The 121,588-nt window shown below is 32.8% G+C and overlaps 8 protein-coding genes and 2 pseudogenes across 21 annotated transcripts in view; 5 read left to right on the forward strand and 5 right to left on the reverse strand.

The window, feature by feature from the left end:
• The window catches only part of LOC145958259 (uncharacterized), a 19,535-nt gene extending 8,521 nt beyond the window's left edge, over window positions 1-11,014 (reverse strand). Inside the window, exons 1-9 of one of the 6 annotated variants that reach the window (XM_083075034.1) lie at window positions 10,401-10,989; window positions 9,995-10,322; window positions 9,192-9,307; window positions 8,709-8,775; window positions 8,306-8,623; window positions 8,068-8,147; window positions 7,170-7,852; window positions 1,789-6,254; window positions 671-873 (exon numbers count right to left, since the gene is read on the reverse strand). In XM_083075034.1, coding sequence (XP_082931160.1) covers window positions 10,133-10,322; window positions 10,401-10,810 — 600 coding nt within the window. In that variant the 5' untranslated portion in view covers window positions 10,811-10,989 and the 3' untranslated portion in view covers window positions 671-873; window positions 1,789-6,254; window positions 7,170-7,852; ... (3 more) ...; window positions 9,192-9,307; window positions 9,995-10,132. Of the gene's footprint in view, window positions 1-670; window positions 874-1,788; window positions 6,255-7,169; window positions 7,853-8,038; window positions 8,148-8,305; window positions 8,624-8,708; window positions 8,799-9,191; window positions 9,308-9,994; window positions 10,323-10,400 lie in introns of those variants that run through there. The other 5 variants (XM_083075031.1, XM_083075040.1, XM_083075037.1 and 2 more) reach the window with 5 other exon arrangements.
• A 7,727-nt stretch (window positions 11,015-18,741) lies between these two features.
• On the forward strand, window positions 18,742-22,081 carry LOC109790747 (uncharacterized; annotated as a pseudogene). The gene is made up of 2 exons (XR_014433966.1): window positions 18,742-20,750; window positions 21,738-22,081. The product of XR_014433966.1 is annotated as an uncharacterized LOC109790747 (transcript).
• Window positions 22,082-24,054: 1,973 nt separating this feature from the next.
• Window positions 24,055-25,767, forward strand: LOC109790749 (uncharacterized). Its single transcript, XM_083075052.1, has 2 exons — window positions 24,055-24,608; window positions 25,325-25,767. The coding sequence occupies exons 1-2, from the start codon at window positions 24,162-24,164 to the stop codon at window positions 25,598-25,600; spliced, it is 723 nt and encodes a 240-aa protein (XP_082931178.1). The 5' UTR covers window positions 24,055-24,161; the 3' UTR covers window positions 25,601-25,767.
• Window positions 25,768-32,312: 6,545 nt separating this feature from the next.
• Window positions 32,313-39,971, forward strand: LOC145958261 (uncharacterized; annotated as a pseudogene).
• A 5,573-nt stretch (window positions 39,972-45,544) lies between these two features.
• Window positions 45,545-46,798, reverse strand: LOC109790741 (uncharacterized). Its single transcript, XM_020349954.2, has one exon. The coding sequence runs from the start codon at window positions 46,796-46,798 to the stop codon at window positions 45,545-45,547; it is 1,254 nt and encodes a 417-aa protein (XP_020205543.2).
• Window positions 46,799-47,020: 222 nt separating this feature from the next.
• LOC145958465 (uncharacterized) lies at window positions 47,021-48,457 on the reverse strand. Its single transcript, XM_083075985.1, has one exon. It carries the CDS (start codon window positions 48,455-48,457, stop codon window positions 47,021-47,023), a length of 1,437 nt encoding a protein of 478 aa, XP_082932111.1.
• Window positions 48,458-68,094: 19,637 nt separating this feature from the next.
• On the reverse strand, window positions 68,095-73,978 carry ABCB28 (non-intrinsic ABC protein 8). 2 transcript variants are annotated; one of them, XM_083075062.1, is made up of 16 exons: window positions 73,560-73,976; window positions 72,048-72,235; window positions 71,866-71,889; window positions 71,369-71,470; window positions 71,030-71,120; window positions 70,648-70,748; window positions 70,492-70,542; window positions 70,272-70,400; window positions 69,949-70,011; window positions 69,585-69,864; window positions 69,315-69,463; window positions 69,136-69,225; window positions 68,915-69,049; window positions 68,768-68,824; window positions 68,610-68,666; window positions 68,095-68,497 (listed from the first exon to the last, which is right to left on the reverse strand). In XM_083075062.1, the coding sequence occupies exons 1-16, from the start codon at window positions 73,924-73,926 to the stop codon at window positions 68,261-68,263; spliced, it is 2,121 nt and encodes a 706-aa protein (XP_082931188.1). In that variant the 5' UTR covers window positions 73,927-73,976; the 3' UTR covers window positions 68,095-68,260. The 2 variants fall into 2 exon arrangements, with proteins under 2 accessions (XP_082931188.1, XP_082931190.1); XM_083075064.1 differs by lacking the exons at window positions 68,095-68,497; window positions 68,610-68,666 and having other exon boundaries at window positions 68,898-69,049; window positions 73,560-73,978.
• A 13,733-nt stretch (window positions 73,979-87,711) lies between these two features.
• On the forward strand, window positions 87,712-94,326 carry LOC109790748 (uncharacterized). 2 transcript variants are annotated; one of them, XM_020349962.3, is made up of 5 exons: window positions 87,712-88,068; window positions 91,920-92,181; window positions 92,274-92,470; window positions 93,358-93,545; window positions 93,806-94,326. In XM_020349962.3, exons 1-5 carry the CDS (start codon window positions 87,974-87,976, stop codon window positions 94,090-94,092), a joined length of 1,029 nt encoding a protein of 342 aa, XP_020205551.2. In that variant the 5' UTR covers window positions 87,712-87,973; the 3' UTR covers window positions 94,093-94,326. The 2 variants fall into 2 exon arrangements, with proteins under 2 accessions (XP_020205551.2, XP_082931196.1); XM_083075070.1 differs by lacking the exon at window positions 87,712-88,068 and adding an exon at window positions 88,135-88,384.
• Window positions 94,327-96,058: 1,732 nt separating this feature from the next.
• LOC109790743 (valine--tRNA ligase, mitochondrial 1) lies at window positions 96,059-111,573 on the forward strand. 6 transcript variants are annotated; one of them, XM_083075077.1, is made up of 21 exons: window positions 96,060-96,227; window positions 96,313-96,384; window positions 96,756-96,806; window positions 96,936-97,105; window positions 97,209-97,281; window positions 97,522-97,587; window positions 97,675-97,758; window positions 98,134-98,211; window positions 98,320-98,403; window positions 98,763-98,842; window positions 105,330-105,387; window positions 105,460-105,762; window positions 105,896-106,066; window positions 106,347-106,537; window positions 107,666-108,068; window positions 108,871-109,122; window positions 109,408-109,908; window positions 110,123-110,214; window positions 110,533-110,632; window positions 110,810-110,955; window positions 111,209-111,573. In XM_083075077.1, the coding sequence occupies exons 2-21, from the start codon at window positions 96,343-96,345 to the stop codon at window positions 111,336-111,338; spliced, it is 3,075 nt and encodes a 1,024-aa protein (XP_082931203.1). In that variant the 5' UTR covers window positions 96,060-96,227; window positions 96,313-96,342; the 3' UTR covers window positions 111,339-111,573. The 6 variants fall into 6 exon arrangements, with proteins under 6 accessions (XP_029125553.2, XP_082931203.1, XP_029125552.2 ...); XM_020349956.3 differs by having other exon boundaries at window positions 96,061-96,227; window positions 96,930-97,105; XM_029269720.2 differs by having other exon boundaries at window positions 96,059-96,384.
• A 1,202-nt stretch (window positions 111,574-112,775) lies between these two features.
• On the reverse strand, window positions 112,776-113,881 carry LOC109790745 (dehydration-responsive element-binding protein 1A). The gene has a single exon (XM_083075086.1). It carries the CDS (start codon window positions 113,708-113,710, stop codon window positions 113,018-113,020), a length of 693 nt encoding a protein of 230 aa, XP_082931212.1. The 5' UTR covers window positions 113,711-113,881; the 3' UTR covers window positions 112,776-113,017.
• Between the last annotated feature and the right edge of the window lie 7,707 nt (window positions 113,882-121,588).

The raw sequence follows: 121,588 nt of genomic DNA on the forward strand, positions 1-121,588 counted from the left end.
TTACAACAATAAGCCATAATCAAAACTCGTTCCAATCAGATAACTGATAAAAATCATTTCAAAAAAGTGTTCACCGCATTACACACAACTCATTAACATTCAAAATCTGAATTCAGTTATCTAAGAATTAAGGCTACCAACAAACACCCAAAGGACTTGAAAATTATAGCATCCAAAACACCTCCTTAAAATGTCCATACCAACACCCATTCCAATCAGATAACTGAGAAAAATCATTAAGAAAAGCAGCTCAATCTCATTCCCACAACCTGTCCTCAATAGATACATACCCGTCACAAAAAACAATCAATTAGGCACTGAACCAAAATTGAAGGGAAAAAAATAAGAATCATCCAGAAATTTTCCATCTCAACAATTTCACAAGACACAAGATAGACAAATTTCCCCTGAGTACAAAGCATGCCTATCAGATACATTCAGTAATTTTATAAATACCCAGATCTCTAAGTATACTAATTTTCATATATACAAATTAGATTCTTCACAACAAATCACTGATCCTTAGTATTCAAAGGCAATATGAAAAAGAAGACAAAATAAATAAAAAAAAATATACATACTGTGACACCCTTACTACGCCAACACATATATGAAAAAAAAAATTTATAATACATTTAAGAAGGTTAAATTTTCTAAGTTGGTAAAAGGGTTCACATAAAAAAATTCGACAATCACATTAATAGAGATATAAAACATAAAACACAAGAGTTTTACAAATTGTTTTCAAAACAATATTACAGTGCCAAATACACATAAATATTTCATCCTAGAAATCCTCTGCCCCGATGAGAGCATTCCCAGAATTTTAACTGTTGGCATCCTAGATGCCACTCGTAGCTGGATCTTCTTCTCCTAAAATATCCACAGTTTATACGGTGAGAAAAGAAAATATCTATATGCAAAGTACATACAAACACATCACAATATAATCTCATAATAACTCATTATTTAATAAAATATTCATAAGCATTTATCTATATATATATGTGTGTGTGTGTGTGTATCATAATTTATCAACCATTCATCATATTCACATCTCAATTCACAATTACATCAATCCATCACAATCCACTTGAACATTACAATTCATTCATAATCCACACAAATTTCACTATGTCAAGGTCACGCTACCCTTTTTCCAACCTAGGGCCGTGCTCACCCCTGACATAACACTGTGCCAAGGTCACGCTACCCTTTTTAGTAGCCTAGGGCCGTGCTCACCCCTGACATAATACTGTGCCAAGGTCACGCTACCCATCAGCTTAGGGTCGTGCTCACCCCTGGTCATCAGTACCATAATCACATCTCATTCACATCTCAATCACATTCCACACTTCTCATTTCATAACTCAAATTCACATCACGTACATAATTCCACATCACATACACATCACATACACAACAGATAAGCCCAACAAAATGAGGGTTTACACACCCCTCAAGCAATTCACATCAAGATCATCCATTCTTAACGAGTAATATAGCAATAATATTCATAAATTATAATAATCAATAAGATAATCAATTTAATATAACAGTGAAACTCATAATTATTCCAAATTCTAGTTCACAGCACTTATGATTTCTTCTTTCTTCCCAGATCATTATTCCTACAATTTGGCATATCTATAGACCTCAACACATAATTTCAATAGAACTAATGATTCTTCAAATAAAATAATTATAAAATCATAATCCTAAGAAATTCTTCCTCTACCCAATTCCCTCATGTACTCTACATATAAATAATCCCCTTTTCCCCCGTACCTGGATGAATAGTAACTTGAGCAGAACCTTCTCTTCTTAGATAGGGACCAGAACTGTAAATAGACCAGAGCTTCCTCCTATGGATTCCTCTTGGTCTTCAAAGAGAAGAAGAGGAAATGAGAGAGAGTAGAAGAGAAGAGAGAATGAGAATTGAGGGATGGTTTGCAATGGAGAAGTGAAGGGCTATTTATAGCCTTCATAACACATTAAAATATAAGTAAAATGGGCTTAGTGGAGTAATATGAAATGAATTAGTGGAGTTGGTGGAGTTGGTAGAAGAATTAGTGGAGTTATTGGATGAGTTAGTGGTGCTGGTGGATGATTTAGTGGACACGTTCTTAAGCACGATGATTTAGACCTTCTAGATGGCAGAATTTGGTCAGGTGGTCTTCATGAAAGTTTTAGCCGTGGCTGTTATCTTTTCAGTCGTTTTGGAATCACCGAAAAAGGAGGTGTATAACTCCAGATATGACCGTTTTAGTGAATAGGAGTCAGGCTGCCAGCGTGAGTCAAAGCTGTTGCGGTGTTTAGAATATTTAACATGGTAGATGAAGGAATTTGAAAATGGTTTCTTCATAACAGTTATACTATTTTCTCTTAGCTTTCCATTGATACAAAGTTTGCATCATTTGGACAACCACAGACCGAGTTATGCCCCAAAAACCGAGGCTTGCCAGTCAGCCCTGCGAAAACGATTTTAACAAAAAGAAAGTTTTTCAACTATTTAATTAAGTCCATTAACACACCTATCTTTCTAAAACCTACAATTAATCATAAATGGAGTGTAAATTAGCTACAATTGAAATAAAAGATAATCCTCAAATTATGACCAAATACTATGTAATAATAATAATAATAATAGTAATTACCATTTTGAAAATTGGGATGTTACAATACTTCCCCCCTTTTAAGAAATTCGTCCTCGAATTTCCGCAACGAAGAGGTTTGACTATGACTTGTTCAAGATTCTTTCTAAACTTCCTAGGAAAACCCACAACAAGGTCTAGACACATTATCTCATTTCCAAATAGGAACATCTAAAGGCTACAAAAGTCCTAAAGGCTTCTGATGTTTTGTCTCAGACTTATACTATACTAAATATGAGTACACACCATCCTCTATTCCTCTCTACACTTAAGGCCACCAAAATATCTTTTTAAGATTTTGGTACATCTTAGTGATTTCTGGATGGATACTAAGAATACTCTTATGTCCTTCTTCTAGGATTGCTTTATTAAACTCTAGCACACTATGAATGTATAACCTATCCTTAAATCTTAAAATTCCATCCACTCCAAATTTAAACTCACTCTCCATACCTTAATTCAACTTCTCTACTTCTATTCTCATCTTAGACCATCACGCTTCTGCTGCGCCACTCTGATACATTTTAGTAACTCCTAAATAAATTTGAAGAGTTCTTATGTCCTTTCAAGTTTACTTAGCATTCAAATTTGCTCCTTAAAACAATATTGATTCTACTCAGAAATGATTATACGTACTACTACCAATCTTCTCTATTTGATTCCCTAAGAAAGGATCTGACTCCTAGGCTTCTCTAATCTTATCCATTAATTTACTAGTCACTTTAAATATAATCAATTCAATGCTCCTAAGGATAATCTCAAACACCAATCATAAGTCTTAAATTCTTCAATCAAATCCAACCCTTAAATCATCAAAAGTGATATATCAAAGATCAACATAATTAAGGCGTCTGTCACGATATTAAGATTATTTCTAAAGATTAACCACCTAAGCGTAAGTTCACTACATGTACATATCAGATCTCTAATTTCACCACTCCATTTACACCCAAGTTAAACTCTTATTCATCACTTTATCTTATAGCCTCATATCTTATCACCAAATGAATCAACTAATTATGCTTTTCCAATTTCTTTCAAGAATTCACTTGTTACTCAAGTCATACCTAGTTTCACACTACTAGGAGTAATCTAAAAAAATCCATTTCTCTAATCATAAAGGAAGATAAATATAAAGTTTTACTACTCAAAACATCGGTTGCCATAATGGCTTGGCCGAATAATCAATAAGATCAAAATCTTATTTCTCAACGAATTCTAACTATTTCTTTTGGTTAATAGATATTTAAAGCTATTATGATCGCTAAATACCTCAAGCTTAGAATCATATACGTAGTGTTTTCAAATCTTAGTATTCATATTAAAACTGCTAACTCAAAGTTATGGGTAAAGTAATTCCTCTCATGAATTTTCAGTTGCCTAGAATCATAAGCTTCTACCTTTCTTCTTGCCACAACACTCTTCCTGATCCTATCTTTAGAAGCATAACTATATACCACAAAAGTCTTTGTTAACATCTAGTAGTATTAACACTAGCCAATTCTTCCTTAATAGTTTGAAAACTACCTTCTCCTTTGTTATGCACACAAAGGCAACTTTTTCTTAGTCAATCCAGTCAAAGGTAATACTAAGCGACCTAGAGAAGTAAGCGATAAAATGTTTTAGGTACTTAAAATAAACATAGGTCCAGAAATTCCTAATATGGGTTAGCCTTTCAAACTACTGTTGAATTCATGGGTAGGCAAACGACAACTTAGTGAACTGAAACGTCTTAGTAGCTAGAGGAAAAGAAAGCAAAAGCGATTCCTGCAGTAGAGGCGAGTGAAATGAGAGTAGCCTAAACCTCTAACTGCTACCTTAGACATTTACTTAATAAATCTCCTATAAATTATCCTAAGAAAACTCTTAATTTTACTAATTGAATTAGGTATCTCTCACTTAAGAACAACTTCTACCTTAGATAGCTCTATGTTATACCTTCGCAAGAAATTACATAGCCTAGAACACTCACCTCATACAATCAAAATCATAATCTAGCTAAGTTTATCTTAGATATATCTTCACACTTAACTCTAATATGATGGTATCACATCCTAAGGTCAAAACCTCTCATTAACACACAAATATCCACTAATTGATCCATAAGGTCACATACTTGCATATCAATTCATATTAGAATACCTCTTTCACATATATCATCCCTAAATATGTATGAATTTATCACCATGAACCAATCATATCATTTGAATCAACCTTTCAGTGACCAGACCTTAAAACATCATCAAATCCATTTTTATCCTTGTTATGCCTAAAATCTCAAAAATATCATGATAGCATATATCTACCTGACACACAGAGTTATACTCATCCAAATGATCTCAAACCTATCTCAAACGAAAGGTAAATGAATAAGCTACAATTCTTATGAAGGCATAAGATTTCAAAAAGATCACCTTCCTAACTAAAAATTCAGAAATCATTTCAAGTATATTCAGCTCTTATAACTAAACTTCTGATCACCAAAGTAGTCATAACTAAGGTTCTAGACCTCTGTTTTATCTTATTCTAGTTCCATTGGAAAAATAATATCCCAAGCCACAATTCTCATGAAGACCACAAAATCTGAGTCTGTCATATGATACTCATACTAGCACAACAGAATTTCAACGAAAATAATCCCCATATCATAAAGCAGTAGTGTACTAACATTTCACAAAATACCTCAACCATTTCAAATTCACTCCTTCCCACCTTAACTCATATTCAAGTTTTTCATTACAAATCCTAGACCAAAACAGCTCACAAAGGACTTAAAGAATAAAATTCACATACTACCTCAACCATAAAAGTTAACATGCAAGCACCAACACTCAAGGAACGTACCAATCTCTCATCAAAATATCAAAACTCCAATTCTCAAATACAACCTCCTTGGATTCAACCACTACTACTATAGATTCCTAACTTCCATTAACCGTAAACTATTGAAAAATCATCCAAATCTAAGGTCTCAATAATTTCTAGTTGATTATCAAGGCTTTGTCCGTACTATTGGTACATAAGCTCACCATACGAGTGATACTACTCAATCACTACTTCTTACGTAAGCAAAAAGTATCAAACAAATAAGCAATTATGAAAAGATCAATCAAAAATAGCATCATCAATTTATATCATGTCTATCAGACAAATCCTGAGAATACAATACATACAAATAAATAAATAAGAACATAATTAATCATCACATTAGCACATCAATCATCTCATCACATTATTAATCTACCAAACAAGCATAGTAGACTCATAACTCACGGCCGATTGGATCGGCCTGCTCTGATACCACTAAATGTGACACCCTTACTACCCCAACACATATATGAAAAAAAAAATTTATAATACATTTAAGAAGGTTAAATTTTCTAAGTTGGTAAAAGGGTTCACATAAAAAAATTCGACAATCACATTAATAGAGATATAAAACATAAAACACAAGAGTTTTACAAATTGTTTTCAAAACAATATTACAGTGCCAAATACACATAAATATTTCATCCTAGAAATCCTCTGCCCCGATGAGAGCATTCCCAGAATTTTAACTGTTGGCATCCTAGATGCCACTCGTAGCTGGATCTTCTTCTCCTAAAATATCCACAGTTTATACGGTGAGAAAAGAAAATATCTATATGCAAAGTACATACAAACACATCACAATATAATCTCATAATAACTCATTATTTAATAAAATATTCATAAGCATTTATCTATATATATATGTGTGTGTGTGTGTGTATCATAATTTATCAACCATTCATCATATTCACATCTCAATTCACAATTACATCAATCCATCACAATCCACTTGAACATTACAATTCATTCATAATCCACACAAATTTCACTATGTCAAGGTCACGCTACCCTTTTTCCAACCTAGGGCCGTGCTCACCCCTGACATAACACTGTGCCAAGGTCACGCTACCCTTTTTAGTAGCCTAGGGCCGTGCTCACCCCTGACATAATACTGTGCCAAGGTCACGCTACCCATCAGCTTAGGGTCGTGCTCACCCCTGGTCATCAGTACCATAATCACATCTCATTCACATCTCAATCACATTCCACACTTCTCATTTCATAACTCAAATTCACATCACGTACATAATTCCACATCACATACACATCACATACACAACAGATAAGCCCAACAAAATGAGGGTTTACACACCCCTCAAGCAATTCACATCAAGATCATCCATTCTTAACGAGTAATATAGCAATAATATTCATAAATTATAATAATCAATAAGATAATCAATTTAATATAACAGTGAAACTCATAATTATTCCAAATTCTAGTTCACAGCACTTATGATTTCTTCTTTCTTCCCAGATCATTATTCCTACAATTTGGCATATCTATAGACCTCAACACATAATTTCAATAGAACTAATGATTCTTCAAATAAAATAATTATAAAATCATAATCCTAAGAAATTCTTCCTCTACCCAATTCCCTCATGTACTCTACATATAAATAATCCCCTTTTCCCCCGTACCTGGATGAATAGTAACTTGAGCAGAACCTTCTCTTCTTAGATAGGGACCAGAACTGTAAATAGACCAGAGCTTCCTCCTATGGATTCCTCTTGGTCTTCAAAGAGAAGAAGAGGAAATGAGAGAGAGTAGAAGAGAAGAGAGAATGAGAATTGAGGGATGGTTTGCAATGGAGAAGTGAAGGGCTATTTATAGCCTTCATAACACATTAAAATATAAGTAAAATGGGCTTAGTGGAGTAATATGAAATGAATTAGTGGAGTTGGTGGAGTTGGTAGAAGAATTAGTGGAGTTATTGGATGAGTTAGTGGTGCTGGTGGATGATTTAGTGGACACGTTCTTAAGCACGATGATTTAGACCTTCTAGATGGCAGAATTTGGTCAGGTGGTCTTCATGAAAGTTTTAGCCGTGGCTGTTATCTTTTCAGTCGTTTTGGAATCACCGAAAAAGGAGGTGTATAACTCCAGATATGACCGTTTTAGTGAATAGGAGTCAGGCTGCCAGCGTGAGTCAAAGCTGTTGCGGTGTTTAGAATATTTAACATGGTAGATGAAGGAATTTGAAAATGGTTTCTTCATAACAGTTATACTATTTTCTCTTAGCTTTCCATTGATACAAAGTTTGCATCATTTGGACAACCACAGACCGAGTTATGCCCCAAAAACCGAGGCTTGCCAGTCAGCCCTGCGAAAACGATTTTAACAAAAAGAAAGTTTTTCAACTATTTAATTAAGTCCATTAACACACCTATCTTTCTAAAACCTACAATTAATCATAAATGGAGTGTAAATTAGCTACAATTGAAATAAAAGATAATCCTCAAATTATGACCAAATACTATGTAATAATAATAATAATAATAGTAATTACCATTTTGAAAATTGGGATGTTACACATACCCCTTGGATCCTCTTTCAAGTGATAGGGCATTTGGGTCCGCTTGCCCTCTTCTTAGTGGTCTGGTACACCACCTTCCCACCTGAGACATACCCATTTGCAAAGGTCAGTTAAGCCACCAAACAGCATTAACAAAAGAATACAAATCCAAAATCTATCAAAAAATTTATAAACAACTCCAAAATTTCCATGCCAGTATATGTCTGCATACAAATTAACTGTAAACCAATCATTACGTACCTATTTATCATGAAAAGATGCAACAAAAGTTAATAGCATGTTTGGTTCAGTTTAATTCTAAATAAATAATCACTTATTTATCAAAGGTTCCCTCAAAAAGTTGAAAGAAATAAGCAATTATTCTTTTAAAATAAATTGAACCAATCATGTATTAAATCACTTTTCTTCAGTCTCTATACTTGGCCACCCTTGATCAGCCTGTAACTTGACAAACTCTGCCAATATCTTGATCTCTTCATCTTCCAAACGTGCTCCAAAGGTGCACTGACCCCGTGGCATGCACTCTTTACCAAAGCCCTGCATGGAAAAGCTAAAGACCTAACAGAAAAAATAAGAGGGAATCAAATACACATCCTAAACTTAAACACCCTATGAATAGCACCAAAAATACATAGACCCTCACTCGCATTCAATGAGTCACGCAACGGCCGAAAAGCTGTGGAAGGGAGTTCCTCAAAGTCCCTTTGTACCTAAATCATACCAAATCCAAGTACTCAAAAACCACAAGAAGAAGAAGTCGTTGGGGTAAGTATTTAGCATTCTCAAACACCAATAAGCATTAACCAGACATCGACAGGAAGTAGAAGAAAAAAAATTATAAGCAGAATAATTTACAATTGGTTAATAATATAAAAGAAAAAAAAAACTATTGCATCATTGATAACTCATTTCAAAATGCAGTTTGGCATCAAATTCAGATTAAGACAAAAGATGAGAAAGATAAAAGCCATAATTGACTATTTGCCATAGTTTCCAACTTAATGTTGACAAAACAAATAATGCTCAACAATAAAACACAAACAAAAGATAGTTTCCAATTCACCCCATCTTATACAATAACATTTGATCAGGCAAATAATGATCAAAAAGAGAGAAAAAAAAATACCTTTTCATAGAGGCGTTGTGCACGCTCCCTTGATGAAGGAGCAGACATCTTATCCATTTCTACTATCATCATCCATCAATTATTTCTTGACAACCCGAACTCAAATTACATAAAACCTGCAAAAAAAAAACAATTATACAGTCCTTTTCAACTTCTATACAAATTGCTCACTTCAAAAATCATAGAGAATGGTTAGCAAGTAACTGATCAATTAATTTGATGATTGACTGGAACAAAACAAACCACAAGACCATATTAAACAACATACATCACAAACCTGAAGCTCTAATAATAAAAACATGACTATAAATGAACCCTCTAGAAAGTCAAACCCAAAATAAAATTCCAGTAAAAACACCAAATAATTTAAAGTCTTATGGAAGATTGTCTCAGATGAATAAACTCAAGCATCAAAAACTGAACTCACAAAACCAACAATCACACAGCACAAATCACAAATATTCATACGAATCAACACAGTAAATATTCATATGAATCAACACAATCGGCAATCAGATAATTAAAAAGACAAACAAAATATTAATAGAAAAAGAAACGACGACCATGATCAAAAACCCCTCAATAACATTGAGACCCCAAAATACCAAATCATAGACCTCAATTTTGTAAACTCTACGATTTCCACAAACTCTAAGATTTTCATAAACTCTAATAACAAGATTTGCACAACTTCGAATGTTAAAACCCCCTGCTCGCAGAGTAATTAAATTAAATAAAATAAAAAATTAATATAAAAAAAAAACACGAAACAATCCAGAAAAAAAACACGAAACAATCCACACCTTTGATATCATCTCCACCCTTAACAAGCCTAGCCTTCTTCTCTAACTCCTCCACCAACCCCTGCACACTTTTATCAATCCCTCTCTTGAGAGAGACAGGGTTAGCCCCAAAAGTCTCACTTAGAAGCCCGAGATTAATTATCTCACGTGCAAGAACCGAGGCCGTGGTCGTCCCATCACTCGTAGAGCCTTCCTCAAGATGCGGCTTATGTTGGTGATGGGAAGGTACCTGTCTTGCTCGCAGACATTGGAGCGAGGGTTGTGGTTGCCGTTCTCGTGGCTGTCGCAGCCAGGGCTGGCAAGACCCTCCGCCATGCTCGCTGGAACCCTAATTTGAGAAAGGGAAAAAGGGAAAACATGAGGCGAAACCCTAGAGAGAGGGAGGAAGGGGGAATGTTAAGAATACCTGCAACCGGCTTTGGCGTAAACGCGATGTGTGAAAAAGTGCAAGACTCGAACACGCCCCGCCATTTCCAGCTTAGACTCGATCTCCATAGTGGGCTGGACCCTCAGCCCATAGTTGAAGCCCACTCTGTCATAGTTCGGCAGCATGGGGCTCAGCCTTTGGGATGCCGAGAGGGGGAACGACTGCACGGAGAAGGTGGCTGCCATGTACTGCGTCCGCCCAACATCGATCTCGCTAGTGGGGATGAACATGAACCCCACCTGGCTACTGGACGCTTGGGCCGCTGCGCTTGGGCCGCTGCGCTGTTGGAGGGGCGGAGGCCGCCATGGCCTGCGGTGGCAGAGGGAGAGCCAGAGTGGAAGTGGAAGTGTGGTGTATGACTCTTCTTCTTTATGTTTAGAGCCTTTCATTCCTCATGGTGCTTAAGGATTTCGAAGGGTTTCTTCGGAGAAGAGAAACCGTGGGTTTCTTGATTTTTTAGGGAGGCAGTTGTTGGGTTTGTGATTTTTTAGGGAGGGAAATCAAAATTTTTTTTATTTTTTTGGAGAGGTAAGCTGAAAGTTTTAGAGGGAAATTCCAGATTTTGGGATTTGTTTTAGAGGTAAGCTGAAATTTTTTAGATTTTGGTTTCTGCCATGTACATAAAAATAAAAATAAAAATTGAAACAAAAGAAAAAGTCTAAACACAAAAATTAAGGTCCAGAGAAAGTACCAAATAAATACAAAAGACCATTTTAATAATGCTTTTCCAATTAATTTAATTTTGACAAATTATCATAGATAATTGAGATAATATATAATTATAAATTGACAAATAAATCTACAAGAAATCACTTCATATAGTAATTAACATACTATTCTATTCTATTTTAGTTATATAAATCATAACTAAAATTATAATAAATATTATGATATTAAATTTATTATATATTAAAATTAATTACATATTTGTATCAAAGAAATTACTACAAATTTTAGATTTTATTTATTATGTTTTATAATAAATAAAATCCAATATTAAATCAAATGATTATAACAATCATAACTCAAATCCAGGTAAATATTTTGATATTAAATTTATTATATATTAAAATTAATTAAACTTTTTTATCAAATAAACTCATACAGATTTTAGATTTTATTTACTATCTTTCATAATCAAAAGAAATCCAATATTAAATCAAAAGATAACAAAAATTATAACTAAAATATTTATAAATTTTCTAATATTAAATTTACTATATATTAAAATTCTAAACTATATTTAATTAAAATAATTTTTTGATAAATACGGTAACTAAAAAGTATTATAATAAATAATTAAACTAAAAAAAATAAATTTTATAATGATTATTTTTTTAATGATGTTAAATTAAATATTCTAATTATTTTATAATAAATAAAAATGAAAAGATAATAAAAATATGTTTTCCCTACAGAACTTATCTACGGATAATATCCACTGTCAGGGATGGGCTACAGGCACACCGCTACTGATCTTCTCCAATTTCACCTGGGGTTTTAGAGGGAAACTAAAAATTAATTAAATATTTTTATCAAATATATTGATACACATTTTAGATTTTATTTACTATGTTTTATAATCAAAATAAATCCAATATTAAATCAAAACATAATAAAAATTATAACTAAAATCATAATAAATTTTCTAATATTAAATTTAGTCTATATTAAAATTAATTAAATATTAATATTTAAGAAATTGTTACAGATTTTAAATATATATTTTAAAGTTTTTATTTTATTCAATTAATTGAAAATAAATTATATTTGATCACTTTTTAATAAAATAAGTGAATGATAATGAATTAACTAAAATTTTGAAATATATTTTAATTAAAAAAAATTATCAATACAATGACTAAAAGTATTATAATAAATAATGAAATTAAATAAATTAAATCTTAAAATGATTATTTTTTTATGATACTAAATTAAATATTCTAATTATTTTACAATAAATTAAAATGAAAAGATAATAAAATATTTTAACTGATACTTCAAATAAAATACATTAAAATATTATAATCAAAAGAAATCCAGTATTAAATCAAAAGATTATAAAAATCATAATTAAAATTATAATAAATATTCTGATATGACTCAATGAAGGGTTTCAAGTTATCTTGTTTTCTTACTTTTTTTCCTTCATTTAGAAGCAATTAAAGTTAAAAAAAATAATTAAAAACTTGTAAATTATCCTTGTCACTCTTAAGTATACCATATAACAACTCTCTGGTAGTATTGATTATTATTCTCAAATAACAACCGAGTGATTTGAAAAGATTAGAGTTAGTTCTTAAAATATTTTAATATTGATCATTCAATTAAATAAATTAAATTCACATAATCAAGTCAAGAGATCAAAGTAATTGTTAAATATGTTTTTATCTTCATTGTGAAATTTAAAATATAAAAAAAAAATTAATATATATATATATATAACAACACATAAATTTAGAAAAATTAAAGCTAACTATATATAATTTTTTATTCATATTTATCACCCGATTATATAAAAATTGAAAATGAAATCAAGATAAATAAATTCAGAAGATAAAATCCAGAAAATCAATCTAATTCTAAATTTTTTGTTATATTTATAGCCTAATTCTAAAAGAAATATGGAAATCGAGGATACTCATCACTCATTTAAGTAAACATTGAAATTGAAATCAAAACAAATCTAGAAAGGTCAAACAAATTCTAAAAAAGAATATTTTTGTTAAAATTTAAATTCATATTTTTTACTATAAATGAAAATATATAATATAGTATGTGACAAATTATAATGCATATAACAATTTAAGAAAAAAATAGTGAAAATAAAAATAATTTAATTGGAAATAATGTTATAATTAAATTTATATTGACAATGAATGAAATAAATGAAAAATATAATAGATTGTGTGGCAAATTATAAAATTGTCTAAATCCTCAATTCTAGCAGATAAATTGACTATTTGTTTGAAATTTATTGTCTTGGAAACTTTTTCTTTGTCATATGAAAATATTTTGCACACATTAAAATTAAAAACAAGATTTTCTAGTAAATATTATCTTATATTAATTTTTAAAATTATTAAATATTTAAAAATTAGCTAATATTTATTTTTATAAAATTTATTTTAAAAATCTCAACATATAAATATATTTTTAAAATTAATTTTATCATGATGGAATCAAATTATCATATCTAACCTAATAATTTAAAATTTGAGATATTTGAATTGACTTAATTATCCAAACAAAATATTTTAAGAATGATAGAAATTGAAATCAAAGTAATTCAAATACCAAGAATTTAAAATTCCTTGAATTTGTAAAATTCTTCATCCAAACACACCATAAGAGAATGCAATTGTAAGAGACAATTATATGAGTAAGATGTTTATTGTATGGATTAGAATACTATGTAGGTTCTTAAGAGAACCCTGAGAGAAACAAACAAACTATGCAAGTTTATATTTTGCTTTTTGATTGTTCTGTTGTATTCCTTGTTGCATGACATGTATGAATATCTATTTAATTCCACAAATACATGAGTTTTGATTTGAATTAAACATGTTTGGTATTTCAATTATGAAAAATATTATGTTATTCAATTTTTGTTATTTGTGTTATGGTATGTGGGGTAGAGGGTGTCACACAAATGATATATATTTATTATTAATAAATACATAAAATATATATATATATATATATATATTATATTTTTATAATATTATTCATAAATTAATATCAATAATATTATTAGTATATTTATACATAAACTAATAATTTGATAAATATAACTTATTATATATTAATATACTTTTACAAAAATATAAATATACATATCTTATCTACTATATTTATATTTTTGTAAAAGTATATTAATATATACTAAGTTATATTTATCAAATTATCAATTTATCTATAAATATACTAAAAATATTATTGATATTAATTTATTAGCAATATTAAATTATTAATAATATATAAATTTTATTTATTTAGTAATAATAAATATATATCATTTGTTACATTAATAAAAATTATAGTATATGTTAACTTAAATAAGCAAATAATTGTATAATTTTAAATTATTATTATATATATATATATATATATATTAAAATTTTAAAATTATTAAATTTTTAATGGGAGAGATTCAAATTGCACAATTATGATTTTTGAGGGACTATAATTGTTCAATTAAAAATTAAACGACTAAAATTGCACAATTACAATCCTTTAGGGACTAAAATTATCCAATTAAAATCTTAGGGATCAAAATTGCACAATTACAATACTTGAGGGATCAAAAATGTAATTAAGCCAAAATTAAATTAATATTTTTTTTTAATTTCACAAGTTTTTTTTTAAATATTTTTAATGAATGTCTTAGTTTCTTATGTTCAAAATTGACAAATTTTTATTTAATTAAATAAATTTCATAATTTTTTTAGTCCTTTCATGAAATAAAATATTTTTAATTTTATTATTTTCTTAAAAAATTTTAGTGACGAAATTTGTGACGGATTTTTTAGAGACGAAGTTCATTCCGTCACAAAATCCGTCACAAATTTTTTTTTTTATTTAGCGATGAAATTTGTGACGGATTTTTAGAGACGAAAATTTTTCCGTCACAAATTTTTTTTTTATTCAGTGACGAAATTTGTGACGGATTTTTAGAGACGGAATATATTCCGTCACAAAATCCGTCACAAAAGTCAATAAATTCTAGTCCGTCACAAAACTTAAAATTCCCTCACAAAATCCGTCACTATTAGCGATGCTATTTTTTCCGTCACAAAATTCGTCACAAATATTAATTTTTTAGTAGTGTAAAAAGTGATAATAAAAAAACTTACTTTTAAGAAATTTTTATACAAATAAAAGTTGATTTGTAATCGGTCACGATCATAAAATGTATTTTTTTCAACTTTTTTCTTTTGTTTTTCTTCTCATAATTGATAAGTAATTCGTGCTTACGCACAACTATTTTTCTTTTCCTATTACTTATGAAATAAACATTATTTAAAAATTTATATATTAGAATTGGACTCTTAAATAAAAATGTCTTTTTTTTTCTAGATATATATTTCTATCCCATGTAAGACAAATTACTTATGTGATTATATTACACATAAAAAAATTATTTCTATTTATTAATAATTTATTTTAAAATATTAATATTTAATTTATATATAATTATAATAAATAAAAATCAAATTAAATAAAATTTAAAAAAAAATTCTTATAAACCCTTGAAGAAATATTTTTAAAAACATTCTTGCACAAGATAGATGTTTGTATCTAATATATAGGGATTGATTATTTTTTATTAAGTGGCATTTTTAAGTTTTAAAAAGGAATTTGGTGACATTAGACTTTAGATTAAAGATTTAATTACAAAATAAAATATTCTTTTTTATTATAATTTCATTAGGGTTTCAAAAAAAATTTAAAATAAAAAAATTAAAAAAAAAAACTAAAGAGAAAATGTTACTAAAAGACTTTAGCAACCTCAACTTTTACATGTGATGAAATATAGAGAAATCTAATTATGTAAATTTGCCTATTCCATTTATATCTATACTATTAATAAAAGGAATACCCTATTTTTTGTGTACACAAATTTTGAACTAATTTATCCTTATAACTAACTCTAAATCACTTTCTCTTTCATTATCTTTAATCTATTTATTTATTATCGCTTTTTTCTACTTCAAAGATATTTGATTTCCAAATCCCTCTCTAAATAATTACTCATTATTTTATTTTTTTATAACTAGAGAGTACCTCTTTTTTCTAGTATGTATAATAGTTATTAAAAGGACTTCAGTAACCCCAATTTTTACACATGACATAATACAGAAAGTGTATTTATGTAAATTTGCTAGTCTATTACACACACACATATATATAGTAGATTAAAAACTACTTGAAATGTCTTTTTATTTTTATAGTTTCACTTTATTTTATCTTTTTAGTTTCTATAATTTAAAATGTTCAAATATTATTTTGTCTCTATAATATCACTTACATTACCTTTTATTCCCTATACTTTTAAGTCTCTATACTTGTAATTTTTTTTAATCTTTTAATCCCTGTCATTAATTTTTTTTTTGTAATGTTGTCCCTTTCGTATTGATGTAACAAAGATATTAATTCAATTTTGTGTATTTGATGTCAATTTTATTTTGTTAGAGTTATTCTAAATTAGATCTCTTGATACTTCATGTCTCTTTTGTAACCTCACATGTAACTCCCGTAGTTGAAACACTTTTTTATTCTCACAAAATTAAAGATTTTTATCACATCAACACAAAGTTATAAAAAAATTAACGATATGAACTAAAAAGATCTACCTTTAACTATAGGGACTAATTCAACTATGTCTCTGATGTTGATTTTATTTTGTTAAAATTACTCTAAATTAAGTCTCTCGATACTTAATTCACTTTTGTATGTACCTTGACCTATGACGTTAATAATTGAGACACATTTTTTTATTCTCACAAAATTGAAAACTTTAACCACATCAACACAACATTAGAAAATAATTATCAATATGAATTAAAAAGACTTACCTTAAACTATATGAACTAAAAAATATCGAAAAAGATAAATATAAAGAATAAAAAAGTTTGTTTTAAACTATAAAAACTATAAAATAAGAAAAGTAAAACTATAAATATTAAAAAATATGTTAATCCTTGGAATAAATATATTTTTAGTGTTAGAACTTATCTATGATTTGTTTGGTTTGGTAAACATACTTGTTCTCATACATCTGTTATGGTGTTAAATTTATAATTTGGCTTGTGTCTTCTATGCTTTGACCATGATCTTATTATTATGTTGTAAACTTGCATGTGACAAATCTATTGTGGATAAACAATACGTCGTAGGTGTCATTTATGAGGATTTTACTCTATATATGTATAAAAGAAATTCGTTTACTTCATGAATAAATTTATCTAAACTTATCTAATTCAATAACTCATGTTTTACATTAAATTTTAATGATTTAACGGTTGAATTTAAAGTTCTTAATGTATAGACCAAGTTTACAACTCTTTAAAAAATTTAAAAATTATTTGATACTTCATTTCGTTGATTTAAATGGTCGGATAATCATAAAATCATTTTATACGTTGATTTGAATTAATAAAATAAAGTATCAAATGATTTTCAAAATTTGTAGACTTGATCTATGCATTAAGAACTTTGAATTCAACGGTTGGATCATTGAAATTTAATGAAAATTTAGGTAAACTTATTCATAAAATATATGAATCCCTTCTTTTATATATATATATATACATGTTATTAATGTGAAGTATTTATTGATTTTATGGATGATTATCACTGAAAACTTCAACTCTGCATTTTTGTTAAAGTCTCATATTTCAATTACATTTTTTTATTCATAATATCCAAACATGAGTTCATATTTAAAAAAAAAATTGAATCTAATTTTACTTAATTTAATGACTTATTAATTTTTTTTCATAAAATATTTAATCATACATATGATCAACTATTGAACCAAATATTGAACATAATATACATGACATATGTTCTTTAACTATAAATCATGGTTTGATCTTCGATTTAAGCATGAAGTGGTGACTAAAAGTACTATTCTATCCTGATAACATTAATCTAGTAAGAATGAATTATACATTTTTATTAGACAAAAAATAATTAAATTATATAATTTTTTAAAATTATCAATAATTAAAAATACTTTTATTGTATCTCTCCTAAAGTTTCTTTATATTACTCACACATCCCCTCTAATTTTTAAGTGAATACACTAATCTCTCTCTTTTATTTATTTAAATAACACATATACCTCTTTATAAAATAACAATAATTATACATTATTAATAAAAAAGAATTATTCAAAATAACAGTGTGTACTTTAATCATTAAAAACTGTAGTAGTGTATTACAGAACACTACCCTTAACCACATGAAGTATCACTACCCATGCCCCAATATCTTCCTATTTTTTTTATGCTATTTCGTTTACTTAGTTAATCCTACAACGGTGTAGTTACTTTTTGAACAAAATGAACCAAGAGATGCAGACATCCTATATTAGGCTTATCATACTCACAAGTCACAATTCTCTATTTTTGACTCCTTCACATGTAAAATACCAACAAAATAAAAAACAAAAGTCACTAAATGAGTATGTAGTCCAGACATAAGGATATACTTTTTTCAACAAAAAAAAAATATTCAGAAACATATCATAACTAACGGGGTGAGATTTTTTTTTTTAAAAAAATATTAAAGAATCATGAACATAATGCAGAAATAAAGAATAAACACATATTAGTGTATTCTAATTCACTTCTATTTTTTTTTTCTTTTTCACATGTTATCATAGAAGAAATGAGTAGATTTTAAAAACTAGGTGAACAACTTTTTTCTAAATTTTAATTATATAAATCGTGTTTCTATTTAAACTAATATAATATGAAAGTATCTGTAAGGGTATATTCAGCAGTTAGAAAACCGAATCAAACGCAAACTGCGTCAATATGAATGTTGTTGTCCTTCATAAATCAGTGGCTATTTTTTCTTTCTAAGTTGTTGTTGAATAAAAATATCACTGTTAAATAGCTATTACAGTTTCTGTACAAGTTCACTGCAAACTCTTCCTGGCTTCCTTCAAGTCCCACATCTTCCCAAATAGGACTTCAATGTCTTTGTCAGTATTAAGGTTTAGGTTTCCAAAGTTTCTTCCTTTTTGTGCAAATGCAAGCTTCCACTCTCAATCTCTCCATCACGACGATGCCGTTGCCTCATTCAATCGCATGCTCCATATGCATCCTTCCCCACCCATCTTCCATTTTGGCCACATTTTGGGATCCCTTGTCAAGATGAACCATTACCCAACTGCTATTTCCCTTTCCAAACAATTGGAATTCAAAGGTATTACACCAAATATTGTTACTTTGAACATCCTCATCAACTGCTTCTGCCACCTCGGTCACATCAATTTTTCCTTTTCTGTGTTCGCCAAGATTCTCAAAATGGGATATAAGCCAGATACAATAACCCTCACAACACTCATCAAAAGTTTTTGTCTTTGTGGTCAGCTTAGGAAAGCATTGCACTTTCATGATTGCGTTAAAGCTCAAGGATTTTAGTTGGACTATGTTAGTTATGGGACTTTGATCAATGGTCTATGTAAATCAGGAGAAACAAAGGCCGCCATACAGTTGCTCAAAAGGATTGAAGGGAATTCAATTAAGCTTGATGTGGTAATGTATAACACAATCATTGACAGCTTATGCAAAAAAAACTTGTTGCTGATGCCTGTAATTTGTATTCTTAAATGCTTGTCAAAAAGATTTCTCTAGATGTTGTCACTTTCAGTAGTTTAATGTATGGCTTTTGCATTATGGGTCATTTCAAAGAAGCAATTGCTTTGTTAAATGATATGAAATTAAAAAACATCAACCCAAATATTTATACCTTCAACATATTGGTTGATGCGTCATGTAAGGAAGGAAAGATAAAAGAAGCTAAAATTGTGATAGCTTCGATGGTAAAAGCAGGTGTGGAACCTAATGTTATTACTTATAATACATTAATGGACGTATACTGCATGGTTAATGAAGTGAAAAAAGCAAAGCATGTATTCAACTCTATGTCCCAAATAGGAGTGGCACCTGATGTTTATAGCTATACTATCATGATTGATGGATTATGTAAGAAGAAAATGATAGATGAAGTCATCAATCTTTTTGAAAGAATGCAATGCAAAAATATAATTCCTAATACTGTAACTTATACTTCACTTATTGATGGTCTGTGCAAATCGGGAAGGATAGCTGATGTTTGGAATCTTGTTGATGAGATGCATGATAGAGGTCAACCTGCCAATATAATTACCTACAATTCCTTATTGGATGCTTTATGCAAAAATGGTCGTCTAGACAGAGCAATTGCATTATTTAAGAAAATGATTAGTTGGAGAATTCAGCCAAATAAGTACACGTACACAATACTTATCGATGCACTGTATGCAAAGGTGAAAGACTTGAGAAAGCACAAGATACTTTTCAATATCTTTTGATTAAAGGCCATCGTCTGGATGTCGTGACATATAATGTTATGATCAATGGACTTTGTAAAGTGGGGTTGTTTGATGAAGCATTGGCCTTGCAGTCAAAAATGGAAGAGAAAGGTTGCATCCCTAATGCTATAACTTTTGAAATAATTATTTCTTCTCTATTTGAAAAAGACGAGAATGATAAGGCAGAGGAACTTCTCCGAGAAATGATTGCTAGAGGCTTATTGTAAGTGTTAAATCAGGTGAGATGCTTTCTAGTTACTAAAGAATAACTAGGTCATTTGATTTGTGACAAAAAAATAGTTAGTCATTGATTCTCTTGATTCATATTAACTATACGTAACTTATTTTCAATCACTTATATATGCAAATGTGTTCCAATGAGTCGGCAGTCGGCTTCTCTAATCTACCGAAGGTTATTTCAATTTATTTTCATTCCAATTCCATCTAATGTGCTTCATCCTATGGATATGCAAACTGCACTATGATTTTCTCTTCTCTTCTCTATATTTATTTGCAACTGTTCTCTCTCATTAATGAGTCTCTCACTCTCAACTCTAATTTGACCTTTCTCACGTTAAATAATACATAAATAACTTACACATTTGGGCCTATTTTTCACATATGAAGGGGACCCAAAACCCAAGGGTGAAAATTTTCAATTAGATCAACCTTGTCAAATTACAAAATGATCATGACTTCTAGATTTGGGAGAGTTTCTTTTATGTATTGCTTTTGTTTTTTAATTTTATGAGTTGGAACGTGAAAGGGTAATGATGTGGTTGTGTTATATTTTTGTATCAATTGATCCTTCAACAAGGAAACGAAAGTTGATTCTTTGTGCTCTATGAGTGAGTTGGATATTGAATTTGAAGTTTGTAATGAGTGAATACAAAAAGTAAATTAGTTCTATGTATAAATGTTCATATTGTTTATGTGATGCAGTTTGGTTTTTTCTATGTGTGTATTGTTAGCTATCCATGTGAGCTAAGAGATAAACATTGTGCAATTTGCTCATGAAAATTCCCCCTTTACATTTTGTTTCCACCCAAATAAGTTTACAGAAACTTGTTCTGTTTTGATAGTCACAACAAGAACAAACTTTGAATATCAAGTAACATATTATAGAGGGGGTAGCATTTTTGTTTTGGACTTGTTAATTCTTGAATGAACTAAGCGTGTTCTTTTCTGTGATAAATCTTCTAATGCATTTTGTAATATTGAACTAGGTTCCTCTGCCAGAGTAAAATTCTTTGGTGCAAGTCATATACCAAATGTGGAAAACCTTGATCTCCAGATGTATAGACAAATGGTTGAACTCCTCATATGCAAGCTCATAATATATTCACCACCACCAACAAACAGAACTACAATTTCTTCCCTGTACTGTCTCCATAGTTTGTGTCTTTTGTTTTTAATTTAATGTACAAGGTTTGCTTTTTATGTTAATTATGTTTCCAGACTACACATTAGTCAGTGTGGCTGTACAACCTAATGTCTATTTATAGATTTACAATTTGATGGACAAATACAGAATCCAGCATTAGTTCCCTTTGCTTGTTATTTTGTAATGTGTGGGCTTGGAAAGCATAAGCTTGCACAAAATTTGATGAGTCCAACCAGATTTACAGGGAGAGGGCAAAGCCTAATATATCCTGATGGCAACAAGCTCACAATAACACACAAGTATCAAACTAATTTAATAAAATCAATTGAAATTCATTGAAAGAATATTAAATTAACAATAAAAATAAAATGATCTCACATGTATTAGGCTTCATCCGGAATTGCAATTATTTGTCCAGAATTTTACAATTATTGATTAATGTAATGATTATTTCCAGAATTTGTTATCTAGGGAAATATCATCGGTGGTAAAGGAGAGAATTTTAAATTTTAAAAGAGAGATGGAAAGTCTTTGAAATGTGAGGCTCTTGAAATAATCTGAAATAGTCTGTAATTCATGTGTAAAAAGAAAGGTTTTTTGCAAGTAAAAAAGTGAAAGATGATGAATTTTAACCATGAAGCTACAACTCTGTCAAAATACTGTATGGTAAAAACAAAATTGCTGATGTAGCAGAGCTATAACCTGCACTTCAAGTTCAATATATTTTATATAAATAGTGACTTTTGACAAGTTCAAATGGTGGTACAATTCTTATTAAATGGTTGCTCTTGTTTTAGTTTAATATGCATTGCATACACACAACTGCTAGTTGTGGGAACTGGCTAGCATTGTGGTATATAAGAATTAACTGCAAACTCATGCATAGACTTGCTTAAAACATGTCTTTTGATATGAATGGGAATCAATTGTTTGTAGTTTAATATTTAGGAATACATAGTTAATCTTGATGTAGTGTTGTTAATAATTTTATTCTAGATTTTAATTTTCTCATGTTTATGGCAGTTATATTTAGTTGCTTCAGTTAAAGTTCTTAATCTTGGGTTAACTTTGGTATTTCAGGCAAAACAGGAAGTATAGGAATGCACCTACTCCTACATATTCCGAAAAGAGGAGTCATTTGAGTTATTTTTGGATGGGAAACAGAAATCCCTATGAAAATTGATAAGGAGGAGACCAGACCAACATCCTCACAAAGTCTCAAATAAAATTTAATAAATATTTGATTATTGTACCAATTAGTAAAATTAAAGATAATTCTTCAACTTCTAATGTTAGCTTCAATCACCTTAATGTTTATTGTTTAATGATTTACCTCTCAACTATTTCCTAATAAAATTCCTTTCTTTTTTGTAAGACTAGTGTAGATAAGCAAAAATGCATCCTTAAATTACAATGTCTAACATAGTAGTCCTTTAGATATTTTTGTTGGACCACTTTAATTATTGAAATATTTCACCTTAAAATTGAAGATTGTGCCCTTAACTAGGATACCCATTATGAAATACTTTTTTTTTTCACTCTATAAAATTGAATATCTCTATATATTGTACCAATAAAAAAATAGATAAAATTAAAAAGAAATTAACAATATGTAATAAAAGAATTAAAAGAACTACAAATATAAGAATTAAAATAATTTATTTTAAACTATAAAGATTAAAAATGATTGTAAAAGGTAAGTATATAAATTAAAAATATCTAATTTAAACTTTAAGAACTAAAAAGGTAAAGTAAGTGAAACTATAAAGATTAAAATTATATTTTAATAGAAAAAAATAAAATAAAATTTTTAATAAATTAAAATTAGTTTATATTTACACACAAACTAATTTGTATAAGTTTTTTCTAATTTATTTTTCTAAATTTTATTTTTAATTTATTTATAAGCTAATTTTAACATATAATAAAATTATTTTGATTTCTTGTCTGAAAGTAATTTTGAAATTTTTTTTTTATCTAGACATACCCTTAATCCATGGCAGAAGCTCTTTTCAATTTTGGAAAACCAAATAATTGAAGTCTACGGAGCATTTGTTTGTTTTCTCTGCCCAATACCATTAAACTGCCAAGTGTTGATTTCCTATTGCACAAAGGCAAGACCCCATATGAAAAGATAAGATTCATAGCCTCAAACCAAAACCAACCTCAGATCTTAATTCATAATTCCGCTAGGACTTATTCTTCAAAGCACATTCCTAGAGTCCAACCTCCATCTCTCATCAAGTAATTAAATCACACACACTAGATGAGTTGCAAAATAAACTCCTTAAGCCCACCATTTCCATGCAAATTGTGCACCAAGAAATCAAAGTTTAGAAGAAGAAGAAGCACTATCTTCTTTTCCTTTTCAAGTGAAAAACAGGAAAATACCATTTCCACAAGCATTGAACCCTCAACAACCGAGTCTTACACTGTCAGTTTCAAGACAGAAAAGGGTTGCAAGCTTGGAATTTCAAGGTATCCTGACTTTGAGTATGATGCTGAAGGGGGAATAGGAACTGGAGTTGGTGCGAAGGTCACAGAGAATTCAACCGAAAATGACCTTCCTGTTTCATTTGATCTTGAAACTTTGTATATTCCACCACTAACAAGTTCTACAACCAAGTTTCTTGGATTGCCATTGCCACCATTTTTGAAGATTGATATAGTTCCACAAGCATTCCAAGGAAGTATTAACCAAGAATCTGGCAAGGTAAACATAAGTTCTCGAGATTATACTTCAACTTCAAAGGATTGTGTATTATTGGTATGTTTGGATAAATTTTTCTATAATTCTTTTGAAAAAAGAAAATGAAAAAAAAAATGAAATAAATTTTTTTATAAGATAAAACTAATTTATACATAAGCTTATGTATAACTTTTTAGAAAAATTATATTATAGAGTTTTTACATATTAATTTATCTATAAGCTAATTTTAATTTCCTATTTTTTTTTCTTTTAGAAGTAATTTTACAGAAATTTATTCAAACAAATGCTATGTGTACAACTTTTAGTGACCCTAATTAATGCTTAGCTGCTTGTTTGTTTCAAATTTTCTTTTAGGACTGATTTTAGAGAAAGATGAGTGAAATACAATAGTTTAATAGACATTCATTATCTGTGTGAAAATTTTATACCACTAATCATTCAAAAATCATTTGTCGTATAGCTTCTATAACAGTTATAATAAAAGTCAATAAATTTACTCTCTATATATTAATTTGCGTTAAAATAACAATATAAAATGAATTTACACTATTAAAGTTAATTAGAGAAACTTCTGCATATTGTAAAGGCAAAAACAGTTGGTCAAGCATGATCTTATTTAAATTTGTCAAAGGTGTCTCTCTAATTAGTTTAGTTCCATGTATAACCACCCAATTAATGATATGGTTGCTTCGGTTTTTTTTTTTAAATTTTTTTCAAAGGTTGATCTTGAGTTCAAGGCCAGATTCATTTTTTCTGCTGGTAGTCTCTATAAGGCTGCCCCACTGCTGGTGAAGACAGTGTTGACATCTGAAGAATCAAAGGGCATTGTGAAGAGTGGAAGAGGCAAGAGATTGGATAAAGAGGGAAAATGCAGACTGGTTGGTGTGGCAACAGTTGATCCTATTGATGATTTCCTTATGAATTCCTTTCTTGGTCTTCCAACTGAGTGCCTTGCTGACTTAAAGGCTGTAATCTCCATTTCTTCCTCATCTTAAGATCTCATCACTAAACTTTGACATTTGTTGAAGTCTAGTTAGAGTCTGTTTATGTACATTTTTCCAAAAGTAAAAATTAGAAGAAGAAAAAAAATGTAATAAACTTTTTTAAAAATTAAAATTACTTTATGTATAAATTAATTTGTAAAAACTCTTTTTTATTAACTTCTTCAAACTCATATTTTTTATTCACGCATTACCTAATTTTAGTTTATAAAAAAAATTCATTTTTTTTTTTGAGTTAGAAGTACTTGAGAGTAGTCTATTCAACCACATACTTAATTTGTTACATCCAAGTTGGAAAATCATTGTGAATTGGGAAGTAGTTCAAGATGATGTGATGTAGAGAACAGTTAAATTGAACTAGTTTACCCAATATTTCAGCCTTGTGGCCTGACAACCATGCGTAACACTATAAGTAAAGCAATTATAAATGTACTCAAAAAGAGAAGAGTGAACTCTAATCAAATATCCTTAAACTTTTGTTATCTTGTGTTTTTAACACTATTTTTCAAGGACTGATTTCGTGTATAAAGAAGATACTGAAAGATTGTCACACGTTTGTGTATATATCTAAAATATATATAAAATGTAACGACCTGACTGGTCACTACACATAGCATAGTATACCAGAACACCACACAGAAACGAACAAGTATATATATATAATGTCTAGAATATATATATATATACAAGGTCCAAATCTGGCTAGAGTCAGAGTGCACAAAATGTGACACCCTTCTACCCCATAATAGATAAGTAACAACAATAAGAATAATTCAATAAATATAACATCAAGAAGGGTCCACATATTTTAATAAAAACTCATAGGTTCACAAGTCTTGAAATAAATAGAAATAATAATAATAATAATAATAATAATAATAAAGTTTTACTCTTAAAAGAAAATTATCAAGGTCTCTAAAGAAAAATGAAAGGGATCCAGAATTTACAAATATAAGGTGAATATAAAACTCCTAAAAATAAGTCTCCTCAAACGACAAATAACAATTCATAACTAAAGCATCCTAAATTCATGCCCCAATGTCACATCCTATCAGAGCAAAACCCTTTCCCTTTAGAACTCAACACTATGAGTGCCTTCATCTTCACCTAAAAGAAAACCACATAAAAACAGGACGGTGAGAGATAGATAACATCATATATGAACATAGAGCTACCCAATTCCCACCCCACACCGTGCACCAAAATATCATCATTAACTATAAACAACAAATACATCTCATATAATTACCAAACATCATTTTTTTTCAATCATACAAGCTTTCATACACATGCTCACTATATGCTCATACACATCTCCTCTCCTAAGAGTCTCAACTTGGCACTCCGCACAATGGGCGTACCTCGTCAATTCCCTTAGTTGTTGCCAATGCGGGCATACCGTTGTCACACCCTCCCAGGGCCGGTATGTTGCACGGTTAAACACCCAGCGGCCCGTGCAAAGGCAATCCACCCACCGTTAAACCCTCTGTGGCCAGTGAGCTGCGCAGTTAAACACCCAACGGCCCACGCATGGAATGCCTCCCGTCATGGCCCCCCTGTCTCAACCCCTCTCTGGGCCCAGGGTCCAATGCAATATAGCCACGTCTGGCTTCTCAAGCACCACATGCAACTCATAAGTCTCATGCAACTCATGCATCCCACGTAACTCATAATTAATGCATCTCCATTATATAACATCATCACATGTCAATAACAATCCATGCAATATCATCCTCACATGCTAGGTACCTATCATTAAGTTATCAACATCATAGACCACAAATTTCACATAATTCTTCACACACATCACAATATCTATGACATTCAGTTAATAATTTAACCATAACTCGAGATATACATATCCTTTCTAAGTGATCCCAACTCCATTAGAATCCTAACATCAATATCTACAACTTTCATGAAGAACACAAATCCTAATAAAGTCTTTTAGATTACCATTCAGGGCTCACAAAAATTGATGTTGTGGTTCGCACACAGATTGGAAGGCTCAAATTGCAACTCACATAACTTGATCAAATATTAATATTTTTACACGATTCTTGTGTCTAAATGGTATCCCCAGATGTCTAGTTTCTAACAAAACAAACGGAACTCGATTTGGATAACTACACAGAAAGATATCGCAAAATTACAAACGTATGTCGGGGTCCCGACGCCCGACGCCCAAAACTGGCGCTGAACGCCCAAATCTCTGCCCAGACTCCCCTCTGTGAAATTAAACCTGCGTTTTACGAGTTTCAACAAGGTTTCTACCAATTTTCACTACTTCTACACCCCGTTGGTTCAGTTTAACTCCATTTATATTCTTCATACGTTCCAAATCAATCCATACACATCTCAAGCTTCAAAAATTGGTTTCCATTGGTTTCACAAAAAAAAATCTAAACTCTTTTAACACATAAAATTCAAGTCATCAAATTTAAGGATAAAGAGTTAACAAGAAAGCCCCAATGGAATTCAAAGACAATTCAAGAAATAAGTTCTTCCAAATGAATTAAGAATTTAGAACATCGATTGCACAGATAATCGTTCAGAATTTTAAATAGAGTTCCTAGAGGGACTTAGGGATTGTCCTCACTACCCGAACACCCCTATATTCACATATGAAGAAACTCATCTCCCCCGTACCTGGATGAGCAGAAGATGAATGGTCTTGGTGTGATCTAAGATCGTTCCTGAGTACTCTTCCTTAGAGCTCTTTATTTCTCCTCTCTTTTTTCCCTAACCCTTCAGAACGCAAATGAGGCAGATAGGGTTAACACCACCTGACTCCTTTCTTAAAATTAATCCATTGGACTGGGTCAACCCAACCCATTTTCCTTCTCTTCTAACCTACTTCTAATTTTCCTCAAAATAATTAAATAAAATAAATACATGTATATTATAAAATATTTTTTCTCTATAATAATAATATATTTCTGACCCTAAATATAATAATATAATTTCAATAACAAAATATCATATAAAATCAACCTACTCTTAAAACATATAAATATTTATTTAAAAATGCTAATAAAAATACTTATTTAATACGTACAAAATAATTGTCCAAAATAATAATTATTTAAAACGTACAAAATAATATTCCTCTATAATTATTAAAATAATTATGACCAAATACCATCTAATAATAATAATAATAATAATAATAATAATAATAACCTTTTTGAAAATTGGGGTGTTACACAAAATACATCCAGCAATGCTAAACTAAGTAGCTAAATACAACGATAAAATCAAACGCCATCTGTCAGTCAGACTCTCCTCATCACACTAATCTAGCCCTGCTCTGCTCCCATACATAGTATGATCATCGCAGTCCAAACCACATGGAAAATAACAAAGGGTAAGCTAGTGAAAAGAATCAACATACATATATAAAAATATGAATGGTGAACAACTACAGCTATCAACACATCAACCAGCTTAACAACATCAGTTTATAGTATATCACAGCACACATCTCACATCAATTAGCAATAACAGCAGTAAACACACCATGCGTCGTCACGCATATTAGTTAGTATTGGTCGCTTGTAATCGGTATAGCTCGACCTGACCCCTATACCGTGGTTGCTTTATACACGTGTACCTCGACCTTACCCACACACGGGACCACTAAGAACTTAGAGGAGAAGAGCTAGTTACCTCTCCAAGGGTCAGCTTTCCAAGGAGGGTTTTCAACAAATTAGGCTCTAAGAGCACCACAGCCACTCAATCCACACAATGGGATGAGGAATTTCGAAAAATATTTCCTCTAATTCTAGTGATCAACAGTTCAGCCTTACGGCCTACAACAACTCCTATCAGCATGGAGTACAGTACTGCATAGCGGTAATAACAACACCGCATAATGGCAATATATATATATATATATATATATATATATATATATATATATACACATACATGAATTGCTCTTGGAATGTTTTACTTTACTGATTTAATTTATACATATATATTTGACAGAGATGGACATATCCGGCATAAACTAACAAGAAGATTAATTGGAGCTAAAAAAAAATAAACTTTAATTGGTTTTTTCCTGACAAGATTGGGAAGAATGTTTAGGCTTTAAAAAGTGATAAAAAAAATTTAATTTTAAGAGATTTTTATACAAATAAAAGTTGATTTGTAATCGGTCACAATCATAAAATGTATTTTTTCAATTTCTTTTCTTCTCATAATTAATAAGTAATTCATGCTTACGTACAATTATTTTTCTTTTCCTATTACTTATGAAATAAACATTATTTAAAAATTTATATATTAGAATTGGACTTCTAAATAAAAATGTCTTTTTTTCTAGATATATATTTCTATCCCATGTAAGACAAATTACTTATGTAATTATATGATAGATTAAAGTATGATTACATATAAAAAAAATTATTTTTATTTATTGCTAATTTATTTTAAAATATTAATATTTAATTTATAAATAATTATAAAAAATAAAAATTAAATTAAATAAAAGTTAAAAAATTCTTATAAACCTTTGAAGAAAAATCTATAAAAATATTCTTGCACAAGATAGATGTTTGTATCTAATATATAGGGAGTGATTATTTTTATTATGTGGTATTTTTAAGTTTTAGAAAAGAAATTTGGTGACATTAGAGTTTAGATTAAAGATTTAATTAAAAAATAAAATATTCCTTCTTATTATAATTTCGTTAGGGTTTCAACAAAAAAATTTAATTAAAAAATTTTAAAAAAAACTAAAGAGAAAAAGTTACCAAAAAGATTTTAGTAACCTCAACTTTTACATGTGATAAAATATAGAGAAATCTAATTATATAAATTTACCTATTCCATTTATATTTATATTATTAATAAAAGAGATACCCTATTTTTATATACATAAATTTTAGGCTAATTTATCCTTATAACTAACTCTAAATCACATTCTCTTTCATTATCTTTAATCTATTTATTTATTATGTCTTTTTTCTACTTCAAAGATGTTTGGTTTCCAAATCTCACTAAATAATCACTCATTATTTTATTTTTTATAACTAGAGAGTGTCTCTTTTTTCTAGTATGTATAGTAGTTATTAAAAGGACTTTATTAACTCCAATTTTTTTATACATGACATAATACAGAAAGTGTATTTATGTAAATTTGCTAGTCTGGTAGATTAAAAATTGGTTGAAATGTCTTCTTATTTTTATAGTTTCACTTTATTTTATCTTTTTAGTTTCTATAATTTAAAATATGTTAAAATATTATTTAGTCTCTATAATATCACTTACATTATCTTTTAGTCCCTATACTTTTAAGTCTCTATACTTGTAGTTTTTTTAATATTTTAATCTTTGTCATTAAATTTTTTTGTTGTTGTAATGTTATCCTTTTCGTGTTGATGTAACCAAGATATTAATTTAATTTTGTGTATTTGATGTCAATTTTATTTTGTTAGAGTTATTCTAAATTAGATCTCTTGATACTCCATGTCTCTTTTGTACCACACATGTAACATGCATAGTTAAAACACTTTTTTATTCTCACAAAATTAAAGATTTTTATTACATCAACACAAAGTTATAAAAAAAATTAACGATATGAACTAAAAAGATCTACCTTTAACTATAGGCACTAATTCAATTGTGTCTCTGATGTCAATTTTATTTTGTTAGCATTACTCTAAATTAGATTTCTCGATACTTCATGTCACTTTCGTATATACCTTCACCTCTGACGTCAATTATTGAGACACTTTTTTTTTATTCTCACAAAATTGAAAACTTTAGCCACGTCAACAAAACATTAGAAAATAATCATCAATATGGATTAAAAAGATTTACCTTAAATTATATGAACTAAAAAATATTGAAAAGGATAAATATAAAGAATAAAAAAAATGTTTTAAACTATAAAAACTATAAAATAAGATAAGTAATAAAACTATAAATATTAAAAAATATGTTAATCCTTCGAATAAATGTGTTTAGTGTTAGTACTTATCTATGATTTGTTTGGTTTGGTAAATATATTTGTTCTCATGCATCCGTTATGGTGTTAAATTCATAATTTGGCTCGTGTCTTCTATGCTTTGATCATGATTTTATTATTATGTTGTAAGCTTGTAAATGACAAAATCTATTGTGGATAAACAATACATCAAAAGTGTCATTTATGAGGATTTTACTCTATAAAAAAAATTCGTTTACTTCATGAATAAATTTATCTAAACTTATCACATTCAATAACTCATGTTTTACATTAAATTTTAATGATTCAACGGTTGAATTTAAAGTTCTTAATGTATAGATCAAGTCTACAACTCTTTAAAAAATTTGAAAATTATTTGATACTTCATTTCATTGATTTAAATGGTCGGATAATCATAAAATCATTTTATACGTTGATTTGAAGTAATAAAATGAAGTATCAAATAATTTTCAAAATTTGTAGACTTGAACTATGCATTAAGAACTTTAAATTCAACGGTTGGATCATTGAAATTTAATGAAAATTTACGTAAATTTATTCATAGAATATACGAATCCCTTCTTTTATATATATATATATATATATATATATATATATATATACACGTTATTAATGTGAAGTATTTATTGATTTTATGGATGATTATCACTAAAAACTTCAACTCTCCATTTTTGTTAAAATCTCATATTTCAATTACATTTTTTTTATTCATAATATCCAATCATGAGATCATATTGTTTTTTAAAAATTGAATCTAATTTTACTTAAATTAATGACTTATTAATTTTTTTTATAAAATATTTAATCATACACACAATCAACTATTGAACCAAATATTGAACATAATATACATGACATATGTTCTTTAACTATAAATCATGGTTTGATCTTCAATTTAAGCATGAAGTTGTGACTAAAAGTACTATTCTATCCTGATAACATTAATCTAGTAAGAATGAGTTATACCTTTTTATTAGACAAAAAATAATTAAATTATGTAATTTTTAAATTATCAATAATTAAAAATAGTTTTATTGTATCTTTCCTAAAGTTATTTTATATTACTCACACATTCCCTCTAATTTTTTAAGTGAATACACTAATCTCTCTTATTTATTTATTTAAATAACACATATACCTCTTTATAAAATAACAATAATTATACATTATTAATAAAAAAGAATTATTCAAAATAACAGTGTGTACTTTATTCATTAAAAACTGTAGTAGTGTATTACAAAACACTACCCTTAACCACATGAAGTATCACTACCCATGCCCCAATATCTTCCTTCTTTTTTTTATGCTATTTGGTTTACTTAGTTCATCCTACAACGGTGTAGTTACTTTTTCAACAAAATGAACCAAGAGATGCAGACATCCTATATTAGGCTTATCATACTCACAAGTCACAATTCTCTATTTTTAACTCCTTCACATGTAAAATACCAACAAAATTAAAAAAAGAAAAAAGTCACTAAATGAGTATGTAGTCCAGACATAGAGATATACTTTTTTCAAAAAAAAAAAATATTCAGAAACATATCATAACTAACGGGGTGAGATTTTTTTAACAAAAAAAATTAAAGAATCATGAACATAATGCAGAAATAAAAAAATAAACACATATTAGTGTATTCTCAAATTCACTTCTATTTTCTTTTTCTTTTTCACATGTTATCATAGAAGAAATGAGTAGATTTTAAAAACTAGGTGAACAACTTTTTTTCTAAATTTTAATTATATAAATCGTGTTTCTATTTAAACTAATATAATATGAAAGTATCTGTAAGGCGTATATTCAACAGTTAGAAAACCGAATCAAACTGCGTCAATATGAATGTTGTTGTCCTTCATAAATCAGCGGCTATTTTTTCTTTCTAAGTTGTTGAACAAAGATATGACAGTTAAATAGCTATTACAGTTTCTGTACGAGTTCACTGCAAACCCTTCCTGGCTTCCTTCAAATCCCACATCTTCCCAAATAGGACTTCAATGTCTTTGTCAGTATTAAGGTTTAGGTTTCCAAAGTTTCTTCTTTTTTATGCAAATGCAAGCTTCCACTCTCAATCTCTCAATCACGACGATGCCGTTGCCTCATTCAATCGCATGCTCCATATGCATCCTTCCCCACCCATCTTCCATTTTGGCCACATTTTGGGATCCCTTGTCAAGATGAACCATTACCCAACTGCTATTTCCCTTTCCAAACAATTGGAATTCAAAGGTATTACACCAAATATTGTTACTTTGAACATCCTCATCAACTGCTTCTGCCACCTCGGTCACATCAATTTTGCCTTTTCTGTGTTCGCCAAGATTCTCAAAATGGGATATAAGCCAGATACAATAACCCTCACAACACTTATCAAAGGTTTATGTCTTTGTGGTTAGCTTAGGAAAGCACTGCACTTTCATGATTGCGTTAAAGCTCAAGGATTTCAGTTGGACCATGTTAGTTATGGGACTTTGATCAATGGTCTTTGTAAATTAGGAGAAACAAAGGCTGCCATACAGTTGCTCAACAGGATTGAAGGGCATTCAATTAGGCCTGATGTGGTAATGTATAGCACAATCATTGACTGCTTATGCAAAAATAAACTTGTTGCTGATGCCTGTAATTTGTATTCTGAAATGCTTGTCAAAAAGATTTCTCCAGATGTTGTCACTTTCAGTAGTTTAATGTATGGCTTTTGCATTATGGGTCATTTCAAAGAAGCAATTGCTTTGTTAAATGATATGAAATTAAAAAACATCAACCCAAATATTTATACCTTTAACATATTGGTTGATGCGTCATGTAAGGAAGGAAAGATAAAAGAAGCTAAAATTGTGATAGCTTCGATGGTAAAAGCAGGTGTGGAACCTAATTTTATCACTTATAATACATTAATGGACGGATACTGCATGGTTAATGAAGTGAAAAAAGCAAAGCATGTATTCAACTCTATGTCCCAAATAGGAGTGGCACCTGATGTTTATAGCTATACTATCATGATTGATGGATTATGTAAGAAGAAAATGATAGATGAAGCCATCAATCTTTTTGAAAGAATGCAATGCAAAAATATAATTCCTAATACTGTAACTTATACTTCACTTGTTGATGGTCTGTGCAAATCGGGAAGGATAGCTGATGTTTGGAATCTTGTTGATGAGATGCATGATAGAGGTCAACCTGCCAATATAATTACCTACAATTCCTTATTGGATGCTTTATGCAAAAATGGTCATCTAGACAGAGCAATTGCATTATTCAAGAAAATGGTTAGTTGGTGAAAGACTTGAGAAAGCACAAGAAGCTTTTCAGTATCTTTTGATTAAAGGCCATCATCTGGATGTCGTGACATATAATGTTATGATCAATGGACTTTGTAAAGTGGGGTTGTTTGATGAAGCATTGGCCTTGCAGTCAAAAATGGAAGAGAAAGGTTGCATCCCTAATGCTATAACTTTTGAAATAATTATTTCTGCTCTATTTGAAAAAGACGAGAATGATAAGGCAGAGGAACTTCTCCGAGAAATGATTGCTAAAGGCTTATTGTAAGTGTTAAATCAGGTGAGATGCTTTCTAGTTACTATAGAATAACTAGGTCATTTGATTTGTGACAAAAAATAGTTAGTCATTAATTCTCTTGATTCATATTAACTATACGTAACCTACTTTCAATCACTTATATATGCAAATGTGTTCCAATGAGTCGCCAGTCGGCTTCTCTAATCTGCCAAATGGTTATTTCAATTTATTTTCATTCTAGTTCCATCTAATGTGCTTCATCCAATGGATATGCAAACTGCACTATGATTTTCTCTTCTCTTCTCTATATTTGTTTGCAACTGTTCTCTCTCAATAACGAGTCTCTCACTCTCAACTCTAATTTGACCTTTCTCACTTGGTTAAATAATACATAATAACTTATACATTTGGGCCTATTTTCCAAATATGAAGGGGCCCAAAGCCCAAGGGTGAAAATTTTCAATTAGATCAGTTTCTACTTTTATTAGTTTTCTTTTTCTATCATTCTATACTGGGACAATAATGAAGTAGATGAACCTTGTCAAATTACAAAATGATCATGGCTTCTAGATTTGGGAGAGTTTCTTTTATGTATTTCTTTTGTTTTTTAATTTTAAGAGTTGGAACATGAAAGGGTAATGATGTGCTTGTGTTCTATTTTTGTATCAATTGATCCTTCAAGAAGAAAACGAAAGTTGATTCTTTGTGCTCTATGAGTGAGTTGGATATTGAATTTGAAGTTTGTAATGAGTGAATACAAAAAGTAAATTATTTCTATGTATAAATGTTCATATTGTTTATGTGATGCAGTTTGGTTGTTTCTACATGTGTATTGTTAGTTATCCATGTGAGCTAAGAGATCAACATTCTGCAATTTTCTCATGGAAATTCCCCCTTCACATTTTGTTTCCACCCAAATAAGTTTACAGAAACTTGTTCTGTTTTGTGAGTCTCAACAAGAACAAACTTTGAATGTCAAGTAACATATTATAGAGGGGTAGCATTTCTGTTTTGGACTTGTTAATTCTTGAATGAACTAAGCGTGTTCATTTCTGTGATAAATCTTCTGATGCATTTTGTAATGTTGAACTAGGTTCCTCTGCCAGAGTAAAATTCTTTGGTGCAAGTGATATACCAAATGTGGAAAACCTTGATCTCCATATGTATAGACAAATGGTTGAACTCCTTATATGCAAGCTTATAATATATTCACCACCACCAACCAACAGAACTACAAGTAGGACTGATTTCTTCCCTGTACTGTTTCCATAGTTTGTGTCTTTGTTTTTAATTTAAGGTACAAGGTTTGCATTTTATGTTAATTATGTTTTGGGAAGAAGATACCAAACCCAGACTACACATTAGTTAGTGTGGCTTTACAAACTAATGTCTGTTTATTGATTTACAGTTTCATGGACAAATACAGAATCCAGCATTAGTTCCCTTTGCCTGTTATTTTATAATGTGTGGACTTGGAAAGCATAAGCATGCACAAAATTTGATGAGTCCAACCAGATTACAGGGAGAGAGCAAAGCCTAATATATCCTGATGGCAACAAGCTCACAATAACACACAAGTATCAAACTAGTTTAATAAAATCAACTGAAATTCGTTGAAAGAATATTAAATTAACAGTAAAACTAACATGATCACACATGTATTAGGCTTCATCCGGAATTGCAATTATTTGTCCAAAATTTTACAACGATTGATTAATCTAATGATTATTTCCAGAATTTGCTATTTAGGGAAATATCATCGGTGGTAAAGGAGAGAATAGTAAATTTTAAAAGAGAGATGGAAAGTCTTTGAAATGTGAGGCTCTTGAAATAATCTGTAATTCGTGTATAAAAAGAAAGGTTTTTTGCAAGGAAAAAAGTGAAAGATGATGAATTTTAACCATGAAGCTACAACCCTGTCAAAATACCGTATGGTAAAAGCAAAATTGCTGATGTAGCAGTGCTATAACCTGCACTTTAAATTCAATATATTTTATATAAATAGTGACTTTTGACAAGTTCAAATGGTGGTACAATTCTTATTAAATGGTTGCTCTTGTTTTAGCTTAATATGCCACTACAAGAAAAATACAAAATAGCGACCGAAATTAGCGACCGAATTTTATCGGTCGCTATTTAGAGACCGAATTAGCAAAGTAGTGTTTAAAAAAATGCTACAAGCTAGTGAAATAAACTCATTTACCAAACAATTCTACTTTGGCCAAACAAGCTTTTAAGCTAGTCAAATAAGCTAAAAGCTAGCTTATCTTGCTAAACTAAACACTACATTTGATCAACTGGTGCCATTGGCCACTCTAAACCAAAGATTTTGTGAAACTATTTAGACAGTCCAATCAATTGGGATCAAGGAAAGGCATAACAAATCATTGCAGACTATTAAAAAAGACCAATTTTACTAAAGTAGGCAAAAGTGCAAAACCATTAAAAAGATCAAATTCAATATAGGAGAAACCATTAAAAACCCCCTCTGGATACATGTTCAAGAATCTATATTCAATGGGGTACTTGCTAACACAAAACTTCAAATAAACACCAATTAAATGAAAACCCTCACTTTTAAGTGTTCATGGGCTTCTTTAACAGTTTTCCCATCACTTTTCTTTTTCCAATTGTGCCCATCTTTTCTAAAATTCCTAAGCATCTTGCGGTCAAATAGTACAATAGTACCACCTGTTTTACAAACAAAATTATAATATAACATTAGCACTGATGATTGGAATCCTGTTGGACATCATATAATTCTCAATACTGCAAACACTTTGTCAGTTAGATGCAAAAATACTACTTAAATTAAAATCCCATTTAATAGATCTGCGAAGGAAGAATGCCAAGAATCAATTATAGAGGTTTTATATTGCTTTATAGTCATAATATTCACAACATATACACTTGAAAAATGCATATATTTGCATATAAACTTTTCTTCTTTTACATATTTTAATTTTAGTTAAGACATGCTTCAACAAGAACTGAAGGATCTACATGTTTACAATATTTATAACAGTCTACAAAACATGAAATGCTCAGGAGCAAGAAAACCAAAATGTTTCATGGAAATTAAGAAATATAAGTTGAAAAAGACAAGAACAAATATGAGAAACAATCTATACGATAATGCATATCTAATTAAAAATGTAAATTTGCTGTTATTAGCTGCATATGATTACTTTCGGGCAAATGCACCGGCTTGGCATGGATCTTGAAATATTTGTGATTACAGAGTATGGCATGAATCTCATTGGGACGAAGCCATCTGCTTTTTGCTTCCTCCATAGTATTACTAACATCCAAATCTGGGCCACATATAAGAAATTACTTTAGAAAAACAAATCTACAGTGGTGATTAATATGAATTGAAATTTGCCATTGACCACACAATTGGTAGCAGTGACAGTGATAATATCTGCAGTTGGAAGCAAACAGCAAAAGAAACACATAGCAAATATGTATTTTGTCAGATTCCTTTAAAGACCATTATTTGCTTTAAGGATATATATTGTGTGATTGGTTAATCCTGTAGAAAATATCATGACGTTGACTAGGATGAATTATTTGCTGAATTATTTGCTGTAAAATAACAATTATTTGCTGAATTAAAATCAAAGAATATATTGTCTTAAAATTTTTGTTGAAATAATATTTTTTATTTTTTTTAGGAGAAATATAACGAGCGTCTAATTGAAGTCAAGCAACAAGCTACACAGGATGACACAGAGGGCTCTGCTTCTACTTGTATTAGTGATAATGAAGTTTATTTGCAGGTGGTTAAAAAGAATCCGAAGGGGAACTTGTATGGGCTTGCTGGATTGACCGATGATTTCATTCGCTCAACACTTCCACAATCTTCTAGGTCACAGCCATCACCAGTCACTGCAGGGGTGATTGAAGAAATGCAAAATAGGATAACTAAATTAAATGCTGAGCTTGCTGCAAAGGAAGCAAAGGAAAAAGCATTGGAAGAGCATATACGACAGCATGATGAGCAGATGCAGTATATACTACGTCATCTCAACATTGACCCTTTAAGGCCAACCCCTCATGCACTGAGTACTACCCCAGATGATCCTGACCATGCTGTTGATGATGCTCCTGATGACATAGCAGAAGACCCTTAATTAAGCTTCTTTATTTTACTTGTTTTAGGATATTTTATTGTATTTCACTATTACTTTGTTGAAGTTTAAACGTTTTATGTTATTATTGTGTTTTTAGCATACTATATTGACATACTTATATTTTATTTAGTTTTCACTATAATATAAATTTTCATCGATAAGATTATGTCTTTTAGTATGTTCTAGTTTATTATTATAAATTGTGTAATAAATATATTGTTAATTTCATATTCGTTAACAGGTATAAATTAATAATTAAAAAAGAATTTAAAAATACTGATATATTTTAGCGACCGAAATAGCGACTAAAATAATTTGTAGCTAATTCAAGCTATTAGCGACCGAAACAGCGACTGATTCTATTTGTAGCTATATCAGTGTTTTAGCGACCGAAATAGCGACCAATTCTATCCGTAGCTACATCAGTTTTTTAGCGACCGAAATAGCGACCGATTTTATCCGTAGCTATATCAGTTTTTAGCGACCGAAATAGTGACCGATTTTATCCTTAGCTACATTAGTTTTTAGCGACCGAAATAGCGACTGATTTTATCCGTAGCTACATCAATTATTTAGCGACCGAATTAGCGACTGATTCATAAAATGTTTTTATTAAATAAATACAAAAAATAGCGACGGAAATTGCTACCAAAAAATTCGGTCGCAAAATTGGTCTCCAGAAGTTAGGAGACCAAAATTTTAGCGACGGATTTGTATTGTCTAGCGACTGATTTTTCGGTCGCTAAATTGCGACGGAAAAAATTTCGGTCGCTATTTGAAATAGCGACCAGGGTTTTAGCGACGGAATTTTTCGGTCGCTATTTCGGTCGCTGAATGAAATAGCGACTGAATTTACCTAAATAGCGACCGATTTTGGTGGTATCTAAAACTTGATTTTTTTGTAGTGATTGCATACACACAACTGCTAGTTGTGGGAACTGGATAGCATTGTTGTATATAAGAATTAACCGCAAACTCATGCATAGACTTGCTTAAAATATGTCTTTTGATATGAATGGGAATCAATGTTTGTAGTTTAATATTTAGGAATACATAGTTTATCTTGATGTAGTCTTGTTAATCATTTAATTCTAGATTTTAATTTTCTCATGTTTATGGCAGTTATATTTAGTTGCTTCAGTTAAGGTTCTTAATCTTGGGTTGACTTTTGGTATTTCAGGCAAAACAGAAAGTATAGGAATGCACCTACTCGTACATATTCCGAAAGAGAGAAGTCATTTGAGTTGTTTTTGCATGGGAAACAGAAATCCCTATGAAATTTGATAAGGATGAAACCAGACCAACATCCTCACAAAGTCTCAAATAAAATTTAATAAATATTTTATTATTGTACCAATTAGTAAAATTAAAGATAATTCTTCAAGTTCCGATGTTAGCTTCACTCACCTTAATGTTTATTGTTTAATGATTTCCCTCAATACTATTTCCTAATAAAATTCCTCTCCTTTTTGTAAGACTAGTGTAGATAAGCAAAAATGCATCCTTAAATTACAATGTCTAACATACTAGTCCTTCAGAGATTTTTGTTGGACCACTTTAATTATTGAAATATTTTGTGACAAAACTGTAAGAAAATTTTAGTAGAAAAAGAATGAACCATTATAATTATTTTGTAAAATTAATGATTCAATTGAATTTTATATTGATTTATAAATGTGATTGTTATATTTATTTGGTAAAATTAATGATCTAGATGATAATTGAATTCATTGGATGTGCTTTACAAGTTAGGGTCCTTGTAGATTAATGAACACCCTTAATTATATGTGTACCTGTCGAAAGGATACACCTATAACCTTCTCGTAATCTGAGGGCCGAACGAGTGCTCTAATCCAATGCGAGTGAAGGGGTTGGTACCTGCAAAAGGCACTCCAACGCTCAAGTCAGGACAAGCACGAATATCTAGAGCAATTAATGAACAGTGACGTTACCTCGTGACAAGAGCTATTTATACTGACATTTATGGGCCCGGATTTCCATGGGCCCTGCAACAAGATTACCAGATTAGGTAATACGCCTCTAATCGGCTTATGGGTATGATTAACTCTTAATCCTTAATTATGGGTAAATTCTTGCCTCTTTATTAGTAGGAATCTGAGTTCATAGATCATCTGGTAGCCGAACGGCAATCGACCACCTGGTTCGGTCATTCGGGTGCCGATTGGGTATCGGCTATCAGGTGGCCGAATGGCCGAACCAGGTGGCCGAATGGCCTTACTAGTACACTTGCCCCCTAGCCTTGCGGAAGGGGTACCTTTTGTAAGGGTACAAAAATTAAGTGCAGTTGTGGAGGAAGTCGAAAAGTTGGATGGATCTGCATCGTTGGATTTTGAAGATCAAGCAGTTACACCTTTTCTCAATTTTGAATTTTCCCGCCCTTTTCCTTCGCTATATATAGTGATGCGTGGTAGGGCCTCCCACACGTATCGTTCTCAGCCGAACAGGGTTATCCGAGCAAGTTCAAGGTTTTAGCAACACGAGCCGAGTGACTTTCAAACTTGGATTTTTGGTAAGTTTATTTGGATGGCTACTTCTTCCGAGAGCTCTTCGGCTAGTGTGGCTCGGTCATCGTCATCCGAGGGGTCGTCGTCTATGGCTTTTGGGCCGAACGCGGATAGGTCTAGCGAAAATGCAAGTACGGCCGAAGAGGCTTCAACTAGTGGGAGTGAAGAGGTGCCGACCAGAGCCAGACGTGTCTCGAATCGGCAGAGGTATGGACCATCGGGAGTACCTGGGTACGAATGGGTAAATGGAGAAGTGACTTCGTACCATTCCCGGTACCGAGATACTAGCATGATCACGAATTTGCTGTAATATACAAAATGTTTGACCTTTGATGCTCGAGAGGAGCCGTATCCGATCCGAGTTCGTGCATGCCAAAATGACGCTTTTCCAAATCCGGACACGGTATGTTTGGATAAGCAAGACGAGAGGATGGCCTCGTTCTACATGTATGACTGTCTTCTCCGAGACTTAAAGGTGAAGTTGCCTTTTGACGAATTTACCATGGGAGTGCTTCGAGTTTTGAATGTGGCGCCGACCCAACTACACCCGAATAGCTGGGCTCAACTTCAAGGTTTCAAACATCTATGCGTGTGTGTAAACATTAGGCCTTCGCCTTTACTTTTTCTCTCTTTTTATTCGTCTCGTCCTTCAGACTTGGCCAAATGGTTATCTCTTAGCCGGATGGGAACTCGGCTACTCTTGGATAGTTTTACTTCATCTTATAAGAATTTTAAAGCGGGATTTTTTCGAGTGACTATCCGTCCGAACGGAAGACGTTTCTTCTTCGGGGCCGATGGTCGAAGTTTTTTCCCCTTGAACTGGACACGCGCCCCTCGTCCGTATGACGTAGTGCCGGATGAGCTTCTCACAGCCGAAGAGCAACGGGATTTGCAGTTTTTACTTCGACTTCCTCGGCGTTTGCCGACGAGGTCATTAATAAACGTGGTTGAATCTCCCAAATGGGAGAGTGACTTAATAGGTACGTAACATTCCCGTTTCAGCCTTAAACTAAATTCATATTGATGTTCACTTGGTTACTTATGCAGGAATCATGGTGAAAAGTGGAGCTGACGACTTCAACATCCGCGACCTCCTGGCCGGTCGGATTCAACAAGCTAAGGCTTCGGGGGCTGTGGGTAGTTCGGCGATTGCCCAAACGCCACGCCCGACGCGCGAAGATCGAACCCCGCCTACTCCAGATCGGAAACGCAAGAAGGTGAAGAAAGGGAAGGAGGTTGCTCACGAAGGACCGAAATGAAAAACTGCCGAAGAGAGGCCGGAGAAGCCCAAGAAGTCTAAACAGTCGGTGTCTTCTCCTGGAGGGACAATTATATGCGTGCCCCCCATGCTAATGTCAAGGGCCTTCTTGAGCGAAGACGTTACCGCCGAATCGCTGGTTCAGCCAAACGTCATCTCGGATCATGGCCGAGAGTTTCTAAACCAGTTCGATGCTGCGGCCAAGTGGAAGTATTTTTGCGAGGTGCAATCTCGGTCACTGGCACTCGCGCACCATCTCGCCATGGAGCCAATTGGTGAGTTGATGCAACTACGAGAACGAGTTGAGAATGCCGATAGGGCAATGGCCGAGGCTGTGGCGACTGCCGAGGAAGCTCTAGAGAGGAATCGGCAACTCGCGGCCGAACTAGATGTACAACGGCGCAATAATGATACTCTTCGGCTGGACATGCAAAAAGCTGCGAATGAAGAGAAGCGCCGATTGGAGGAAGCCAAGGCGGAGCTGGAAAGGGTGAAGGAGCAAGCCAAGGATCGTATTGTGGCCCAACATGAAGCTGGATTCCGCCATGCCCTTCGGCAAGCACAACACTTCGGCCGTTTCAAAGAGGGTTTTGAGTTTGACATGTCAAAAGACTTCTACCAAGGGTCTTTCATGTCCTTTCAAGATATCCCCGAGGGGGCCATCCCTGACAGCGATGCGCTGAACGATGATGACATCGAAGATGAGGAGACTCATGTCGCTTCGGATGGTGAGACTAAAATCCAGCAGGATGCACAACCGGATCAGGAGGACGAGCCGGAGGTGCAAAAGAATGCTGATAACAATGCCGAAGAGTAGTCTTGTAGGAAACTTGTTCTTTTTTGTAAGCCAGGCCGATAGAGCCTTTTCAACATGCTTGTTTTTAATTGTAGGTTTTTGACTTTGGTTGTAAAATTTGGCCGATAGAGCCTATGTTTTTTGTTAATGAAGAGATTTCAGAGTTGACCAATGAGTTGTCTAAGTACTTTGAATGTTGATTATTTGAGTCAAAGCCGAACGAACTGATTGCTTGAGCAATATACGAACGATTTCATCCGTACATGATTTGTCGAATTAAGAAACCGAAGGGTTTCTTCAGAATGGATTGATGTTGACGTAAACCCGAACGAGTTATGTTAGACTTGAAGGTTTTTTGAATAAGGGCCGAAGGGGACTTCGGAATTGATTGCTTTTGATGCAAAACCGAACGAGTTACGTCGGGCTTGAAGGCTTTTTGAATCAAGGCCGAATGGGTTTTCGGTATTGACTGCTTTTGATGCAAAACCGAACGAGTTACGTCGGGCTTGAAGGCTTTTTGAATCAAAGCCGAAAGGGACTTCGGAATTGATTGCTTTTGATGCAAAACCGAACGAGTTACGTCGGACTATCTTGAGGCACATCCTTGGCCGAATGGGGTCATTCGGGAGGGAAGCCTTATTGCGCGATTTCCGAAGGCACATCCTTGGCCGAATGGGGTCATTCGGGAGGGAAGCCTTATTGCTGTTAATATATCAAGTGGAAGACAAAACGTATTGTGTTAAACTGCTTCTCATTAATGGGTGCCTCGTTAAAAACCTTGTCGGCCAAAACCCCTTTTCACTTTTTTGTAAGGGGAGAAAAGACCGATCAAGGAAAAGAGTGCACCGAGAAAGTATATTGTGATTACAATATTGAACTCAAAAACCTAGCTAAAATACATTTTCAAGTGAGACGAGTTCCACGTTCTTGGAACGACCTTGCCCAAAAGTTCCTTGAGCTTATATGCGTCGTTGTCAAGGTTATGGCGAACACGAAACGGACCGTCCCAGTTAGCCGCCAGCTTGCCTTCCCGAGGATTGCGTCTTGCCGACCCTTGAACTCTCCATACGAGGTCTCCCTCATGAAACTCCCTCTTGACAAGTGTTGAGTTAAATCGTCTAGCCATTCGTTATTTGCAAGCTTCCACCATGATCTGAGCTTGGGTACGAACTTCATCGACCATGTCTATTTCGGCCCGGAGGGACGCCTCATTGCTGTCTTCATTGAAGTATTGCCTCCGAAACGATGGCTCTCCAACTTCAACGGGAATCATAGCATTCGTACCATACGTTAGCCGAAACGGAGTTTCTTTTGTTGTTGATTGAGGGGTGCACCGATAGGCCCATAGGACCTCAAGCAGCTCTTCAGCCCAAGCTCCTTTTGCATCCCCCAGGCGTTTCTTCAACTCACTAAGAATAACCTTATTCGCTGCTTCGGCCTGCCCATTTGATTGTGGGTGTTCGACTGAGGTGAATCGATGTCGAATACCCAAGTCGGTCATAAACTTGTTGAGTTTTTGATCTGTAAATTGAAGTCCATTATCAGTGATGATGGCGTATGGTATTCCGAAACGCGTAATAATGTTCTTCCAAAGAAACTTCTGAACATTATTCGCCGTAATGGTGGCAAGTGGCTCGGCCTCTATCCACTTTGTGAAGTAATCGACTGCTACCAACAAGAATTTGCATTGACCCTTGGCTTTGGGGAATGGGCCGAGAAAGTCCATCCCTCACAGAGCAAATGGCCAAGGTGAACTAATAGTATGAAGTTGTTCTGCCGAGGCATGAATCAAGTTTCCATGTTTTTGACATTGAATACATCGTTTGACGAACTGCGCACAATCACTCTTAAGGGTTGGCCAGTAATAACCTGCCCTTAACACTTTTGCTGCGAGGGTTCGTCCGCCTGAATGTGATCCACAAATGCCTTGATGAATCTCCCGTAACACATAATCAGATTGTGCCGAGTCTACGCATTTGAGTAACGGGGTTGAGAAAACCCTCCTGTATAACTCTCCCCCTATGACCGAATATCTAGCAGCTTGAGTTCGTAGGTTCTTAGCGGCTAAGGGTTCGTCCGGCTCCTTGCCATGGAGAATGAAATCAAGAATTTCTGTCATCCAGTTTGTATTGGATGCTGCTGCTTCTACTGCTATGCTTTCGGTTGCAGCGATGCTTGGAGTAGGTAATTCCAGGTGCAGAGTAGTTCTGAGTTGTCCCGATTTCCGAGTGCTACTTGCCAATCTGGCCAGTTGATCGGCTCGTTCATTATTTTCCCTCGGCGTGTGCCAGACTTGTACTTCGTTGAAATTAGAACACATGTTATGGAAGAGGTGATAGTAACAGAGAAAATTTGGATCTTTTACTTGAAAATTATTATTAACCTGTTCCGATACGATCTGTGAATCCGTCCAACAAAGCAATCTCCGGGCCCCGATGTCGCCTGCCAACCTCAATCCTGCTAACAGCGCTTCGTATTCGGCTTGATTGTTGGAGGCCCGAAATCTGAAGTGCATGGATTGTTCGAGGGTTATCCCCATTGGTCCTTTTAGAATTATACTTGCCCCACTGCCTGTGTTGTTGGAAGAACCGTCGACACGTAACGTCCACTGATCACTCTGAAACTGACCATTAGGCTGTAACTGATTGATGAACTCGGCCCAATATTGTGACTTAATCGGCCCCCTTGGTTCGAATGAAATATCGAATTTCGATAGTTCAACGGACCATGCCATCATTCGCCCTACCAATTCGGGCTTCCGTAAGACCTTAGCAATGGGACAATCAGTTCGTACCACGATTTTGTGTCCTTGAAAGTATTGCTGAAGTCTTCGAGCAGTGTGAACAAGTCCGAGTGCCACCTTTTCTAGCAATTGATATCTACTTTCCGATTCTTGCAACAGGCGGCTGACGAAATAAATAGGCACTTGAGCTTCCTTCTCCTGGATCAAGACTGAACTGATGGCTTCATGTGACACGCACATGTATACGATGAGGTCTGATGACGGGTCGGGTTTAGAGAGGACTGGGGGCGTCCCGAGGCGCAGCTTTAATGTTTTAAAAGCCACTTCGCACTCTTCATTCCATGCAAATCTATTTGTTTTTCTCAGAAGTCCAAGGATCGGTTTGGCCACTTCCGAGAGGCAAGGAAGAAACCTTGACAACGCTGTGAGCCGACCAGCTAGTCGTTGCACTTCTTTGACATTTTAGGGACTTCTCATGTCAACCACCGCTCGACATTTGTCAGGATTGGCCTCTATACCTCTGGTCGAAAGCATGAAACCAAGGAACTTGCCGCCGGCTATTCCAAACACACACTTGTCTGGATTGAGTCTCATATCATAACGCCGAACTTGTTGAAAAACCTCCCCCAAGTCTGCAATATGATTATGAAGGTTATTCAATTTAACAACCATATCATCCACATAGACCTCCATATTCTTGCCGATTTGACTTTGGAATATCTTGTTCATGAGCCGTTGATATGTGGCCCCGGCATTCTTGAGGCCGAAAGGCATGACCCGATAACAATAGTTAGCCGAATCAGTGATGAAAGCGGTCTTCTCCTCGTCTTGCGAGTGCATTTGAATCTGGTTGTATCCTGAGTAGGCATCAAGAAATGTTAGCATGTTGTGCCCCGAGGCACCATCAACTAGCCGATCAATATTGGGCAATGGGTAGGCATCCTTTGGGCAGGCTTTATTCAAGTTAGTGTAATCCGTGCACATTCGCCGTTTCCCGTTAGGCTTTTTGACCATGACCACGTTTGCAAGCCACGTTGTATATTGTATCTCCCGAATGAATTTTGCTTCAAGTAACTTGGCAACTTCCTTTTCAACAGCCAGTTTTCTCTCAGTGCCCATCTTCCTATTCCGCTGAGCTATTGGTTTGGCCTCCCTGCAAACAGACAACTTGTGACACATGACCTTTGGATCTATGCCTGGCATATTAGCGGGCACCCAAGCAAAAAGATCCTTTTTTTTCTGAATGACCATGCCTAATGCTTGGCGATCTGCCTCGGTGAGTCCAGCCCCCAAGTAGGTGACTTGGGAAGTTTCTCGGCCAATTTGGAGACCGATTTTGTCTTCAATTGACTCTATTCGTTCTTCATCATTGATTCTTGGATCCAGATCCCAAGTTTGGGCCGTATCACCTACTGAAGGGTTCACAGCATGAACTCTCTTTTGCTTTGGTTGCTTTTCTTCAATAGGGGTTATTCGCAAGCTAGCGAAGTAACACTCTCGGGCTGCCTTTTGATCGGCGTGAATTGTGAGGATCGTTCCTTTATCGGACGGAAACTTCATTGCCAAGTGTGGCATAGACACGATAGCTCCCAACATATTCAATGATGGCCGACCCAAAAGAATATTGTAGGATGTGTTGGCGTCCACTACAATATACTTTACTTGGATTTCCTTATACTCTTGCTCATCATAACAAAAACGTGTGAAGAGTTTAATATATCCCTTTGTACTGACTCTTTCGCCCGAGAACCCGACCAAGGGATCATCATATGGAATGAGTTCCTTCTCTGAAATGCCCAACTGTTTGAAGGTGTTCCAGTACAAGATGTCGGCCGAGCTACCCTGATCCACCAACGTTTTCTTCACTATGCAGTTGTGAATTTCAATGCTGATTACCATTGGATCATCTTGCACAGGGTCAATCCCTTGGAAATCAGCATCAGTGAATGTTATAGCTGTAAATGCCTCTTCTGCGCCGACGAAGTTGAGCCTCCACCAGCAAACCCCCCTGCAATGGTATTGATAACTCGCCTATGGGAAGCTGTAGGCTCATCTTTCCTTTCGCGCGACCGGCTTCGCTCGCGGCGAGGCCTGTCTGTACGGTCATGCCGGGGTCGGTCCTGTCTAGGTTGATATTGGCGCGATCGATGCGGATCTGGCCGATCGATGAAATTTTGAAGCTGGCCTTGCTTGATTAAGTCCTCAATTTTGTCTCGGAGAGCCGCGCACTCTTCGGTGGAATGCCCCCTATTGCGGTGGTACCGACAAGACTTGCTAGTATCGGCGCGCGATGGTGTGGAAGCTCTTTTTGGGACAGCTAGTACCTCTGATGCTAGAGCTTGATCGAGCACCGCAGCTCGGCTTGCATTGAGGGGAGTATAGTGAGTGTATTTCGGACCCCGCGCTGGCCGATCGCGAAGGTTTATCTCCTTGTTTCGCCCTCGATAGGGTGGCTCTGTAGGCTTATCGGGTTTTCCTGTGGGTTCAGCTCGGGCTTGGTTTCAGAACTCAGCCAACTCTTCCATCTGCATATACTTATCGGCTCGCCTTCTAAGTTCATCCATATCTGAAGGGGTTTTTTTTGCACAGGCTATTAACGAATGGCCCGGGCTTCAAAGCTGTGGTAAGATGGTGGAGTGCAACCGCGGGATTAAGATCTCGAATTTCCAAACAGGTTTTGTTAAAACGATCCATGAAAGCCCGAAGAGTCTCCTTCTTATCTTGCCAAAGACTAACCAATGAGAGAGAGGTCAAGCTGTGGGGACGACTTGTTGCGAACTAGATGGTAAACTGCGATGACAAAGTGTTGAACGAGTCGATTGAGTTGGGAGGTAACCGAGTGAACCAACTCAAAGCCCTGCCTTTCAGAGACGTCGGAAAGATCCGGCACAGCGCTGCATCATCCGTGGTACTCAAGGTCACCTGTGTGAGAAAAACATCAAGATGTTCATCAGGGTCGGTTGTACCATCATATTTATCAATAGGCAGAGATTTCCAGTTATCCATCAGGGGAAGTTGCATAATAGAAGGGGTGAAAGGGTGTCGGTGTGATCCGATTGTCAAATCTGCAGGACGACCAATAGTGGGTAGGGCCGAGGGAAACTTTTCGGGTGCCGCGGCCGAAGCATGAGGGGCCGAGTTGTGGATCGCATAGGATTGGAACGACCCTTGAGTTTGAGTATTGGTGGCCTGAGTCGGCTTCCATGAGGGATCTTGATTTCTTAATGCCTCATTCTCGGCTATCAAGGCCAAAAGCTCCCTCGCATCCTTGTCTCGCTGCTGTTTCATGATCTCCATCTCCTGTTTTAACAACCGAATGGTTTCTGAAAGATCTGTTTCGTCAACAACTTCAACGTGTTCCTCCTCTTCATGTTGGTGATCATGTGTGTTGGTTCTCCTAGTTATCGGCATGTCTCACTACAGTTAATCTTCGAATTATCTTTGTTCGGCCCCACGGTGGGCGCCAAAATGTACCTGTCAAAAGGATACACCTATAACCTTCTGGTAATCTGAGGGCCGAACGAGTGCTCCGATCCAATGCGGGTGGAGGGGTTGGTACCTGCAAAAGGCACTCCAACGCTCAAGTCAAGACAAGCACGAATATCTAGAGTAATTAATGAATAGTGACGTTACCTCGTGACAAGAGCTATTTATACTGACATTTATGGGCCCGGATTTCTATCGGCCCTGCAACAAGATTACCAGATTAGGTAATACGCCTCTAATCGGCTTATGGGTATGATTAACTCTTAATCCTTAATTATGGGTAAATTCTTGCCTCTTTATTAGTAGGAATCTGAGTTCATAGATCATCTGGTAGCCGAACGGCAATCGGCCACCTGGTTCGGTCATTCAGGTGCCGATTGGGTATCGGCTATCAGGTGGCCGAATGGCCGAACCAGGTGGCCGAATGGCCTTACTAGTACAATATGAATTAATGAGTAATTGGGAGATTTTACTTATGGATATATCTTATTATTTTTGTAATCTTTCCATGTGATGACCAAATCAATTTTCGTTTATTAGGTTACAAAGTAGACACTTGGGGCTATAATTTATATTCTAGAATAGTGTAAAAATGTTAAGAATTGATTGAGTTATGCGAGTTATAAGTTCAGTCTTTATTCTAGTGTGCGAAATATTAAGTTTTGTGCTGTCAACCATGCAAGATAACCTTAACAATATTTTTAGGTTTTGTGTTCTTTACAAAAGTTCTTCTAAGCTACAAAATGGCAACCAAATGTTTGTAAGTTACCTAAAAACATGATTCAAAGACAAAATTTCAAGATTTCAAGCTATTGAAAATTGATATAAGTGCTCTAAATTGGGTTATAAACTTAATGAAATCATAACACTTATCAAACACATAATTATACAGAACAATAAATCCATTAGAACAGCAAAAAGAGAAGCAATTTGCTTTAGATTGTTAGAAAATATTAGTAGAAAAAGCATGAAAGAAAATATTGTGTTATGATACTAGTGAGTTTTTTTAAAGCAAATTTTCGATGGACCTTCAATACAATTTAATAACTGATTTGTTCCCCAAGTTTTACACAACGATGTATTCAAACTTGTGCGTTTGAAGTCAAACACATTAAAGTCTCACAAACAATGTCCTAAACAATAGAGTATGAAATTTTTTTTAAAAAAGTAGTTCTTCTCACTCTAATAACAAAATAATTAATATACTAATGGTAACATTAAAATGATTAGCATATATTATTATTTCTAAAAAGAATTGTTCCTTAAAGATTTCTTTTGTCACCAAACTGGAAGCTTCTTTTTCATCACTCCATCAAAGATTCATGATTTTCTTTTATACTGTTTTATTTTTAATATATTATGAACATTATTTATTTTATTGATTTTAATATTTTTTTACTTTTTCAATTCACTGGTTTAACTTTAATATTGTACTTTTTAAAAATTCAATTTATTTTTAAATTATAATTTTTTTAATATCATATCTTTTTGTCTTTGGAGATAAATCGTAGTTTGGGATATATATTAAAATAAATAAATTATATTACAATCGTAACAGTTAATGAATTGAAATGTAATAATAACATTAAATTTCATATGATGGTGATTAATGGGTTACATTAGAGAAGCCATGAATCTCTTTGAAGAAATGCAAAGCAAAAACTTGAATACTAATACAGTAAAATGTAGTTCTCTTATTGATGGTTTGTGCAAATGGAGAATACTTATTGTACCGGGAACCGAACACCCCTTCGGTCAATGCACAACTTGAAAAAGTATTTGGTTACAAGTTAGGAACTTATCATCATCAGCATACTGAGGAACCGAATACCCCTTCGGCCAATACACAACCCGAAAGGGTATTTCTCCACAAGGTTGAACAGTCGCCCAATCACCAAGTTTGAAGGTCAAGTACTAGTTCAGCTAATGCATAACCTAAAAGGGTATTCGGTCATAATATAAGCCGAATACCCATCATTATTGAAGTTACATTACGCTAATTTTGGTTAGATAACATAGTACCACATCAACCCAAATCAAAGGATAAACTCAATTTATTAATCTCTTAATCAAAAAGGTCCATCAGGCCCAAACAAGTCACTATAAATACAATATTGATGGGACAGAAAGGTAGGTATGATTATTTAATACTGTAGCATTCATTGCTCTATACCGAATACTAACTCGAGCGTCGGAGTGCCTTTGCAGGTACCCTCCCCCACCCTGAGGACAGTATCCGGTCGGCACCGAAGACTTGCGAGATCAAGAAGGAATTGCAAGAGGAGTGTTCCCGAGCAGGAACATTTTGGCGCCCTTGTTCAGAAAGAAGATCTGGCGCTAGCATCTTAGAAGGTCGGACGTCAGGATCAAGGAAGTCACGTGCAACTATGGCCGAAGGGATGGCCAAGTCTGTGTGGTTCCTTTCGACACGCCTATGCTTGGTACGCGAACCATCAAGCGCATGAGGTTCCGATCTCTTTTTGCCCCTAACCCTTTTCCTCTTATTATGGTAGCTATCATATCTCCTTTTACCTGAGGATTGGGTGAAGTTTTGAAGGTGGCCTGACTTAACAAGATCCTCAATGCGATCTCGGAGGGCTGTACATTCCTCGGTGGTATGTCCTCTATTTCTGTGAAATTGGCATGTTTTGGTTTTGTCCGCGTGAGGCGGAGTCATAGCACGACGGGGGACTGTGAGGACTTCTGTGGCCAAGGCCTGCTCCAACACCTTGGCTCTGCTTGTGTTAAGCGGCGTGTATTGTGCGTATCTAGGTCCCCTATTATTCCTCTCCCTCTCAGGCACGTCTCGAGGGCGAGACCTTGGAAGGTGCTCCTTTTCCGCTTCTTTCTTCCCAATGGAGAGGTCGGGCCGGTTCTGATTTCTGAACTCGGCCAACTCTTCCATCTGCATATACTTGGTGGCTCTTTGTCTCAGGTCATCCAGGTCCCGGGGCGACTTCTTACATAAACTATTGACGAAAGGCCCGGGCCTTAGTGCCGTGGTCAGGTGATGCATTGCCACAGCCAGGTCTAGGTCTCGAATAGAAAGCGTCATTCTTCCGAACCTTTCCATGAACGTTCTCAGGGGTTCCTTCTTTTCTTGGCGAATGTTGACTAATGCGATTGAGGTAAGTTGATGGGGACGGCTCGTGGCAAACTGTATCACGAACCGGGAAGATAAGGTTGTGAATGAGTCTACCGATTCGGATGGGAGTCTCATGAACCAATTAAGTGCCGGTCCTTTCAATGAGGTAGGGAAAACTTTACACATAATGGCATCGTCGTCAGTGTACAAACTGACCTGAGTGACGAAAGCATCAAGATGTTCTTCTGGGTCGGCCGTTCCGTCATACTTCTCTAAAGCCAAGTTCTTCCAATTGTCGGGCAGTCGGGCCCCGGCTATGTCTGGAGTGAAAGGCGTCTTCCCTTGCCTTCGTTGTTGATCCAGAGTGGTCGTCGTCACACCACCAGGCGGCCGAGGGGCCTTTGTCTCCTTGTACCACCCCGAAGACTCCCCCTGATGTCTTGTTGATAGAGTATTCAGGGTGTCGTGAGATGGATGCCAGGATCGGTTGTCGCTCCTGAGCTCTGCGTTCTCCTTTCTTAGTAATGACAATTCGCGAGCGTCCTTTTCTCGGAGCCTCTTCAATTCCATCATTTCGGCCTTCAATTGCTCGATGGCTGATGATGGGTTGGGTTGTTGAGATCGATCTACGTAGGATTCCTCCATTCCTTCTTCGTTCTGATTAGTTTGTCGTCTAGTGGTATCGCGGGGCATCCCGAATGGGTAGTTGGATACGTTTTCTTGCTGACTCCTTGTCGTTACCATCTTGCTTTAGGGTCGAGAACCGTTCTGGTTTCGGCCCCACGGCGGGCGCCAAAATGTTTCTGCTCGGGAACACTCCTCTTGCAATTCCTTCTTGATCTCGCAAGTCTTCGGTGCCGACCGGATACTGTCCTCAGGGTGGGGGAGGGTACCTGCAAAGGCACTCCGACGCTCGAGTTAGTATTCGGTATAGAGCAATGAATGCTACAGTATTAAATAATCATACCTACCTTTCTGTCCCATCAATATTGTATTTATAGTGACTTGTTTGGGCCTGATGGGCCTTTTTGATTAAGAGATTAATAAATTGAGTTTATCCTTTGATTTGGGTTGATGTGGTACTATGTTATCTAACCAAAATTAGCGTAATGTAACTTCAATAATGATGGGTATTCGGCTTATATTATGACCGAATACCCTTTTAGGTTATGCATTAGCTGAACTAGTACTTGACCTTCAAACTTGGTGATTGGGCGACTGTTCAACCTTGTGGAGAAATACCCTTTCGGGTTGTGTATTGGCCGAAGGGGTATTCGGTTCCTCAGTATGCTGATGATGATAAGTTCCTAACTTGTAACCAAATACTTTTTCAAGTTGTGCATTGACCGAAGGGGTGTTCGGTTCCCGGTACACTTATGTTTGGGAGCTTGTTGATGAGATGCAAGATAGAGGTCAACTTGCCAATTTATCACCTACAATTCCTTATTAAATGCTAATTTATACCAAAATGGTAGATGAACACTTTGAATCAGTTTAGTTTTTTTCTTCTTATTATTGTGTTTTTTTCTATCATTCTATGCTGGGACAATAATATGAGGTGGATGAATCTTGTTGAATTAAAAAATGAACATGCCTTCTAAATTTGGAAGAGTTTCTTTTATGTAGTGTTTTTTTTTTTTCTTTTGAAGTCGTGGAAGGGTAATGATGTGGCTGTGTTTTATTTTTTGTATCAATTGTTCCTTCGAGAAGAAAAAGAAAGGTGATTCTATATGTTCTATGAGTAAATTGGATATTTAATTTGAATTTCATAATGAGTCAAACTAAAAAGGTAAATTGGTTCAATCCTATCATTTTTATAACTCACATTCTCTTAAGTTGATTCGTTGTTCGTCAAGTTGGCATTAGTTATTTAGCGGGCGAAATCTATAGTAAACGCATACATCATATGGTTCATAAGTTGACCAATAAAACAAAGTATATTTTTTATGTTTCACTGGTTGAGAAATAAAAATTTTATTAGATATGTATGAATAATTGAAATGAACGGTTCAAATTTATTTGATGATAAATTTTGTACTAATGTATTAATTTAATTTTTTATAGTAGATGAACATTTTGTCCAAAAAAAAAAAAGTCTTCAGTGTGTTAACTCCAATCTCCTTCAACACCCCCTACTATCATCTCCGTCAATTTCAACCTCATTCAACTTTGTCAACCCCAACTTCCCTTTTCAACTCTATCAACCTTAACAACAATATCACCTTCAACCCCTGAGGGCTTTGTCCCCCTCCCTCCTTTGATGACAAACTCCTCAAGATTGATGACAAGATCATTGCTACCTATGAGGAGCTCTACGGCCCCGCCTATAACAGTGTCTTCATCATGATGTCTTTGTGATGGACACCAAGGTGAAGGAGACGTGGTTCAAGTCTGGGTCGAAGAAGGAGAAGGTGCACGAAGAAGTGGGAGAAAGCATAAGCACCAAGGAGAAAGTGCAAGCCCAAACGCCTAACATTTTTTCCCGATAAGTGCTAACTCTGACAATAATAATGGACCCTGAGTTTGGTGAGGAAGCTACATGAACGAGATCCCTTCGTCTTCCTCTTTCTTTGTTGAAACCCTACCAAACTTTGTCGTCGAAATTGTCTGCACCTATCACGAGAACCCCGCGTCGCCACCCTTCCCCACAACTCGGCTCCCTGTATCGCCTACACCAAGCCTACCATAGTCGACAACCACCACCACCTCATTGTCTATGATGCTTGTGCCAAGCCCACCATTGTTGGCAGCCACCACCACCTTGTCCTCTACAACACTTGAGAGCATGACTTCCACCTTACCTACTGGATTTCGCCGTCATGATAGTGGCTAACAGGTGGTTGACCTCGACAAGTGGGTCCGTGGTGAATGCATTGTCGCCATAGTGAAGAACAAGTGGTGACCACTAGAGTTAAGTCTAAGCAACTTCTAGAAAAAGGACATTTTTAGTAATTTTAAATAGTTTAAATAAAAAAATGAAAATAAAAATGATTATTGTTCACTTATCTACGGGTGAATAATATGATAAACTTGTCTACCGTAGTCTTTGTATATTCACTAACATTGATTTGATAGCTTCTTTTATGATATGTTCTATAAGTTTAAATAGACTATCAATTGGACCTTGAATTCAAATATTTGATAGAACCGGACAATTTTATATTTTAAGGACTAAAAATACAAACTTTAAATTTTAAGGATAACAACATTCATATCTCAAATTTAAAAGAATAAATACATGATTAAGCTTTAAAAATAAAATTACAGCACACTTTTTTCTTTCAAAGAGAGGAGAATCCAAGCAAAGTAATTATTTTACATAATAAAATAGAATTTGAAAAGTGCGCTATATACTCTATATGGTAGTGAAACAACAGTGAAATTTGAAACACCGTCGTCCCTCTCTAACACATGCCTCCTTTCTTTGTTTAACCGTCTTTTTGATCATCAAGATGCAACCACCGCTATACTCCCATCTTCACCGACGACACATTAAAATAAAAATCCCATAAAATGTTTTCCACAGCCAATATTTGTTAGAAAATTAAATAGAACACAAGAAAATAAATATTTAGATTTATCAATAAAACCAATATCAACAATGAATATTATAAAATTAAAACAGAGGAATTAGTAATAATTAATTAAACAAAAAGAGCAAATTAAAGTATTGAATAATAAGTTTAGAGTATCCTGCGTTGAAGCACGCAGAGCGTTATCCTTAGAGAGAAAACGTCCTCACTACACTGGTAATTTTGAGTCTTAGAATGCGCTCCTCTCCCAAGATACGTCAACCCGTTACATCGTTCAAGTGCAGTGAAAAATCCCCGAACCAAAGAACACTGTTCCAAAAATATATTTTAGTTGTAGAAATAATTTTGAGAGAGAAATAGATGAAGTTGTGTATTTTTTTTTCGTATATGTTTTCCTTATCTACTGATGTATATATATAGGCACTATTAGATACTTTTTTCAACAATAGGAGTACGTGCACCAGTTTTAAAATTTGTTTTGCAAGTTTTCTAGGAACAGTAAAATAAGTGACTTACTTGTGCTAACTAATTTGAAACAAAACGTGGACTTGGTCAAAGTGAAAAATCCCAACTGCTTTGGTTTTTGGAACGTTAGAGTATAAAAAAAAATATTAATTAGATTAAATATTTAATTTAAATTTTAAATTATAAAATAATTTCTTAACAATCCCCCACTAATTTAAAAATTTAAAATATGAAAAACAAATTATATATATATATATAAACTTAAAAATTTAATGGAACATGATATATTATATTTTTAGTATAAGGAACCTTTCGGGTTTGAGCCTTATACCTAGTGCATATGAACTTCCATCTAAGAGATTATGGAGACATGATTGTCTTAAGTCATATCCCTTTGGCCAAATTTTAGAATATAACACGTATAATAAAGGTGTTCATTTGAGTTCTAATCAGTGGAGCGCATTACGGCCTTGGGCATGTATCTTGTTTCGTGAGTGTCATTTAGAGATTGTCCATATCTCACAGTAGCGGCCCCACCACCACACTCACTAGGTGAACCCTTCCAAGGGTGGTCTGTGACACCCACCCCTACAATAATTGTCATTGGGTCCATTAAGAGGTATTTTTAATTTCTAACAAATTAAATATAAATATTTGAATACCTCAACCTTATTACTGTCACAGTTTACTTTAGAGTACACCTTGCCATATGAATGGAACATACAATAATTTTGTAATTTACAATGGTGTACTTAGTTAACAAACAATTTCGTTATTACCCATTGAACTCCATTTATGGGATCGCCATTTATGTGGAGACGGGTGTCCATTGTTGCAACTAGTTAATGGACTTTAGTCCCATTCCCCTCGACGATTCAAGTACTTGTTGACACGTCAACCCCTTTGTTAGTGGATCCGCAAGATTATTTTCAGACCTGATAAAATCAACAGAAATAACACTATGAGTTATCAAATTTCTAATATATTTGTGTCTTATTCTCAAGTGCCTTCTTTTTTCATTAAAGTTTTTGCTAGTTACTTTAGCAATAGCAACTTGACTATCACAATGCATTGAGATTTGAGGTATAGGTTTATTTAATAAAGGCAAGTCATATAATAAACTTTTAAGAAATTTAGCCTCACTACTAGTAGTATCTAAAGCAATTATTTCGGCTTCCATAGTAGAATGCGCCTCCAGCTAAAGTAAAAACATAACCACTAGTAGATTTAGTTTCATCAGAGTCAAAAATCCAATTTGCATCACAGAAACCTTCAATTACATCAGGATAACATGCATAGTGAATGCCATAATTAATAGTTCCTTTAAGATATCTAAATAATCTTTCTAAAGCAAGCCAATGTGAATGATTAGGATTATGAGTATATCTCCCTAACCTACCAACAACATATGCAATGTCCGGTCTTGAAAAATTAGACAAATGCAGCAAGGAACCAATAATTTGAGAGTATTTAAGAGGAGAGACACTTTCACCAATATTTTTCTTCAATTTAATACTAGAATCAAATGGGGTAGAAACTGGTTTCACATCAAAATAATTAAACTTCTTTAATAATTTTTCAATATAATGTGATTGTGTCAAAACAAAATCATCATGATTCTTAATCAACTTAATACCTAAAATAACATCAACAAGACCAAGATCCTTCATTTTAAAATTACTAAACAAGAAAGACTTCACATCATTTATAACATGTAGATTACTGCCAAATATTCATCCACATAGAGACATAAAATAACACATGAATTATCATCAAATTGTTTCACATAAACACATCTATCACTATTATTAAACTGAAATCCATATGAAGAAACAACTTGATCAAATTTATCATGCCATTGTTTGGGAGCCTGTCTTAAACCATACAACAATTTAACAAGCTTGCAAACTTTATTTTCCATTCTAGGTTCTATAAAACCTTCAAGTTGATTCATGTAAATTTCTTCTTCCAAGTCACCATTTAAGAAGGTAGTTTTACGTCCATTTGATGAATTTCCAAATTAAAAACACATGCAAGTGCAATTAGAACTCTAATAGTAGTAATTTTTGAAACAGGTGAATATGTATCAAAGAAATCTACACCTTCTACTTGTTTATAACCAATAACAACAAGTCTTGCCTTAAACTTATCTTTGGAGCCATCTGTTCTTAATTTTTTCCGAAAAATCCATTTACAACCTATACTCTTGCAACCAGGAGGTTGGTCAAAAACCAAGTTTTATTGATTTTAAGAGAATCTATTTCATCATTAATAGCTTCTTTCCAAAAAAAGGTGCATCAATAGATCTCATAGCTTCAATGTAAGTTTTAGGATCATTTTCAAGTAAAAAAGAATAAAATTCAAGACCAAAATCTTTAGCTTTTCTAATTCTTTTACTAATTCTAGGTTCAAAATCTTTGTTAACAATACTACTAGAAGGTAAAACAGAGCTAGAAGTATCATAAACAAGTTTAGACAATTTATTCTTCAAAGGAAAAATATTTTCAAAGAAAACAACATCTCTAGATTCCATAATTATATTAGAGTTAATCACCTATACACTGTTAGTGTAAAGTTTTTTTACACTGGAAAACAATCATATCTTTTAATAGTGTCATGTCAACTGTTTATTTAATGAAATAATAATAAAATAAGCAACTTTAAAAGATATGATTGGTTGCCAGTGTAAAAAACTTTACACTAACAGTGTATGGATGATTAATTCATTATATTATTAGAAATTTCAGCAACTTAAGAATTAATAACTAAAAATCTATAAGTAGTACTATGTAAAGAATATCCCAAAAAAACACAATCAACCGTCCTGAGACCAATTTTTCTTTTCTTATTAATAAGAATATTCACCTCTGCAAGACACCCTCACACTTTGAGATATTTCAAATTTGGTTTTCTATTTTTCCAAAGTTCATAAGGGGTTTTATCTGAACTTTTATAAGGAATTTTATTCAAAATGTGACATGCAGTAAACCAAGCTTCCCCCCACAAATTATCAGGCAAACTAGAACTTATAAGCATAGCGTTTATCATGTTTAATAAAGTATAATTTTTTCTTTCAGCAATTCCATTAGATTGAGGAGCATAGGGAGGAGCATAGGGAGGAGAGACTTCATGAATTATGCCATGTGTTTCAAAAAATTCACCCATTTCATTAGAAGAATGTTCCCCTCCTCTATCAGAACGAAGAATTTTAATACTCCTTTCTAGTTGATTTTCAACTTCTGCTTTATAAACCTTGAATTTTTCAAATAACTCACTTTTATGAATAATCAAGTATACATAGCAATATTTTGAGAAGTCATCAATGAAGGTAATAAAGTATTTCTTTCCACCATGAGTAATAACACCATTGCTATCACATATGTCACTATGAATGAGTTCAAGCAAGCAAGTTTCCTTTTGGACAGAATTTTGAAAAGATTTTCTAGGTTGTTTGGCTTGAATACAAACTTCACATTTTTGTTTCATTTCATTAAAAGATTTAGGAATAAGATCAAGTGTCATCATTCTTTTAATAGAATTCAAGTTAACAAGTCTACCATGCCAAATGTCACAACATTCAACATTTGAAATAGAAGATGAAGAAATGCTAGAATTTTTATTAATAAAGGAAGACATGATATTAAGTTTAAATAAACCATCACAAATATATCCTTTCCCAACAAAAGAACCATGTCGAGAAATTACAACTCTATTGGATTCAAAAAAAACTTTAAAATCTCGTTGAACTAACAAAGCAGCACTAATCAAATTTTTTCTAATTTCAAAAACATGAAAAACTGCATCTAAAACAAGACAATTTCCTGAAGATAATTCTAATTCTACTCGGCCTAGACCAATGACGCATGCTAGGCTCCCATTCCCCATGCTTACAGTACTTGTGCCACATTCCTGATATGAAGAAAATAATTTTTTATCAGCACACACATGAACATTAGCTCCAGAGTCAATCCACCAATCATTTGAGTTATAAATAAAATTTAACTCTGGGCTAGTGACATGATACCTGTTAGATGGGGAATCCGAGCTAGCATTAGCGGTAATAACATTAGCTTGAGGCTGAGACGATGATTTGGGATCAGATGTAACATCTTTTGGTTGACGACGACGATGAAAACAATCTTTAGCAAAATGATTGTTTCTTCCACAAACAAAGCAAAAGGACTCATTTCCTTGAATTTTACTCTTTGGTTTGTAGTTGTTATTAAAAGCTTTGTTTTTATTTTTGGAGAAATGAGAGTTTTGACCAAATTTATTATTATTGGAAAAACCATATTTTTTAAAAATTTTTTGTTTAGGCTTATTAGCATTTTTCACTAAATGAGCCTTAGCCTGAAAAAGGGGTTTTATTAGAATCATTTTGTGAAATACGATGTTTATCTTCAATTCGCAATGTAACCAATAAATCAGATAAAGTGAAATGATCGGTGTAAGATGTGATAAATCTCACCACAATTTGTGTGAGGCAATCAATATGATTTAAAGAAAAAGATTACAATGTAAAACAGGAAATTACATCATAATAATGAGAGAATAAATGGTAGGATATTAGTCCTGATAACTAGCTCTTAACACCCCCCGTCAAGCTAAGCGTTGGATTGAGACCAACACGAAGCTTGGATCGAAACAATTCAAACAACGGACGAGGCAACGCCTTTGTAAAAATATCAGCAAGTTGTAGAGAAGTAGGAACATGGCGAACAGCCAAGCGACCAGAGGCAACTAACTCACGGATGAAGTGACAATCCAAATCAATATGCTTAGCATGCTTATGAGCAATAGGATTCTGAGCCATAAACAATGCACTTTGATTATCACTGAGAAGGAGAGGAGTCATAGACAACCCAACACGAAGTTCACGAAGGAGATTGAGCAACCAAACAAGTTCAGAAGCTGTGTTGGCCATGGCCCGGTACTCAGATTCACAACTAGAGCGGGCAACAGTAGGTTGTTTCTTGGCACTCCAAGACAAAAGATTGTCACCAAGAAAGATAGCATAGCCATAGGTAGACCGACGAGTATCCGTGCAGCGAGCCCAATCAGCATCACTATAACCAAGAATCGCGGGAGAAGGTGAGTTGCGAAACGTAAGTCCAAAATGTTGTGTACCACAAACATAACGGAGAATACGTTTGACAGCTTGAAAATGATCAATAGTAGGAGCCTGGAGAAATTGGCTTACCATGTTGACGGCATATGATAAATCAGGGCGAGTAATGGTTAAGTATTGTAAGGCCCCAACCAAAGAGCGGTACTGAGTTGGATCAGAGTAAGCCACTCCATCACTGACAAGATGAAAACCGGCAGCCAATGGGGTCGAGACAGGTTTGGCCTCAAGCATCATAGCTCGGGAAAGCAGATCATGAGCATATTTGGCTTGTCCCAAGAACAAACCATTGGCAGTATAAGTGATCTCAAGACCAAGGAAGTAGCCAAGCTTTCCTAGATATTTAATTGCAAACTCAGCATTAAGACGAGCAATAAATTGAGTGAGAAAGGGGGGATCACTTCCAGTAAGAATAATATCATCCACATAAACCAAGAGGTAGAGAGTGATGCGCCCGCGATAGAAGAAGAACAAGGATGGATCAGCCCTGCTGCAAATAAAACCAGAGCGCATCAGAAAAAAACGTTGAAACCAAGCACGGGGCGCCTGTTTGAGCCCATAGAGAGCCTTGTTCAACCGGCAGACATGAGTCAGAAAACGAGGATCAACAAAGCCAGGAGGTTGTTCCATATAGACAGTTTTAGTGAGGTGGCCATGAAGAAAAGCATTTTTTACATCCAACTGATGAAGTGGCCAGCCATTAAGCACGGCAAGTGATAAAATAAGACGAATAGTAGTAGCCTTGACAACCGGACTGAAAGTGAGTGAGTAATCAAAACCTGGAATTTGCGTGAAACCTTGAGCCACCAAACGCGCTTTTAAGCGCTCAATAGTGTCGTCACTTTTGTGTTTGGTACGAAAAACCCATTTAATACCAACAATATTAGGAGCAGATGGACGAGGGACTAAGGTCCAAGTATGATTGTTACGAAGAGCAAAGAGCTCATCCTCCATTGCTGCCAACCATTGAGGATGCTTCATGGCAGATTTAAAACCCTTGGGATCAGCAGCAACATGCAAAGCAGTGAGAAGAGCAGTAGGCTGGTGATGAGCGAGGGCATAACGTGGATTAGGCCGAAAAATGCCATTCTGTGATCTAGTCTGCATACGAACAGCAACCGGGGCTGGTTGAATAGAAGCATCAGAAGAAGCAGGCAACACTATAGGAGAGGTCGATGCTGGGGATGGAGTTCGTGGAGGAGAGACAGATTCCGATGAAGCAGGTGCAACAGGTGGAGCAGGATGGGGAGCCAGAGCAGCATCCAAGGAAACACATGATGGACAAGACAAGGTAGTAACTGGTGGTGGTCTCGTCGGAAGACTAGAGGAAACAGACATCGAAGAAGACTTGAAGCCTGTGATTGGTTCATAAAATGAAGAAACCATAAGATCAATGCTAGAAGAAGGAGAACCTGCAAAAGGGAAGCAAGTTTCATCAAATTGAGCATGGCGAGACACATAAATCCTGGAAGTGGTCAGATCTAAGCATTTGAATCCTTTGTGATGACTACTATAACCCAAAAATATGCAAGGAGAACTCCGAGGACTAAATTTATTTTTCATGTATGGGCGCAATCATGGAAACACACGACAACCAAAAGGATGAAAATTAGCATATGTAGGCGCAACTTGAAATAGAAGTGTGAATGGAATCTGGCCGGATAGCACCTGAGAGGGAACACGATTAATAATATATACCGCAGAACTAAAAGCATCAACCCAATAACGAGTAGGAACATGTGACTGATACAACATTGCAAGACCAATCTCAAGAACATGTCTATGTTTCCGTTCAACCCGACCATTCTGTGCTTGAGTATGCGGGCATGAGAACCGATGAAGCACACCAGAAGAAGCAAATAAATCCTATACTTTGTTATTCGTGAACTCGGTGCCATTGTCACTTTGGAAAACTTTAATAAATCGAGAAAATTGGTTTTCCACAAAGACTTTGAACCGAACAAGCACATCATAAAAATCTGATTTATGTCGTAATGGATAAAACCAGGTAAAACGAGAGAAATCATCCACAAAAATAACAAAGTAAGAATATCCAGCAATAGAAGCAACTGGAGAGGGTCCCCATAAATCACAATGAATAAGATCAAGAACGGCAGAAGCCCTTTTATTATTGTCATAAAAAACTAAACGTTTACTCTTAGCCATCTGACAAGTAGTGCAACAGATTGGCTTAGGCAAAATAGACGAAACATTTAAATAACCTTGCTGATTTAACTTATTAATAACATCAAAATTAACATGTCCCAAACGAGAGTGCCAAAGTTCAAAAGAGGCACGAGGCAGTGAAGAACTAGTAGTAAGCAACGCTTGTGGTCCTTGATCCATCACATAGAGTCCTTGATCACATCGTCCCCTTGCCAGAACTCTGCCTGTCTTTCGATTCTGAATAACAAAGGAGTCATCCACAAAAATAGCTTTAGCATGATTATCACGAGTCAGTTTGCTAACAGATACAAGATTTTTAGTTAGATTAGGCACAACCAAAACATCTGACAAAGGAACAATATGTGATAAAGAACGAGAACCAACATGAGTAATATTTAAAGAGGTCCCATTACCCTCAAAAACACGATCAGTACCATTATAATTTTGGGAATCAGTCAACCGAGACGAAGAAGGTGTCATGTGAGATGTGGCACCGGTGTCCATATACCAATCTAACTGGTTTGAGGTGTCCACCGAGCAACTGGCAGCAAATGCCTTAGCCAAATTAGCAGACTCAAAAGACCGGTCCCAGCGAACAGGACATTTGTTAGCATAATGACCCTGTTCACGACAAATCTGACATCGAGGGACATAAGAGTTGCGACGACCAGAGTTGTTGCGACGTTGACGAGAACCACCATTAGAATTGCCATGGTTACCACCATTAGAACCATCATGGGAATGTCCACGGTTACCACTGCGAGACGACTGATTGCTAGATGAGCGAGGTTGATTGTTCGCATAGAAGGCAGCTGGCTGAGAGGGCGTTGGTTCCTCAAGAGATGCCTGAAAAATAGCATGGCTTTCGACCTTACAAAAAATATCAGTAAATCGAGGCAAAGGTACCTAATCAAGCTGACCCGTGGAAAAATTTGCATAGGAGGGACCAAGACCACGAAGGAACCAGTGTACTTTGTCATCATTAGCAATAGGAGCACTAATAGCAGCTAACTGATCACAAATAGTGCAAAATTTCTTTCCATATTCTGTCATAGAGATGGATCCACGACGCATGATTTGAAGCTCGTCACGGAGGCGCAGTTCACGAGCCTTGCTGCGTGAAGCATAGGCAGTATGCAGAGCATTCCAAATATCCCGAGCAGTGTCAGCACTGAGTGTCTCAGAGAGGGCCTCCTCGGTCAAGGAAGAAAGTAGGAGACTGGTGACATTTCGATCTTGAGCTTGCCATTGAGCGAATCGAGGATTTGGAATAGAATCAAGGATTGGCGACGGTGGTTCAACAGAACCATAAACAATGTGAAACAAATTCTGATTTTGAAGAAGAGAAGTAACCTGTTTACGCCAGAGAAGAAAATTCTCAAAGTTAAGCCGAATGGTGATCATGTGAACCAAGGTAGCAAACGGCAGAGACGGAGGAGTGGTATCGTCATCCATGAGAGAGGACCGCAAACAGAATTGGACGATCGCACGGTTGGGGGAGAATGTGCGACCGTGGTGGCAGATGACGGCACAAGGGTTTGGAGGCTAGGGTTTGGAACCGTAACCTGATACCATGTAAGATGTGATAAATCTCACCACAATTTGTGTGAGGCAATCAATATGATTTAAAGAAAAAGATTACAATGTAAAACAGGAAATTACATCATAATAATGAGAGAATAAATGGTAGGATATTAGTCCTGATAACTAGCTCTTAACAATCGGGTTTATGCTTAAGGCTTCTTGCAAATTCAGACCAAGAAGGAGGCAATTTAGAAAGTAACAAACTAACAAGCATTATGTCAGGTAAAATAATTTCTTTCATTTTCATATCATATCATAAATAATATTTTCAAATTCATGAACTTGGTCAGAGAAAGGTTTTCCATCTTCCATTCTTTCACAAGAGTATTTTCTTAAACCCCTTTTCAGCAGAACCATATTTTAATTCAAGAGCGTTCCATAACTCCAAAGCAGTTTTTGTATGACAAAATATTTTATAAATTTTATCAGATAGAGCACTCAAAATATGACCATGATACAAAATATCTTTATCACTAAAAGAACTAGCTTCAACCGAGGTACGATCAGGACAATTTTCATATTTTTCATTTAAAATAACAGAAAATAAACTGAACTCTGTAAGCCAAAATTTCATTTGTTGTTGCCAACATAAAAAATTTTCACCATTAAATTTTCCTGGCTTACTACTCAAAGACTTTAAAATATTCATTGCAGACATGTTGATATTGAACAAGAAAGGAGAATTTTTCTCTCTAAGATTGTTAGAAAATTAAATAGAACACAAGAAAATAAATATTTAGATTTATCAATAAAATCAATATCAACAACACAATGAATATTATAAAATTAAAACAGAGCAATTAATAACAACTAATTAAACACAAAGAGCAAATTAAAGTATTGAATAATAGGTTTAGAGTAGCCTAGGTTGAAGCACGCAGAGCGCTATTCTTAGAGAGAAAACGCCCCCACTGCATTGATAATTTTGAGTCTTAGAATGTGTTCCTCTCCTAAGATACGTCAACCCGTTAGATCGTTCGAGTGTAGTGAAAGATCCCCGAATTGAAAAACACCGCTCCAAAAATATATTTTAGTAGTAGAAATAATTTTGAGAGAGAAATAGATAAAGTTGTGTGTTTTTTTTCGTATCTGTTTTCCTCACCTAGTGATGTATATATATAGGCATTATTAGATACTTTTTTCAATAATAAAAGTATGTGCACCAGTTTTAAAATTTGTTTTGCAAGTTTTCCGGGAACAGTAAAATAAGTGATGTACTTGTGCTAACTAATTTGAAACAAAACGTGGACTTGATCAGAGTGAAAAATCCCAATTGCTTTGGTTTTTGGAATGTTAGAGTATAAAAAAAAAACAAATATTAATTAGATTAAATATTTAATTTAAATTTTAAATTATAAAATAATTTCTCAACAATATTTCCCTTTATTGAATGGAGGAAAACAATGTAAGATGATTGGAAGGTTGAGGACGTGGTTTTCGTGGCAACATGATTGAGGCAGCTGAATGCTGAGGAGAGAAAAGTGAAATCAGTTTATTTTTTAATTTATATATTGAATTACTGTAATAACTCATAAATTAATTAAAATAAAGAGATGGTATTTTTCCCCCTTAAAATTTTAATGCAAAATTGTTAGTGTATTCTGTCTAAAAATATAAGTTAATATATTAACAATTGCCTATAAATAAAAACATTCATTGAGCGAGTTAATTGAGAATGACAGAAATATGGTGGAAGTAGTGGTGACGCAACAATAATACAGAAGAAATGGTTGCAATATTAATGATAGAAAAAAAAATAATAACAGGAATTATGATAATAGTATTATGTGATAACTTTATTTATATTTTTTAATATAAATTATTTATTTTAATTTAAAGATTTTTATTTATTATTCTTATATTAACATGTGTTTCTCGCTTGACTGATCCCCTAATTATATGTAAATATATATGTGTATCGGGAGTATATCTAATAAGAACGGGTCTTTATTATGAGATGAAAGGATTAAATAACCGTCATTGGATTATTTATTTTTAGAAAACGCTTTTATAAGAAAGAAAACAAGCTTAAACAGACTCAATTTTATTGAAAAAAATAATGCTCTTAATTTTTGAAAGTGACATTTTGAAATAAAATCAAAAGTCCTAAATTAATAAATATATAGTATTTTAAAATGGAAGGAGTAATTTCAACTCTATTTGTGATTTGTTGCAATAAGATGAGACCCTGTATACCAATATAGCATGAGATTTGAGTATCCATCGACTATTAACAGCTTGATCATGATCCTAATAATTTATTCAAATGCAAGCCTTTGAGTACCAACCAGTGAAGCATATTGGCCCTTCTTGGCCAATAGCTCAAAATGGGTGCCTAGTTCTGCAACCCTCCCCTCAGAACAAACTGCAATTTGATAGGCATTTTGGACTGTGCTTAATCGGTGAGCTATTACTAATGTTGTCCTTCCCTTCATCAAATGGTTGAGAGCATCCTGGACCAAGCGCTCACTCACAGCATCCAGGGCACTCGTAGCCTGAATCACCAATCAAGACACATAAATAGGATCAATTGGAAATGGATTCTCTCAATTAGGATTTTCATTATCTATTGTATAGAAAAGCATAGAATTAAACAAATAACAGCACCTCGTCAAGTATAAGGATAGGAGCATTCTTTAGGAGAGCTCGGGCAATAGCAATTCTCTGCAATTTAAAAACAAGACTCAAGAACCTTCTAATGCGTTCGCATGTAAAATGCTATTGCCATCAAAGGAAAAGGGTCTTATATGTGAACTCTACTGTACCTGTCTCTGTCCTCCACTCAGTAGACCTCCACGCTCGCCAACAAGTGTATCATAGCCCTTTCCAGAAAAGATGAACAATAAGAACACAACTTATCTATTATAACTGTAGTACATAAAAGCATCTGCATACCTAGAAGACAAACCAACCTGTGGAAGTGAAATTATAAAGTCATGAGCATTTGCAGCTTTCGCTGCCTTAATCACATCTTCTTTAGAAACATCTTCATCTGGGAGCCCATATGCTATATTTTCTCCAACAGACACCGAAAACAGAACAGGCTCCTGTAATATGTATTATTTACAAAAATGAAGCAATATGTTTAATATCAAACATGAAGATTCTTTTTTTTTTTCTCCTTATTCCTTACTTGATTTACAATAGAGACAACCCGGGCCCATTCACTCTTGTCAAATGTTCGGACATCCTCTCCTGCAACTGTTATACAACCTCTTGTAGGCTGCAGAAATAAAATTTACTTGATGAATGTATTTTCAAGACAAAAATCAATGAAATTTCATCTTACAACATAATAAACAGAAATCAAACCTCATAAAAACGAGACAATAACTGTACTACTGTACTTTTTCCAGCACCACTAGGACCCACCAGAGCAGTTACAGTTCCATATTTTAGCCGTAAATTTAGGCCATTTAAGATTTCCACATCTGGCCTTAAAGGATAAGAGAAATACACATCTGCAGCATAATATGAGCATAGTCATTGAAAGAGAAGGAAAAAAAAAGTATACATTACTAAATAAGCCGTGCATTAAGACAACACCTCACAAGGGATACAAACAAAATTCAAAAAAGATACCTTCAAGACAAATATCTCCAGACCAAGCTAAGTTACACAAATTGCTTGATGTTTTAAGAGCTGACATGTAATGTAAATAATTTTTTTGGTTATTCTCAGTAGAAATATTAGCTAAGACCAATTTATAGCTTTCATCATCCATTGTTTTTTGTTTCAGTTCTCTTTCTAACCCATAAGCAAGGGCATCATCAACTGGAGCTCCAGACAAAACAGAGTTGATCCTCTCAACAGCAGCCAAAGTTCCACGAAGATCTCCAAAAGTATTAACCAATCCTTGAACCTAAAATACATGATATCAGATAGGACAGAGGATGAAAAATATAAAATAAAGTAAAACAGAAGGTCAACAACTCAACTAGCTTACAGCAAATGTTAAAGTGAAAGTATATCCAATAAAAGATGCCATGGTTCCAACAGAGAGCTCACCCTAAACAAGAATTAAGAGCAACTCAGAAATATTCAAGAATGATTTCAGTGGTAGAAAATTCTTGTAAGAAAATAATAAGAGAAAGATGTATATGATCATAAGGATAATATATCAGAACTTAAAAGAAAGAATGCAAATAAGTAGCAACAGTCATGATTGTCAATATCTGTTGTAGAAGGAAAGAAAAGAAAAGACCATGATTAGATTTGTCATTATATTATAGAGAAAAGACAAAAGTTTCAAAAGCTAGAAGTGCTTACCGCCTTAACCTTGCTTCCTCCAAGAACATATAATGCTGTTAAAGAAATATAAACAGCTACTCTAGTCAAGGATTCATTTGCAGATTTGAAACTTGCAAGCTTTATCCCACTTGATTGGAAAGATAGAACCTGCACGGAACAAATAATTAACATGGAAGTATCTAGAGGATGTCACACCCTTTATGAAATTAGCTATTGGTTCTTCTTTAAATAACCTTACCTGGCTAGCAAATGAAAACATTTGGCGCTTTTCACCACCAAAGGATCTTACCTGTAAGCAAGCATGTCACTGTTTCAGCTGTGGATTATAAAACCAGGCCATTGCAATACATAATACAAATATTTGTCATAAGAACACAAACTATTGGGAACTCACTGTTCGAATAGCAGAAAATGTTTCTGTCACACAATCAGATATAGATGCTTGGGCCATCCCATGTGCTTTAAAAACCGGCAAAGTAGATCTCTTGTAGACAGCTTCAGAGAACCAAAAAGAATTAGCATCAGGGAAGAATGCATGAAATGACAAAAAGCATGACCCAATTTTTTTTTTACCAAATTACTATTACAATGTATTTATAATTCAAGATACATACAACTCTCAGCCTGCATATATAAGCTATTTATGAAATTATTAAATCTCTTACATTTAAGAAAGGGTGAATAAGATAGGTGATAATATTTCTGCTTTTTATAATAGACCGCAACAATTTTGAAAATGAATTGAATTGATATCATCAGATACAATGAAAACTTACCGATTGAAATGGAAACTGCAAGCATCAGAACACCCAGAATGGGTGCCAGTTGTGGGGATAAAGAAAAAAGTATGAATATTGTTCCAATGACCTACAAGAACAAAGAAAATAGAAGCCATCACACAAATGAACGTGGGCAGCAAAATGCAAACTAAAACATGCATGAGTATAAATAAGTGAAAAAAAATTAAAAAATTAAACAATAAATTTGTGGTACAAATTCCACTCGTCAAGAAATGAAGGAAAGTCTACCCAACAAAGTGAAAATGGAATGAACCATACACATGCTTAAATATAGGAAATATAAAGCTCACTTCTCATTGGTGTAGAGTTGCTTGCCTCAGATAATGCCCTGAATCCTCGATCCCTTGAGACATTCTCACTGACAATATCTTTAAGAGAACCCAAATCAGATGTTAACAAACCTGTGAGTTCACCAACCTATAAGAAGCAAACCAAAGAAAGTGCAATAATTTTTGCACCTACTTTGTTAGTTTACTATATTAAGTAAAGAAACGGTGATATAATAGCTCAATGAATTTACAATTTTATATTTAAAAAAAAATACTGCTGTGCATAAAATCACATAGGAAAGAGATTCAGATTAAGTTACAGAAATAGATGAAAACATTGCAATACAAAGAAAGAAGAGGACAGAAAGACAAAAAGGGGAACGAATGAAGATAGGACAATAGAATACATCGCACAACAATCAGGTAAAGGTGACAGAACAATGGTTATCTGCACGTGGTGTCTCAACCCAAAAATCTCGAGAGATACATCACAAACATGGAAAACTAAAAGCACGTATAATGTAAGTGATTCCATATGCATACCTTGTATTTGTCAAAAAATTCAATCTGCACAAAAAAAAACTATATGATTAATCAACCAAAGCAAAAATAACTTCTTTCCAATAATTCGAAACAACCATACACTATCTCCAGGCATTATCAAAAAGAAATAATAGATAGAAAAAGAAAAAATTATCAAGACAGATAGAAAGATTTGACTCTACCTTCTGAATCAATATTCTTCCAAAGATCTGAGCTCTTAGTGTTGACATAATTTTCTCCCACACTATGTTCATGTTTATAACAAAAATAATAGTTAAAAGTGGCTCCAGGGCATACAGAACTCCAATTTTACTGAGCAGCTTCCATAACGGCTCAGGTCTAACACCAATTAGGACTTCAAAAAACCGTCCTAAAAGAACAACACCACATAAGAATGCATATATAGTATGATCAACAGTGAAATCGTGCATAAACAGTGGTAAAAAGGAATCATAAGATAGCACCCCAAATTTCATAATTAAAAATACTGCAATAACAATACCAATTTGCAGTTTTGCACAACACTATTTTCCATGAGCAAATAAAATTTCATCATCCCATTTTCTACAAAACGCAGAGATTGTTGTATTCAAGTCCTCAAAGAACAAATGTTTACATTACCATATTTGATGGCCATGTAGCTCAAGCAAATTAGACAAAAGAAAAAAAATTTCTTGGTTAACCACTCCTTTAACAATTTACGTCTTGCAAAAATAATTACTTTTTACAGAAGTTCTCTAAATTAAAGTTACCAAATCGAGATTTAAATCGTGAATTGACAGCAAAATCTTTCAATCATGGATCATAATTCATAGTTTGCATTGAATGGTAAGATTCACAAATGATGAAAAGTAACTTCAAATATATCATATAATTGATAAATGATATATAGTGAACAACTAAATAACTTTAAACTAAAATTAAAAACAAAATTACTACTCCCTCCATTCCATTTTATTTGGAGTTTTGTCAATTTATATTAAATATTTTTTTCATAGCACCCTTAATCAATATTAATGTATTCTTTAATTAATGTATTTTTTTCTTTTTCAATACTTATATTATTGGTAGAAATCCAAACGATTTAACAGTATATAGAAAAGTTATATAATATTATTTTATAAAATCAAAAATATTAATTAATTCAAAAATTCAAATGTATATGAATAGTATTTCTCAAGTCTTGTACCAAAAGCGAATGGAATATTAATTATATGTGAGTTTCTGCCTTTATTTTAGAAGAATAGAAATGAAGCAAATTTAACAACCAAACACACATGTCAGGAATCCCGAATACAATTTTCACCTTTTAAAAACCCGACGCATCTAAATTATACATAAATTTTCCCAAAACCCCTTCTAAACTTATATCCAATAATGATGATGAAATGTACAGGTTAAAAATATCCTTTTGATATATTTATAGCTTTCAAAAATTAACTTAATTTTTTTAAAAGTATATATATATATAGAGAGAGAGAGGGAGAGAAATTCATCTCCATATGTCAGTTTTTTTCTTTAAAAGAAATTGACAACCAAATTCACGGACATTAATCATGTTCTACTAATGAGATGAAATATAAGACTAAAAATTAACCTTTTCCTGAAAAAAAAAAAAAAAAAAGATGCGTCGAGGTTGAAATTGAAAATTTAGGGAATTACTATGACTAAGGTGAGGAGAGAAGATAAGTTACCAGAGAAAATGGGCATGGATAGGGTACAGGCGGTGCAGGCGAAGAGAGTTGCGAGGGCGAGGGCGAGGCGCAGTTTGTGCTTCATGAGAAGCGCGCAGAGGAGGCTCCACGTGACCACGCGCCGCGGCTTCGGCTTCTCCGTAGCCAGCCCGTTCAGCTTCGGATCCGGGTCGCCGAAATTCGGGTCGGATGCGGGCGCGGTCACGTAGGCGCGTGGCGGAGGGAGGAAGAAGAGGCGCGTGCGGAGAGGAAAGGGTGAGAGGGGTGGTTTCGTAATTTTGATAGAAAGAGGAAAACGACGAGAAGAAGAAGAATGAAGAATAAGAGGAGAAGGAAGGTGAGAGTGAGAGAGTGTCGCGGAAGCCATGGAGGAGAAAGGAGGGAGTTTTGGGTTGGACTCTACTCACCCATGTAACGTGCAATGCTGTAATTTATACCATGAAAAATAAATATGAAGACACAAAAATTCCCTTGATTTCTTTTTATTAATTTTTTTTGTTTTATATTTTGTTTGATAGAAGAAAAAATTAGTTAATTTTCACTAGAGAAGGTGAAAATGATTAAAAGATAATTTATAAGAATAAAATTTTTAAAAAATGTATATAAAAAATGTATCAATTTTATATATTGTTAGTAATAAATTTATCAAGAATACTAAGTGGAGTTATTTAAACTACTCATGTTGTAGGAGATTTTTGTAGGTAAATGCGTAACGATGCATTGGTTAAAATGTTTGCATATGATGTATGTATGTGATGTGATCATGTACGTTGTTGAATGTCTTACTTGACATGATGTGTGTGAGATACATGTTTGCTTGGAATGTTAGTTAACATGTATGTTTTGCTATGATGTTGTAGTGGTTGGCATGTATATTGACCCTAATAGTTTTGTAGAATACATCATTTTAGGATAGTGCTTTACATGCCAAAGGAATTTTATCTTATTCATTTTTTTATCATTGAAAGACAACCATATATACTCTTTTTTAATCATTAAAATAGTAGATAGGAGATGACATTCACATGCCTATCGAACAAGGAGCAAATAGTATGTTGGAAACCCTCATACCAAACACAATTGTCCACATAATGATTAGTTGAAGCTTAGTAGTGTCAAATTTGATTCAAGACTTTACTTGCTCAAATGAGAACTAATAGAGACTCACCACAAGAATTTCACCTTTGAAGTCAATGATCTCCTTAAGTAAGTATGTCCATTAAAATCTTCTTTTAATGGTCATAGGAGATCTCAAACCTGCGTCATGGAGAACACAAACTCAAACTAAATCCTTAATCATTTGTGTCAACCCGCATTGGAGATAATCATATATACTTTGAAATTTGAATAAAGAAAAAATTATAATCAAAAAATAATAATTTTAAATATATAAGTAAAAAATGTTTGAAATGAGAAAGAAAAAATACTGTAATAAAAAAAACAAAAAAAAATAATGTAATAAGTTAACATTTTATAATTTTAAATTTTAAATAGTTAATGTAAAAAAATGATTTAGTGTAAAACAATATTTACTATAAAAGGAAAATTTTAAAATAATTAATAAAAAACCAATTTTAGTGAAATTACGTGTTTCAAAAAAAAGGAAAAAATAACACTCATTATTATTTATAATAATAATAATAATAATAATAATAATAATAATGATGATAATAATAATAATAATAATAATAACAATAATAATTATAATAATAATAATAACAATAATAATAACAATAACAATAATAATAATAATAATAACAATAATAATAACAATAATAATAATAATAACAATAATAATAATAATAACAATAATAATAATAACTATAATAATAATAATAACAATAATAATAATAATAATAATAATAGGAACTGTCTTGAAAATGGTTGATGGATGGGTTGTCCCCATTCTTCAAGAGTCATAATTTTGAGAATTTTTGCTTTTGAATATATAATATTATTGTCTTTATCTCTAGAGTGAAATAATTCTATTGAATCAGAATCAACTAGAATGAATTCGTAAAAGATTATGGGCTTTAAAAAGTTTTGGTGATGGCTGTCTTTTGGGAAAATGGTATTGATTAATTGATCCCTTGTTAGATCTTTCCACTCGGGTTCTATTGGCATGATGTCAATATAGGTGTCCTTAGTAATGTAGGAATCATCATAAGATCTTGAATTTGATGGTGTGGTTGCTGGAATAGTATTGTGGGTAATGTTTTTAGAAAGGTTTTGGGAGATTTGTTTTGAGGGAGAAGGTATTGAGCTTGGTTCTGGTGCATGTCCTAAGGCTGCAATGGGGTCAAATTTGTTGTGAAAAAGTAATGGAGAGTTGGTGGCCGCTTCTAAAAATGTTGTGGATTTTGAAGGTAATTTTGTATTGAAAGATTGAGGTAACTTTCTTGATGAACTCGGCGAAGCCGATAATTGTCTTGATGCTTCTGATTGAGCCGATTTAACAGTATTGTTGAGTGGGGCCTTGAATGGCATCCCATAATTGTGTCTAGAGCTTTTGCTCATTTTCCTGTAAAAACTCTCTTGTTAAATAATCTGGTAATGTGTTTGACTCTCCTTTAATATGCTCAATCTCAAAATCGAAGCATGATAATAAAGCTTGCCATCTAGCAAAAATATGTTTTGAAACTAAATTTTTAACATCTTTTTGTAAAACTGATGGAGCTGCTTTGCAATCAGTTCTTATTAAAAATCTTTTTGAAAATAAATCATCTTGAAATTTTTGAAGGCATAAAACTATTGATAAAATTTCTTTTTTAACTGTTGAATATTTTTGCTGAGCTGGGTGCCAAATACCTGAATGATATCTGACCACTTGCTCTTTTGATAAAATCTTTTGTTTTAAAATTCCCCCATATCCTAAGTCTGAGGCATCTGTCTCGACAATAAGATAGGCTTCTGGGTTAGGAATCCCTAGACAGGGTAATTTTTTAACTATTTGCTTTACTTTAATAATGACTTGGGTCATTTCATTGTCCCAAGGTTTTGGATTCTTTCTAAGACGTTCATAAAGTGGGGCACATATAACTCTGATATTTGGAATAAAATCTGCCACATAATTGACACAACCTAGAAATCTCTGGAGTTAGGTCTTATCCTTTATTTCATTTGGAAATTTTTCTGAAAATTCTATTGATCTTTGGATTGGTGTAATGGTTCCCTGATAAATTTCATAGCCTAGAAATCTTATTTTAGTTTGAAATATTTTAATTTTCTTGGCTGACACTACTAATCCATTTTCTTTAATTAAATTAATAAATGTTTTAAAATGTTCTATATGTTGATTAATAGAGTTGGAAAATATTAATACATCATCTAGATATACTAATGCAAATTTCATATATGGGTAAAAAATATCATTCATAATATTTTGATATTCAGAAGGGGCATTCTTTAATCCGAATGGAAGTACATTCCACTCGTAATGTCCAAAAGGAACATTAAAAGCAGTTTTGTACTTATCTTCCTCTTTCACCCCAATTTGATAATAACCAGATTTCATATCAAATTTTGAGAATATTGTAGCATGATTTAATCTTTTAATTAGATCTTGTTTATTAGGTAAAGGATACCTAATCCATTTTAATACTTTATTGAGGGGTTTATAATTAATAACTAATCTTGGTGCTCCTCTTTCGAGTTCAACTGCATTTAATACATAAAAAGCCGAACAACTCCAAGGAGATTTAGAAGGTCTAATTAATCCTTTTTCTAAATATTCTTGAATTTCTTTTTTACAGTATTCTAAATATTGAGAATTCATTTGAATGGGTCTTGCTTTAGTATTGATATTCTTTTCATCAAAATTTTCAATGTAAGGTAATGATACTTCATACTTTTTTCTATGCTAAAAAGTTGTTGGGTTTAGTTCACAAATTTCTTGTTCAATTTGATTATTAATTTTCTTAATAGTTTCTTGAACATTTTTATTTAATAACTATTCTTCTATTCTTTTATATTGAATTTCTTTAGATAAAAAATTAATTTGTTTTCTTTTATTTTCAATAATACTTTTTTCTCTTAGTAAATTTAATTCTCTTGATCTTGGTGGATGAATAAATTCAAAACATAAAGTATTATTAAGAACTTGAGTTTCTAATCCTTTTGAGGTAACTTTAAAAGGATATAATAGTGACAAAAAGGGAGTTCCTAATATACACGGAATGTTCATATTTTTAACTAATATGAAGGATGTTTCATAACAAATTTTATTTTTACAAATCTTTGCTGATGATAATTTATAATTAATTTTCATATGAGAATTATTGGCACTTAAGGGGATTATAATAAAAACAATCATGTAGACATTTTAGAGTCAATTGTGTAATTTAAATTTCAAGAATGTAAATAGTCATTAATAAAGGGGATTAAATATTTAATTTATTAATTCTTATCGCGTTAACTTCATCATAGAGTATCGATTTAGGGCACTGTAAGGGTGCTTAATACCTTCCCTACACGTAACCGACCCACGAACCCAATTCTAGTTATCAAGGACATTATTGGACCTTTTAAAAATCTTTTATTTTTCCAATGTTTTGAGCAAAACATTGGTGGCGACTCCATGAACCTATTTTAAAAAATCATTAATTAAGGATTAGTTTGGTTTCCGGACATTCCTTAATTGATGCGATCTTTAAAAGGATGTCTAAACCATAGGTTGCAAGATCGGAAATTTTTGGGTTGCGACATGTAGTATAGTGTTTAGATAACTATGTTAAGAATGCTTAAAGCATAAAGTTGATTTGTGTTGATTGACTTAGGATTAGAGAAGAAATGTTGTTTTAAAATATGAATATCCCATTATAAGGATATGGTGTTATGGTGTTCTACAAGTCCAATTGTTGAAAACCCTTATTGGAAAATTGACTCTTGAAGCAAAATGTTGAATCTTCTTTAGAATCTTAATTGATATATTATGGGGGCCGGGCAATCGATCCATACTAATTATAAGTGACAAAATGTAGATCCATATGAATGCAAGGTCGAGCTATATGTGTATAAAGTGATTAACCAAGTAAGGTACTAGGTTAGGGGCCAAAATCCCTAACTAAGTACTAGAAGAGGTGCAATATTTAGAGACTACTCACCTGTATAGTAAGAGATTTCTTAGTTGAAATGTGTGATGGCGCATTATGTTGTTGTGTTGATAAGTTGTGAAGTTGACATGTGTTAATATGTGGAATTGTTGTTTAAGTTGTGTTGTGAAATATTGTGTTGATCAATTGTTGTGTAGAATGGTTGTAGTATTCAAAGTTTAAGTTGATATGTTGATTAGTTGGATGTCGTGTCGTAAGTTGTTAAATTAGAGTTTGTTGTGTTGATTCCATAATTGTTGGTATGTTGATGTTGATAGTATAATTATACTTGTTGTATTGTCTTTTGTAAGTTTACCTTTGCATATTTTTTTGTGATTGGACTATGATGATCATACTTATTATAGGAACAATGTTAGATTACATGGAGGATGAGTCAATTTTGAGAACCATGCAAGAGGATGACAGTATTGCTCGAGCTACCTTACTGTATCTAAATTTATAATAGTAGCTTGACTAGCAACCTAAATTATGATTTCAATTTTAGATTACTATATTTATATATAAGTACAATTATACTTATAGTCTCATCGGGGAATTTACTTTATTATTTCAGTTGTTAATGAAATTTATACACATATATCGTTGTATATATACTAGGTAGTGCTTATATATTTAACCTAAATAATTAGATTTATATTTTTTACTATTATAGTTGTTGAGTGTAAAATCTAGGGACATGTTGATATCTATATCGTTACAAAACTATATATAGAAAAATAAGATTCTTTTTTCAAACACATGCATTACTTCCAAAATATTATTGATAATATTTATACTTTTCTTATAGTTAAAAGTAATGTTTTAACATTAAATTACCCAAATCTTATATAACTTTAAGATAATTTTTTTAAAAATTATTTAAATTAAATTTTGAATACAAATTTTTTTATCTTAACCTTATAATTTTTAGACACGGCTCTGATGATCATTTTCGTTTATAAGTACACCACCAAATTTCAAATGGAATGGCGCCCAAACCAACCTAATCGAGCCAAGAAAGGAATTATGCCACAAAAACCTTATGTAAAAAGTATATTAATTAAATTACATATCTATGCACCAAAAAAAAAAATTACATATCTAAATATTCCCGTAACCCCATCTTTTTTACTTGACATATTTTTCTCTTTTATTATTTTATTAGAAAGTTGAAAAGGAACAAACTAGACTAGTGTATTTTGATATTAAAAAAAAAACACGTCACAACATGTTCAGTGATAAGAGATCCATCATTAAAAAAACAAATCAATTCATAATCACCAAACCTCCAACTTTAAAAAACCTAGGAACCCATTGGAAGAGTTGTTGAAGAGCATAAAATAAAAGTGAAATCCCTTAGAGCGCAGAAGTAGCACAAATGAAGCAATTTTTTAAATCTCTAACCAGTATTTTAATAGTATATTTCGGAAAAAGAAAGGCAAGAGATTCTAAAATTAAGCTTATAGAGAGGACATGATGTGATTATGAAAAAAAATGTTTAATTGTTTGAACTTTTAAAAACCTAATTTTACTTATATGAATTCTATGAATGCGTTTGAACAAAAATAAAAAATTCTAATTGTTACATTAATTGAAAATTTTATATTACATATTATTATTGGTTTTATATACTAACAAATTGTTTGTTTGAATATGATTGAATTAATATCTTTAAATAAGATCTCCATTTGAGTTATATATATATATATATATATATATATATATATATATATATATATATATATATATATATATATATATATAAAAGGAAGGTTTAACGATATTAGTGTAATTTTTACTAAGTATTACACCGCTTAATAATTTTATATTTAATATAAATTTTATAAATCTAATCATTAGATTAAAAATTCTTTACTCTTATATCATATATATATATATATATATATATATATATATATATATACAAAATTTTATATTAATCTAAGATGATTTGATACTTCATTTTTATAAAACAAAATTGACGTAATATATATATTTGAAAATATAATAGAATATGAACACTTTGATTACTTTCAAGTTATTGTTCAATTTTAACAAATATTGATATAAATATATTGTAACAACCCGGCTGATCACTACACACTGCACAAAAAAAAACACCACACAGAAAGAACAAGTATATATATATATATACACAAGGTCCAATCTGAGCTAAACATCAGAGTATAGATATAACCCAAAGTAGCCAAAGTAGTGGCCAAAACATCAAACAACAAAAAGAATCAGCTCTATTTGTCAGCTGCAGACCTGCCTCATCTCACCGACCTAACCATGCTCTGCTCCCATACAACGTATGATCATTGCAGTCCAAAACACATGGAAACAACAAAGGGTAGGCTAGTGAAAAGGATTCAGCATACATATATAAAAATACATGAGTAGTAAACAGCTACAGCTATCAGCACATCATCAGCATACAACTCATCAGCTATACAACTGTTAGTCAAGTAGCCTCGTGTAACTTAAGAGGGGGGGGGCTGAATTAAGTTATATAATTTTTCTTCAATTTATTAGTTTTTCTAACTTCTTTCTTATAAAATCAATATCATAAACAATTTGTACGTAATGATGCAAAAAACTTCACAACAAAATTAAAAGTATAGGGATAGAGAATTGCAAACTTGATTTTATACTGGTTCGGCCAACCTTGCCTACATTCAGTCCTCAAGTCACCCACTTGAGATTTTTCACTATGCTTGTAACCTTTACAAGACTCAAATTCTCCAACACCTAGGAATTCTCTTTCCTCGTGTTGAGAATCACAGACCACCAAGGAGAACAACAATTTCCCCTTTACAAATCAATAGAAAAGATGAATGAAGTAGAACAACTCTCTTTGAAGAGTGGATTTTACACTTTGTTGATCTAGTAGAACTCTTTAGATAATATTTGCAAATGATTTTTGGCCAAGTGATTGTAAAGATAATTTTTCACAATTAGTTCGTAACCTTTTTCTGAAAAATTATTGGTATTTATAGATGATTGTTTCATAGGTCATGACTTTTCATGAAGAGTTGTGTCTTTCTAAAATTTTCCAGAAAATAGGCTCTGGTAATCGATTACAACGATTTAATTTCAAAACGTTTGGAACGTTGTAAAATTTAAATTCAAATTTTGGAACTTTTAACTTCTGGTAATCGATTACAAGGAATGGGTAATCGATTACCAGAACACGTTTTAATAAGTGCATTTTAAACATATGAGATTCATCCTCTGGTAATCGATTACATGTACTGGTAATCGATTACCAGACTCTTTAAAACAATAATTGCCTTATTAAAACTTAAAATATAGAAAACCTTTATTTTCAAAACCTTATTAATATAAAAGATTATATTTGAGTTTTCTTGAAATTCTTTATTTTAAATGGCCAAGAACCTTATGCAATTTTTCTAAAGATTTCTTTTTACATATAAAGTTAGGTTAACAAGACTTATCTAAAATACATTGAGATTTTTGTTTCTTGAACACCTTGCTTTAACTTGACCTCTTGTTTTCTACAATTTATTTGACATCATCAAAATCTTTTACATGCGTTCTTCCACAACAGCATAAACAGCAATAAAACATACAATGCGTCGTCACGCATATCAGCTCGGAGATCTCTGATAAGTGCTATGATTTCATTAAGTTTATGACCTAGTTTGAAGCACTTATATCAATTTTCCTTGCTTTTAGACTTTGTTTTTAACTCAAAACATATCTAAATTGTTAGGTGATCACATTTTGTTTTTGAATCATGTTTTTAGGTAACTTACAAGTATTTGGTTGTTATTTTGTAGTTTAGGAGAAAGCTAGGAAAGAAGGAAGGAAGTCAAGCACAAAGTGGTGAATTTGAAGTTGAAGGAATTTTTGGTTAAGTTTCCAGGCTAAGACCCAGATCCACGCTTAGCCTCAGCATGGCAGAGAATCCCTGGAACAGAATTTTGATCCCCACGCTGAGCGTGGAACTGAGGCTTAGCGTGGATTGTGCTGACATGTCATTATTCACATAAGACAAAAGTTTTTATGACCTAAAAGTGGGATTTTCGAGGAGGGAAGTAAGGAGGATCATTCTTGGAGTGTGTGTGGCGACTGGAGAGCTCTGGAACCTTCAAGACCAAGCTTCTTCCTTTCTTCATCATTTGTAGAGTTCTACATGTCTATGTATAGCTAAACTCACCCTTGTTGGGGTTTGATGTAACTAAACCCATTCTCATGTGTAAACTCTAAGTTATCAATCTAAGTTGTTATTCAGTTTTATTATTTTGTTTCTGTGCATAATGCTTGTTTTGGCTTGATCACCCTTAACTTGAACTTCAGGTTTTTAAGAGATTGAGAAATGATTTTAAACCTCTGAAATGAAATAGAGCAGCTAATGGTGCTTATTGCTAGAGATAGAGTAAATGCCATTGGTCTTTCTTAAGCTCTTGTTCTTAAAGCTGGTTTCTTGGTTAAACTATGCAAGAGATTGATAGTTTAAGTTAGAAACTTAGATTCCAACTTGTAAGAGATTAGGGTTGGTTACTTTTGAGAGTGATTGATAAATTCTGAATAATAACTATTGTGAACTTAGTGATAAGCATGAGAGGAAGGTTTAGTGAAGTCAAACCCCAACAATTTATTAATATTGCATTAGAATCAAGTTTTGCACTCTAAGTGTTTACCAAAATACCAAAAAGAATTATTATTGCTTGTTTACATTATTTACTGCAGAAAATCAAACTCTTATTGTTTTTCGGTAGCTTAGTTAGATAACAAGTGAAATTGCAAAGTGTTGCGCAAGTCCCTTAGGAGACGATACTCATACTTTCATTGAACTACGTATACGATTTGGTACACTTGCCAAACGAGATAACAATCTCCTACAACAGCTCAGCCTTACGGCCTACAACAGCTCAGCCTTACAGCCTACAACAGCTCAGCCTTACGACCTACAACAGTTTATATCAGCATACAGCACAGCATAGCTTATAGCAATATCAACTTACATCACGGCTAAATAGCTTATAGCACAACATTATCGTCTCACAACACAACAATATTATAATTCAGCATGAATAACATTCATCAATAACAGCTCAGCTCAGCATAAAACAACATATAAGGAAACAGCATAAACGCGCCCGATGCACTCATGGTCGCGCCCGGCATGGCACAACCAGAGAGTACCAAGGAACCAGCACGCCCGGCGCAATTCCTATTGCGCCCGACGTGATAGGAGGCAGAGACTTCACAAGGTCTCGTAAGCCCGGCGTACTCATCTCGCACTCGGCGCAAGAAAGTAGAGACCTCCCCAAGGGTCTCACGCCCGGCGTAATATAAATTGCGCCCGGCGCCACCTCTGGCAGAGACTCCCAAGGAGTCTCCACGCCCGGCGTGACAAAGTCTCGCCCAGCACCAAACCAGAACCCCAAAACATATGTCACTTACTGATATCGCACCCAGCACTGTCCCACCACGCCCGGTGTAGGCCATCCAGAGGCTCACATTCTCAAGCACGCTCGGCGCACACATCCTTGCGCCCGAAGGCTTGTCAAAATAGAGCCCTCTGATGGTCACGCGCTCGGCGTGATACTTAGCAGCAACCCTCAAACTTTCGAAAATCTCTTCAAAACCTGCAAAATCCACCAGAAAACCAACATGCAATCCATCCAAAAGTCCACATTTTCATCAAACATCACTAAAAACACCTCATTTTCAGTATGCAACCAACAAACAATCAAAACCCTAAATTTTCACCCAAACCCCGAAAAACCCGAAAACGAATTTCTTCAATCTCAGCTCGAAATCATCAAACCATCAGCCCACAAATGAGTTTATGAACTCATTTTCAACAAAACATAGCCAAAAACTAGCTTCCCTTATCTCGGTGCAAGGAATCCAAGCTTCCGGGAAGAGACGAACGACGAATGAAGGAGAAGAGTGACGGAGAAGAAGGGAAACAGCTCAAATCCACACGGCTCGACAAGAAAATCAATACCTACTCAGCACCTTGAATCTAAGTAAAAGAGGAGAAGTGAGAGTTTGAGAGGGAAGAAGAGAGTGAATCAACAAAAGTGAGTGAGAAGAGAGTTTGGGGAAGAAAAGAAAAAGGAAAGGGGTCTCACATATATAAAGTTTTATGAACCTTCAATTTAACAGCTGGATTTACAAAATTCACATTTAATATAAAGTTATTGAATGATGTAATACTTAGTAAAAGTTACACCGGTGTCGTTTGAACCCTCTTCATATATATATATATATATATATATATATATTGATGGATAACATGTTTTTATGATTATCCGTCAATTTGAATTAATGAAATGAAGTATCAAATTTAAAATTTTTAGAAAATTGCAAATTTGATGTATATTAAGAACTTTAAATTTAATGGTTGATATAGAACATGAGTTATTGAACAGAATAAGTCTAGATAAACTTATTTCTAGAGTAAACAAATCTCTCCTATATATATATATAAATAAGTAGTTGATAAGAAAAATTTTATTAAAAATGATCAATTAATTTTTAATAGAGATTATCACAAATAAAATTAAAAATATTTTGTATTAATAATATTATTAAAAAAAATAACTTGTTTGTGAAATAAGACGAGCATTAAAATATAAAGTTCAGTCCACAACTTTAAAATTTAGTTTAATTTTTTTTTCTCCAAAATAAAATCATACACAATTAATTTTGCAAACATTTGTATATCTACACAAATATTATAATTGATTAAAAAGCTAAAAGTACAAAATCTTACGATAGTCAGAAATAAACTTTTGGAGACTTTACACTTAAACAAGTTAAAGTTTATTATAGTTTTTAGAGTTGGCATTATTTTTAACGGGAATTTTTTACTAAAATAATTTATTTTTATTTTTTATTTACCAAGATAACATCTGTACCACTTTATTTACTCAAATAGAGCATTTTACTGTTCACACTCAGAACTCGGTTCCCCGGAAACCGAATTCTGAGCTGTTAAATTTTTATTTATTTATTTATTTGTTTTTTGCATTTTTGGATCTGTACGTGGTGTAAAACTGCATCCGGAACGGCCCGTTCAGGCCGTTCTCCTTGCAAAACGGCCTTCTGCAAGGAGAACGGGCCTTTCCGGATGCAAAAAAAAAGCACATGACAAATGCATCAAAACGGGCCGTTTTGTTGGGACGTTCCAGTTTCAAAAATAACACACTATGCGTGCAAGCAGAACGGCCCGTTCTGCTTGGAGAACGGGCCGTTCTAGTTGCAACATTAACCCGTAACCCGAACTACAAACAGAAAAGAAAAGAAAAATTTAAACATTACTCAGAATCCGGTTCCACGGGAACCGAATTCAGAGAAAATTTTTTTTTTTGAAGTTCAGAATTCGATTTCCCGGAAATCGAATTCTGAGTGTGAATAGCAAAAGGTTCTATTTGGGTAAATAAAATGGTATATGTGTTATTTTGGTAATTTTTTTTTAAAAAAAAATTATTTTAGTAAAAAATTCTTTTAACGGTCAGTATAAGAGTTGTTAGTGGATAGACAGTTTATTAATAAAAAAATCACTATTAATATTACTTTTAAAATAATTATAATAAAAAATCAATAAACTTGATATATAAATGATAGTTGTTAGAAGTATCTCTTTATTTTTATAGGTCAATTTGGTGATAATAAGTTATATATTCTTGTAAAAAAAATATAATTAATGATAAAATGATACTCTAAAATTATTTTACACCAACGTATAATTTTTTTCTCTTCTTTTTAAGACACATATAATAATATTTTTTTAGTTTTTCACAATTTTTTAATAGACATTTATTTCAAAATATAAGATGACATTGTCAGAAATATTACGCTTAGACATATTATTCTCATGATTACCCATTAAACATACTATTCTCGTGAACATGTTTAATTTAGTCTGATTGTATTTTTTTTCATTTATATTTAATGATTTTTGTCATCAAATGTTTAAAATTTTATATATTTTGTAAATTTAATTGATTGATTGTTTAAACACTTCAATTATTAATGTGATACATTATATTACATTATTATTTATATGTCACATTATTAATTAATGTTAATGATTAATATGACATCTTACTCATTAATATGTCATGTTATATAATCAATTAATGAGATGGTAATATGTAAAAAAAAAAATTTAATTAGAAATTAAAATATACAATTTAAAAAATTGTTCAACAAAATTTACAAAATTATAAAACATAGAGGACAAAAAGTACAACAAAACATAGATATTTAGTAATTTTAAAATATAAAATTGTTTAATTAAAAAATAAAAGTGAATCCTCTCAAAAAAAAAAAAAGTGAAAGAATGATGTAAAAAAGATGGTTATTATCGATTGTAACTACTATTCTCGTAAAAAAATCAAGATACCGGACTTTTATTATAGAAATAAAAAAAGATAAACATACAAAACAAAATTAACTAATCTTAATATTATTTTATTTTTCAAACACAACATTAGAATTAATTTTATTTGAACTGTGCCGAACACCTTGCAAGATTTAAAATATACTTCATTCTCTGTATCATAATAACTACAACTTTAATATTTGAAAAATAATTTAAAATATTTATTTTTTTTATCTTTTAATGTAATATTAATTAATATTTTTAATTATATTTTTCATAAATTATTTAATTACTATAATTAAAACTAATATAGTTATTTATAAAGTGAATTATTTTAGTAAAATTATATAAAAATATATCAGAATAATTATAGTTAATTTATGATTTTTAGTAAAAAATTTACGATAATAATAATAATAATAGATTCTCAAGAATTTTTATATATTATTAATTTATTACGATTTTGGTATTATTACGTTTGCTTCTATTAGTTTACGAGATCAAGTATTAAGAATCAAAAGAATAAAAGAATAAAAATAATTTATGATCGATTAAAAGAAAAAAGAAATAAAAAAAATCTATAGACTACTCACATGAAAATTGAACTCAAATTCTCTTTATAATTCACAAATAAAAATAATTAATGATAAATAGAATAATAAAATAATAATGTTGTAAGAGATATCAATATCATATACACTCTCTTGCATTCATCTCCTCACGAGATTCTGGTTCTGTTTTCGCCACCCCACCATTCCCCAACTCGCTCCGAGTTGACTCACTCCTTTCCCTTTCGGGATCAACCGTCACCGTCACCGCCACCGTGCTCCGTCGTCAGTGCGACCTCCTCCACCCTTCTCCTTCAATGCAAAGCTCGCCGTCTATTCTCGCCGGAACAACCTCCTCCTCTTCCTCCTTCCCCTTTGGACTTTGACTTTTGCTTTCTCGCGAATCCGATGGGTCCCTTTCGCTTCCTCTTGCTCTTCGCCGCCCTCTGCTCCCTCCTCCGCCCCCTCGCCGCCACCGACGGCGACGCCGATCCACTTTACGTGTTAGTCTCTCTCTCTCTCTGGGATATTGGTTAGAGAATCCCAGATTTGAAATTTTCAATCTAAACGCTTGATTAGGTTTTGGGGTCGTGTAGAAATCTGGGTGTGGTGTTTTAATGTTATGGGTATGGTAAAAATTGGAACTTGGAATTTTGCTGTCTATATTGTTTTGGAAAATGTTTGATGGACATAGTGGGTGGCTACACTTTGAGAAAGAAATAGAAGAGAGAGAAGTGACAATTACTACTATGACGTCACAAGAAAGGAGAGATAGAGAGAAACAAGGAGTATTTGCAGTGTTGGGGTGTCCCAGAATTGGTACTTTTCTTTTGGCTTGTAAATGTTTTAGGTTGGACGTGGAAATTTTTAAGTGTTATTTGTGTATTATGTGGTTGGTTTTGGTTGATTCTAGGATTCTGGGTGAGGTGAAATGAATAATGATGCATTTCATTTTTTTTCTTTTTAATGGTTTGGTGTCAATTTTCAAGCATGGAGTGTGTGTGTGATTAGACTTTTTTTAGATGATGTTGTTTTTTTGTTAGATGATTAGTTTTTTTGGTTGTTTTTCTTGGAGTTTCATTGTTTTATTTAATTGTTTCTGATAATTTTCGGAAGTTCCACTGCTTGCGGGGCAGCAATGGGCAATGTTTTTGTGATGTGTTAGGCTTGGAGTCTGAGTGCTGGATTATTTTCCTTTTTTGGCAAATGCTAGGTAGTGACTTAGGGTGATGAGTAGAAAAATAGAAGTAGAAAGTATTTGGTGAGAAGGCACATCTATCTATTTTAATACAAATGAAAAATATTCGTTTAATACTTTTTTTTGAGTAACTGAAAGCGTTTGACAGGGTGTATTAAATGTTCTTTGACTAATATCCTAATGGAACTTGTTAGTAGAACCATTTCTTTTATTTGTTGAGAATTTTAGATAGTGATATCTGTGTTCTGTGCTAACCGAGAGATGCCTTATTTTTGTTTGGAACAATTGGTAGTAGTATTATTATAGCACAATGCTAACAAGTGACCTGAAGCACTAGTTAAGTAATCAAGAGCAGAACCGTTTTATAGAAAAGTGTACTACTATTTAATTTTACTAATGCACCCTCACCATAATTTTCAATAAAAACCTTTCTATTTATTGACTTCTTAATCAGTGCCCTTTGAACAGTTGGCAGGAGTTAGTGCCATTAAAATGTCATGATGTCAGTTTAAATGTTTCAAAACTTGTATAATATATATATATATATATATATATATATATATCTTTTTTTTTTTGGTAACCTTGTTTCAAAACTTGTATAATTTGGTTGTACATGTTGCATTGTTCATAATATTAATACTCTTTCTGTCCCATAACAAATTTCATATAATAAGAAAAAATAAATCTTAAAATAAGTGTCATTTAAGCTTTTCGATGTAACATTAATTATTTTTTTCACCATTTATACAATTAGTAATAGTATTCTTTTTAAATGGTGTTATTGTGTTGCATCATTTATAGTAAAGAAGATTAACAATAAGGTTAATTTTGTAAAATTATTATTCCTTTTCATTTATTTATTAATTTTTCTTGGTTTATGTTAAAAAAACCTAGGACAACACTTATTATGAGACAAATTGTATACAATATTGGATATTTGCAATTGAGATGTTCACAAAAATGGTTGGGGTTTTGGAGCATTTATGTTTCATAACAATGTACTTACAACTGTTTAAAGGCATGTTTGGATAAATTTCTCTAGAAGGACATTGGGAAGAAAAATGAAATTAACTTTTTTATTAGTTAAAATCAGCTTATACATAAGTTAATTTGTAGAAATTATGTCATATTAATTTTTGTGAAAACCTTTTTTTTAAACATGCATCTAGAAAAATTAATTTCATTTTTCTTTCTTATTTTCTTCTCCTATAAGTACTTTGTCCAAACAGATCCTAAATGATTACCATGTTTTTGCTTCTCTCACTTTCACTAGTGTAAACAAGTTGAATAGTGATAAGCAATTAAAGTTCAAGTTTGCGTTGTGAAAATAATACTCGTTTCATTTATTTGAACTAGACAAACTTAAAACTTGAGCTTGACTTGGTTAAAAAATGTGAAGCTTGGGCTTAGCTTATTTAACTTGATAGATACTTTTGAGCTAGAAAGTGAGGTAAATTAGTAATAAAGTATAATTTTATATTCATAATGATGACTTAAGATTAAAAATGAAATCCTTGGTGATGAAAATGGTGATTTTTTTTAAAGACAACTTTTGGTCACCTATTTAAAATACTACTCTTTGAAATTGAAATCAGGTAAATGGTATGTGTAAGATAATTATAAACAAAATTATAATCTTTTAAGTAAATATAATAAATAATATTACAAATTTATACACGAATATTAATATAAAAATCAAATGTTGTGTTTGACTCATTTAAATAATCAATCTTGACTATAAAGCTTGGTCTTGTTTGTTTAGCTAAACAAATTTAATGACCAAGCTTCAATAGTTCATAAATAGCTCTTATTGTTCCTAAAGATGCTAGAGGGCAGCTTTCATGTGCACTGTTGTGCTGTAATCGGTTCTTTCTTTTCCTTGGTTAATAAAAAAAACAGCTTAGATTATTCACACCTCTACTTCTACCAAGCATCATATGCCCCTTTATTTCTAAGAAATATTGAGTTATTATTAGAGTGTAAAAGGGTTTAGCTTTAGTGTAAGAGAACAACATTACCAGAGAAACCAAAAAAAATAAAAAATAGAATGAGAACAAGAGAGAAGTAAAAAGAGCTGCTCGATGGTTGGCAGAGTCACTGGAGGGTTGCACAGAGGTTACAGCAATAGTTGCAAGGTAGGAGAGGAGAGAAATGAGGCATGATAGTTATGAACTTTAACATCCCGAAACCCTTATTTTTACCCAAAATTACCTCCATAAAATGCCCTCTAATGTTAACGTTGGAGGGCATTAATATTTTGGACACCATCGATATAGTACCACTATAGTAGAGTGCCACAATGCTGCTGTTTTAGCCGTTATTGCAGCCACTATGGCTGCTATAGTGAAGTGCTGTGTGACACTCTGGCAATGCATATGCTGCTGTAGCACGCTACTGACAACTATGTTTTATTTATATAATAATTAATTTCACATCACAGCTTCATATATCTTGATAAATAAATAAACAAGTTTGAGATCACCACAATACGTAGGCCTGAATACTCTATGGTTATGATGGCTGATCTTTTCTGGCTGATGTTAAGATGTTATTGATAACATTGAAACCATTGTTCCAAAACTAGAAAGAAACAACTTGAATTGAATGAGGATTTTTTGCACTGTCTGAATCTATATTTTAATAATTAGATTGTAGAGGCATTAGTGTCAATGGTTTCATTACTGCTGTTAGAAGCTTGACTTGGGTAGTTGGGTTTCATCATTGTTTACATTTTGCACTAGCTTTTAGTTCAAAACTTTGACCAGTACCACCTTATTCTTTTCTTTTTTTCTTTTTATTTATTTTTTATTTTTTATTTTATTTTTAATAACTACATGTGTTCAGTTTATTCCATTCCCATATTTATGCTTTCTTGAAGGAGTTGGAAAATCTAGTTGTTGACTTTCATGGTTTTTTTAATAATAAAGAAATGGTGAAGCTTAAAATTGTCACTGGTCAGTAGTAAGTAAATAATGAGCAGAATGGTAGATACATAAACTATACCATGTTCTGCAGCTGAATCCAGCATTGACCTCTATGCTAACAAAATTACTGCCGGTATTATGTAGTTTCCATACATATTAAAAGTAGAATAATTATGCTCTATTCTTGTCTGGCCTGCCATATGATAAATTTTGGTTGTGACTTTAATTTCAGAGGTTGTGTGCAGCAGTGTGAGAAAACTGGATGTGTAGGGGATAGATGCTTTCAGCATTGTAAATTCTCATCAGATGGGAAGCCAATTGATGGTCCATGGTACATGCATGAACCCCTCTACTTGAGGTGGAAACAATGGGACTGTCGCACTGACTGTAGGTATTACTGTATGGTAGCTAGAGAGGAAGAAAGAACAAAACTTGGTGATAAGCCTGTCAAGTATCATGGAAAATGGCCATTTCGACGTGTTTGTGGGATTCAGGTTCTTTCTTGAATCTCCTATAAAAGTTTTAAGGTAGTATGCTAAATTGGTTTAGTTTCTGATTGTAATGTGGATATGCTTTATAATTTCAGGAACCGGTGGCTGTTGCTCTGTCTGCCCTCAATCTTGCTATGCAGTTTCATGGTTGGGTATCTTTTTTCATTCTTGTGTACTATAAGTTGCCTTTGAGGCCAGACAAGAAGACTTACTATGAGTACACTGGATTGTGGCATATCTATGGGATTCTATCTATGAATGCATGGTTGTGGAGTGCTGTTTTTCACAGCAGGTAAGTTGTTTGCTTGATGGTTTCCTTTTATGGTTTCTGCTGTGTATATAAAATTATAAAGCAGTGTTGAAGTACTAACCCTCAATTCAGTATTGATTTTCTTATAAATATTAGGTTTTTATGCTACAATGATCTCAATTCATAAAATATTTATGACTAAACCCTTAATTTAGTCCTTGAAAAAATTGTAAATGTTGGTCACTTGACTTTGCAAAAAGCCATTCACTTCATTCTTTTTCGACATCATTTTTCCATTGACGTCATGGCCTAAAGTGAATTGGCATTTACAAAATTAGGGACTACATTGATTGATGTTTACAGTCTAAGGAATCAATACGGAGGACTACTAAAATGTATGTGGTGTCACAAGACTTTTATATAAAATAGATATATATAAAATAGGGTTGACTTATTCTGAATACAGTGTACAATAACACTGCCTGGAACCATTAACTGATTTCATTCAACAGATAGAAGAAAAAATAGATTCTGATCTGATATCTTCAGCATTAATAGACTTTACTCTTATTTTGTTCAGATATTTATTACTATCCTGATCCTAATTATAAACAACACAGGACAAATCATGAAGACCAACAAAAATAATTAAGTTGGTTGTTTTAGTTAATCCTGTCATAAATTCCAATTTTATTCCAAAGATATAGGCAATAGAGTTAGCAAGAAATTAAGGGCTATAAAAAAATTTATCCTTGTTTAAAAACTAATGATTGTTGCTTATAATTAGGATCAAAGAAAAATCTAATTTGTTACTTATAATTGGGACCAATAGTTAGGACCAGATGTAGTAGTTTATAATGATGAGGAGAGGACGTTGTGTAATTATAAGTTAACTTTTTCGTTTTTATTTCAACCTTAATTATCTGTAGAGCCGTGGAATTAACAGAGAAGCTGGATTTTTCTTCTGCTGTGGCCTTACTTGGATTCACCCTCATTCTAGCAATACTGCGAGCTTTTAACGTGAGGGATGAGGCTACACGAGTCATGATTTCTGCTCCCTTGATTGCATTTGTGACAACTCATATCATGTATCTGAATTTCTACGAACTTGCTTATGGTAATCTTTTATCTTTAAAATAAGTGTTCTGGTCATCTTATAGTATTTATGTTCCCAACAAGAGTCATGTTCATGCTTCCTTGATTTATTTTGTGACAACTTGTGTCCTTAATCCTAATTTCATAATGTTTTTGTTAACCATGCTGGAAAAAGATAGAAGCTGCATTTCCTTGTTGCATACATTTACTCAAAATTAGGTCCACAAAAATGATGCTGTGTCTTTGTGGTGCAAGCCGATGCGTTGACTTTTTGTTTTCCAGGTATGAACAGGATAGTTTGCATGGGAATGGTTATTGTCCAGCTTCTTATTTGGGCCATTTGGGCCAGTGCTTCAAACCATCCAGCGCGATGGAAGTTATGGGCAGTAGTGGTTGGAGGAGGCTTAGCTATGGTGTTGGAGACATATGACTTCCCACCTTACATGGGATATGTGGATGCTCATGCTCTATGGCATGCAACAAGAATTCCTATCACATTTTTTTGGTGGAGTTTTATAAGGGATGATGCAGAGTTTAGAACCTCAGCTCTGCTTAAGAAGGTAAAATAGTGCTGTTGACACAACTGATCAGATGCAGGACATGTCATATGCTGCTGCTTAGTGCTTACTTTGATTTTTGTACATCAGAACTTTTTTATTTTCCTCGTGTAGGCATTTATTTGAAATGCTGCTTAACACGATGGTTTCTGTGTTTTTTGATTTTGTAACCTTTTGTGTTCCTCATCATGTATGAGGCATACTTTCTTAGTGAAATTTTAATTGCAATGCCTTATACGTTGGTAATGCTTTTTATAGTACTTTTGTTTTCCTTTTCTTGTATGCTATAAAAGTAGAGTTGAAAATGAGCTCAGTTCAGTTTTGTTAAACTTTATAATATTTGACTTAGTTCAAAATATGGCATGAGTTTGACATAAATTTTTTTGACTTGGTTCAAATTCGCCAATAGAATGGTTTTGTTTGTTAACTTGAATTATATGAACTAAAAATCATTTTTTTTTGAATCTTATGTATTTCAAAATTTCAATTTATTAATAGATTTTAGATAAATGATTGTTTAACTATTTTAAAAAAGACAAAATGTAACTTGTTTTAGTAGTTTTTGCAAGGTTATAAGGTATTTTGTTGGTTTTTGAATATATAAAAAAATCAATTCATGTTAATCAAGAAAGGTTGTTTACATTATTTAATTTTGTTAATTCCATTTTAAAAATAACATTTTTCTAAACAGTCTTTCCTTGAAACTTGATATCGAGTATAGTAAGAGGCTTTACAAATATAATTTCAATTAAATGAAATAGTATTTTAGAGATAACAACATTAAATAAAGATTGATTTGCTTGTATATGAGACTAATAATTATGAAGTTTTCTTTTTAATTTTTTATTTATTTTCTTATATTCAAAACTCAAAAAAGTATGATCCTAAAGAAAATAATTACATCTACAATTTGCATAAAAAAAAATAACTATATCTTGCATAAAATAAGAGAAAATCTAATTCATAACTATAAAATCCTAAGTTACTTCTTTTATTATTAATAACATATAATTAAGTTTTAAAAGTTCTTTGAAATTTTAATAAACTTGAATTAAATAGAAAGTCAATTATATATTTGTGTCATGAATCAAATGAGTCAAATTATATATAACTCAAGTTCGACTCATTTATTTATTGAATTTAATTTTTAGTTTAAGTTTAGCTTATTAAGTTTATGAACAAAATTCAACAAACTAATTGTTGAATTACAATTTGAGTTATTTTTGAATTAGTTCGATTCGTTGTTAATAATAGTTATAAGACAAATTTTATTTGTATTTGAAAGGCAAATTTTATTTTCGTCGTATCTGAGATATTACTTTATTGGTGAATGAGTTTAAGGTGTACTGTTTTTATTTATAAAAAAAATTAAATATATGATTTTTTAATTTTGATTTTTGATTATTAATTCAGTCCTTAAAAGTTATAAAAATCAATCAACAAAATTTATCATAATTGATAGATAATTGATTTTTTTTTTTAAAAAAAAATATAATAACAATTTTTATTAGTAGAAACAATAATCACTTAGGTGATCTCTATATTACAAAGGGAATTATTCTCCAACCATTGTTTAGAGAATATTTTTGATATAAAGATCTTTTTTATAATAAAAGTCATGTTTATAATCATTGATAACACTAAAATTTCTTTGTTTTTATTAAATATAGGGACTGGATCAATAATTCTTTTATCAAGATTAAAGTAAAAAGTTTGTAACCCAAAAAAAAAAAGTTATAATAATTTTAAGGTTCAAAATCATTCAAACCTAAAAACTATTTTTAAAGTGTACGTTAAACTGGTGAAATTAAAAAGAAAAAGTGTTGATCCCATTCTACATCTTTTGCCAATTTTAATTGAAACTAACAAGTCAAACTTTTAATTGATTGGGTTATAGTATTACTTGAAGGGCAAGGAAATATTTAAATACATAGAGAAAACGACACAATATTATCATACTATCAAAAGGAGCGTTTCACGAACCAAAAAAAAAAAAAATCAAAAGGAGCGTTTTCTGAGTCATAACGCATTCTCTTATTGTTAGATGAACTTTGTTGAAAATTAAGAAAGTCTTGTTCAATATGAAGCGAGAATCACCTTATTCAGTATTCCTCGTTTTTCTCGAGCTATAAAAACAGTCTCACTTGGTAACTACAGTTATCATTGGTATATTTGCCTCGCACACTTCATAATTTTGCACGCAGAATCTCAATCTCCTAGAATCTTTGTCAGAGCATAGGAACACTTCATCTTTCACCAACAATGGAAGAAGACCCTGACAAGAAAAAGAAGAGGGAAGATAAGGTCCTTCACAATCTTCATATTCATATTCATCTTCTTGTTGATTTATGCTAGTTTTTGCATATCAAGTATTGGATAGGTTTTCTTAAAAGTACTTCTAAGTGAGAAAAATAAGTAAAAAAATTAAAATAAGTTTCTTCATAAGCTAAATAGTTATGCATGAGTTTAAAATAAGATTTTGGAGAAGTTAACAGAAAAGAACTACTACAAATTAGCTTAAGCATAAACTAATTTTAACTTGTGAAAAAACTTGTTTCATTTAAATTTTTGGAAAAGTTTATCCAAACAACTCTTAGTCATTGTTGTTTGTTGTTTAAATGAATGGACACAAAGTTGCATTTTGTGTTACCATTGAATCTATTGCTTTGTGGCAGGCAAGAGAGAAGCAATTGAAAAAAGAAAAGTTTCTTCTTAAGCAAGCTCAGGTGATTAGAGCTTCTCATCTGCAACAACACTTGATTATTTTTCTTTTTTACTTTTTGTATTATATGAATTTGCATTCAATTGTTTGTTGTTTCATGGAATTTGATATTGTAAAGAATGTTCAGGAACAGGATCGGCACCCGTCTCGTGCCTCAAAAAGGAATGGAAGAAAAAATGTGAAAGGTGGAGTAGAGGATGAGAATCCTGAAGATTGTGTTGATCCTGAGACTCCTTCAGGTGATAAGAAACGTATGTCCTGTCAAATGTCAAAGCAGTACAGTCCAAGTGCTGTGGAGAAATCGTGAGTGCTAATTCTTTCTTTAACTGTTTATGTTCACAGCAATTTGGTTATATTATATGAAAATATGAAATGATTCTTTTAATTGTGTTTGATAAAACTTTAGGTGGTATGAGTGGTGGGAGAAATCAGGGTTCTTTGTGGCAGATGCTAGCAGCACCAAACAACCTTTTGTTATTGTGAGAATTTTGTTGACTTTGCTTTTGTACCTAAGTTACAATCTCAGGGAAACAAAGAATGTTTTGGTTACAATTAGTACTTAACACTTGGTTTTTTGAGTGTGAAATAGCCTTTCTCATGCTTCAATTTGTGGTATAGTTTATGAAGTTTCTGAAAAATCAATGGAATTGTTAGTTTTACTCATTGAAAACAATTTGTATACCATGTGATGAGACAAGATGATAGTGCTTTATGTTCAGGTTTATCCTCCTCCTAATGTGACTGGTGCTCTCCACATAGGTCATGCTCTCACAGCAGCAATACAGGTGCGCACAAATTTTCATTGTTATGTTGTGCAGTTTAGCTGTCAAGATCCAAGAATCATTCATCTCGATGTTATTTATTGATTGCAGGACACAATGATTCGTTGGCGAAGAATGTCTGGATACAATGCTTTGTGGGTGCCTGGGATGGACCATGGTGGGATTGCAACACAGGTTGTTTCTGAATTCAACAAATTTCACTTTTCTAGCTTTTTTCTGATTTGCCAATAACTAATCTAGCAACCTGATTGACAACTTTTAATGAAGTTTCCCTTTCTAATCATATTTTTTCTTATTCACAAGACTCGAACTTAAAACTTTGTTTAAGGAGATCAAGTCCAATATATTACACCGACATACGACTTGTTGGACGTTGGTCTTGTGCATTATTCATTTGTATTATTGTATATAGACATTCAATTTTGTCAATGTTTTTTTGATAATTTTTATTTTATTTCACTCAAAAACCACTTTATTACTCTCTCATTTGTTGTTTTCAGCGTATCTTTTATGTATAAGATGATTTTGATTATGATTGTCATAGAACAGGTAGTTGTGGAGAAAAAGATAATGCGTGAAAAACAATTAACCAGGCATGATCTTGGCCGTGAGAGATTTATATCTGAGGTATGTTTTGTGGAATGATCTTTGAAGTCAATGGTCCTTACTAACTTGATATATTCTATTTGTTTGTTCTTGATCATATAACCTACTTTGGTGATGTTGGTTCAAAAGGTTTGGAAATGGAAACACAAGTATGGGGGCACAATATTACAACAACTACGTCGGTTAGGAACCTCTATGGATTGGTCTCGTGAGGTAAATATATATAAGTTATAACTTCTTTAGTGTTTAGTCCAATGTCACAGCTCTCTCTCTTGATAAAAAGAAGAATTCATTGTCCGAAAAGAATGCAAAACAAGAGGATCATGAATTCTCCTAAGGTTACTTGGACACTATAGAGGTAAAAAGAAAATACATCAGCTCTAAAGAGCAATGCAATTTCTTTGCACATGCAGTCTAGAAACATCCTAATAAACTCTTTATGAGCATATAACCCTCGAGGAAGCTAAGAAAATAAGCCTTCACAATAGAAATAGATCTTTTTCTCATGTTCACTGACATAATGTGATGTTCGGTTTTCATATTCGTCTGTGCCTGAATGCTATCCATTCCAGTGTTTCACAATGGATGACAGAAGATCTAACGCTGTGACAGAAGCTTTTGTGAGGCTATACAAGCATGGCCTTATCTACAGGTGAGGTGATTGTTTACGGAATCACAATATATGTTGTCATTTTGAGATGCTTTTATCTTAACTCTTGAATTAGGGGTTCTTCATTAATGCCGATTTCAACTTTTTTGAATTCAGAAAGATCATGATTATATCGTATCAAGATTCAAGACATGTGGTATTAGTTAAGTTGGAAACCAAATAGAAAGCTTTCAAAAATTGGCAATAGAGAAAATAGGTTATGTACTAAAAAAATGTAAAGTAGTTTTACACTTTCATCTAATCACAGATCTCTTATGTATAGTAAGTTTTTTGATTTTTATAATATATAACTAAAAAGTTATATAAACGGTGATTTTAGATTAGTTGAAACTACTAACAATATGATTTACACAAAGCTAAATTTTTGTTAGACTATGACATCGACGTGACTTCTCCCAAATATTTAAACAATTCTTAAAGTTAAAAAGATGCAAATGATACATGCATTAAGGCAAGCAATTAAGTGACAGATCTTTCAAAGCAGTATTGAAAAAATAACAGGATGCCTTTGAGAAGTGTTTGCTATGGCACTAGTATTTACACGTTCCCAAATTTGTTGAGGTGTATAAAGCCCCACCGTGCCATTTTAATGATGTCTGCATGTGTTAGACACATCACACATGTTTAGTAATGTTGTGGTTATTTTATGATATTTGTCTGAGAAAATATTTTATGAGGGTTATTTTTATAAGGTTATTGTCTGCTTTGGGCCTAAGCCCTCACGGTTTTGCTTTTGGTCATCACCCAAAAGGCCTCTCAAACATTGAAGTATGTGCGGTTTTTGCTTTTGGTCATCACCCAAAAGGCCTCTCAAACATTGGAGTATGTGTGTGATTTATAAGTTGTTATTTTTTCTCTTATTTTATCGATATGGGACGTGTTTGTATCCCAACAATCCTTCTCTCAAACATGAGACCTAACCTTTCATGCAGCGAAATCTGTAAATCTGTATTTATATATTAGAAGCATATTCCACAATGATGAGATATTGTCCGTTTTGGGCCTAACCTCTCACGATTTTACTTTTGGTCATTACCCAAAAGGCCTCTCTGACATTAGAGTATGTGTGTGCTTTATAAGTTGCTATTTTTTCTCTTATTTTATCGATGTGAGACTTGTTTGTATCCCAACAAGTAAGACACACTGATGATATATTTTTCTATATGCCCAATTAAAAAGTAAATGGCTCGAGCATGGCTACAACATGATAGAACAAAACATAGACACAATGTTACTGTCACCTTTGAATATAGTCAAAGTAGCTGTTCCTAAACTTTAGGCCAAAGTATTTCAATTTTATCTTAGTCAGTTTTTTTTTGTTACTGCAAGTACTATAAATGTATTGCAATTGACAGTCGAATACAGTGAATTCCCAAGATCTATTTCATCCCAATTTATATATTCTTCCTCTTCCAGTATTTTATTTATTTTTCTCCTTTTGCTACTGCCTTTATTCCTTAAAAACAACAATTAGTATCGTGAGTCCTATTCTTACGGACCTATGAAAATGGATGTTGAATCAAATTTCTCACAAGTTGCACCTCCAGTTTTTGATGGAGAAAACTACAATCTCTAGGCTGTCAAAATGGAGGCTTACCTAGAAGCTTTGGATTTGTGGGAAGTCGTGGAAGAGGATTACGAAATACCTCCACTGCTTGAAAACGCTACCATGGCTCAAATAAAGAACCACAAAGAGAAAAAAACCAAGAAGGCAAAGGCAAAGTCATGCCTATTTGTTGGTGTTTCTCAAACCATATTTACTAGGATCATAACCCACAAAAGGCCAAAGTCAATCTAGGATTACTTGAAGGAAGAGTATGCAGGGGATGAGCAGATTCGAGGCATGCAAGTTCTGAGTTTGATGCAGGAATTTGAGCTGCAAAAAATGCAAGAGTCTGAGACGATTAAAAGTTACTCAGATAGACTACTAAGCATTGTTAACAAGGTTAGATTGCTTGGCACTAAATTTTATGATTCTAGAATAGTTGAAAAAATTCTAGTTACAGTGCCTGAGAGATATGAAGCATCAATAACCACATTGGAGAATACAAAGGTGTTGGGATACAAACAAGTCCTACATCGATAAAATAAGACAAAAAATAATAATTTATATAATACAAACATACTTCAATGATCGAAAGGCCTTTTGGGTGATGACCAAAAGCAAGACCGTGAGGGCTTAGGCCCAAAGCGGACAATATCTCATCATTGTGGAATATGCTTGTGTAATAACCTTATAAAAATAATCCACTGGTTGAATGCGGTAACAACCCTCATAACCCTTCATAACTCATAACATATAAACATACTTTAATAATTGAGAGGCCTTTTGGGTGATGACCAAAAGCAAAACCGGGCTAAGGCCCGAAGCGGACAATATCTCATCATTGTGGAGTATGTTTGTGTAATAAACTTATAAAAAAACAACCCTCATAAAATATCCCCTCAGACAAATATCATAAAAATAACCCCAACAAAAGGATCTGTCCAAGATCACTTTGGCAGAAGTTATACACGCCCTACAAGCCCAGGAGCAACGAAGACTCATGAGGAAAGATTATATGGTTGAAGGTGCTTTACAAGCCAAGAGCCAAGAACTTGGAACAAGTAAAAAGAAAAATTTCAAGAAGAATTAGGTGTCAAGCAATGAAAGTCCAGCAAACAACCAAATTAAAGGCAAGGGAGTAAAGAAAAACTATCCACCTTGTCAACATTGTGGTAGAAAAGGTCATCCACCCTTCAAATGTTGGAAAAGACTAGAGGCAAAATGCAGCAAGTGCAACCAGATGGGGCATGAAGCTGTAATTTGTAAAAACAAAAATTACCACGATGAAGGAGCTCAGATTGCCAATCAAGAGGAAGAGGACCAACTATTTGTGGCTACTTGTTTCTTGAGTAGTGAGTCAAATGAAAGTTGGCTAAATTGATAGTGGTTGTACCAACCACATGACCTTTGACAAGGCACTCTTCAAAGATTTGAGGCCAACTAATGTCACTAAAGTCAGAATAGGCAATGGTGATTATATCACAGTCAGAGGAAAAGGAACAGTTGCAATCACAAGCTGTGTAGGCACAAAATTTATTCTTGATGTTCTTTATTCCTCAGCTTGACCAAAACTTATTAAGTGTTGATCAATTGACCGAAAAAGGATTTAAAGTTGTTTTTGAAGACAAATATTGCTTGATTAAAGATGCAATTGGTCAAGATATGTTCAAGGTAAAAATGAAAGGGAAAAGCTTTGCTCTAAATCCAATGGAGGAGCAAGCTGTTTTCTCACTCAAGGAAAATGTCCTAGAAATCTGGCACAAGAGGCTCGTGAATTATCATCACCAAGGGCTGTTGCAGTTAAATGAAAAAGGCCTGGCACTTGATGTTCCTGAGCATGAGGATCGAATTTCAAATTGCAAAGCTTGTCAATTTGGCAAGCAAAACAGAAAACCTTTTTCAAAGACAACATGGAGAGCATCAAGGAAGTTGCAATTAATTCACACAGATGTTGCAGGGCCTCAAAGAACAACTTTATTGAAAGGTAATCTTTATTATGTTCTCTTTATTGATGACTTTACCAGAATGCTTGATCTTTTTCTTCAAGAACAAATCAGAAGTGACTGGAGTTTTTTGGAAGTTCAAAGCCAAGGTTGAGAACAAAAATGGTTTCAAAATTCAGATTGAGGTTAGACAATGGCACTGAATACACATGAAAAATTCAACAAATTTTGTGAGGATTCTGGCATTGAACATCAACTAACCGCTCCCTATACCCCACAACAAAATGGGGTTAATGAGATGAGAAATCGATATATCTTGGAGATGACGAGATGTATGTTGTATGAGAAGAATTTTCCAAAGGAATATTGGGCAGAGGTAGCAAGTACAACTATTTTTCTTCATAATAGACTTCCCACCAAAGCATTGAACAATCAAACACCATTTGAGGTCTAGTATGGTTACAAACCATCTTTGAAATTTCTTAAAATATTTGGTTGTTTGTGCTTTACTCATGTTCCACAAAGCAAGCGAGATAAGTTGGATAAAAGAGCATTACTGGGTATCTTTATAGGCTATAGTACAGTCAGCAAAGCTTATAAAATCTTTCGACCGCAAACCGGAAAAATAGTTATTAGCAGGGATGTTCACTTTGTGGAAGATGAAGAATGGAATTGGGATGATAAAAAGAAGATATATCTGGCCTCTACAGATGTGAAGTTCAAGTCTTCAGCCTCAAACACAAAACGGAATGAAGAAGAAAGCTGGAAAAATGAATTAGTGGATGATATTTCAGTAAGAGATACCAGATTGCTCTCTGAAATTTATGAAAGATGCAATATTTCTGTGTGAACCTGTAGATTATGAAGAAGCAAAGAAAAGTCCAAATTGGATGGCTGCAATAAAGCAGGAGTTGTCAATGATTGAGAAAAACCAACCTGGATTCTTATGGAAAAATCTCAAGGTAGAAAAGTAATTGGGGGTCAAGTGGGTGTATAGAACTACGCTAAATGCTGGCGGTTCTATCAACAAACACAAGGCAAGACTTGTGGTGAAAGGTTATGCACAGATTTTTGGTGTAGACTACTCAGATACGTTTATACCTGTTGCTCGATTGGACACCATCAGTTGTTACTTGCAATAGTTGCTCAAAAGAATTGGAAGGTTTATCAACTTGATGTTAAATCAACTTTTTTAAATGGTTTCTTACAAGAAGAAATCTATGTTGAAAAACCCCAAGGCTTTGTGAAGGAAAGAGAAGATAAGGTTTATCTTCTCAAAAAGGCTTTTTATGGGCTGAAACAAGCCCTAATATCTTGGTACAACAGAATTGATGATCATTTGCTAAACTTGGGATTCATTGTATGTTAAGCATGATAGAGGTGACATTCTTATCATCTCACTCTATGTGGATGACCTCTTTGTAACAAGAGGCAACACAAGGCTTGTAGAGAAGCTTAAGAAAGAAATGATGGAGGTTTTTGAGATGACAAACCTTGGTTTAATGACCTTCTTTCTTGGCATGGAGATCAAACAAGGAGAACATGAAGTCTTCATTTGTCAAAAAAAAATACGCCAAGGAGATTTTGAAGAAGTTCAAACTTGAAGAATGCAAAGAAATGAACACTCCAATGAATCAAAAAGAAAAGTTGTGCAAGGAAGATGGAACCGAGAAGATAGATCAAGCATATTTCAGAAGCATGATTGGGTGTTTGATGTACTTTACAACAACTCGGCCCGACATCTTAAATGTTGTAAGCATTTTATCCCTTTATGCATTTTCCTAGTGAAATGCATCTCAAGGCTGCAAAAAAAGGTGATTAGATATGTCAAAGGCACCTGCAATTTTGGCATCAAGTTCAAGTGGACTGAAGAATTTAAGCTAACAGGTTTCTTAGATAGTGATTGGGGTGACTCAATTGATAATATGAGGAGTACCTCAGGGTATTGTTTTAACTTTGGATCGAGTGTTTTCTCATGGAACTTAAAGAAACAAGAAACTGTTGCGCAATCTACAACAGAAGCTGAGTTTGTTGCTGCTACAGCTGCAGTTAACCAAGCCTTGTGGTTGAGGAAAATTTTAATTGATCTTAACATAGGGAAGAAGGAAAGCACGGAAGTTTTTGTTGACAATCAAGCTGCAATAGCTATTTCTCATAATCCTGTCTTTCATGGGAAAACCAAGCATTTCAACATTAAGTTGTTCTTCTTAAGGGAGGTATAGAGAGATGGAGCTGTTGTCCTTGTTTATTGCAAGACTGAACACCAAGTTGCAGATTTGTTCACCAAGCCACTTCCAGTTAGCAAGTTTGAGTTCTTAAGACAGAAGATTGGAGTTTGCAGTCCCAAAATCAAGGAGGAGTGTTAGATATTTGTTTTTGGAGTGCACGTGGCATCTTTATTTGTTTTAGCTCTTACTGTTTCAGTTGTTGAATAAGTCTTTCTAGTCAAAGTAGCTGTTCCTAAACTTTAGGCCAAAGTATTTCAGTTTTATCTTTGTCAGTTTTTTTGTTACTGCAAGTATTATAAATGTATTGCAATTGGCAGTCGAATAAAGTGAATTCCCACGATCTATTTCATTCCAATTTATATATTCTTCCTCTTCCAGTATTTTATTTATTTCTCTCCTTTTGCTACTTCCTTTATTCCTTAAAAACAAGAAGGGACCTATTAAAAACCAAATTTTCAAGTGAAAACATTTATAGCCAAGCACCTTTTAATGGTTTTTCCTAAGTTGATACAGACAAATGTTAATAAAAGAAATGCTACATGATATCATATATATTCATGAGAATTAAATTAAATTAAAATATATAATGCTGGTTTGAGCTTGACTTGTTGATTAAATTTTGACTATTCCTCAAGCTCTCAACTTCCTATCAATGTTTATATTTCAATTTTCTAGTCTAATGTCTATGCCAATTATGACTCTAAAAGGTTCTTATCTGGAGTAAACTTTGTTATCTATTGCCACTGTTGTAGGGATGTTCGTTTAGTGAATTGGGATTGTGTGTTACGAACAGCAATATCCGATATTGAGGTATGCAATGTGAGTGCTTCAATGTTTTACTTGATGTATTCCATATTTAGTGTAATTACTTGCTGCATGAAGGTGGATTATGTTGAAATCAAAGAAAGGACTCTGCTTAATGTTCCGGGATATGCGAAACCGGTGGAATTTGGGGTGTTAACAAAATTTGCCTACCCTTTGGAAGGGAACCTTGGTGAAATTGTTGTGGCCACAACTAGAATAGAAACTATGCTTGGTGACACTGCTATTGCTATACATCCTAGTGATGACAGATTCTGCCAATTTCATGGGAAATATGCTATTCATCCATTTAATGGCAGAAAGCTTCCTATAATTTGTGATACTATTCTTGTTGATCCAAAGTTTGGGACTGGTGCTGTTAAGGTGACCACCATATATATGACTAAATTTGTAAATTTTGTAGTGTTGAAATTCTTTTTCAAGAGGTTGTACATATCATTGTAATTTACTTTTTCTTATTATTATTATTATTATTATTATTATTTATTCCTTGCAGATTACCCCTGCTCATGACCCCGAAGATTTTGATGTGGGGAAGCGTCACAACCTTGAATTCATCAATATTTTCACTGATGATGGTAAAATAAATAGCAATGGTGGCTTCAAATTTGAGGGCATGCCACGATTTAAAGCTAGAGAAGCAATCATAGAAGTATTGCAGCAGAAGGTATTGGTGCTGTGAATTTAGTTCATAACAAATATTTGGTACTTAGGCAACATGCATGGTGCATGCCACACTTTGTTGGAAATTAATTACTCATGCGTTCATGAAGAATCTGATTTATGTTGCATATAAAGCTCTTTTGACATTGCATTTATATATTTATCAAGTATTGTCTGATTTAGCAAGAGCTTGTTTCTATGATGCTTGTACTAATCTAAATGTTGAAATAAACTATTTTGCGATATTTCTTATTACATTTTGTTTTTTTTTTTCTTTTGTTTAGGGCTTGTACAGAGGTTCTGAAAGCAATGAGATGCGACTTGGTGTATGTTCGAGAAGCAATGATATAGTGGAACCCCTAATAAAGCCGCAGTGGTATGTTATGTCTGAGGATCTGGGAAAGCAGGCTCTTCATGCTTTAGAACGCAAAAAACTAGATATTATACCAAAGCAATTTACAGCTGACTGGAAGAGGTTTGCATATCTCCTATGTTAGTTTTTTTGTTATTTCCTTTTTTATATTACAAGAAGGAAGTACCAGTGTGAAAAGTCCTAGTAGATTTTACCATCTCTGTTATAGTAATATATTACAGATTAAATTATACTTTTATTCTTTTATTTTATTTATTAAATCTATTTTAGTTTTTTATTTATTAAAATGTTTATTTTGATCTTTTATCTTTTATATTTAGATTAATTTGGTAACTCAATTTTAAATTATTTTTTTTTTACTGATTTAAGACGTGAAACCTGTAATAATAGATTTAACTATATAAAAATTATAAAATTTAATTAATGTTTAAATTCATAAGAGTCATAATACAATAAAAATCAAGTAAAAAATATGTCTAATAATCAATTAGAAAATAGTATAAAATTATAGTTTTTTGAAATTTTAATTGTCTTTTGAACTTTTTTTATGTAATTTTCATCATGTTTATAATATTTTTTTATTTGAATTTTAGTTGCGCTCAACAGTTTTTATATAAGTGAATATAATAATATAAATTTCAAGTTTTGAATCATTCAAAAAATAACCCAAAATCATGTTTTAAAATTGAAAACAATTATTGCTTCAAAAGGATTAAATTAGGCCAAATTTAAGAGATAGTTGACTATAATGAACATTTTAAAAAATAAAAGATTAAAATAAATTTAATAAATAAGATAAAGGACCAAAAGTATAGTTTAGCCTATATTATATTATATATGTAAGAAATGCTTTGACTTTTTAGATTGAATTCGGCTACCCTGCTTGGTACAGCTCAACATTGAAGCTGAGGCAAATGAAATCTTGAGGAATATAATGAATTTTGATTAATTGTCATTTCTCACTGATTTCTCACGGTTTTTTCCACAGTAATAAGCATTGGCCAAAGATATAAATCAAATCATTGAATGGAGTATATAGAATACATTGATCTAAGGTTGATTTTTAATTTCATAATATTCTTCATGGTGGGGGCACTTGTGTTATTATGGTGTTCTTAGCATGCACTCTAACTTCTATTGTTTTCATGTGGTTTTGTTCCTCTATTTCTATTTCTATTTTTATTGTTGTGTGGTATAAGCATGTATTGACCAAGATATAACATCTTATAGATGGCTAGGAAATATACATGATTGGTGCATTTCGCGGCAGCTATGGTGGGGTCACCAAATACCTGCATGGTATGTCATGTTAGAGGATGACACTCTTCAGGAATATGGTGCTTATGAAGATCATTGGATAGTGGCAAGAAATGAAAAGGAGGCTCAAGAGGAGGCTAGCCTAAGGTATAATGGAAAGAAGTTTCACTTGAGGCAGGATCCTGATGTACTTGATACATGGTTTTCTGCTGGTCTGTATCCATTATCTGTATTGGGCTGGCCAGATGTGACAGAAGATCTTAGGGCATTTTATCCAACTTCTGTGTTGGAAACTGGCCATGATATCATCTTCTTTTGGGTTGCTCGGATGGTGATGTTAGGAATGAATCTGGGTGGAGATGTGCCTTTTAGAAAGGTGAGATAACTATTTGGATTAAATATGTTTTGTCAATTTTTACTTTTAGTTTCTAAACAAATTTCTTTATTAGTTTAGTCTATGAACTTTTGCAGATTTTCAATTTTAGTTTATGAACTTTTTCATTTGTTAACATTTTTGGTCCCTTGTGTTAAGATTTTTTGTTCATAAAAAAAAATTATTCGGATTAAATCAAATAAAATTTGTTCAGGAACTAAAAATAAAAATTGGTAAAAGTTCACGGGCTAAAAACATATTTAATCCTAACTATCTTTTGATGATCATTCGTGGATAACATTATTTAATATGCTTACCAAAGCATTTTTGATCATACTGTACCAAGTTTTCAAGCTTGAATGGGTAGGCATTTGTTATTGATTTAAGATGAGGATTTTCTCCTCACTTCTCAGTTGTAGACATTTGTGTTTTGCACGAACTAACTATCTCAAAAGCTTAAGCTGTTAGGTGAAGATACGTAATTAGTTTTATATTGCATCTCTAACATGTCCTATCACACAAAAAACCTTTGTGATTGAAGCTTGTACAATGCACAGGCTCGCCTATCTTATGCTGAAATTTAACATTTTATTAGAAGAACGGAAGCAACAGGAATCAAATTATAAATACTGTCAAAGATGAACGAATGGCTTTCTATTACATCACTATTTATAGGAAAGAAAAAATGAACTCCAAATGGAGGATCTCCTTTGGTAAATAGTGTTGATGTACTATGAAATATGAATTGAGTTCATGCATGCCTAAGAATTTCAGATCTTACAGATGTACTAATAATCTTATGCAGATATATTTGCATCCCATGATTCGGGATGCACATGGCCGAAAGATATCTAAGTCCTTAGGAAACGTTATTGATCCCATTGAAGTGATAAATGGGATATCACTGGAAGGTCTGCATAAGAGGCTAGAGGATAGTAACCTGGACCCCAAAGAACTAACTGTAGCTAGAGCAGGTCAGAAGAAGGACTTTCCAGATGGAATTGATGAATGTGGTGCTGATGCTCTCCGTTTTGCACTGGTCTCATACATGGCTCAGGTGTTATTCTTCTACCAATCCATAAAGAGAAATGTTAACAACTAACTCTCAAATATACTCTTTTATATACATTCTCTTCAATTGGTTAAAATTTATTAAAAATACAAAAATTGATAGGTTCTACACTTTATTTAATGTCTCTCTCCTGATTTTGTAGTTTTTAATCAATAGAGTGAGTGTGTTAAGAAGAATGTATTGCAAGCACTCCTTATCTTTAAATGAAAATTGTTCTTAATTAGCCAAGTTTTGTCATTTTCTCATCAACATTCTTGACTTTTGTCTCAGTCTGACAAAATTAACTTAGACATTAAAAGGGTAGTAGGGTACCGGCAATGGTGTAATAAATTGTGGAATGCAGTGCGGTTTGCTATGACCAAGCTTGGAGATGATTATACTCCACCTGCAAAATTGAATCCAGATGTTCTTCCATTTAGCTGCCAGTGGATACTTTCAGTGTTGAATAAAACCATATCCAAAACTATAAAGGCTCTGGAGTCATTTGAGTTCTCCAATGCTACCAGTGCTGTGTATTCTTGGTGGCAGTATCAATTGTGTGATGTATTTATTGAAGTGGTTAAACCTTATTTTACTGGTAATGATCCCAAGTTTGCTTCTGAAAGAATATTTGCAAAAGACACTTTGTGGTTTTGTCTTGACAACGGCCTGAGGTTGCTTCATCCCTTTATGCCATTTGTCACGGAGGAATTGTGGCAGCGCCTTCCTTCACCGATGGAATGCAAGAGGGAGGAATCTATCATGATAAGCAGTTATCCATCACCTGTCGAGGTTAGTTTGGTCTGACACATTTCCATTCAAATACTAGTCAATTTTCAGCATGCTTTTTGTGTGCATTCTTTTTTATTTACTCATCATTATTTTCTTCTATGATTCTGATTTTTTTTTGTTATTATTTTCTTCTATGATTCTGTTATTATTTATTTTTAAAGGATAATCATCCCCGGTTTTAGCTTTTAATTAATTTGTTTATTTTTAATCATAGTGCTGGAATAATGAAAGGGTGGAGGATGAGATGGCTCTTTTAGAGAGTGCTGTTAAGTCTCTCAGATCACTATCAAATGAAAGACATGAGAGGTATGTGGAAACAGGAGTGCTAGTTGATTTTGCCACTATTTTCCTCTCAACTTCGGTGTTCTTTACTTCTTCTGTATCTCAACTAACACAATTTGAATTAAGTTAACATTGAAACATGTACCTATTTCCTTTCTTATGTATAAGTCAGGAAGAGTTACAACTGCTTAAAAATAATTCTTATTTTGGGGCGGGGAGTGGGTTTGTGGATTGTTATATATAGCACTAAATTGTCAAATGTCAACCAGTTTTTCCACAAATTAGATTGTTATTCAATCTAAGATTCTTTGCTGATTCCGAAGTTGATGCTTATGTTGTTAGGCGACCAGCTATTGCTCTTTGCCAAACACAGATGGTGACAAAGATTATCAACAACTATAAACTAGAGATTGTTACTCTATCAAATCTATCCTCTTTGACTGTAAGTTTCTTAAACTTCTATGATTTTTGTACGCATTCATACATCCCTTATTTTGTTGAGTGATTTTCTGACTCTTTTTCTACACCTAGGTCCTTCTAGGGTAGCATAGCGTAACACTAGTTTACTTGACCAGATTAACATTTTTTTTACTTGTAATGCTGATTATATGGCTTGCAGGTAATCAATGAAAATGATCCTGTTCCATCTGGATATGCCATGTCACTTGTAAATGAAAGCCTTTCTGTTTATGTGGAGCCTCAAGGAAATATTTTTTCAGAAGCAGGGCAAGAACAGATTCAGAAGCACATACAAGAGTTAAGGAAGTAAGTTTACCTTGTTATCCAAGATATTATGATAGAGTAGCATACACACATGCCCTTTGCATTTTCATTTTTTTTATTGTATTTTCTTAATTGAATACTTAAGTAATGCTTACATGGTATATTTTATTGGGGTAAATAAAAAGATTGGATTTTCTTTTGTGAACAATTGGAAGCTTGACATCCCCCATCCTCTTTTGAGTGGCTTTTAATACACATCTTTATCTCTTGAAATATTGGATCTTTGATTATGCAGGCAAATAGAAAGACTAGAGAAGACTATAAACGCTCCAGCGTATGAAGATAAGGTTCCATCGCATATTCAAGATGGAAACAGAAAGAAGCTAGAGTCACTGCTAAAGAAGTTAGATACCTTCAAAATGTAACTCCTGAGAAAGTTGCTGGGCTTATTAACGACTAGCTTCAGATTAAATATTGTGAACTTGATTAATCAAGTTCCTTTCATGGTTCTTTATTGAAGCATTAGAAAGAAAAAGCACATTAGTTTCCCTATGCAGTTTGTATATTTACGGGTTCAATAATTGGCTGTAATACTTACCAATGTACCATTTCTAAATTGCTAAATTAATGCAATCTTTTCTATATCCTTTTTTCCCCCTATGAATCTGTCTGTTGGGCCAGCTTCTTTGCTTTCAGTAATAGAATAATTCCTTCTACTTCCCTTGTTCCTTTTCTCATCACATATTCAAGAAGAAAAAGAAGAAATACAGGGCACAAAACTGAAGGGAAGAATAAGAACAGAGGCAGAGTTCTATTATTTAAACATCAAATTCTTCATATACACGCACGCATCTAAAGCACATTTCACAAAAATCAAAAGGAAACTATTTTTTTTTTTTTGAGAAAAACGTTACCTCCTACTTAATATAAGCAATGCTAGTAACAACAATAACTATATTCTGCATAAAAAGTTGAAATTGCAACCAAGTGTATGATTGATTGCAAAAATGTGGCCTTAGAGAGTACACATGAAATTTGTCTTATTTGAAATACACTCTAAACAGTTTTTATACTGTTATCTAACCATAAATCATCATATATCGGAAAATTATTCATTTTTATAATAATTAAAGTCATATCTAGAGTAAACTTAATTGATTAATAATATAATTTTTTTTATATTATTTCAAAATTAAATTCCAAAGTTTATGTATAATACAGTTTATAAATCCAAAATATTAAAAATATATAGGGGTGTTTATTAAGTAACTTAGAAGGTACAAAATAATTTGGTGCATAATTCTCTTGCTCGTTGCTCCTACATTTTCAAGTTATTAGAATCTTCTCAGAAACGAAACTTATTTCACAACTGGAAACATGGTTTTGGCTGCTTTCTAGAGGGAATGGGTCACAAAACCGTGGCTAAACCGTGGTCAAGTTGGCCACGTGGCTCCACACCGTAAGATAGAAAGTGACTCTTTTGGTTTCTAAAGGAAATATCAAAGACATACTTTCTATTTACATTCAAATCCTCTTCAATTATTGCACCATTATTGCAGGGTCAAGTGTCGATTTCAACATATATACTTAAATATGTGAAGACTTCAAAAAAAGAAAAACTGTTTGAGATGGTTACCAATTTCAAATTGAATAGTTTGACCCAATCCAACTCAAATCATGACAGAAAGTTCTGCTTTATCTACTTCTTTAAAGCTAAACTATTACTATAATCTACTTGAAAAAAGCGTGGTCCTAGTTTGTTGATAGGCTCCTAGTACACTTGGCAAATGTTCTATCTAGTCTAAGGTTCACCCTTCACACACTCAACGTTAACTCACTTTGTTATTATACTTTAACAAACATTAAAAACCAAAACTAGATTCTTCTTTCATTTATTTTATTCATAAATTTGAAGGGATGCACTTGATACCTGATTACTTACTTCCACAAAAAAGGGTTACAAAAGAAAATTATTCCTTCTAGTCCCTTTCAATCTTTCCACCTATAAATAGTATCCGTACTACTAATAAAAATAAACAGTACAGACACTCCACAATCCAAAACTAACAAGAAACAACCAAAACAAAACAAACCAAACACACTACTAAATTGAGAAACTCCATAGTGACACCTCAGCATCTTGAGCCTCCAAGTCAGCATCTTCATACTCATACCCCAAACAGTGCGTTGGAGACATTAGCACCATATTTCTAAGCAACTCAGGCATATCCAACTCTTGCCCTTCCTCTTCATCCATATAAAACATGCCTTGTTGGTCTCTCATTGTCGTTGTTATCGTCGTCATTGATGTTACTTCTACATGCTCTTCCCTCATATCGATACTTTTTAAAGTCTGGTCTATCCTTTTTAAAGTCTGGTCTGGCCTAAAAGCCTCAGCAGCCTGTGCTGCTGCCTTTTGTATATCCTTCGCCTCGGCCGTGGCGGGGACTGGTAACCGCCACGCCGAGTCGGCGAAGTTGAGGCAGGCGCACCGGCCCCTGAGGGCCATCGCCGCCACGTCGTGAGCCCGGGCGGCCATCTCCGGCGTGGGGAAAGTCCCCAACCAAATCCTTGTCTTCTTGTTGGGCTCCCTCACTTCACAAACCCACTTATCAGAGTTTCTCCTCCTGACTCCCCGGTACACCGGGTGGCGCGTCTCCTGGAACTTCTTCCGGCCCGCCCGCTTCTTCGGGTGCCTCACCGCCAACCGCACGTCCTCGCCGGGAAATGCGACGCCGCCGCGAGAGCCCCCGGAGGAAGCATGGTAGCCGTCAGAAGAGTGACTCAAGGTAAACATGTTAGTTAATGCTATGGTGGTGAAGCCAAATTAAGTTAAAAGGGTTTGGCTTGCACTAGAATGATGCAAAGGGTGTTATGATATTGTCTTGTTTTTTGTTGTGGTGATGGTTTGAGTTCTTGTGTTGGAGAGAAGGGAGAGTGAGGTGTGTAATAAATAAAGGGAAGTGAGGGAAGCATATATAGGTTTGATTTTGAGAGAGAAAGACGCCACACGGAGTGTGAGAGTGAGATTTTGAGTTCAGGGTTGTGAGGAGCCAGCTGGGTGGCTAGTTGTGATTGGCTTTTGACTCATTCTGAAAAGGAAAGAGGAAAGTGATGAGAAAAAGAGTGTGTGTGTGTGTGTGAGTGAGTAAGGGACAGAAAGAGGAAGTTAATGTGTCATGTGTGTGTTAGTTGATAGAGTCAAAGGATACTGTGTAGGATTTGGACCAGCAAAATAATAATAAAATAAAAACTTTTTCTCACCCATTTTCACTCCTTTAATTCTGAAATTTGTTCTACAATTTATTATATAAATAATATTATATATATAACAATACTGTAATTTTTTAATATTAATTACAAATTATCGTGTTTGATAAATTCAGTATTTCTAATAATCATTGTATAAAAAGCCATATTAAAATTTCTAATTAATTAATAATATAATTTTTAATACTTTTTTTATAACTATGTTTTTTACGTTAATTTTTTCGATGATTAATTTTTGTCAAAAAATTTGATTATTCACCTTTAATAAGATATTTTTTTAATCATTTTTTAATTTTTAAAATTCAATCAAATTAATTCGAGATCTTATTTAAAAAAATGAAATCAATTTACATTCTACCCACGAGATAGGGATAAAAATAGATTAAAAAAAATATTAAAGATTATTTTAGATCAATCAAAAAGTTAATTTAATTAATTTATTTAATAAAATGAGTCGGATTGTATATGATCAAACCTTGTGAAGAGTTAAAGAATGAAGAAATAAAATAAAAAAAGAAAAAAAAAGCATTAATTAGTGACTTATTAGTATAAAATGTTTATTATACTAAGATTACATGTTGATTAAATTAAATAAAAATTGAAAAGAGTTTGTATTTGCAGGAAAGTGAAAGCATATATGATAAGAGTGTTTTTTGTGAGTAACGTAAGGAATTGTGTAGGTAGGAGGAGGAGGAGGCAACTCAGCGAGAGTTGGATTCGCGTAGGGAAAGCGATGGAAAGACAACTATGGTACAGGTGTCAGGCTCTTTCACAACCACCACATGTTACAATTCCAACTTCCAAAGGATCATTAATTGCGCGTTTCTTTCTTTATTGCTGTCTGTTCCCGCGAGTGCATGCATACTTCGCAATTCGCATGTACTAAACTAGATACTTGCATTAACTTTAAAGGTCAAGCCAATGACTCTTCTTGGATTACCTTTACGTCAATATTCCCTACGGCCTAGGAATCACCCTCGGACACCATGAAAGAAGCTCACTAAAATTCTATTTAGAGTTTGTTTAAATCATTTTTAAGGAGAAAAATTAAGAAGATAAATAGACAGAAAGTTTGTTTGAATAAGTTTTTTTTATAAGTTATTTTAAGAAAAAAAAAATTTCATAAGTTAAAAGTAATTTATGTATGAATTAAAAGTTAATGAACTGAGTATCAAATTGTTTTTAAACTTTTTAAAAATTTATATATATTAAAAAATTTTAATTTAATGATTTGATTATTAAGATTTGATGTAAAATATGTGTTATTAAATACAGTAAGTTTAGGTAAACTTGCACTTGGAGTAAATTGATCTTTTTTCATATATATATATATATATATATATATATATAATCTTCAAAAAAAAAAACATTCTGTATAATTAAAATAGATATGGTTATGGAGTAAAATTTATTGAAAAGATTTATAAAATAGTAATTATAAGGATAAAACTGGACAAAAATTGTGTACAACAAAGAATCCAATCTCCTTATTATAGTTATAGATAATTATATTTAATAATATATTTTATAATTTACAAATTAATAAAAATGATGAATTTTAAGCTAAAAAATTAATAAATCACTTATTTATTATTATTATTAATATTATTGTTATTATTATTATTAATAATAAGATCAAGATACATTATATTTCTATTAAAAATAAAATAAAAATAAAAATTAAATAATAAAAATATATTGGTCGAAGTAGTGTTAACATTGACCTTTGAACTTCAATGTATTGAATTCAAGTATTAAGTTTGATAATAAAAAAATTATTTTTTTAATAATAAAAAAATATAATAATTTATCAAATGTGGAGATAAAGATAGTTATTAAAAGGGATATCCCTTTATTTATTAGTATAAATATAAAGAATGTATTTTATATTAGATATTAAATTTAATTATATTAACTTAATTTAAAATAATAGTTAATTTAATGTTTATCATTATATCTTTAATAAAATATTTATGATTATAGGAATTTGAAAGTAAAATATTTAGTATTTATTTTATTTTTTTTAATTACAAAAGTAAAGAAAGAAAAGAAAGGAAAAAAAAAAAAAAAAAAGGAGCGTGAATGGGAGACCTTTCCCCCAATTTCACTTTCGACCCCTAATCTAGAAAAGTTTTGCCGCCTTCTCTGTTACTCTCTTGGTCTTAGCTGCTCACTTCTCCTACCCAGGTATGGTCTTTTTTATCTCAATCTTTGATAAATAGGTTTTGATTGCTGTTCCACACATGCTCCCACTTTTCAATCTCTATCCACTGTGCAATTTTTGTCGTGCAATTTATGCTCCATATATTCTTTCTTTAATAAAAAAATGTTTGGGGTTTTACACTTTCACTAATTTCACTGTGTAATTTCTCCTTTTTCTTCCTCTGTTAAGGTAATTAATTGATATTAGGAATTGAATTAAGTAATTAGGGTCCATGTGCACACCCACCAAAATTTGTCTGGCATATTAATGTTTCTATCATAATGTATAATGAAGTCTTTTTTCGACATTCATGACTAGGGATTTTTTAATATATGTAATTGAGTGAGATAGAGATTGTACACATATTGAGGTAGTGATAGAGATCGTTCTTCAAAGAAACTTGTGAAAATACAATACATGTTTCGGTCATGGAGAATGTTGCGCAATCAATTATTTAAACAATGTGCAAAATTTGAAAAGATTTTTTGGCCAACATTTTTTTTTCATTCAATGGAACATTTAGTTGTACATCTTGTATATGAAGCAAAGATAGATGAATGATTCTCAACAAATCTTCTAAATATCAAATGATGTTTTTGGTTTGACCGTCTATTTTAGGGTGGTAGACTAAATTCAACCCAAGTTTAATATCCAAACTCCTATATAAACTCTCTCAAAATCTAAAAGTGAATATATGGTCTCTATCATAAATTATACTATTTGGAACCCCATGCAACCTCACGATCTAATGATATCATGCCGAGAAGCCTAATCTTAAAGAAATCAAGAGAAGTGAACTAAACTTGAAGGAAGAGGGCCCAAACTTTTATTGAGTTTTTGATTATTTTTAGTAGTTTGCTGGCTTTCTCTTTGTATATATTTTTTCTTGTAAATATTTTTCTTATTTTTGATCTTGTATTTTGGATAAAGTAATGTAGAAATTGATGTCCTTGTATTTTTATTTTAGGGGTTAAATAATAGTTTGAAGTGGTGCAACTAGTAAATGCTTGTTGGACATATTAGGTTTGGGATCATGTAGGACACCCACTTGCTCTTGCAAGTGGTTTGGGATGTCCAACATGGAGGGGACAAGGTTTTCCTAGGCCATCCAAGAGACAACATGTCACATGACATTGTCTAGTCACACAAAACACATAATGTCACATGACAAATTCCCATTGGCTCTTCTAGATCTAGGATAGTGACACGAGTCACACTTTTCTTGTGACATGGAAAATTCTCATTGACTATTCTAGATCTAAGATAGTGACATATGGAGGAGGCTTAGACAAAATTGGTTAATAGTCTCGAGTTCAAGTTAGTTAACCTAACATAGGTTATTTTTAAGTTAAGTTACCTTAGCTTGCACTACAAGTTACCAAACCCTATATATAATTGTAACCTAGTAGTTGGATGTCACTTTTGATAAATTGTAAGAAATAACATTGAGTTTTTTCCTTCCAAAAGTTTTAGTTCTTTCTCTTGGAGACACTTCTCCTTAAAAACCTTTATCAACAATTTTCTCCTTATGACAAGTTTAACACCCTTGCTTATCTTCTCTAGAAGAAGTGGCACATCCATTTTTGAATCTACTTTGTCATTTGAAGTTTATTTTGGTGTTTTTGGAATCCATGGAAGAAGATAGGAAGCATTAGAAGCTAGTTGAAGAGAAACATCAACCTTCTCCAAGCTAGTTTCATTATATTTGGTATCATAAGCTTTGATTTTTCCATGGAGGTTTCTTCTTCATTTTTTTGTGTTGTCTAATAATACTTACATGTCTTGTAGTATGTTTGTTTCTTATATCTAAAATTTTGAATGCTATATGATAGATCTAAAATGTGTTGAAAATTTTTGGTTCAAAAATTTTTAGTACTAATTTTTATGAACCATATCTTTGTGTTTTACCTTAGGATTCTTATTCTATAAGTTTTCTTTTATTTTTTAATGTCTAATATGTTGTATGATGCATGATTTGTAGTTTGTGTGGTGTATGTGTTAATTTTATTTTGAAATCTATGCAAATGCTAATGTCTTAGAAGTCATGTTTACTCATTGTTTTGTTATCACTTCTAGTAGTACTTTTTCCTTTTGAATATTGAAAATACATGTGCTAGATACATTATAATGCATTATACAATTGATACATAATACACATTATCATGCATGTGTCGCCAGTAAAAACATCACACATGTGCACTACCGTTAGCAATACACATAGAGTAGCCTAGGAGTACATGTTGGGTCACACCCCGACCTCTACACACTTTTACTAAGAGGACATATTACTAGGATCTAGTCGAGATAGCCAAACCATGCAAGATACATCTCATGCACAAGAGGACAGAACTACAACTTCCTAAACAAGTTATCCCTAAGGTTGGTTCTCAAGCTTTTACACAAGGGACCTTCTCTAGCAATGTATTTTGTATTGTACCCCAAAAACATATTTTATGCAAATGATGCATGTTAAATAGAATCAATGTGTTACATCCACGTGATCTCACTTTACATATCACATATTTATCATATCACATCAAATATCCCATGTACATTCTCAAATACATTAGCTAATCATTAGTAAAAAGGTAATATTAAGATCATGAGGCAATACATCACTCAATTCATGTATAGTTCATACACAAGTATCATACATTTTATCTCAAACTTATGAACATGATTTATCTCAAGTAATAGAGGTGATAAAAGGAAGAAGAGACAAGAAAAAAAATGTGAAACAAGAGCATCAGCACAAGTCATAGTCATGACTCACAAATCACAATCATGATGCCAATTATGCCCATGACTTACTAGTCACACCCGTGGGTGGCTCGACGAAATCCAAAAGGTGAAGATCCAAACAAGTCACGATCGTGACTCACTAGTCACACTTGTGGCGTCAATCACAACTGTTACTCACTTATTACACTTGTGACGGAATTTTATAATGCGATTTTTTACTCTTTGGATCTCGAAACTCATCCCGTCACCATAATTCATCAAAAGAGACCATCCAATTGGTAGAAACATTCCAAATTATGTAATCAACATTTTAAACAACACAATTCATGCATACAATTATATATACTCAATAAATCTCCTTATACAACCTCCAATGCATTCATTTAGAGTTCCCATAAGAACCCACAAGAACACCAAAACATATCATTTCAAACTAATTTAAAAAATTACCAAGACATATATACAATTTACATCAAATAGAACATACAAAAAGAAAATAGAGAAAATCAAGACACATTTGGGAAAAACCTTTCATATATAGACATACGACAAAGATAGAATTAAGGTTAATCTTACTATTCAACATACAATCTCACACTCAGAGTGAGGTTTCTCACTTTTCTCTTGATTGGATAAGCACTAAACGACGGTCTTGCAACTCTAAGGTGGTTTCCTTCTCCTTTCGATCCTCCGAGTTTCGAAGCATATAAGCGTAGGAGTGTAAAATGAACAACTGATAAGAACTTTTCTTTTAAAAACATAATCCCCTTATATTTATATTTCAAAATATATCAAATAATTAAAATAAATATTAAACAACTCTATTATTAAAATAAAATATTAAAATTATTAATTAATTACTTATATTATATTTTATGAAAATGGGGTGTCCATTTTTAATAAACAGTTTATTTTTAATTTTAAGTTTTAATAAAAGGTAATTTAGAAAATATGTTAGTTTTTTAAAAATGAAATTAAATGATGTTAATTATTTTAGTTAAGATGAATTAGTACTTTTCTTTATATATTTGAGATCGAATGGAATTATATGTACGAGTTATCTTCCCGTTTATAAGAGTATTAATTTTAATTGTAACAGTTAAGATTTTTCCGAGGCAATATGTTGTGCTATATTGATTTTTAAGGTGTTTAAGGAAAAATTAATTGATAAAGAGTTTTAAAAAGTTAAGGTATATAACTTTAATTTTAGTGTGATTTATTGAATTATATATATATATATATATATATATATATAATTTTCTTCTACAATAAGTACTTATTAAAAATATTAAAATTGTCCCATGAGATTAGTTCCAGTAGTAGTACTTTAATGTTACATTTGATCGAGAAGACATTTTAGACAGTTTTGTTTTAATAATTTGTCTTTTCTAAAGTTAGAAATTCATTTTAGAAATTAAAATGAGTGATTTCGGTCTTTGATGAGATATCAATAGATAATATTATACGCACATGTATAATAAATTTTAAATGAGTAAAAATATGAATAGATAATTTTATTGTTAACAATTAAAATTACTTATTTTAACTTTATTTGATTTAGAAGAATTAGATGTAATACCAGAAGGAAAGAGACATTATAATTTGTGATGAGATATTAGTTCATGGGAGTGATTTATTTGAAAGTAATTTTTGGTAGAGTTATTTTATTAAATAAATTATAATATATATAAAATTTTAATGGTTTAGTTATTAAATTAATTTTTTATTAAATAAATTAAATTTATAAATTTTTATAAAAATTAAAAATTATATGATATTTTTTACATTAATTTAAGTTAATGTATATTCATAAAAATTATATTATATATTAATTTGAATTTATATAATGATATATTATATAAAATTTATAAAAATATAAATTTAAATTATTTATTAAATATTTTAATTTAATTATTAAATTGTTAAAATTTAATATAAATTATATATTATCAGTGAAACAATCCTATAAAAAAAAAATAAGGGCATCTCCAATGGAAGCAATTCATTTGAGTTGCTTCATGCATTGAAAAATGAAAAAAGTGATCCTCAGTGTGCCATGTCAGTATTAAGCAACTCAAATACAAATTTACTCCAATGGTAAGAAACTTTAAGAAATTCAACTTTTAGAATTTTTTTCTAATCGTTTATGAACCAATTTTAAATTTTTATTAAAAAAGATAATTGTACTACAATGAAAGAAAATAAATTACGAGAAAAAATACACAATAAGTAGATATTAAAAATAAAATAAAGCAATAGTAAATACATAGACATTATACGAAATTAATTTTCATCATTATTATTTCCAAAACGTTTACAAATATGTTCAATAAGACCTCTTTGAAATCTGGTAAGGAACGGTTACTTGAGGAAGCAACTCTCTCTCTTCTTTAAGCAATTCATGTTGCCACGTCAGACTCTTTCAATGATAAGAAACCGAGGCTTAAATTGTTTCATGGG

Source organism: Cajanus cajan, chromosome 1, assembly GCF_000230855.2.
Source record: "Cajanus cajan strain Asha chromosome 1, NIPB_CcT2T_4, whole genome shotgun sequence".
Taxonomy (NCBI): Eukaryota; Viridiplantae; Streptophyta; class Magnoliopsida; order Fabales; family Fabaceae; genus Cajanus; species Cajanus cajan.

Coding starts and splice junctions, on each gene's coding strand:
- LOC109790749 (XM_083075052.1), top strand. CDS start 24,162: ATGAGTTGCAAAATAAACTCCTTAAGCCCACCATTTCCATGCAAATTG. Junction 24,609..25,324: donor TTAACCAAGAATCTGGCAAG/GTAAACATAAGT, acceptor TTTTTTTCAAAG/GTTGATCTTGAGTTCAAGGC.
- LOC109790741 (XM_020349954.2), bottom strand. CDS start 46,798: ATGTGCGTGTCACATGAAGCCATCAGTTCAGTCTTGATCCAGGAGAAG.
- LOC145958465 (XM_083075985.1), bottom strand. CDS start 48,457: ATGGTAATCAGCATTGAAATTCACAACTGCATAGTGAAGAAAACGTTG.
- ABCB28 (XM_083075062.1), bottom strand. CDS start 73,926: ATGGCTTCCGCGACACTCTCTCACTCTCACCTTCCTTCTCCTCTTATT. Junction 71,890..72,047: donor GAAGAATATTGATTCAGAAG/GTAGAGTCAAAT, acceptor TTTTTTGTGCAG/ATTGAATTTTTTGACAAATA. Junction 71,121..71,368: donor GATTCAGGGCATTATCTGAG/GCAAGCAACTCT, acceptor TTGTTCTTGTAG/GTCATTGGAACAATATTCAT.
- LOC109790748 (XM_020349962.3), top strand. CDS start 87,974: ATGGGTCCCTTTCGCTTCCTCTTGCTCTTCGCCGCCCTCTGCTCCCTC. Junction 92,182..92,273: donor GACGTGTTTGTGGGATTCAG/GTTCTTTCTTGA, acceptor TTATAATTTCAG/GAACCGGTGGCTGTTGCTCT. Junction 92,471..93,357: donor AGTGCTGTTTTTCACAGCAG/GTAAGTTGTTTG, acceptor AATTATCTGTAG/AGCCGTGGAATTAACAGAGA.
- LOC109790743 (XM_029269719.2), top strand. CDS start 96,343: ATGGAAGAAGACCCTGACAAGAAAAAGAAGAGGGAAGATAAG. Junction 97,588..97,674: donor CTCTCACAGCAGCAATACAG/GTGCGCACAAAT, acceptor TATTGATTGCAG/GACACAATGATTCGTTGGCG. Junction 105,763..105,895: donor TTGGGACTGGTGCTGTTAAG/GTGACCACCATA, acceptor TATTCCTTGCAG/ATTACCCCTGCTCATGACCC.
- LOC109790745 (XM_083075086.1), bottom strand. CDS start 113,710: ATGTTTACCTTGAGTCACTCTTCTGACGGCTACCATGCTTCCTCCGGG.